General features: G+C 40.2%; 4 protein-coding genes across 5 annotated transcripts; 2 read left to right on the top strand and 2 right to left on the bottom strand.

The window, feature by feature from the left end:
* Positions 1 to 20,772: 20,772 nt before the first annotated feature.
* NUDCD1 (NudC domain containing 1) lies at positions 20,773 to 58,989 on the bottom strand. Its single transcript, XM_084204609.1, has 10 exons — positions 58,811 to 58,989; positions 49,830 to 49,984; positions 39,757 to 39,942; positions 37,850 to 38,030; positions 35,088 to 35,273; positions 32,431 to 32,638; positions 30,190 to 30,334; positions 28,773 to 28,898; positions 26,887 to 27,046; positions 20,773 to 25,228 (listed from the first exon to the last, which is right to left on the bottom strand). Exons 1-10 carry the CDS (start codon positions 58,926 to 58,928, stop codon positions 24,936 to 24,938), a joined length of 1,758 nt encoding a protein of 585 aa, XP_084060735.1. The 5' UTR covers positions 58,929 to 58,989; the 3' UTR covers positions 20,773 to 24,935.
* A 156-nt stretch (positions 58,990 to 59,145) lies between these two features.
* Positions 59,146 to 64,189, top strand: ENY2 (ENY2 transcription and export complex 2 subunit). The gene is made up of 5 exons (XM_084203536.1): positions 59,146 to 59,237; positions 59,637 to 59,730; positions 61,577 to 61,647; positions 62,450 to 62,524; positions 63,438 to 64,189. The coding sequence occupies exons 2-5, from the start codon at positions 59,663 to 59,665 to the stop codon at positions 63,512 to 63,514; spliced, it is 291 nt and encodes a 96-aa protein (XP_084059662.1). The 5' UTR covers positions 59,146 to 59,237; positions 59,637 to 59,662; the 3' UTR covers positions 63,515 to 64,189.
* A 5,312-nt stretch (positions 64,190 to 69,501) lies between these two features.
* EBAG9 (estrogen receptor binding site associated antigen 9) lies at positions 69,502 to 87,671 on the top strand. 2 transcript variants are annotated; one of them, XM_084219898.1, is made up of 7 exons: positions 69,502 to 69,815; positions 76,679 to 76,776; positions 80,172 to 80,250; positions 80,472 to 80,630; positions 82,538 to 82,645; positions 83,680 to 83,771; positions 86,885 to 87,669. In XM_084219898.1, the coding sequence occupies exons 2-7, from the start codon at positions 76,694 to 76,696 to the stop codon at positions 87,003 to 87,005; spliced, it is 642 nt and encodes a 213-aa protein (XP_084076024.1). In that variant the 5' UTR covers positions 69,502 to 69,815; positions 76,679 to 76,693; the 3' UTR covers positions 87,006 to 87,669. The 2 variants fall into 2 exon arrangements, with proteins under 2 accessions (XP_084076024.1, XP_084076025.1); XM_084219899.1 differs by lacking the exon at positions 69,502 to 69,815 and adding an exon at positions 75,627 to 75,757 and having other exon boundaries at positions 86,885 to 87,671.
* A 3,753-nt stretch (positions 87,672 to 91,424) lies between these two features.
* Positions 91,425 to 130,632, bottom strand: SYBU (syntabulin; the record flags this gene model as incomplete). Its single annotated transcript, XM_084226742.1, has 7 exons — positions 91,425 to 92,736; positions 93,913 to 94,062; positions 95,034 to 95,237; positions 97,591 to 97,689; positions 116,901 to 117,102; positions 130,249 to 130,435; positions 130,606 to 130,632. 7 exons carry the CDS (start codon positions 130,630 to 130,632, stop codon positions 91,638 to 91,640), a joined length of 1,968 nt encoding a protein of 655 aa, XP_084082868.1. The 3' UTR covers positions 91,425 to 91,637.
* Between the last annotated feature and the right edge of the window lie 13,547 nt (positions 130,633 to 144,179).

The raw sequence follows: 144,179 nt of genomic DNA, 5'->3' as shown, positions 1-144,179 counted from the left end.
ATGCTAATTTTATACTGATATACAGCTAACACTACAAAACTTTGTGAGATATCATGCTGATGTGACTGTGTCTGCGTTTGCCTTCTGTTTAGAATAGCAATTTTCTTTCTTGTACACAGATGTTATAAATTATATATGTGAGCATGTATTTTTTAAAATGATGTGGTTTTAAATTTATTGATAATTGTATCAATTTTTTTTTTTTTTTTTTTTTTTGCTAGAAGTGAAAGTGGCTGGATGTCAACTACTGACTGCAGTAATATAACTATCTTTGTATATTTATTTTGTGGATAGCAAAGTCCTTTGCAACATTTAGTCTGGAAGAATTGTCTGATTGGTAGCAATCTTGAAATCCATGCCTATATCCTTATTTAACATCTTTCCTGTAAGAGATTGCATTCTTATTGGACTTTTATTTAGAAGTTTATTCAGAATGTTACAGAAGAGGTGCTGCTTTCATGTCTGGCTTGGGGAGCTGTGCTGCTTCTTTTCTGAAATGCTGAGATTTCAGAACCTTCAGTGAAGGTAAAATGTGGAGCTGAGAAAGGTCAGGTGTATTTGGAACACACCTTAGTTCAAATTATTACATTTGACCTCCCTGAGTTCAGAGCAATGGATCTATCAAAGAAGCTCCAGTGTGCTGTAAAAGAGTTTATGATGCTTCTGTGGAAATGGATGGCACAAGTCAGATGATAAAGATCTCACTAGCATCACTTCTAAAACAGTTATCTGGAAAAATGGACTGAAGGAGCTGCTGCAGCACCTCTCCAGCTACACAGTGAAGGCTTGGATCAGTAACTTTGGAAGTTGACAACTTTGTTTAGTTTTTTTTTTTTTAAGTTATTCTATAAATAAATAAATAAATCTCTCACACACACCCCAGATCTGAGCACTGTCACCATGTAAAAACCTCATTATTTCAGGAATGTGAAAAAATAATTTTTTCTTTCAACAGTGAATTAATTTCTCCACTATGTGTGCTTCTTTTGTTGCAAAAGTTGTTTCTTTTGCTCCAAATTGCAGTGAAATTTGAAAATTATCTCTCTGTATCTTATATCTTCTTCAGATAGAATTGTTTCTTTTCTCTTTTGTTCTTTTTGGTAAGAGTTTTTCTCATGATTCTTTCATTACTACTGGGATACAGTGATGCAGAGAATGTAAGTGAATTGGCTCAGTCAAAGTGATTTGGACTCCTGAATTAATGAATTAGGGAGCTGAACCTTGGAAATTTGCATTCTAACAAACTATGTAAGAGCAACTGCTTTGGAGGGAATTTTTTCTTCACCTATCCAGAGTAATTCCAGTTTCATTCTGTCACTTCACAGGGTTTATTTATTTGTTTATTATAAATAGTGTGAAACTGTTCAGAGAAATGTACTACTGATAATTGTAGAACAATTTTTGTTCCAAAGAAGCATTTTGTAATTCTTGGATGCGTGCTACTGTGGGGATTAATTTGTAATGGATTTTTGTTGCTATTCTAATAAAATGTTGAGCAAGATAATTATACTGCAATTTAAATTTTTTAACAACTACTTGAATAAAACCTTTTGTCTTGCTGTCTTTGGCAATGGACAGACAATGTAACAACATCCTTTTTCATCTGTAGGGGAAGGAGATCTTGAAAAATGGAGTGGTTTTTTCCTGAAGGAAGAGCAGTGTGCCAGTAGTCTAGTAGTAGTTACAGCGCTTAAATGGGAAGGGATTCATAGAATCCTTGTCCCTCTTACAAGGATTATTTCTGTATTTTCCATTGGACAACATTAAACAAAATTAACAAACAAATAAAAGAGGAGAAAAACCCCCACATCTTGGGAGTAGGGCAGAGCCCAGAAGCCACTTTGTTCTTTGGTAACCACAATCAGCATAGTTGGTTCCTGTACTCTGTGGGTACTGCTTGGCTTTTCTGGTGATGTCAGCCACCTGTGCTTGAACCCAGCCTCTGGAGGATGAGTGGAATTACTTGATCTGCTGGTTTTCCTCAAGGTAATGCACAGAGGATCAGGATATACAGAAAGGCTAAACTCCCTAGAGCTAGACTAAAGCCCAATTCATGCCTCTCATTTCTTAGGCAAATGCTCTACCATTACCTCTAAAGACAGAGGGCTCCCTCTCCAGTCAGATCTTGGCACTAAGCTGGGAGCATGTGTCGAACTGTTAGAGGAACGGAGGGCTTTGCAGAGGGACTTGGAGCGGTTGGATGGATGGGCACAATCTAATGGGATGAAGTTCAATAAGTCCAAGTGCCGAGTCCTGCACTTTGGCCACAATAACCCCCTGCAACGTTATAGGCTGGGGACGGTGTGGCTGGACAGTGCTCAGGTGGAAAGGGACCTGGGGGTGCTGGTTGACAGTCGGCTGAACATGAGCCAACAGTGTGCCCAGGTGGCCAAGAAGGCCAATGGCATGCTGGCCAGTATCAGGAATAGTGTGGCCAGCAGGAGCAGGGAGGTCATTCTTCCCCTGTACTCGGCACTGGTGAGGCCACACCTTGAGTATTGTGTCCAGTTCTGGGCCCCTCAGTTTAGGAGGGACATTGAGATGCTTGAGCGTGTCCAAAGGAGAGCAACAAGGCTGGTGAGGGGCTTGGAACACAAGCCGTATGAAGAGCGACTGAGAGAGCTGGGATTGTTTAGCCTGGAGAAAAGGAGACTCAGAGGTGACCTTATCACTCTCTTCAACTTCCTGAAGGGTGGCTGTGGTGAGCTGGGGGTCAGTCTCTTTCTCCGGGCAACAACAGAGAGAACAAGAGGACACAGTCTCAAGCTGTGCCAAGGGAGATACCGGCTAGAATTAAGGAGGAAGTTTTTCACAGAAAGAGTGATCAAATACTGGAATCATCTGCCCAGGGAGGTGGTGGAGTCACCATCCCTGGATGTGTTCAAAAAAAGACTGGATGTGGCACTTAGTGCCATGACCTAGTTGAACTGTTAGAACATGGGTTGGACTCGATGATCTTCCAACCTAGAAATTCTGTGATTCTGTGATTCTGTGACTTTTGTGAATCCCAGGTAGTAGGTTTCTTAATCTTTTCATTTGTACCCAACTCAAGTTGTCTGCATGGGGCTGGATTACCCCATACACTGGTAGGTGATGGGGGCTGACCTCAGAGCAGCTCTTGGGACATGAGGCACTGTGGATCCTGTGAACAGAGTGACTGTGAGGCAGCAAAAGCCACCTGCAGCAAAGACAACCATTTATATCCCATACCTTGGATATATACAAATATGGAATAATGAAAATAAGATTATGGTAATAGACTCACCCAAAATCTTCACTGAACTCATAGCTTCCAATAAAATGAATCACAGGAAACAGGTAATGTCTAAAATAAGTGTCACCCATCCAAGTAGGATTTTTGAGATGAGCTCTATCTGTGTTGGGCATTCCTTGAGTTTATATTAATTTTAGAATGCAATTATGCAACTCTACTGCCAGCTCCACAGCAGAAAGAGGCCCTGTAACATTGGATCAAATCCCTGTTGATCACAAACAGGTTTTTCTTTCAAGTTCCAGACAATAACTGCATGAAAGAAAACAAACAACACGATGCAACCCCCAGTGTCTGGGCAAAGTACAGACAGCAAATTGGGATACCAGATTTGTCTCATATGCCACTGATGTATATCTGAAGGGCATCTTGAAAGGCAGGCTGTATTATGTTCAGGCAGACATTGCCATTCAGGAGAACAATGAGCAGAAATTACAAAGGGTTAATAAGTTATTTAGCATATAGGACGCACATTTAAGAAGGAAATAGGAAATAGAAAAAGAAGGAAATAGGCAGCTCTGAAGGGAAGAAGCATGTTCAAAAATTGACTCTTTATCACGTAAACATGACATTTTAAAATGTTATGTTGTATCCTACTCTGTTTATGCAGTACAATTAGAAGAGTGAACAGAGGATACAGTGGATGTGTGGGAGAGGCAGATGGCCGTGTCTGCTGCAGTGAGAACAGGTTAGTCTAATCTTTTAGAGATCATGTCTAGTAACAAGTTACACATCAAAGAAGCTTCACAAGCTGTTGCTGTTACACTAAAATAGCATGTGACAAGACTGAGAAGAGACTGTTGTGTCTGCTGTACTAGAAAACACAAGGGGCCATGGACGGAGCTCACATCATAAGATTGCATTTTTCTAAATTACAAACTCTAGTTTCTTTTTCCCAGTGCTATGGCATTCTGGACTGTCAGGCTGAAGTTCAACAGGCTACTTCTATTATGACTTCTTAAAATAAATGTTTTGGTCCTAAGGAATACTGTTCTGCAGGTGATAATTGCCTGTAGTGAATAGTAGTGAATGAAGCAGCAGCTGAGGCTGGGCGCTGTCCTGCTGCCACCAACACTGTCCAGCTGTGTTCAGCCCTGGAGCACATCTAGCCCCCAGCAAAGTGAGGCTCTCACAGCGAGATAGCCTGGCCTGGCAATATTCCAAGTAAGCGCTTTGGGTGTTGCCACCTCTTTGTGAGGGTAAAGGAATTTATGTGATACAGACACAGACCATGTGGTGCCTGTTGGGTCTGGAGCTGGCAAACAGATGGTGGTCTAGTTTGGTGTCAGCATAGGCACAGCCACTCTACCTCATAGGAACTAAATGACTTTACTATCCTTTATTTATGACTCCCCTTCTACAACGGTTTCCACCGGTGTCCATAACAAAGTTAAACTCAGAGTGGTTCTTTTGTTCTCTGCCAGCAGTTTCATCCTTCACATCCAGATCTGAAACTGACTTGTGCTCTGGAAAGTGTCTCCTGCCTGGAATGTTAGGATAGGAGATAAAAGATACTACTTCTCCCTAAAAGTATTATTCTTCTATTATAAACAAGAATTAGAAAATGAACTTTACTGTAATATGGAATTATGTTTCTTACAGAAAAAGTGTTTTATAGTGTTTGCAGATTTTGTTGTTGTTCACCAGAGGCTAATGAAAGGACAATAGAAATGAGTATTACAATTCAAAGAAAGACCAACTGGACATGGTTAAAAAGCAGTACAGAAGGGGTAAATACCATCTGATTACGGCACTTAATAATTACAGTTTTGTGAGTGCCTGTCTCAAAGATTTTGACTTTGTGCTGAAGTGCTATTAAAATTCTCTCTACCACCAAATTCATCAAACACAAATACACTCTTGGTGACCTCTGTGTGTTTGAAAGCTTTGCAGAACAGCATTGGCTAATTAATTAAAATTTTATTTTTAAATAAGAAGACACTGGAATGGATTTTCTTTTCCCACTTATGCGAGCTGTCGAAAGCCAGATTTTTCTGATTATGGTTTCAGCACAGTAGCTGGACTTCTGTCAGTATTTCAGAAATCTAATCTCTAAGACTGTGCCAGAAGCAGCAAGTCTACATGAGCATATTAAATGCACAGTGGGGAATAAAAGACTGCATCAAAAAATACCTCAAATGGGAAACACATTCTTTTAATTCTTTCTCCTTCAATACTCAAAGACACTCTTTGAAGGGATATCCCTCAGTAAACCCAAATGAATATCATGGATATGTAGGACAGCTGCCATCAGTGAAGCAGCTAAATGTAAATTTAGAAAGTATATCTCATAAGGCAAAAACCTGTGTTTATTAACAGTGGGTGTAATCCACATACATTGACATCAGTAAGAGAAATGAAAATCAGGTAATCCCTGAGCTCTGCAGCAGGGATTCAATCTCCAGACTTCTGGGCGAAGATATTTTTCTCTCTAGTCTGTTCAGAAGGATTTATTTTTTATTTTTCCACCAAAACATACTATCTCATGCATTCTTTCCCTTTTGCTCTAGGCCATTTATTATCCCCAGTTGTGCTGTCCATGCTGCAAATCTCATTTGATGGTTTTTGGCTGGGAGGAAGTCAAAGTTTGATTTCTGATTTCAGTTGGTTTGCTTTGGTCGCTAAGACAAAATATTGAAACTCTTGGGACACATTAAAATTAGCACAAGTCCCCACAATCCAGGTGTCCTTTCTGCTCTCCAGAGCATGTGCTTTGTGGAGCTGCTGTTTAAGAGACTGACTTTGTACAAGGCTTACACTAGACAGGTACATGTTTCTGGTAAATCCTTTGCCTCAGTTTAATGAAAGATGCTACCCTCTTTATTCTGGCATCAGTGAGGACATCACAGGGGCATTCTCCTGCAGTCAGTGCACTCCACCATAATGGTTGTAAGAATCAGTGAGTTTTCATGGGGATGCCCGTGCAAAAATGTCTTTGGGCATTTATTTCCATGAGTGCCATCTGATGTTTTGTAACCTGGTTATCCCAGTTTCTGGGAGGCTCGTGGTCTCAGCTGCACTTATTGCCACAGCACAGGAAGAGAGGGGCTGAGACTGTGCCCAGACTTGAGATGAAGGCACGATACATTTATAAACACAGAATCACAGAATAAGCTGAGTTGGAGGGAGCCCACAAGGATCATTGAGTCAAATTCCTGGCTCTGCACAGCACCATCCCCAAGACTCACCATGTGCCCAAGAGCATTGTCCAAACCCTTCTTGAGCTCTGTCAGGCTGGTGCTGTGACCACTTCCCTGGGGAGCCTGTTCCAGTGCCCAACCACCCTCTGGGTGAAGAACCTTTTTCTAATATCCAACCTAACCCTCCCCTGACACAGCTTCAGGCCATTCCCTCGGGTCCTGTGACCGAACACCACAGAGATGAGATGAGATCAGTGCCTGCCTCTCCCCCTCCCTCACATGAAGTTGTAACTGCACTGAGGTCTCCCCTCAGTCTCCTCTCCTCGCTGAACAGACCAAGTGACCTCAGACACTCCTCATACAGCTTCCCCTCAAGGCCTTTCACCATCTTTGTTGCCCTCCTTTGGACACTCTCTGATAGTTTTCTATCTGTCTTTTCTTGTGGCACCCAAAACTGCCCTCAGCACTCAAGGTGAGGCTGCCCCATCTCAGAGCAGAGCAGGACAATCCCCTCCTGCCTGGCTGGTGGTGCTGTGCCTGATGCCCCAGGACACACTTGTCCTCCTGGCTGCCAGGGCACAGACCCACGGGCACAGACAGACAGACACAGACACAGACCCACAGGCACAGACCCACAGGCACAGACCCACGGGCACAGACCCACAGACACAGGCCCACAGACACAGACCCACGGGCACAGACCCACAGACACAGACCTACAGACACAGACCCACACGCACAGGCACAGACACAGACCCACAGACCCACAGGCACAGACCCACGGGCACAGACCCACAGACACAGACCTACAGACCCACAGACACAGGCCCACGGGCACAGACCCACAGGCACAGACACACAGACACAGGCCCACAGTCACAGACCCACAGACACAGGCCCACGGGCACAGACCCACAGATACAGACACACAGACCCACAGACCCACAGGCACAGACACACAGACACAGACCCACAGACACAGACCCACAGGCACAGACACACAGACACAGACCCACAGACACAGACCCACAGACACAGACCCACAGGCACAGATCCACAGACACACAGACACAGACACACAAACACAGACCCACAGGCACAGATCCACAGACACACAGACACAGACCCACAGGCACAGATCCACAGGCACAGATCCACAGACACAGATCCACAGACACAGACCCACAGACACAGACCCACAGCCACAGACCCACAGACACACAGACACAGACCCACAGACACAGACCCACAGGCACAGATCCACAGGCACAGATCCACAGACATACAGACACAGACCCACAGACACAGACCCACAGACACAGGCACAGACCCACAGACACAGACCCACAGACACAGACTCACAGGCACAGGCACAGACCCACAGACACAGACCCACGAGCACAGACCCACAGACACAGACCTACAGACACAGACCCACAGCCCCACAGACACAGGCCCACGGGCACAGACCCACAGGCACAGACACACAGACACAGGCCCACAGTCACAGACCTACAGACACAGGCCCACGGGCACAGACCCACAGACACAGACTCACAGACACAGGCCCATGGACACAGACCGACAGGCACAGGCCCACGGACACAGACCCACAGGCACAGATCCACAGGCACAGATCCACAGACCCACAGACACAGACCCACAGGCACAGACACACAGACGCAGACACACAGACCCACAGACACAGACCCACGGGCACAGACACACAGACCCACAGGCACAGACACAGACCCACAGACACAGACCCACAGGCACAGACACACAGACACAGACACACAGACCCACAGACACAGACCCACGGGCACAGACACAGGCACAGACACACAGACACAGACCCACAGGGACAGGCCCACAGACCCACAGACACAGGCCCACAGACACAGACCCACAGGCACAGACCCACAGACACAGACCCACAGACACACAGGCCCACAGACACAGACCCACAGGCAGCTCCCTGCGTCCTGCTCAGCCCAAACTGGGTCAAGCCCGGGGCAGCTGCGGTGGCCAGGCTGCCCGTGTCCCTGCCCAGCCTGCCCGTGTCCCTCAGCCCGGGCTGCCCGTGTCCCTCCGCCCGGCCTGCCCGTGTCCCTCCGCCCGGCCTGCCCGTGTCCCTCAGCCCGGGCTGCCCGTGTCCCTCCGCCCGGCCTGCCCGTGTCCCTCCGCCCGGCCTGCCCGTGTCCCTCCCCAGCCTGCCCGTGTCCCTCCGCCCGGCCTGCCCGTGTCCCTCATCCCGGGCTGCCCGTGTCCCTCCGCCCGGCCTGCCCGTGTCCCTCCCCAGCCTGCCCGTGTCCCTCAGCCCGACCTGCCCGTGTGCCTCAGCCCAGCCTGCCCGTGTCCCCCAGCCCGGGCTGCCCGTGTCCCCCAGCCCTGTGCTGCCCGTGTCCCTCAGCCCGACCTGCCCGTGTCCCTCAGCCCTGTCCTGCAGAGGCACTGGCCCAGGTCTGCACGGCGGGGTAAGGGAGGAGAGCCCTGCTGTGCAAAGGGACTGAGGAAACAAACTTCTGGGAGAATTTTCCTGATGCTGCATGAGGCAGTTGCATTGGAACAGAAATTCTTCCTGCAGTTAAAATTTCCTGTCTTCTTCTTGTCTTTGGATTGCTTCCAACAGAAAATTTCTCCCAGTTCTTTTATTCATTTTCAGGAATTTTTCCACTACTTAGAGAAGCTTCGTAGAGCATTTCTTTATGTCCTGGGTTCTATTTAACTTATTTTGTTCAGTTGTTCATTTGTTGTTTCCCCAGTAACGTGTCTGGAGTTGGCTAATGTATGAAATGCAAAATGTGAGGCTCAGCAATGGGTTTTTTGCATTACCAGGGACTGTGTCTTTATGAGGTTTGAGTACTTAAAGTTTGCAAGGTTCATTTGGCAAAGGATTAATAGAAGTAACGTTCAGATCCACCTGCTTATTTTCCTCGGGTAGCTGTGTAAAACAGAAACAAGTTATGAGGGGAAAAGGGGAAATTTTCTCTTTAATTAAATTATTAACCACTGTAAAGGTTGAAGTGGTTTGGTTACTGTGGCGTCTTTCACAGAATGACTAAAGGGTTCAAAACCTAATTTTTGTGACATGAAGAGAGAATGTCACATGAATCATTCCTTGTCAGCATGACTAGGAGCTGTACCAAACTAATCCATCATTTCTCCCATCTTCAGAATGTCATTTTCATAGTCCCTCATTTGAGGAAATTAACTGGAAATTAATTAGAATTAATTGAAAATTGCTGTCATGTTTTACTGATCAGTAATGGAAGGACGAGGCAAAAACACCTTCTGCTTCTTCATCTGTTACCATCAATCCCAGCAATATATAGAAATAGGTCAAAAATTGGTTTGGTATTTTTTCAAGATGATTGAAATATAGAGTATTAATTACTTATGCATAGATTAATTACTCTGACTGTTGATCCAGCTGGTTATAGACATGAAAGAGAGAAGTCAATTGCTTGTGTAGCACAGAATTTGCCTTTCAGGATTAGTAGTTTCAGAGTTGCAGTGGTGGACCATGGAAAACCACAAGATTGCACTACACTTTATCTCCTTTAATAATGCTACATGAAATTGGAGGATAAAACTTAGTAAGAAATAGTTTTTAATCTGAATTTTATATCAAGAAAATGGTTCAGAACTTGCAAATTGAGGAGACAAGTATGTGAACCAGAAATAAAGATACCAGATAAGATTAAAGATACCAGAATCCATCACATGTCCCACTTCCAGCTCCTTTTCCCTCCCTTCAGTGGCCGCTGCTTCTTGAATAAGTCAGTATGAGGACTGATCAAGGAACATCCTTGATTTTACATAGGTTAGTTGTTTTCAAAGAAAATATTTGCTAAGATTCCTGCAAATATAATCTTTCTGTATTGAAACAAAACTATTCCTAACTGGATGAGTAATCAAAGCTGCAAAGTGCTTATGTTTGGGTAGCTAATCAGAGCTTCAAACTGTCTCATTGCTTAGAGCTAGACACGCTTTCATGTTAAGCTGAATAATTAAAATGGAATATTTTCCTGTGCAAAATGAGATACTCAAGGCCTAATTTGCAAAATATTTTAGTATTAGCAGCTTGAATCCTCTGTGAAGCTAGAGAGGAGGAACTGAAGAGCCCTGTAAGTATCTGGGTTTTGAATTAGGATTTGTTTTCTGCCAGTGGAAGTTCAGCTTTTCAAAGTAATCAAAGTTGGGGGAAGATATCTCCTAAACAGTAGCTGTCTCAGAGAACCCATCTGTTTCAGCTAGGAAAGATTAAAAATAAATCCACACAATTAGGTGCACCTGCTTCAGTCCCAGTAAATATTAGACTAATGGAGCACTTGGTAATTTTGGTCACCAGTGCTGGTACTTGTGGGAGTGCTTTTCAATTCCCTTCAGACACAGATCAGGGGCAGCAGACAGGATGAGTGTGTGTGGGGAAGGGGACCTTCAAAGCAGTCCAGTGAATCACCTAAGACCTGTAGAAGAAAGTATGCAACATCCAGATATGAAGTGACAGAAAACAGACATGAGCAGCACGGAAGGACAAAGACCCAACAAACCATCAACAGGCATCTGGGTCAGGACTCGAAAAGGCAGAAGTTCAATTAATTTCAAACCCAGATAATTAGCCAGATTTTTAGCCATGATAATTTGGAGTGTAATTTGTGATGTCTTCCTGTCATCACTGCTGAAAGTAAGCTTGAACAAAGCCACTCTTTCTCTAAGAAAAAAGGCAATCCATCTAACTGAGCAAAGAGTACTTGGGTGCTGCAGCTCCTCTTCACTGTGTTTAGCCATGTACTAAGGCAAAGATACTCTTGTTTTCCAGTCCTAATCTCATCTGAAAATCCCCTTGTGTTTCAGATGTGCCAGCACAGATGAAGGGGGGACAGAATTCCACCTGCATGATGGTGCTTCTGCCCTTGGAAACGATTCCCGTCCCTGTGCCCGTGGTACAGAGCGCGTGCAGGTCCCTGGCCGGCCGCATTCGCTCCCAGCGTTGCCTGTGCCACCAATGAAGGGTGCCTGTCATGCAGGGAGGTCCAGCTCCTGGGCAAGAGGGATATCATATCAAGGGTTACGTTTCTAAAATTTCCACAGACAGCCTGATTGCCAAGGCTGGTTATAACCAATCCTCACCATCATCCTCCAGGTCCATGCTGTCCTGCAGTCAGGTGTCCTTCCATCCTCAGGCACTTCTATGCTGTCTCTGCTGTTCAGTCAGACTCCTGACTGGACACAGATTACACCTATTTTTTAAGTGTTAAAGTAAGTTAAGTATTAAGTGTTTAGTTAATGATGTGCACACTCTTTGGAACAAATTGTTCCAGTCTTACTAAGAAGAGAGAAGTCAATCCTGTTTCATAGAAATTTCTTTGAGGGACTTTGAGACTGGTGTGAAAGAAAAGTAGCTCGAATAAAGACGTCAGAGCTTTGCCTCAGCTGTGGCATTACTAGGGTTTCTTTCCTCCTCTCAGTATCTTATTTTGGTAAAATTTATAGAAAACATACTTTGTAAAGTTCTTCATATCACTGTTTCCACTGGGTAGAAATCAATCAATGTAGAAAACCAAGCAAAAGCTAAACAAATTTTTCATTTAGTAAGAATGTATGGTTTTTGATTTAGTTGAGAGCACAATCAAGCTGAGAGAATTCTTTATACTTTGTGAAAAATATGTATCTTCAAAAAATTCAGTGAGTAACAATTCTGAATAGCACTTGAATGCCATGGCATATCAAAGGATCAAAGATTTCTCTTGCAGAGAGCTAGACATGGTCTTTTGTGGTGTCACTGAGCATACCACAGAAAACACATCAATTCGCTTTTGCGAATAAAAAGCTGAAAAAAAGACAGTGGATAAAGCAGGCTGCCAAGATCCATCTTTTTTGATGTAGTGAAAACAAACTCCTGTCAACTAGAGTTTCTCCAAGAGTCACAGAAAGAAAGGTAATAAGTTTATTCCTACAGAGGTGATACTTCTAGGACATAAAAGATCTCTCTTTTGTGCTTCTTCTCAGGTTCAGACTGGTCTTTTTCCCCTTGTCCCTTCAAGTCTTTCTAGTAGCCCACTGCAGGTACAAACCTCCTCAGGCAGACAAAAAGCAACCTCTCATGGGCTGGTTTCCTGCCCCTAAAGGCACATGAAAACCACAAAAATTATGTCTCAGTTTTGACTGTCTTCAAGATTTTCTTCTGTTCTGGCAGCAGAAAAGGAAAATTCTCTCCTACCAGAGAATTATGCCTTGGAATGAATGCACACCTGGTGGTCTCTGAGTGAGGGTCTCAGAGGGCAGGACAGAGCTGGGAGGAATTTCCCTGGCCCCACAGCAAAGAGCAGCAGGGACAGGTCAGAATCCATGCAGGGAGAACAACCCTGAAAAGGAGAGCTTTCCAGAATAACTGCATTTTCAGATTTCAAATAAAACACTAAAAAACCCCAAAGGTTCAAAATGTGCTGTTTAACTCCTCTCACAACAAAATTTTGCTGTGAGCTTCCAGGGCTTTCTAGGAGAATACCACCATCTCTTTTCAGCTACTTAACTGAGTAGCAATCATGAAGAGACACCTAAACCCCATCAGGAGAACCAGGTGGGATGAAAGTTCTTTTACTCTCACTCATAGCATAAATTTTAACACAAATTCATTTATGGTGGAGTTGCGTATTCTCCCCAAGAGTAACTGCTTCACTAAGAAATGTTTAATACTGTAAATCAAAAACCTTTCTAAATGTAATTTATTGAGAAAGCAGGAAGCTTTATCTCTCTTGGCTTTTTTCAAACAGCCCTTCCTCTTTCTTTCATATACAACTGCACGATGAACTCCAGAACTCATCTATTAACAGTGCTAAACTATAGCCAGTTCCTTAGTGCTCCTTTGGCCTCATCCAAGAAAGGCTGTGTGTCTGTGAGTGTGAATCTTTTCCCGGAAGGAGAAGCTCTAGCAAGTGCTAGAAATCTCTAGATTTCACTCTAGAAAGTGCTGTAATCTGGGATATGACCCTCTGTTAGGTGTGTCTGAGCCAGCATATGCCAGGGAAAAGACAGCCCATGCATCCATTTCTCCAGCTGACTCACAAACACTTACACACTGCTCATCTCAGTCAATGTCAGAGCAGACTGAAAAAGTCAAGGTTTAGCATTTTCCTTTGGGATCACTTTTTAACCTTGCATCAATAGAATTTGAGCCCAAGGGAAAATCCAGCAAAATATAATTTAGCATGAGAGCTGTGGCCAAACAGGTGCCACCTGAGCCACCTCTGCCAGCAGAGAAAACCTGTCATGCTTTCACATACCTGTGTTTAGAACCTTAAAATGAGAAGAAACAAACAAGCTCTGCCAATCTCATGTTTATCAGCAAGCACTATAAATAAATTTCTCTACATAAATAGGAATCACTAAATCCTCCAGTTTAGGCAGCCAGTTGGAAAGCAGTGTGAAGATACAATTCATCCTCAAAAAGTGGTAGCTAAATAGTTTCTGTTTGTATACAGAAATAGGTGTACAGAGTACTTTACAAATACATGGATCCCAAACAGCTGATGATGTCTGAACTTGCCAATATTTACTTTCTGGCATGCAAATAAAAGCCAGACAAAATCCCTAGCAGCAAAAAGAAGTGCGATCCATATGGAGAATATGACTTGAACCAAGTAATTGATGATTTATGTCATATCTTTACAAGCAAGAGGTAGAAAGGGAAGTCAGAATGGTTGTGCACAGTTATTTAATCTTCCCTATCCTCTCCCCAAGAAAAACAAAAATATTAAAAATGCCAGATATGTACATCTATGAAAAAATGCCTGTGAAGACAAGTTATTGACAGTCACATCAGCAATGGGTTTGAGCAATGTGTTGAGACTACAGCACATTCTTCATGTTCACCACTTAGAGTCAAGTCTATCCAGGACAAATTGGAGCTGGCAGAGATGCTCAGCAAGAGCATCAACTCTGTTCCACGTGCAAGAGCATCAACACTCCATCATTTAACAGCAATCCTGACTAATCCAGGACATCCCAGTTGACTAGAGATCAGCAAGTGTGACAAAAAGGCTGGGAAAGAGGATACAGGGAACTACAGACCTGTGAGCCTGAGCTCAGTGCCACAGAAAGTCATGGAGCAGATTATCTTGAGCAGCATCACATGGCACAGCAGAACCACCAGGGGATCACTCTCAGCCGGCGTGGGTTTGTGAGAGTCAGGTCCTGCTTGGCCAACCTGAGCTCCTATGACAAGGTGACCTGCTTGGTGGATGAGGGAAAGACTGTGGATTTTGTCTGCCTGGACTTCAGAAAAGCCTTTGATGCCACTTACAATGGCACTCCCTTGGAAAAGCTGGCTGCTCATGGCTTGGACTTCTTCAGGTACTGGAGATGTTGAATGCTGCTGGTTGTCAGTTAATTAATACCTGATTACATCTCCTTATAAGTTTAGCAATACCACTCTCCAGTCTCACATGAATATGATGTGATTTTTAATATTCCTTCTGAGCAAATCTACGCAAACAGTGTGATGCACTGTTTACCATGCCTGTTCCTTTTCTTTCCTAGGAAAGCACAACATTAAGAAGTCCCACTCATGTGGGTTAGGGCATTTAGGCCTTGCAAAGTCTCAGCCTAAGTGCAAAGAAACCACTGCTATGAACCTTTGCTAGGCTGTTTATGTTCTGCTGTGGAGAATTTACCTTTGTGCAGTTTCCACTGCATGTCTTTCCTGATAAATGTTGGGTCTTCTGACAAAGACACAGAGGAAAGGAAGGAATCTTGTATACAAATTTATTTTTTTTAATGAAGATGGAAAGCCTGTATTTTGTGATGATGTCTCTGAAGGATTCTTTTAATTACTCTGATTTAGTAATTAAAGAAGTTAATATTGATGTTAATACAATATTTTTAGAGGCTAAGACAAAAAACCTGTAAACAGCAGGAAACATACTTAGTATTTACAGTAGCTACACAATGGCAGAATATATAAAAATTAACAAGCTCATTTTAATCTTATATAAATTTCAGTCTTAACAGAAGCCCCAACCTATTTTCTACCTTTTTCTACCTTTTCAAAGGTATCTTCTCTGAATTTTTAAGCTGGATGCTGGCCGAGTGTTTTGTCTTTCAAATGTTTGTTTATTCATTCAGCTGGTTTCTTAAAGCACCAGCATGGGAACATCTGAACCCCAACGGGTCATATATATATCGAAGCTTAGAGTTATTAATTTCCCTAAGCAGTAGAGCCATTTGTAACCCACTGCCATATGGCTCTCTTCTCTTCTCTCCTCATCTTCTGTGCACATTTGCATGCATATAAACACATATGATACTCAATTTATTTAAAATGCACCCTTGTCGTCCTCTGAATAATTTTCTCAGTTGGCAGTAGTCATATACCCTCTGGCCACTCAATTTTAATGGGAAAAATTTAAAACAGCTTTAAAGACAATGTACCTTCCTTGGCCTGGCTTTTGAAAAATTTCCCTGAATCTGGGCTCTGTGCTGTCATCACAGGAATTGTAACCCACACCACAGCTAAAGGCACAAAAGTTTCCACCATTAAAATAGAGGAGGAAGTGAAAGCTGGTTCAAAAGGGAAATTAAAGCAACACAGCTTAGCCATGGCTCAAAAAACTGCACTGTCTCTCACAGAAACCCTTTGGACCAGACCTCCTCATACCTATCATACTACCTTAAACTCATCTTACAACTCTTCAAACCCATTCCCAACATCTTTAAGCCTTTACTCCCCTGTCCCTGGAAACATGTTTAGAGTTTCCCTGTGCACATAGATGAGAAAATCCTCCAACAATCCCCCAGGTGCAATTCAGCAGTTCCCTCTGGGCTGTTCAAGCCCATTCCCATTGCCTGGGTGTGCCTGGGATGCACAGACACATTGCCTGTAGCCCAGGAGGGCTCAGTTTTGCCATTGTCCTGGCTTTGGCTGGAATAGAGTTAATTTTCTTCCCAGTTGTTTGTGCTGTGGTTTGGATTTAGGATGAGAATAATTTTAATAACACACTGCTTTAGTTGCTGATGAACAGTGCTGACACTAAGGCAAGAACTTTTTGGCTTCTCAGCCTACCCTGACATTAAGGAGGCTGGGGGTGCACAAAAGGCTGGGAAGGGACACAACTGGGACAGCTGACCCCAAATGGCCAAAAGAATATTTTATATCATATGGTGTCATGCTCAGCCTATAAATCAGGGGGAAATCTGGCAGAGGACCACTGCTCAGGAACTGGTTGGGCATTGGTCAGTGAGTGGTGAGCAATTGCATTTTGCATCACTTGTTCTGTACAACAACAACACAACAACATACTGTTGTTTGTGTTATTAATATTATTATTATTTTGTCTTCAGTTTCTGTATTATTAACCCATTTTAATCTTAACTCACAAATTTTACTTCTTTTCTCCTAATTCTCTCCCCCACCCCACTGGCAATGGGGAGTGAGGGAGCGGCCATGTGGTGTTCAGCTCCCTGCACTGTTAAACTGCGACAGCCATGACCACCAAAGGCAAACTCTGGCTGTGGTGAGTGGCTGTAACTCCCAGCACATGACACTTTCCTCTGACTGAATGGCAGAGACACCAAGAGCTGGGCACAACCTGGCAGGTGACAAGGAGAGGTGTGGCTGTGCCATTTGGTGCCAGCACCACAGCTGGCTACAAAGCCAGTAGCCCACAGCTGAAGGGCTCAGGGCTGCAGACAGCACAGCACTGGCTGCCTGTCTGCTCATGACAAAGCACCAGGAAATGTGCACCCAAAAAAGCAGTTGCTTAAGGGAAATGAGATGGACAGATTGAGCTTTGGCCTGACCACTTTGTTGTATGTTTTATATCTCACATCCAAGCACATACATTTCAGAGAAATGTGCTGTGGGTATGGACACAGCTGGACGTCGCTGGTACAAACACATTATTGTTTTAATTCACACATTCTGAATCTCTACAGAGCTGTAAAGCAGGAGGGTTGGGTTCTACAGGATGCTTCTTCCTAGGCTATAACCTTGCTTTGGAACAATGAGGGCTGCTAAACTCAGGAGTTCCTCAGTTCCTCATCCAGAAGTCGTGAGATTTGGGCATCTGCACTCCCTTTGCATTGGTAGGTTGCTTTTAACAGGATGCTTTTAAATCACCATGAAGTTCTCCCAAGTCCTCTCTGGTCTTGTGGACTTCGAACCCTGCCAGTACTTGGGAGGCAAAGCTCCACTCTAAGTCAGTATCACTTAAGATTACAAAGTAAACTAGTTCTTATAGGTTTCCAGAAATTTAGTTCATATAATGAAGGCAGAATAACCAACTGAAAACTATCTGAGAAGTGCTATTATCTCCAGTTCTGAAATAATGTTCACATATGTTTGCTTACAAATCTCTGAATAATTCCACCAGAAAATGTGAGTTGAGGGAATTCATTAACTGTAAACATTAATCAACTTGTAGTCAAAACCATGTAACTGATTTGTCATGGTATAAATCACATTAGCTATAGAAATATATCTTCAAGAATCTACTGTGTGCTTTTTCCTTCCACAGCAGACACTGCAGTCAGTCAGCAACTTAACTTATTTCTGTTATGCTGGAAAATAATTTGAGATGGCAGGTAACTGAGTAAGAGCACAGACTGTGTAGATACATCAGATGGGCTCACACAGTGAAATGTGCTCACAGCTCCCTGTTTGGGCACCTGAACCTCCCAGTATGTTGAATTATATGGATCTCAGAGTGCAGCCATGCAAACACACAGTGAACCTATTAAAATAACCTGACTTCAGTTTTCCCCACTTCCTAAGGGAACAGCTGGCAGTCTAACCACATTGCACACTATTTGTCCCTGAAACTCAACTGAATCACTGAGAGATACCACAGCATTAAGAGACATGAGGCTTCAACTTTGAGGATATTGCATCTTTCTTTATAGCAGAGGAAAACATTTCTAAGAGCAGAAAGAAAAACATTATTGGTGTACTTCCCCCCCAGAAAAAGTGGAGAAAAAAAAAGCAGTCTGAGTTTTAGGTATTTCAGGGGTTTTTTGTATGTTTGGGTTTTTAATTTGGGCTTTTTTTTGTTTGTTTGATTGATTGGAGTTTTTTGTCTTCTTTTTTGTTCATTTGTTTTATTTGAAAAGGCAGATTTTATCAGATGTCACACTGGATGCAAAGAGGCTCAAAACTGTGTTGCTAACAGCAGCCAATTCTTACAGCTTATAACTATTAACTATATATTATGTAACTATAATTTCATATATACATAGTTTTTTATATATATAGCTGTTTCTATAGTTAATATAACTAATAACTAAATATTATAGGACTATTAACTGAATTTTCAGATGGCAGCAACCACCTGGAGCTACACCAGGTAAGAAAAAGGACAAAAAGAGTGACTCCAGTCAAACCAGCATCCATGGTTTTACTAATGACTTACCCTTGCCACATGCAAAGAAAATGACAACAGAGGAGGTCGTGGTAAAAAATAAGTTCTCTTTCTGACTGATCCAGCTGCTTTGAATAGAGTATTGCATACATCCCTAGATTTTAAAAGGGACTCTGTGTATGTTTTATAACATAAGTTAGCTTATTCTCCTGTGAAGACTGGCATAGAGTCTCAGCCCAGAGAAGAGATGGCTCCAGGGAGACCTTAGAACACCTTCCAGTACCTAAAGGAAGCCTATGAGAGCTGGAGAGGCACTTGGGACAAGGACATGCAGTGACTAGGACAAGGGTAAGGATATGAAATGAAAAGAGGCAGGTTTAGATTAGATATTAAGAAATTCTTTACTGTGATGATGGTGAGGCACTGGAACAGATTGCCCAGAGAAGCTGTGGATGTTCCATCCCTGGAATTGTTCAAGGCAAGTTGGATAGAGCTCTGAGCAACGTGGTCTAGTGAAAGGTGCCCTTGCTCATGGCAGGAGTGTTGTAACTAGGTGATCTTCAAGGTCCTTTCTAACCCAAACCATTGTAGGATTCTATAATGATTCTGCACAGATTCCCATATTTTTACTCTTTTTAGAATCTGAAATTGCAACTCACTTAAATGTCTTAAAAACATCCATTTTTATTTCTGCTCAGATGGTCACCAACCCTTGATCAAATCAAGAGCCTGAGTCCCTGGTCTCTTTATGACTGGGTGCATTCATCTTGTACCTCACACTCATATTTTAGATACCACATATGCAAGCAATAATTCAGTTATTCAGAAAATTCTCACAAATTGCTCAACCTTAAATTACCATAAATTACTCTACATTTATTACAGGGGACACATGCAACAGAAAGAATGAGTAACTTCACAGAGAAAAATCATTAAAGGTCAATCAGCTGCAATTTCAGTGCTGAAAGTGACTGAATTAGTATTCAGTGTGTCTTATTTCTTTTCCCTCTAAACATCGCTTATAAAAAGAAATGCTAATCACATCTGCATCAATTCTGCCAACTTGAGGCATCTACTCAATACTTGGCTTCTGAGCTGTTTGAGTAAAATAAAATACTGAAATATCTCATATTTAATCCTCAGCAGAGGAAACCACCACAGGATTCATGACTGATGTTTTCACATAAAGCACTTATCATGACATTACAACACATGTATGACAGACTCATGAACATGTTAATAAATAATCCAAACTTTTCTGTCAGCAAAATTAGAAGATTCTCCTCTCCAAAAAGCCGCCTCACCGTCCCCATATCTTAAGGCAGTATGAATTCATACGGGCGTGTGCATTTACAGATGAAAATACAATGTACACACACACAAGTCCTGCACATTCAGAATGCATTAAGAAATATATTATTGAATACATTACTAGAAAGTATATATTCATCAAAGCATAATGAAAGTCATGTTCTAAAATGATTAATTTTTTAAAAATTGCTTTCCTGTGTTTTTTCTTGAAAATTCCTTGCAACTGACATTAGATTGCAAAAATGCACTGGAATGCAAAAATGCACTGAAAGGACATTTTGCATAGAGCATTAGGTTGGTAAAGACCATGACAAATATTTTCCAGGTTTGCATCTGAAACTGTTAATTAGATCTATTTTAATTGCTATCCAGCTACCACTTCATGACAAAGTTCTTTGTGTAAGGAAAGTTTTTCAGAAGGACCTTAAACCTTTTATAAGGGAAAAACTACTACACCAACCAACACTTCTCCAAGAAAAAGGGACTATACCTTGAGTTTGAAATGATTGCAATAGTCTTGATGAAAAGGCTTGCTTGATGCTTGGCTCTTCTACGTCGAATTTGTCAAGTTATCTTTAGACCTTGCTGACTTTTATCCACAGCACAAATGAACATGTATTGCATAGGGGGGAGGGGAAACAAATCCCACCAGATTTCCAGAAGTATGTTACAAATGGAACATAGGGCTGATGGCAAAAAATTTTAAACCAAGATTTTTATTATGTGTGATTTTTAATATCTGATTGACTGCAGGCTTCAAGTTTATCTAATCTGCATAATGAGAACAGAAAACATAAATTGACAGAAGGCAAGGAAATGAAAAAGTTCTAGCAGTTCATTAATAAAATAAAGCACAAAAACCAGAAATAAAATATAAGCTTTAACCTTGTTACTCTCATTGGATGTATTGTTTCATTCATGAAGAGCTACTATTTGACAAAGGATAGACATACAGACCAAATCCTTCCTATTTTCCTTCACTTTCCTGCAAGAAAGCACCCATGTTGAGGTAGAGGGAGAGGAAGGAAGGACTGATCTCTTTCTTGCATCTAGAAGAGTTTGTCCAGATCATTTGGATTTTGTACATAAAAAAGACAGGATCAGAGGCACAGCATGCACTTTAACACAAGAATACACCTGAATACTTATCAGCCCTCTCCAGTAACTACCTCTGTAAATCTGTGTGTTGGCAGAAATGGAACATTAGCAAGGCTGTATAGGGGATTTCACAGAGATAAAGGAGTACAATAGGGCATGTCTTGGCAACTCCTGGCCCTGCAGTGCAGACACCTGCTAGAACTTTGCCCTAGCAGAAAACTTCTTAGTGCAAGTTTTATTTTAAGCAATTTCTTATTTCTATTTTTCTATTTTATTTCAGTAGCATAGGAAGACTACACATTTGAAATGAATATAAATCCTTTAAAATAATTTTAAATTTTCAAAATTTCTTCCATTTATTTCAACTTGTGGAAGAATACATTATGCATTCCAAACATGCAGTGAAGGAAAGCATTGAAAAAGAATACTGAAATCAAATAATGCAGTAACAGCCAAGTAAGCCTGTATTAGTCAAATATTTTCTCAGAAATTCTGTAAACAGATTGTGATTGGGACCTCTCTGAAAGAACTGTCTGAAAAAGTAAGATTTCAAGAAACAAAATCCTAGAAAAATTCAAGCATGGTTGTCAGAAAACCATCTCTTTAAAATATCCACATTTTATACTTTGTATAAGCCTATTTAGGATATGCTGAAGAAATGAGCCTTAGTTGTAATTGAACACAGAAAAGGAAATGCTGATAGGGACTGTCTCTTGGTGGCTTGCAGCTATTTAATTATTATAGAATGGTGGGAAAGGGACCTTAAAGATCATCTAGCTCCAGTTCCAACCCCACTGCCATGGGCAGGGACACCTCACACAAGACCAAGCTGCTCGAAGTCCCATCCAGTCTGGAGCTGAACTTTAGCGCATTCACAGCTTCTCTGGCCAACTTTGTCTAGTGCCTCATCACTCACACCGTAAAGAATTTCCTCCAGTATCTAATCTAAACCTACTCAATTTCAGTTTAAAGCCATTATCCCTTGTCCTACCATGCCCTTGTCCAAAACCCCTCTCCAACACTCTTGCAGGCCCCCTTTACTAGGAGGCTGCTGTAAGGCCTCACAGAGACTTCTCCCTCCCAGGCTGAACAACTTCAACTCTCTCAGCCTGTTGTCCTAGACAAGATTCTCCAGCCCTCTGATGACCTTTGTGTCCCTCCTCTGGACTTGCTCCAACCCCTTAATGTCTCTGTTATGTTGGGGTCCTCAGAGCTGGATGCATTTCTCCAGGTGGGGGTCTCACCAGAGCAGAGCAGAGGGGCAGAATCACCTCTCTGGACATACAGGCCATGCTTCACATGATGCAGTCCAGGACATAGTTGGGTTTCTGGGCTGCAAGTGCACATTGCTGGGCCATGTCCTTCCTCTCATCCACCAGCACCCCCAAGTCCTTTTCTCCAAGGCTGCTCTCAATCCATTTTCTGCCCAGCCTGCTTTTGTGCTTGGGATTGCCTTGCCTCAGGTGCTTAGCAGCTTGCTGTGCAACAGCACTCCAGATTCCTCAAAGTAAAAAATAATTTAAATTGTAAAATATCCTTGATTCTCACAGAAGCAAAATAAGAGAGACTACTTGATACATCGTTCCTGGGAAACATGATTACAAACACATGAGTAACACGGAAAAGGGATGAACTTTTTCCCTGTGTTCAGTTATTTCCAGATGCAAACAAGAACTCCCTTGAAACAGACACACATTTGGAATATGAGTTCTAGTCATTGCATATTGTAATACCTCTGAAGAGGTAACCATTTTACTTGACTTTGTTTCCTCTGTTGCAGGAGACAGCAGAGCATGTTTCCAGACATGTAACTCACAGAAAGAAGAATTTGACAATGAACAGCTGAAATTCTCATCTATATTGAAACTGCCTGCAGTAGACCAGAGGTGACAAAGGCATGTTGACTATGATTCCTTTACTCTTTCGTTCCTCCATTTCCCAAATATCACATTCTTAACTCTCTGTCCCCAAAGATTAAACCTCAGGTTACTAAATCATATTCATATACATCTAAAAGCACTTAATTTATGCTGCAAAGTAATAAGCTACATTTTTTTTTTCTACAGGACCTCTGCAGGAATTCTACAACTTTGATTGACATTATTGGACAACAAATAAAATTTAGATACAAAACAGTCATGCAATGGTAATACATTCACTGAGCCTTTCCAAAAAGCATTTTCAAGACAGTTGTAAAAGGACAGAATGAAAAGAGGTTTACAAATCCAGCCTGTTTTAACTTATCCAACTAAAAGTAAAGAAAAGCTTTTCAATATTGGATATACAATATAATCTTGCTGAGAGGAGAAGGAAAATCAGGTTCCTTGGAAAGCTTCTGCATTTGGACAGTTTTTGCAAGCCACAGCTGCTTGCCTCCCTCTTGTTACTTAATCAGTTCACTGATACAAATCTTGAGAATTTACAAGAGAGTCAAAACAATCACAACTAAAGAAATACTTACTCTTCTCTCAATAGATTTCTAACAGAGTTCTGAAATAATATTGGTAGGGAGATGCAAACTAAAAGGCTGCCTGTATTTGCATCTCTCAGTACTTTGGTACCACAGATGACAGCAGCTTTCCTGTCAGTACACAACATATTAGCCATCCTTTGCTATAGATTTGTAAGCCAACTATGAAAAAAGCCCAACCCAGGGTGGAGCTGTCACAACTGACTCTTTGGTTTAAATGTATTGACAATGCCAATTTAAAATAAGAAACAAAAATCTTCAGATACAACTATTCAACTCAATTAACCAGCTTGTTAAACCAAAGCATCCTCATTGGCCTGAGTGCTCTTACATTGCAAATATACCATGTTTTGACTTAGGCATCACAGACAGAACAGTTAAGTGACAATGCAGCATTTACAGTGGCATCTGAGGCAGAAGCAGCACCTCTGAGTGTCCCATCCCAGGTTACAGTACCAGTGCTTTTTCTGTCAGCCATTTTCTATTTTCTCATTGTAAATGAGTCACTTGAAATGAAGTATAAAGTCAAGTCAAAATGGCACAACTGAGAGTATGACAAGACCGTAACTAACAGCACTCGATGTATAACTGCCAGCTATGTATTGACCCTTACTTTACTTCTGGAAAAAGCTACTAAAATGTATTCTAGAAATATGAACAGACTTTACTGCAAGTATAAACAAGTCCCAAACCAATAATTTAAAATATGCACATACAGTAAATTTGCTTCATTTTATTACCTGTATAAGAAACATAATACCCCATTCATTTCTCTCACATTTCACTCAAAACTACTGAATGTCAAAATACAAAATCAGTTTTTTGGTCAACCATATTTGAACTGGAGACTTTTTTTCTTTAGATACATTCTACTTGGCATACCATATGCTTGTAACTCTTTATCTGACTACTTTTTTCATAGGTAAACAGTGGCATTTAAAAACAGCAGTGAATTCTCAAAAACTCAGAAGTACAGCAAATAAAGTAACTTGGAAAAAGCAAAGCATAAATCTATTCCTCTGTGCAATAGCAGCATCTAACAATTACTTTGACAAAGATGTTAATGCAGAAGACATTTTCCCGTAGCTCTGAAAAAGCTTACTTCCATGGCAGCGAAGTCAAAAAACTCACTTTCTTACAGAAAAATTCTAATGAAGAAATTTGATTCCCCTGTAAAACATCCCCTTTTTGATTTTCAGCAAATTGTACTGAACTTGTCAGATCGTCAACCTGTTCACCTCTATAACAAATTGTTAACACAAACTACAGCAGAGCAGACTGAATAATTAATTGCCAGAGTTCACCTTTATTAAAAACAAGGTTTTTGTTGTGAGAACAAATAATCTCTCACTTGTAGCTTGAAAGCCTAAGATAGGATCATTGGCTTCCAGGGTTGCTACCAGCTGCTTAGCAACCTGTCCTACTTGTCTTCCTTCCTTCCTGTTGTAGAGAACTGTGGCCAGAGGAGTTGGCTGGCGATAGATGAAAACTCTTCGCAAGCACTCACAAAGAGCAGCATAGGAGTAATCTGGAGCACAAGCCATGAACTTCTTGTCTTGCTTTGATGCTTGGACATAACCTGTATAGCCCAAGTAGAAGGGATAAGTAATAGATCGGTTTCAACAGAACTTTAACTGGCTGATAAAAACCCAAGCTTAACTTAAAAGATAATATGCAATTTGTAACAAATAAAAACCCTGAAAACAAACAACAAGAGCAACTAACCAACAAAACCTAACATCAACCAAAAAAAACCCCAAACCACCAAACTATTCTAATTACATCAGCCAGAACTTTCTGAAGGGATGCTTCAACCAGTTTAATACCAATATACAATTCCCGTGTACCTCATGTTAACTGGTGTTTTGGATACATATGTACAGCAAGACACTCTTCTCACATCTGGCTCCTCTCTGCCTCACAAGGTCTTTCATTTTCTCAGCAGGATCATAAGGACACAGACATGATGCATATGAGCAATCTTGGCCCAATATCAGTGGTCTAAGTAGAATAAATCTCTTCTCTCTTCTCATCTCCCAGCATGTAATTACATTTAAAAATTAGGATTTCTGAGCCTATCTAATCTTGAACAGACACTTAAAACTTGTCTTCAGTTTAGAACTCACTTAAAAAAAAAAGTTACTTTTTTAACACACTGTAATTTCTGTTAATATTCACTCAGAAGGAAAAAAACCCTCCCTTTTTCACTTTCATTACAGGACTCTAGTATCAAATTAACTAAATACAGACTGATTTCCTTTCAGTGAAGAGAGTTCCTTCTGTGAAGAGAACTGAGATGCGATTCTGTAAAGTGATCTACATCTTTCTGCAAGTATTTCCTTCCCTGTTAGGGAAGTTATTTGCTTCACTTCCATTGAAAAATGCAAGCCAATGGTTATCACATGGGTCAACAAGACAAGAAAAATCTAAAGGTCACTTATTAAAACACCTTACCATAAGATTACACAGACCTAGACACATGATCAGTTAACTGCAGCTATTGCTGTGACTCTGTGTGAGTGTTAAGGTAGTGATTATGCTTTTCAGTCTCTAACTCATGGAATCCTTTTTACTATGTGGTTCTGTGCTTACATCCTATACATGGTCCAAAAAGACTTGTCTTCCTCCCAGGGCATAAACATCTCATTTCTATGTTGTCTTATTTCTAAAATGAGGCTACTGTTGCTGTTGACCTCACGTTATAGATAGAAATGAGAGGAAACACTTCTTTCTTTGTGCCTAATAGCCAAATTTTTATTGCACACAGCTCATTTTTACATGGTATCAGAAGGCAGCGTGTTTCCCTCTAATTGGTTAACAATCCACTGAAACTCACTTCACTGGTCAGTAAATGGCCAGTGTAAATGTCCACCAAACCTCCCTCTTTCTAGACAGTTTACATATTTCCTTCACAGATTCTCATGGGATAGACTTCTTGTTTTCACAGGTGCAAACTCTTTTTCTTATAAAAATAGATTGTTATGCAAACTGATTCTCGTTCTTATGATTCTTTTCTCATGGGAGCTTAGCCAGAACAGCAAGGCCTAAACCATGTCTTACAAGACCTGTCTTCTTCTATAAGGTTTTACCTATATGCAACAAGCTACCATGCTGCTACCAACAGAATTATAATAACTTCCAATTCAGATTTAAGTAAGTGAAATATCAACATAAGCCATACCAGCAGTATTCACATAGAAAAGTCTCAGAGGTGTGTGACACAAGTTAATTTCTTACCTAAAGCATTAAAAGTTGCAATGTGTTCCCACATATTCTCTGGTTGGTCAGAGTGAGGCTGCCAGAGAAGAGCATCAACATCATGCCTCAGGCAGAAGCATGGCATTTCTTTGGGATTCACAACAACTGAGAAAAGATACTGGTTGCTTCCCAGATTAATCTGAAAACAAAACAAATACAAAATATTGATTCAAAGCACAAATAGATTCCGTTACATATGCTGCCAAACTTGGTATGTGATCAATAGTTTTATGTTTGTTACTTGACAAAATGTTTGAATACATTATGCTGCATCCCGCTGATCAACAGCTCAATACACCACAGGTGCCTTACACATTTCAATGAGATGCAATTAAGTTTGTTGGAGTAATATTCAGAGAAACATTATGTCCACTGCACAAGCAAATGGAATGTGTTTTGTGCAGAAATGGTTTTTTAGGATAGATCCTAACCTACAACTTCTCATATTAGGAAAATATTCTCTCCAAGTAATCACATCTGGTTTTCTGCAGGGCTAACAGGGAAGGAAATGCTGTTCCTCTCAGATAAAAGCTGGGAGGCACTGAAACAAGGATTAATTAGAATACTAAAATTATGAAATGTCATCATTTTTTAATTTACTTGCAATCAAGTAACTACTAACTTTCAGATCAGCACACTCTTCAAAAAAAATGTTTGTAGGAGTTGCGGGCAAAAAGCTGTACCAGCCCCATTTCTGAAGGGAAAGGCCCCATAATTATTAACAAGAAACCCCAAACAACTTGAAAGAAGAACTAAATCAAAGTGCAAATATATTCCTGTATGCTGAAAAATATACTGAAATACTCATATTTCTACATACTCTAACAAGGACAAAACTGCAAGTTCCCATAGAAGAGGCTGAAATTAGCATTTCCTACCCACAGTAACTGTCTTTTGATCATAATGCTTTAAACACATTAAGCTTTGAATTATCTTTATGCCACTCATTTTAAGAACTCTTCACAAGCACCCTGGAGTTCAAACTTGCTCCACTATGTCTTGCTGCCTGCTAGAAAGCAGCCTTTTGTAATGCACAAAAGCATCCCTTTTGTGATGAGCTCATGTTCCTCCTGGTATGTGAAATGTCTCTGGGGCATTTCTTACCCTCCAGTGCAAGAAGCAGTAGTTTAGGCTGAGTTAGTTAGTACTCTATCTGGTCTGGTCTTGAAAATATCAAGGACAGAGGGTGCACAACTTAGTAAGCAACCCAAACCATGCTACAACCATGATGCAGTTTTTGCTTTCATCCAGTTTCAAAAAAAAACCCCCAAAACCCCACTACAACGAATAATCTATAATGTTTTCATATGATTTTGTTGTTTCCAATTCTAGGCAACAGCCCAGATCAAATCCTAGCTTACTGTTAGTCAGGGCTGCTTACAACCCAGATCAAGCCTGCTTCTGAAGCATTTTGCCCCCAGTCTGTTATTTTTAGTGTGATTGACAAAGAAGTATTATAAAGTGATCTATGCTACAGTTTCTTAGTAAAAAAGGTCAGGTTTCTACCAGGCTGTCCAAAAATTACTGAGGAAAATGTAAACTAAGTAATCTAAAAAATTTTATGCCACTGAAAAGGACTTTTTCCTTATAATTACTTTGATATAACTTTGTTTTTTTAAATGGCTCATTTGTGAAACTGTATGCATTTTTTTTTTTAATGATAACAAAAGGAGCTTTGTTTTTATATTAAAATGACATTGAAGGGCACATATGGATTGACAATTTCTGTTGCTACTGTGATTTGATATTATGGGAGATATTTATGTGATTTCAAGAGTCTACAAATTTTTGTAGTGATAATAGAGGTCAATTTCCAAATTAAAAAAATGTTTTAAAGTATTTCTATAATAATTTGCAGTACTTACTATATGAGTGATTTTCAAGGTTTCACCATCAAATCTGCACAAGCTCGCGCCATCTTCAAGAAAAGCATCACATTCTTCTAACTCTTGAGCATTGCAAGGTGGCTTTTCCTTTTCAGGGTTTGGATTCTGAAAAAAAGAATGAACCACACTGAAAATCCAAACTACTGAAAAAAAAAATCCTTTTTATAATTAAAAAAACAATCCAAAGAACAATTGAACATGAATAATTATTTGCATACCCATACATACTGAAAGATTAGGCTATTATGTACTTACTCAAAAATTAATAAAACAATTTCTGCTGTGGAGGACAGCAGAAGTGGCAGGTACAATAAAATCAATTTCAGTTTGAGGAAAGGTACATAAACCACTAAAACATGAACAATAAATTCCAAATTATTCCAAATAATTCTCTAAGTAGTAAAAGCACACAATCCTGAAAACATATGCACATTTAGTAAATGTACATCAGTGTAAGCTTGTTTCATCTTATCATCAGAAATGTAATTAAAAATGGATTAATTAACTTTATAAGCAGCTCTAAATAAATGACACATTTTAGTTTTGCTAATAACTTTAATTTATAAAAATCTATTTTAAATTAACAAAAATATATGATCAAAAGATCATCACTTTAAGCTCAGTAGGAAGTACACAAGAAAAGAAATTTAAAGTCTAAAAAAAATCTAGGATCGAAAAGATATACTACAATATCTTGCTCACAAATACTGAAGTAGAAAGAAGTCAATCTGGAGTACTACATAGAATTCATTTTAATAACACTTTTCAGCCTTGCTAAAAACAAAGTAATAATCCAAACCTAATATATCAAAAGCCACAGGGAGGCACACTTCACAAGTTTCAGATGCGATGCCATTTTCTAATTAAAAAGTATCAAGCAAATATCAGCAAAAAATTATATTTTACTTTAAGTAGATTTTGTGTATAACAAAAATGCCAGAAAGTTCATGAGCCATGTTTATACTTTCCTAAATTTTTCTTTTAAACATGTCATTTACACTCTGTAGGTCAAGTACAGTATCCCTAGCAAGACAGTAAAAAAGTTTTGCTAACCTATTGATAAACAAGAAACAGACATCTTTCAAAATCATTTAATTAATTGCTTTAGAACAAACTGGCACATCCTAAATGGTGGGAACAAAGTTTATTTTCACTGTTAAATCAGGCTTCTGTTTGGTGCACAGACACCATCATACAAGTTAAATTCAGTCCCCCTTGAAGATGTTTAAAGTACATTCACAATTCTAGTGCCAGTAGTTTGTTACAGTTTCAATTAAAAATGAATAAATAGCAAAAGAACTGATGAGCTGGGTCAATGCAGTGCAAATTAGGGTAGCAAGAAAAGACAACCTGCAAAAGTGCAAGAATTTTAAGTGTTTGATTCTTGACTCTTTACCATTACTTCAGAGGTAAGATGCATCAAGCTTTCAGCTATTTCAGAGCATTGGGAGGGGTCCACAATGAATTCCCCTCTTGTGTCACCAATTATTAGCTCTGTCCACCGACATCCCTCATTTTTCTTAATCAGAGAGATTTCCAAACTAAAATGCAAAGAGAAGACAAAGAGCAGCATGTGAAAACACTACATCCATTTGTCAGATTAGTCAAAAAGCTCTAAATGTACATAAGAGCACTTCTCTTCAAACTGAATTAATAAGGAAAATCACATAAACAGAAACCATTAGCATTCAAATTATAAAATAAACTATTCTAACTAAAAAATATTCTAAAGAAAAACAGACTAAGGATGTGATTTCTAATACACAAACCTCAGGGTTTTCAATGTAAGTGCAGTTTATCCTGAAGCAGTCTCATTAAAATATTTAAAATATGTCAGGAAATCACTTCTACAGCAATCTATTCAAAGACTGTCAGAATTTTACTACAGAGGTTTATTTGAAACATAAGCAGTAGTTCTTAGGGCTACTTAAGGGTGCCCTACCTCTAAATAACATCTGGGACAAAAAGATTCATATTTTATAGATCTCAGGAATAATACCTCAACTAATTATCTATACTGTCTATTTAAAATAATATCTCAGAAGAGATATGATTCCATAACAAGTAAAAACACCCCAACAACAACAAAGAGAACCCAGTATAATCACTAAACTATTGGGAATAACTAATTAAGTAAATGAAAAATAAGGCACAGCCAGATGCACCAACATGGTAATTCCATATAAATACTGTGTTGGACAAACACACAGATATAATGGTAAAACTGAAGTCAATTTTATCATACTTACTTTTTAGATACACTTATGGGTTCTGCAATGACATCTGTGGTGCTCCTGACAAAAATCCCTCTAAGTTACTAATTACTGCTCCATAGCAGCAACTATTTAGTGAACTCTGAAGCAATTACACTGGTATTAGGAACAGCATACTTTTACAGAAGACATTTGGAGCAAGTTTTTGACTTTTAATCAATAGATTTATATTAGTGTTGCAGTACGAACATTAAGAACTGAGTGCAACTTATTACACTGAAGTATGGAATTACCCTTTCTCATTAAAGTAAAAGCCTGATATTCATACAATAACACTCACTGGAAGGAGTAATAAAAAAATTAAGTTATTCAGCTTATAAAATACTGAGTTATTCAGAGTTATCTTTCAGCAGGATACCTAAAAACCATCAACCCCACACATTTTAATCACAGTCAAATTTTAATATAGAGTAATAGTATAACCTATATAAAAATATTAGTACCTCTAATTTCTTTTTTTTTTTTTTCTGAGAATTAATATCCTTTACAGTTAACCTTTTGGAAACTGCAAAAAGCCAACCTTATCACAACTTGAAGGGTAGCTTTTGTTTTAGATAAACAGCTATGAGCTGTTGAGGGGATCACCTGGTGGTGCACATGTTTCTTCTTGAGTTCATTAAAAAGTGTGAAGATCTCTTACATAACCAGACCAGCATGAGTAAGCGAATACATGGCTCAGCCCAGACAGAGTATAAAAAGTAAACAATGTACAAAGAAAAACCTGTTTTAGGGAGCTCTGAATACTTTTTTTGCACCCTCTCCATTCTTTTATGTTTTTATTTCAAAATGAGAAAAGCATAAAGAAGTTACTTTTCAAATAAAAGTAGGAACATTTCTATTTGAGGTCTACACTATGTTAAGTTCACACAAATTCATTTTCTATAATGCACATAATATATAACTTTTTAGGAAAATATATTAAGGACTTTATAAGTCAAGCCTAAAGAACTTTGGTGGTAATATTACTAAAATGCTTGCTTCTGGAAAGTAGAAGAGAAAACATACAACAAGGTACATTCAAGACTAATCAATTCTGAAATATAGTGAAAAAAATAATTGTTGAACCAATTAAGTTTACTCCTCTTAAAAATCTTTATAATCTTTATAATAATTTTGATACTGGGTAGGTTTTTTCCCTGGAAAATAACTGCAAAAAAAGGGATTGCTTTCACAATTGGATAAAGAAACAGTCCTGAAACAGCAAAAACCAGTGAAGCGTTTTCAGGAGAGGAGACATTCTTCCAAGAAGGGACAGGGGGTGTAGCATTAAATTAAGTTCATCCCAGAAGGGCCAGAAGTCAGATATGGTGTATGTTTTGAAACCAGTGCCTATCAATAAAAAACCTAAAACATATATAGAATACCTTTTGTCCTCTCTAATTATCCAGGTGCAGCTTTCGTGGTCCACAGATGAATAGAGCTTTCCTTCCATCAAAGGAGGCTGGTCTTTTAGTGTAACACATATATTATCAGGGGAAAAACGTATTTTTATGTCATCTCTTGTGATGTCTTGAGGCAGGTGCACTGTTATGGTCACATCATCTTCCGTCTGCTGCCAGTAGTAGAGAGGGTCTACAATTGGAAACATGCAGCAAAACACAAACTAGGTTACAAGGATTACTGGATTCCACAGCATTCAGTGCTGACACACATGGAGTTTTCTGAAAGTGTGTTTTTGAAAAAGTCAAAGTTAAGTTTTACTCTGAACAATTTACACAAAATATGTTCTGAACACAAAATAGAGAAACACCTTTTTAGTAATTAAATCCACTTGTGCCCCTCATTTGGAAAGTAATTTATATTCATGTCTATACTCAAATATGCTGATAGTTATACAATGAGTATTAATTATTACTCTAAAGTTTACTGTAGCATTATGAAATTGGAATGCAAAATGTACTTAAATACAATGAAACATTAATGATTAATAATGTGGTTGAGGAGACATCAGGTGCAGTATACTGAGACAGTTCAGTGCATCCAGAGGGGGCAACGAGGCTGGTGAGGGGCTGGGAACACAAACCCTGTGAGGAAGGACTGAGGGAGCTGGGGGTGTTTAGCCTGGAGAAGAGGAGACTCAGAGGTGACCTTATCACTCTCTACAACTCCCTGAAAGGTGGTTGTGGTCAGGTGGGGGTTGGTCTCTTTCTCCAGGCAGCAGCTGACAGAACCAGAGGACACAGTCTTAAGCTGTGCCAAGGTAAATATAGGTTGGATATTAGGAAAAAGTTTAATATGGAAAGAGTGATAAAGCAAGTACTGGAATGGTCTGCCCAGGGAGGTGGTGGAGTCACCATCCCTGGATGTGCTTAAAAAAAGACTGGGTATGGCAGTTGGTGCCATAGTTGAGGTGTTAGGGCTGGGTTGGACTTGATGATCTTGAAGGTCTCTTCCAACCTAGTGATTCTGTGACAAGCTACCGGATGCTAGAAGTACATTATCATTCAGAGATGTGAGCACTTTCTTCTTATATATTTTGCCAGAACCTATGCTGACTCAATAGAAATTATTTTATAAGACTAAGTAGTCTTAACCTGCCTCAGCTAATAGAGATGAAATAGAACTGCTTGCCCAGAGGTAGTGATCGACTTTTATTACTGTGTTTAGAAGTTGTCTGATTACTAAACTGCTAGAAGAAATGGCCTTTTAAGAGAAATGTTTATACAAAAGGAAGGCTTAGGGCAGCATGAGTGGGTAATGCACAGAAAATAGAAATATAGATGAATATATTTTCTAAAGAGCAATCTTGTACAAGTTACCTTTCTATTTTGAGAAAAAGTAAAGTATGGGTTCCCCTTGAAAGCTCTCAAGTTGTCACAACACAACCCAAAATTCCACTGATCAAAGCCTCATACCAGCAACTATAACTCTGGAAGGACTCTTGCACTGTTGCTCTTTGTCACAACTGCCCCGCTTGCAATGGATCAGTCACAGGTGCTATAATTATACTTCCCCAGAAACTATTACTGAGACATGACAGCCTTCAAAATTGTGAACACTGACACAAACTGTATCTGATATTAAAAGTCCATTACACCTGCAATTTTATATAACTGTGCAAATAAAACTAGAGCCTACATTAGGGTAAGCAAAAGGCAACTGCATTATGGTGCTCAGTCCACTGAAGAACTCCTTTGCCTCAAGATTTATATACACAGACTATTCTTAATAAAATTACATATACAATATCACAGTTGTCACAGTGTTTAACATTAACACATTCCAGAAATTTGATCCTTTTGTATTGTTTTCCAAACAGATTTTCACACTATTGACAAAGACTGTGCTACTATCCCTAGAAAGAATTTGTTAGAATTTGTTTACTAACCAATGCCTCATATGCAGAAACAGAAATCAAATGTGAAATAATCCAACATAATTACATAAACATAGACATTACAAAACTTAGTGATACTTAGAAATAAACAACTCTATTAATAGGTTTTTGCATACTTAGTTTTGTTTTGATTGCAAAATAAAAAAAGTATGAATGCATTTTGTTGAAGATTTTCTGAACGGCTTTCCCACTGGAGCAAACAGAATCTTTTACAGGAGTTTCATTCTTTAAAAAGATTTTTCAAAATAATTATTTAAATTTTAAAGAGGGAGGCATAAATTACATATCAAAAAGCTTTCTGATGAGTAACAGTTTGGGGAAGTCCACAGCCCCCTCCCATCTAGGAAGACTGGTTTCTTAATTTGAGTACTTCAGATAGATGCCTAAATTTAGGCATTAGCAATCCAACTAATACCAAAAACTTATTATACATCTGTCTGCAAAATATCTTTTTCTTTAAGACAACAAAATTCTTTAAGTGTGTCCTGTCCAAAAAATTGTACCTAATATAGGCTTATGCACAATACAACTGCCAAAAATAAAAGTAAACAAACAAACAAAATCAATCTGTCCACAAGACAGATATTAAAACATTTATTGCTAGTTTCCAAACAAATGCTAAGCCAACAAGATATGTCCTAAGTCACAGAGCAGCCTATCATAACCTGTCAGACTAAGTCTTACCTTTCTTCTCATTTGATACTTTTGCATCATCATTTTCTTCTATTTTGTCACTTTCACTTTGCATAAATGTGAATGGTTTGTGGGAAACAATCATTAGACCATCTCCACTTGGCTCTATTGCTGCATAATGGGGGACTGATTTTCCTTGCAAAACTCTCCTTTTAGTGATTTCGTATCTATAATCACCTATAAAATAAAATTTTTAAACAGTCATAATATATTTCTAGAAGACAAATTATTATCTAAGGAACACATTATATTTAAAAATACTATGCAATCCTACCTGTTAAATCACAGTACCATGGTTTTCCAGGGAGTTATACTGGATTTATCTAAGACTGCCTTTTATTCTTATGTGTCTTTGCTGATCACAGCTAGCCCAGCACACTCTCTGTACAAATAATATTTTTCTTGTAGAGAAGGTCAGAAGAAAGCTAAGCATGTCACATTTTCTGAGTCTCACAAGGCAGCATGGTGGTTCTTCATTTCAAGCTTTTGCAGCAAGTATTCCTAAAAGTTTGGTTAATGAAAGAAAACCAACTCTGGAAGTTGTACCTTTATTACAGCCCTCTGAAGTACCACAGAAGATAAGAGAAGACCTAACCACTGCCCCCATTCTGATTTATTTTCATCCTTCCATTCTTTTGTTTTTTGGTAACACAATAGTGGTGAGTGTGATCGCTTTGTCCAGGCTGCCAAACAGGGCAGAGATTTCACATTTGTTGGTGTCAAGAGACATAACGATGTTTTAAGGCTTTGCTTTGATGAAGCACGGATTTTGGTAATTTAAGAGAAGGCTTGTTGCTTAACTATTTACTTTTACTAAAATCTGATTTGATAAACTGCATTCACAGACAGAGTTTCAAGGAAAGGCAAGGAACAGCAATTGACTACTGATTGAAGAGATTGTAGAGTATTGTAATTACTCAAAACAGCTTTTATCTTTGAAACTGGTTCATACATCAGTCTGATTCATGAGATGTTGGCTTAAATGAAATAAAAAATTATTTTTCTCTTAATAATTAAAGATTGCTTTGCATTTTGTTATTTGCATCTCTACTGACAGTCATTCAAACATTTTTTGTTCCCTGGAAATGCTGGAGAACTGGCAAGACTTCTTGAAAGATTTTTAAATCCATTTTTAGGGATTCCAAGAATATTTGTCATAACTTATAAAACACACAATTTAAAAAAAATTATGAAAGTGTACTGTATTGAAAAATATAATAAAAGTCTGTTTTGGGCTCTCATGAGTAACAGTCTTCAGTTCTATACTGACAGTGTTACTGATTTAGTTTTCCTTCTAAGTTACAAACAGCAATGTTCAGAGGTTTCTTTCTCTTGCTGAGCTTGCCACAAAAGCATTAGGCAGTTAGCCTCGTGTGGCTTTCTGAGAAATATTTCCATCATCCAAGATTTCAACAGCAGGAAACAGCTAAAGCCACTGAGGGCAACACAACTGGTGAAAGGTCTGGAAAGAATGTCCTGTCAAGACTAGGTGAGGACTTCAGGCTTGTCTAGTTTGGAGAAAATGAGGCTGAGAGACAACCTCATTGCTGTCTACAGTCTTCCTAGGGAGAGGAAGTGGAGACTGAAATGCTGAGCTCTTCTTCTTGGTGTCCAGTAACAGGACATTTTGGGAATGGTTCAAAGCTGCACCAGATGAGGTTCAGACTGGACATCAGGAAGCATTTTTTTCCTGAGAGGGTGGTTAAACACTGGAACAGGCTTCCTTGAGAGATGGTCAAAGCCCCATCCATCAGTGTTTAAGAGGCATTTGGACACTGCTCTTAACAACAGGCTTTAACTAGTCAGGCAGTTGGACTAGATGACAACTTCCAAATGAACTATTCTAGTCCATGCTATGTTATCCATACTATGAATGTAGGAGATGGAAGAACATTTGGCTAATAACATCACAGTATGCCTCAACTCTTTAGTTCAACTAGTGAAAGATCTTGTTTCTGTCAGTATCAAAATTTTATTTCTTGGAAAATAATGAGCAAGACCGTATCAGTCATTCCAAGAATGTCTATTAATTTAATTCACACATCTTTAAATCAGTGACACAGGGGGCCTTGTATCCTTCATGTAAATCATGATATTTAATGTACATATATATGGTCATATTGAATATATAAAGTATCATTTGTAAAACCTTATTAGGATAAAATATTAATTAGTAGGTATTAATATACTAAGGAATATATTTTCAATGTGTTGGTCTAAAATTAACTTCATACTCTTATTGCAGGAAAACGCAGAATATGCAGTATTTACTATTTATGCTACAGGTCTTACATTTATCTCATACTACTTGAAATCCACTACATCATTAATTGGAAGCTAAAGAAAATAACAACAACAAAAACAACCAAAGACCCATATCCAGCTGTACAATGTTTTAAAAAATATTACAGATGTTAGTTAGAAATAGTTCCATATAACCTTGATTGTACAAGACCAAGCTAAACAGAAATTGTATTTCATAACATTCATGTAAAGTGCTATCTTGTTTTCTAATTATCTTAATGACACAAGTGCAAAACTTTACTTCCTGTTTTCCAAATGTCTGTCAAAATTTAGGTCTACAACCAATAACTTGATCTCAAAATATGAGAAAAAATTACCTATGCAAAATCTCAGTTGTGGAAAAGAAATATCAGAACCTGTGGAAAAATAACTTCTAAGACAAAGAATAAAAATATGATTTTTATTTTTTTTACCATTACTCACCAGTAATATAAATGTAAAACACTTACCCTCTTTTCCTTCTGCAATTGTAACCCATTCCAAAGTAACATGAAATCCACTTCCTTTTGTGTCCAGTTCATCTTTTTCTACCCTAAGCAGCAGCACAGCTAATGAATGTGCATCAGATTTTACGAAGGAAACACTGTGTGCTACAATAAATGGACTTCCTAGCTCTTCATTAAACACAATCTAGAAGACAAAAACATAATAAAAAATCAGACAGTTAAAGCTGGAAGCCTTGCTCTTTTACAGAAAGCAGGGAAAGGTTTCAGTGAACATCAAATCAGTAACAGGTTATCTCCCACAAATCTCTCTGCCAGCATGAACCCACAAATGTCACACATTTCTGGTTCCTCCTTCTGTGGCTATTAAGTTACTGTACTGAAATGTTTTTTAACATTATTGTTTATATTTAACAATCATTATAAGAGCCCACCAAACAAAGCACAAAGATCCCCAAACCTATCTGCATTGTGGCTGTTTAGCACTGCAATAAACAGAGGTACAGCAACTGATGAGAACAAGAGGGTCTATAAACACTGCCTATCAACTGGGCAAACAGCCTCACATTCAAGATGAAAATGCAGGCATTTCCCCAAGGTCTCACTAGTTCTCTAGATACTTCAACATTCTGAAAATCTTTGTAGACCTTGACATGTGGAAAGAAGAAGACACAAAGGTCCAAATTATCACTGCCAGTGTTCAATCACTAAATGTGCCATTATTTAGCTTTACAAGACATCCCATTTTTCTCTGCTATAAAGTAAGAAACAAAAAGCTATAATGAAGTGAAGGAGAATAATATTCATATTCAGGAGAAGCTAGGGTTAGAAGTTCTTGAATTTTTATTTATGTAAATGGATTGGAAAAGTCCCCCCAATATTTAAATTAGGTAGGCAGAATACATAACTATTACTGTCATACTGAAAGGCTATTAGGCACCACTGTAAATATAAAATGTCATTAATTATGATCTTAAAGTTAAAAATTTCATAAATTCATGAAAATTATTTATATAATATGAAAAATATTTCACTAATTTTATACAGAAGGACTTCATATCTTACAGCATGAAACATTTGGTACCTATAGTTGGAAGTTTTATATCTAAAAACCATGTATTCCAGCTTTTTTCAAAAAGTACTAATTCAGCAAAAAACTGAAGATAAAAACGAAATTAATCCAAACAACAGAGAAGAAAAGAAGCATTATTTGCTAGAAGATTAACACATGAAAATGAAAGAAAAAAATGAATGGATAAATTACAAAGAATTCAAGCTGCAGCAGTTGAATGAGTATAGACTCAATCCAGCTGTTGTTACTGAAACCTGATAAAGTTTGAGGATTTATAGGGTTGTGATATTACTCTAAACAACTCTAAACCACTGCATGCTGTACATACTCAACAAGTCAATTTAAATGATGACAGAACCTCAGATATAAATCTTGTATTTTTGTTACACCGACAACTTCAATGTAACTTATTTATGTGTCAGCATTCTCACACAGAATAAAAACCAGATGGTATTTATTACCCAGAATCTAAAAAAAGGATGATCAATTTCCTTTACTGAACTCTGAAAAGATGTAGAGAAAGGAGCTAATCCATCATGTTGAAATCTTACACTTCAGTATATACACCTACGTTTCTGTCAATACTAAAACATCTGTGGTTTCTTAGGAAACTACCCTCTAATAAAGAAAACAGATACAAAATACATGCACTTTTTACCAGATTCCTCTTCATAAACAAAAAGAAACTAACCACAGAACATGAGACTCGCAGCTTGAGGTAGAAATGTAACAATTGTATTTGTTATGTCCAAGCAGGATAACTAATATTATTAATGCAGCTGGGTAACTTTGATAGGGATATATTACAGCTCCTAAATATATTATTTATTGCAGGACATACCTCCCACTTTTCAGATGCACTGCTTCCACGCTTGCCTGATTTAATTAAATACAATCTTCCTGTACCATCAGAAAGGGTTACCCACGTGGAGGATGAGAAATGCATTGAGGCACAAAGGCGACTATCACACGCAGTCAAGTCTGTAGGTAGCCTGAAAACTTCTCTTGGTTTTTGCAGAGCAGTGTCCTATAAACAAACAGTCATTTACTAAGACTTTATGAAGGATTTAATAATTTCAGTAAATATTACAGGCAAATTAAGAATAATAAATCTCAGTAGCAATGTACCAGTTTGGTGTATCATTGAGCATATTTGGAAAAAAGTGGGCAGCAAGCATAATTCCCACATATGTGGAAAAGGTGGTGGAAATTCATGAAATTGACTTCTATGAGTGTTTTCTAACTGGTATTTCAGTACTCTTTTTCTTCAGTTTTAAGCAGTAACTATATTTTGCATTAGAAAAGGCTTTTATTTTCCCCTAGCATTCCTATATAATAATCACTTACCTCAAATAATTCTAGTCCCAGGAAAAATGTGGAGACTTAAAAAGAAATGAAGCCACAGAACTGTACTCAAACTAGTACATAAAATTCACCTGTAAATTTAAAAGAATTTTAGCTTATTCTGTTGCACAATTGGCAAATATAATTTCTCAGCTTTTCTAGAGTGGTCACTTTATTCAGAAAGTTAAGAGAAGTATTAACTATGATTAGCCAGCAAAGAAAAGCTGTGCTAATTCCTACGACATTTTCAAATAACTTCTCTATAACATTATTATTATACTATGGAATTAAATCCAGTTGGTGGTTCGTCACTAATAGTGTTCCCCAGGTCTTAGCATTGGGGTCAGTCCTGTCTAATATTTCTATCAATCATCTACATGGGAGATTTGAGGGCACCCTCACTCAGTTTGCAAAAGACACCGAGCTGGGCAGGAGTGTTGATCTGCTGGAGGTATTTAGGCTCTGCAGAGGGATCTGGACAGGCTGGACTGGATGGGCCAAGGCCAACAGCATGAGGCTCAATATGGCCCTGCCCTTGGATCACAACCCCAGGCAGCACCGCAGGCTGGTGGCAGGGTGGCTGGAAAGCTGCCCAGACAAAAAGCACCAGGAGTGCTGGTCAACAGTAGCTGAACATGAGCCAGTGCGTGTCCAGGGGGCCAAGAAGACCAACGGCATCCCAGCCTGGATCAGAAATAGTGTGGCCAGCAGGATTGGAGAAGTGACTATCCCCCTATGCTGGGCACTGGTGAGGCTGCACCTCAGGTCCTGGGTTTAGGTTTGGACACTGCACTATAGAAACACACTGAGGGGCTGAAGTGTGTCCAGAAAAGGGCAATGGAACTGGGGAAGGATCAAGAACAGCTCAAGAACAGCTGAGGGAGCTGGGGTTGTTTTGCCTGGAGAAAAGAAGGTTCAGGGGGGACCTTATGGTTCTCTACAACAACCTGAACGGAGGTTGTAGCCAGGTGAAGGTTGGTTTCTTCTCACTAGTAAAAAGTGACAGGACAAGAGGACATGTCCTCAAGTTGCTCCAGGAGAGGCTTAGATGATATTAGGAGAAATTTCCTCACCAGAAGGAAACAACCCTATGAAACAGGCTGCCCAGGGTAGTTGGCGCAGTCACCATCACTGGATAAATTTCAAAGATGTGTGGATATGGCACTTAGGGACACAGTTTAGTGATGGACTTAGCAGTGCTGGGTGACTGCTGGAACTGAATGACTCTAAAAGGCTTTTTCAACCTAAACAATTCTCTGATTCTACTACATGTCAGGATAAGTTTATCTGGCACTGTTGCAGTGCCACACTGCAATCTTTTTTAAGCTGAACTACAGATAGCTTTTGAGCGGGAATAAACAGAGACACTATGGTGAACAAATTGTACAGATGAGATAATTCTTCAGTGAACAATCAAGACATATAGATTTTTTAAAAATTATGCATACCACTATATTAAAAAAAACCCCTATTATTTCCTACTCTGTTAATGTTACACAAATCAGCTTGATTCAATAAGAGTACAAAATGGATGTTAGATTAACAATTTCATCTGTATTTCTAGTAATTGTTTCCCTAAGTCCTGCTTTAGTTCTGTGTTGTGTTCCTAATTTCCTGATAATTCTAACAGAAAAAAACCCCTGTTTTCATGCTGAAAATTGGATTTCCAACTGTCTTCAGTGGCATGTCTTCCAGCACATCTTTTAGGGATTATTCTTTATCTTCTGCCTTCACTCTCAGATACAGCTCTTTCTTTGCTGAACAAGGATTTGTAACTGACTTTCTGCTCATTATTTGGCTCATGGAATGTCAGCCATGCTGCTGCCTGTTCAGGATTAAGATTTACCTCCATTTTCTATGTTGAAGTAATCTCTGAATACCCAAGGTTGTAAGGTTAAAAGAAAACTCTAACAAAATCTTTATGATTTGAAAATAATTTGGCGTCACAGTTTAAAAAACAGTCAGGACATACTTTATTAGCAATACAGCTTGATCAGCTACTTATGAAGTAGATCAGGCTGAAGTATTAAGAGTACAAACAAAATATTCTCACAGAAAAATATAAGATGCAAACTGGACATTCAGCAACATCACAGTCACATCTTTATAATGTGTTAAATAAATGAAATAGAACTTAACCATTTGAAGTTTTTCAACTGAACTAAGAAGCTGTTAAATAAAATGGGCTGGCAGTGTGTCACAAGTGGGGTCCCTCAGGGATTGACACCAGGCCCCACACACTGAACATCGTCATAAGGTACCTGAATGATAGGGTTGAAAGCACCCTCACCCCCTTTGCTGATGACACTAAACTAGGTGATGAGGTAGACATGTACCTACAAGGGAAACACATGTGGCAGGGAGAGTCAGAGAGCCTGGAAAGAGTGGGGCAGCAAGAGTGCTGGGAAAATAAGCAAAGACAAGCATGGTCCTGCACCTGAAATGGAACAACCAGAGAGCTCAGAACAGGCCAGGGTCTGTGTGGCAGGGAGAAGCCCTGATGAAGGGGACCTGAGGGCAACAGGGATAACAAGCTGACCATGAGCCAGCAGGGCAGTGCTGCAGCACCAAAGGTAAACTGGATCCTGGGCTGCATCTGCACAAGTACCACTAGCAGAGATAAGAGGTGTGATCATCCCACTCTACCCAGTGGTTGTCAGGCCCCACCTGGAGTAATGTTGAAAGAAGACATGGAGAGATTGGAAAAGGTGCAAAGGACAGCCATGAACACCATCAAATGACTGGAGAATCTCCTGTGTGAGAAGATTGAAGGAGTACGGCTTTGTCTCCCTGGAGAAGATTCAGGGGAGACCTCATCACAGTGTTCCAGGGCAGCCACAAAGAGATTGGGAGCTGTCTCTTCATAAGAAGCCACGTAGAGAAGACAAGGGACAACAGCTAAAAGTTGCATTAGAAGAGGTTTCATCTAGACATGAGAAATTTTTACAATGAGAACAATCAAGGACTGGAACAACCTCCCCAGGGACACGGCAGAAACTCCATGACTTCAGGTTTTCAAAACAGAACTGGACAGAGTGCTAGATAACCTCATCTAGGCTCCTTTCACCATGAAAGCTTGGACTACAAGATCTTTTGAGATCCCTTCATCTGGGCTGTTCTAAGATTCTAAAATAAACAAAAAATATAATTTAAAAAATCCAAACCCGTACCATATTCACCACCTTGTCCCTCTTACAGATTCATAGAATGTGATCTGCAGTCTTCAAAGAGGTCTTCCAGTAATAAAGAAAAGCAATTCCTGTTCTTTCCTGTATCTTTGGGGGAACACTTCTTGGGAAGTTATGGTTGTTTCCTCTAATTTACAGAGTGTTTTATATATATATGTATCATATATGAAACAAAATTAGATAAAACGGGTTTCACAGGTATTTTACAAGCTAGTGTACCCATATGCATTTGAACAATAAAACTATTCCTGAAAAAAAAGAGGTGCCTGACTGACCTTAAGAGATAATCCCTTTTTAAACCAAATCTATCGTTTTAATTCAACAACAAATAGACCATGTTGAAAACATAAAAAATGGTTACAGAACCAACGAAACTATTTTTTGTTTTATTTTACTAGGCTCATTTCCAGTCAGTTGATCTACAATTATTTCTCAAGGTCCACAAATCAGAAACCTCTGTTTAACAAGAGGGAAATTCTTCCCTCATTATAAAAATTAGCATTGCTGTCAAGATGAAAATATGTTTACAAAGAAATGTATTTGTAAAAATAGAAAAACAAAATTTGAAAAATATCACAGGGATAGTTTTGAAGATATTGACATGTAAAAGGAAGCACAAACAGAAGCATACTTTTGTATTGACAGCCTGGGTGGGAAACAAGTAATTTTTGATTCTGTGATACAGGTCACAGAATCTTAGTCTCAGGTCCATCCTTAGTGTAGTAAGGCACGAGACTAAGAAACAGCAGTGAAAACATTCAAGATTAAAACTGTGTCTCACTATAGATCTCAAATATTCTGCCACAAATCATTTAAACATCTCCTGTCCTTCTATTTTCACTCAAACAACCAGTAGCTTGGGAGAAATAATCTACTTTTAGCAAAAGAAACTTACTCATTCTGCTGTGTGAAATAAGGCAGTCAAAAATCTACATATACAGGACCATCTCCAAAAGTCTTGGGCACTTGGGCACGTGAATGCAAGACAGAGAGAGCCCACTGTGCATGCAATGCATGCAGTGGCCTCATTTATTAAAAATCCTGCCTTCAAGGGCATTTCAAAACATTCCTATTTTCCAGATGTTAGTAAACTCAGATGTGCATTTAACACATGCTGAAAGGTAAGCAAGAGGAATTACATTTGGGTAAGTACCATTTTAATAAGCAACAGCAAAAAAAGACCAGATAACAAACAGATAGCCTGCCTGCCTTTTGGGCCTACTTAAATTCCTATTAGAGATTACCATGTGCTACAAGAAGATTATGAAACTGTAATGGAAAATTCACAAATTTTTAATTATTAGAAGCATTCAGGGTCAGTTTCTGGTGTCAGCTGTATCCTACACCCCTTGGACTATTCTGCTAATTTATAACACATTTAGAAGGGGAGAATGAAAGATTTAAAAGGAAAAAACCCAAATAAACCAAAACCACAACCCAATCAAATATCACACAATCATGAGATACAATGAATTTTGGCTTCCTCATATTTTATTTAATTTTTACATTTCACTGAAAGGCATTATTTTTCCTATGAAGTAGAAAAGCTTTCCATTGTAACTAGCAATGATTACTGAGCCTAGTTAAAAAAAAGTCTAAATCCTTTGTATCATATCATGGAAACAGGAAGCATCATTCCTCTTAACAGTGACTACAGGGGTATACTATATGACATTACAAAAGACCACACTTTTGTCGGCCTTCAAGTGAATTTTAACAGTAAGCTTCAAATAGTTTTGGATGCAATTAAAATAAAAAATTATCATCAACTACCTAATCTTCTAAGGATCACATCAGATTTATCAGCATTGAGGAGGAATTTCAGAACTCAATTTCCTGAAAAAAATGAAAAAAGATCTTTACTACAAAGCCTTAAAAATTTCCTTTCAATAGGCAAAAAAGGAAATTATCTTCTTCATAACCTTTCTGTTCACTAATTTAACTTTAGGCATTTGTAGGAAGAGTTTCTATCTCATTCAAAATGATGGACTTCCTTGAAGATGAAACAAAACTTCCTCTCAATCCCATTATGTCAGATTAGTTTTTTGACTGACTTTCTTTGTTCACTAGGTGGTTAACTGGGGTAATAGTAATCCTCTGCTTTAGAAGCATGAGGGGATGGTGAGAGTCTGTGGCCATGTATTATACCAGCAAGAACTGGCTAAAACATCTTGGCACTACTCAGGCATTGGTCAGTGCTGGTGAGCAATTGTCCATCACTTGTTTTTCCGTGGTTTATTTCTCTCTCTTTTCATTATCATTATTATTTATGTTGTTATTATTATTAAATTTTGCTTTATATAAGTTGTTAAACTGTTCTTACCTCAATCTGTGGTTCTCCTTCCCATCCTACTGGGGATGGAGGAGCACCAGTGAGCAAGCAGCTGCATTGTACTTAGTTGTTCAGCAGGGGTTAAATGACAATACTGTACAAACATGAAATATTTTATAGAAGATTTAAAATAAAAATTCATTTTTTCAAGGAAATAACTAGGAATGAGAAAAGAATAAAGGAATGAAAAAGAAAGGAAAAAATAAAAGTTGTACGTAAGATGGCAATTCCCACAAAGTAAAAATAACAAATATTCAGAATGCTGGGTAAGGACATTTTTTTGCAGTTAAAGAGATGTGTCAAATGTCTAGGTTTTTATGAAAAATAAAAATACCTACACATTTGACACATCTCTTTAACTGAAAAAAATGTCCTTACCCAGCATTCTGAATAACAAAGAGACAAGAATTTAACACTGTGAAACACAACAGTGAAAGATTTAGTTGTTCTCTATCAGCTTTCTTATTCTGACTTGTTTGAAATAGAATTCCCACATTGTGTCTGGTGCCACTAACAGCTGTTCTAAATTCAAGTTACTGAAAGTTACAGAAACAGTATTCCATAGATAATTCTAATTGGAAATTAAAGAGATTAAAATATATATATCATTAAGGATATTAATTAGGTGAGAAAAGAGCTCCTCTTGCAACAATTTTTCAATTTGTTTACCTGAGCATAAAAAGAAACCAAGTTGTCTTTGCAAGAAGAGCTTAAGGTCAAGAAACCAATCCAACTGCTAAAGGAGAAAACTTTGAATGTTTTGCAGCTATATTGGAATGCTACAAACACCGAGCAATCAACAAAGTTGCATCAGATGCATAAAACGCCAAACAGTTAAAAAATCTCAAGTCAGTAATCCTGCCACTACCCTACCCATTGGGTGTTTAAAGCAAAGTATTCATTGCTGCTGGCATACCGAATGAAAAAAGTCCAACAGCTGTAACAGAAGAAGGTTAAAGCTATTATACCGTATTTCCAGCCAAATTAGAGTAACAATTTCCTCACTCTGGTATAAAAACCCACCTGAATACTCATCCATCAACACAGAAGAACTGCTTGTGTTGATCACTTTTCTTTTTTCAATTATGTGTGATTTTGAGCAGGTGGCAAAGTGTTATATGCACTTCTTTTCCTTCACAGATGACATATTTTTAAACACCTAAGTTACAGAGATAATTCATGATATATGATAACCAATACACTGTCATTTTAGAATCAAAGCTGCAACCAAAATAAGAAATAGAACTAGAAATAATTATGTGTTAGAAAGTCTATGTGCTCTTTCACTCTGATTTTAGGATGAACTCATTACCCTGTTCCATCTTCTGTTTTAAAGAAGACTGACATTAATTTTAATTGTAAGCTGTACTTGGCCAAAACCAATGCTATTTTTAATATACATTTGACTAATATATGGCTGGCACATTTGTAATGAGACACCTTGTTGACGTTTCTGAACACAAATTCCTTTTTATTCATATGCAAACATGTTTCCTTTACAAAACAGCACAGTAACATGTATTAGGACACAGGATGGTGTCTATTTATTTCACAGCTTAATCAGTTTTATTTCCCCCTTCAGGTGGAACCAAAACATGTGACCAGATATTAATCAAATGCCATTATCTTGAAATAGGTTGTAGAGAAGAATATTTCTTGTGTCAATTTATAGGCTGTTGTAAAATCTTTTATCTGCTAAGAAATAAATTTACACACATAGTGGCATCCTAGCAAAGGAAATGTGGTGGGTGTCTGTGTTGTGCAGGCAGAGGAGACCTGCAGGGGTGGCCTCAATGAGGAGGGGTCAGGGCTGCCCAGGGCATATACAGCCACTTCCAGCTGGCTCCACTGGACTCTCCACTGCAGATAGTTGAGCTTGTCAGCTAAGCCAACGATGTGACACAGAGGTATGCCTACAGCCCCTGGAGCAGACCATGGAAAAGCAGGCTGTCCTCCTGAAACCCACAAGGGGACAGATATCCACACTGTTGCTCATGTTAAAAACACACAGTGGAGCAAGTACAAGTTTCTGAACTATGGAGCTTGTTCCTGGTACAAACTTTCTGTGACCTTCCTTCTTATCATCCTACCCTAGTCCTAATTGGCAATACATTAAATAATTTTCCCCAAAGTCAAGTCTGTTTTGCCCATCATGGTAACTGGTAAGTGATCTCCCTGGTTTTATCCTCGTACACAAGCTTTTCTCTCATTTTTTCTCATCTTGTTGAACAGGGGGAAGGAGAGTGTTTGGGTGGGCATCCAGCAGCAAGCCAGGGTTAACCAACCTCAAAGGATAAAACAAAAAATGAGATTATGACAAGCCACTGTTAAGAGAAGGCTTTCTTTTAGCTGTCTCTACTAGGGATCCAGATGATCTCAAAAGTTTTGGAAGAAGTCCTAGAAGATTATTTTGTCACAGTATGAGTCTGCTGAAGTCTCCAACTGCTACATGCTATGAAAAGGAAAGGAGTATTTTGCAGCTTCAGTTCTCACCCTACCATGCTCTGGAAACCTTTATTTCCTGAAAATCTAAAACTACAGTTTCAGAATTTTTCTTAGTTTATTCCTGACCTAGTAATTTCTGTCCCCAGAAGCTTGCACAGGCTAAGCCACATGCTCTCAAAAACCCACGCACAGCCTTGTGTTTTCTTTTGTCTGACAAACCAGGACACAGAGTTACAAGTTAAACTCTAGTAGTATGACAATAGGCATTTTCCTTTCCACACAGTCTTTTCTTTCTTAATGCTCAAGCACTACAACTGTATGTACCAGAAACATGGTGTCCATAGAACCATGTCCTTCCCTCTCTGAAATGAAGTATAGTTTTATAAAGGAAATAAAAGCATCCCTGCATTAAAATGGCTCAAAAGAAATACTGTTTGATTACTTGGGACCACCAGTATAAAAGCAGAAATTTCAGTCTTGGTCTAGCTTGCTTACACTATTTCAACTTCCCTCACGGCCACCAGCATCTTTTTACCTCCAACAAATGATGCCTATATTAAGCACTTCTAATTCTAACATATATACAATGACTGTGTTTTCAAGCTAGTAAACAAACATGAAGTAATACCAGGGAGAAACAGAAAAGCAACAAGAAAAAAAAAGCATCTTCCCTTTCCTTTGGCTTGTCATCATGTCCATCTTGCCCAGAATGGAAGCAGATGTACCACTATGTAGAAGCCTAAAAGAAAACAGCTAATGTGTATGTCTCCAGCAGTGATAGCCATAAGCTGTGGACTCAACCAAGGTTTACAGGTAATAACACACTGTGAGAAAGAACAGGATGTGGCTGGAGACAGGGGCCACACAGAGATAGGACAGCACTTCTCTGGGACAAATGTCCTTGTTCTGGCTCATAGAGATAAGCACAGCACAGTAGAGCATGCATATAGGAGCAATGTGGAGAACTGGATGTGGACATGGACTGCAGGGGGGAGTTATGACCACCAGAGATCCTCTAAGGCCTCCAAACTATTTCCAGAAGGGACTGAAAGAACAAACTTCACATGATAACTAAAGTGTATAGAAAGTGAGTCACCTATTTTCCAAGTGGAGAAACTGACCCATAAACAGGTACCCCCAACCAAGCCCAGGCAGCACCTCCAGGACCCTGAACATCCCATCAGCCCACTGCTCTGTGGGTTTGTACTAGGAGGCCAGGGACTAACATTTCAATTTCCATACCAAATGTTTAACTCACTGAAAAACCTCTGTAAGTTTTTGTGAACCCTCTGGCTTTTGTTTTTCCTTTTGGCCACAAGCATCTTCAACTCCTGAGCGCTCCTGTCCCCTTAAGCAGGGATACAGGGCTATTGCAACTGTACCAACACTAATGCAACATTATTAACATAAAGAAGTCAGAAACTTCACTTAAAATCCTTTTATTCTTCCTGGTGAAATGCATTTTTGATGAAATATCTTCCACCTTTCTTCGTGGCAATAGCATCCCCCAATTTTTGCATTTGGATCCTACTTGCAATATTTTCTATCTCATCTGCTCCCATCTTTTCCAATCCAGTGGTTTAAAAAAAAAGATTTTATACTTACCAGAGTCACTGACAGATTCATAACCCTTCCAAACTGATCAACATAGTAGACATTATCCTGGTACCAGGAATCAAGGTGAAGATAATTATACATGCCAAAAGCACGCATGTGGTCAAGGGTATATTGATCATCACGAAGATGCACTTCTGCTACAGCTGGAGGGAAAAGAAAAAGACTATTTTAACAATTATTTACTTACAATTTAGTAATTTAAAATTCAAACTAATCACTTAAAAATAATTCTTCCATTTTCATTCCATAGGTATGCTTTACTTGAAGAAAAATATATTATGTATACACAGTTTAAAATTTCACCATAAACTTGGAAACAAGTCATCCACCCTGAAGGCCACTGCAGTCATTTACTTTGATTATCTCATCACCATTATCATTTACAGTGGCCTGCTGTGGTGGGTTTGCCCTGGCAGGATGCCAGATGCTCACTAAAGCCACTCGACATGTCACTTCCCCTCTCAGCTGGACAGGGGAGAGAAAACATGAGGCTCACGAGAGAGGATGAGCACAAGGAGAGATAACTCACCTACTACTGTCACAGGCAAAACAGACTCAAGCCGGGAAAATTAGTTTAATTTACTGCCAATCAGACCAGGGTAATGAGAAATAAAACCAAATCTTAAAACACATTCCCCTCCAACCCTCCCTTCTTCCCAGGCTCAACTTCACTCCCAGTGGTCACTCCCTCCTCCCCTCTCCAGGGGCACAGGAGCAGGGAATGGAGGTTGAGGTCAGTTTATCACACCTCTCTGCTTCTCCTTCCTCAGTGGTCACTCCCTCCTCCCCTCTCCAGGGGCACAGGAGCAGGGAATGGAGGTTGAGGTCAGTTTATCACGACTCTCTGCTTCTCCTTCCTCCTCATTCTCTTCCCCTGCTCCTTTTCACAGCAGACAATCCTGCACAAACTTTACTAAGGTGAGTTCTTTCCACAGGCTGCAGTTCTTCACAAACTGCTCCGGAGTGGCTCCCTTCCACAGGTCTCAGTCCTTCAGGAAAAACTGCAGCAGCATGGGTAGCCAGTGGAATCACAAGTCTGGCCACCAAACCTGCTGTGCTGTGGACTCCTCTCCCCATGAGATCACAGGTCCTACCTGGAGCCTGCTCCAGCATGGGCTTTCCATGCCATCACAGCCCCAGTCAGGTGCATCCACCTGCTCCAGCATGGGGTCCTTCACAGGCTGCAGGTGAATCTCTGCTCCCCTAGGGGCCTCCATGGGCTGCAGGGGAACAACCTGTCAGACATGGGGGAAGCTTCCAGCAGCTTCTCACAGAAGCCTTCCTTTGTACAAACCCTGTTACCAAAACCTTGCCATGCAAACCCAATACACTTCCACCCTGTCTCTCACCAGCCTGTGTTGAGGTCCTATTTATCAATGTGTTCATCCTCACAGGATGAAACACACATCTACAGAAATGCAACAACGTCAAACCTACTTTGTATTACAGTAAGAGAAAAAAGTCTGCTCTATAGTAACTCCAGGAAAACAGTGGCCACAACAAATATTCCATATAACCACATGGATTTCATGGTCATAAATACTGAGCTACTATACCAACACTTGCAAGGCAAAAGATTAAAACAGTACAAAGCAGAATTAGTTCACAGTAATTAAAAAAAAACAAACAAAAAACCCAAAACCAAAAACGAACAAAAGCACCAAACAAAATTACAACAAAAATCAAAAGCAAACAAACAACAACCCCCCACCATGTTCTTAGCACTCTCATTGAGGCTGAAATTTCCAGAAATGTCTAAGATACCATAAAAATTTCAGACAAAGTTTTTCTAATTGAAAGAGGCTGCAAAGAATGGCTATTCACTAGAATACTACCTTCCTCAAGGCAAGAAGCATGGTACCTACAGTCATTCACTTGAGCAAGATTTTTCCAAATAGAAAACCTCTAACAGTAATCAGGACTGGATGATCTGTTGAAGACTAACCAGGTTTTTATTTCAATTATGTGCACCTTTTTTCCTCCTATTCCGTATCTATATGGAGATGCAGCAGCTGTAGTCCAAACACCTCAAAATACATTAGCAGAGGTCTAGTCCATCATTCTATAAATAGTCTCATATAGACCAGAACTCCATTTCATTCTCCACTATAGCCACCTAGGATTCTCAGCTTTCCTGCAGGGAACTTATCTTGAACTTCACAATTCCTTTAGAAACCCAACACAATTCCTTTAGCAAGTTACAAGTAAACTTTGTCTATGTTAAGTCTAAGTCTATGATAATAGCACTCAAGCCCAGCATATGTGAAATGCACCTCAAGGCTAATCCTTCTCATAGCAGATTATAGCTCCTAATCTTTCAACTTCTACTTTCTTCCCTTTTCTGCTCAGAAACAGAGAAAACCTATTTCCAGTATTTCACTTCCATCCCACCCCTAACAGGGACCATTCACAACTCTGCAGCAGCGCTCAGACTTCTGACTCTTCTTTAGCATCTAATTGAACCCTAGTGCAGCAGAAGTAGTTTACTGTGGCAGAATACAAATTCCTGCAAAGAGCAGCTCATTTGGCAGTACCATCAGTGCCACTGCACAGCTATCACAAACTCAACAAGCAGACAATCCCTCGATGGCTCAGAACAGACCCAGTCAGAGACACTGGCTATTAACATAACAGTGGCTTTAGGAAACTATGCAAGATTATGCTGCCTGATTAATAAAAAATCCAGTCATGCTATACAAAATGCTTGCAAAATGACAGCATAATTAGCAATTAGTCTCCTAATCACTGTTGATATTTGCAAACCATCAGTTTTAATTCCACCCAGATCAAATCATTATTCATATTCACCACAGAGGAGGGATTTCCGTACCTCTGCAATTAACAAATTACTGTTCCACAAGCTATGGCCCTTCAAAACAAGCTAGAATATCAACAAAGGAGTGAAAAGAAAATACACCTGTCTTAACGGCAAGGACTGCTACCCATTCCAATTCCTACCTTAACTTATTAGACTATTTACTCTAAATTACACTGTAAAAAATAGAATATATTATGAAAATGCATTTTAAAGCTGTTTGTGCAACCAAGCTTTATCACAGTTATTTTTCCCAACACGAGAGACAACATGAATGTTTTGTAGCCAATAAAGGCCAAACCAAATATAATCCAGGATAATTATTATCAGTGAAACCAAGAACATATAATCTACTCCCTCTATAACTGATCCTATGAAATTAGAATATACATGCAGAAACATGTAAAGATTTTTTAGCACAAAACCCCTGAAATGGTAAGGCTTCCTTTCTCCACTTCTCCCTCCGCACCCCCCTAGTTATGTTGTTCCTGTCAGAACTGTAACTAAAAAACAGTCCAAATACTCCAAACTAGATGATTGCTAATGTACAACTTTTCGCAAAGATTCTTGGAGCAATAAATTATTGATTAGCTGATTGCAAGGTGAAAAACTTTATAAAATCTGGAAGAACACGAACACTCTGTCCTTTAGTTTTCTAGACCATAGTTCTGATAAGCCCTGAATAATAAAATGGGTCAGGAGTAGGAGATCCAAATCCCTTGTATTATTGCAATATGTAATTAATTCCATAAACAGAAGTCAGAAACCATACAATACACAGGTGATTTGAAATTAGGAAATCTGACAAATGTGTATTGTCTTGTCATGAAACACTTCAAATGAGGCAGCCAACTGCTTTCAGAATGTATTATACATATGTATAGCTCTGCCAAGATGAAGCAATTAAAGAACCTATTCCATTCTCCATTAATTGAAACCCATACTGTGACCAAGTGAAATCTGCCATCTGCTATCACATACCATGTGCTTAGATAGTTTATAGAAGATTCTACACTAGGGTGGAATTCATTCCTTCCTTTTTACAACCTTCAAGATTCCAGTTTTCTTGACAGTCTTTCAAAAAAAAAAAAGAGAAAAGAGCTGAGTGCAAAAAAAAAAAAAGGAGAAAAGAGAAAAGAAACAAGAGACTTTTAATAAAGTAAATTCAGATAAAAGTAAGTTAATATAAATGGAGAAGGAATACTTCAATCAGATCATCACCTTATTCAGTCTCACAGTTACACAGTTCTATGAGTTTTAATTTAGTTGTTCAGTCAAGATTTTTTCCTGATTTGTTGTTGTTTGGTTTGGATTTGTTTTAAGGTTTTAAATTTTTTTTCCTGGGTTTTTAGGGGTTTTTATGTTTATGTGATTTTTAAGAGTCAGACTAATGCACCAGTCTCAATGGGTTCACTAGTCTGTTTGGGTTCAATTAAGAAGCAGCAGTCAGTGGCAGCTATTCAACAGAACAATATGTGGTCACTTTCAAATTTCTGATAAACACACCTGCACCATGATAACCCAGCAACACTGATTCATACATGGTTATTCATACCAGAAAAGAAAGCAAGTACACAGACTGTACAAACTAAATCTCAGCTTTCAACATTATTTCCCAACAACCCTAGCTGCATGGGATATTTTGGACCAGTATAAAGAAAACTATGCTATTTTCTAGAATTGTATTTATCTCTACTAGTTCCATGCTTTAAAAGAAATCATTTGACTCAAAATACTTTAAACATAATTAAAGAAAAGATTTGTACTCACAATGCTTTACTTAAAAGCAAAAGCCCTAAATACAAAGTAATTAATAAGAATCAACAGAAGTAACACAGCCCTAACCTGTTATTATAAGATCCCTAGCTGAATATTATTATAATTACTAGTCTGCAATGCAAAAAAAAAAAAAATTCTGCTCTGAATAAAGAACACTCAATCAAGGAACTTATACTTTAAATAAAGAGAGAGGTCTTACATCCGCCACCAAACACTATGAAGCAGAACTGGGGGAAAAAAAAGAAACGTAGAGGAAAAAAGGATGAGGAACAGCTGCCAAAAAGCCCCTCCATTTTTAGATGTTTCCCTGAATACAACAAAGCAACTTTACAAAAGTGCAAAATATGCAAAGTAATTATACCAGCATATTGTGTGGCATCAACTATTATATGCTTGTTCGTCATGCCTTGTTTTGCAATGCCGCCCAGTGGAAGCAATTTTGTATTGCAGACACACTAGTCTTTTACTGGAAGAGAGAATTAATTTTCTATCAGCATTCAAAAATCCTTCTAATCCTGCATTAACACTTTTCCTTTTAATTATAAAAACCATGTTTTTATTGTTAAAGGCAGCATCTCATTGTTGTTGAGGAAATATGTGCCTGAGACCTAAACTTCTATGAATTACAGCTGCAAATGTGTGAAAAAGCTCACAATTTCTTACTATTTCCCATACATTAATTTAAACAGTCTTTTTACATTTAATTTGTCAAATGCAAATGGAAAATGCAAATGAAAATCTCTAGAAATGTTTGAAACATACCAGTGCCTTTTGCTCCATGAAAAGTCACAAACCTGTTTTCCATGTAGCACTACTAATGAGCAACTTTTCACTGAAGCAGGCCTTCTAAGAAGCATGTATTGCCACCATTTTTCAAAAAAAGTGATAAAACTGATAAATGCACATGATCAAAGGAATGCATTCTCTGTGTATGCTCCTGGCTTGCATCAGCAGCTCCATCTCTGAGCAAATGTTTACTCTACCTTCCAGCTGTAGCTACACTGAAAAGCATCCACTATTACATTACAGGTACAGTGATCTGCCAAACAGACAAGATAGAGAGGAAGGGGATCAGACACATCCACATCTGAATAAATTCCAAGCCTCTGGAAAGAAAAAGGAATTATGAGACATCTAACCAGTAAACAGCAATAGTCTCGATCCCTTAAAAATGTTGTGCAGCTTGGACATGTTCCTTGCTGGAGACAAGGATTTGCACCACAATCTCTGCTTTGGACTCTGCTGAGTTCAGAAGAGATAACCACAACCAAGATGCTCATGCGTCCCTCCTAAACATTAGGTGATCTAAAAAAAAGGCATTACAAAACTCAATGCAAGGAAGCATTTGAAAATAAGTTATGGAAATAAACTTTAAAAAGTAAGGAGAAAGACAAAATGTACAGTGAAGAGCTCGGAATTAAAAGCATAATAATATAGGACTCATTACTAGTTGAAATATATTACCAGGTGGAGAGATGAGAAAACAAATGACTGTGACAGTTTAGCATTAACTAGGACAGAATGGGTTGGAATAAAGAAGAAATAAAAGAAGAACACGCAAAATCAGTATTTAAAAGACAAGGGACGGTATCATACTTCCCCCATTCTTCTTCACTGTGACCATACATTTTTAGAAATTTATTAGAAAATCACCTTCTATTGCATATCTAATAAATAAATTGTTTCTTAAAATGTCAGTCACATATCTGACCACAGCAAATTCCTGGCAACCAGTCAACCAGTTGAAAGCATATTAGAACTGAACACTAGGTTTTACATGATGGTCAGAAAATGAAGCTCACTGTAGTCCTCAGGAACATGACAACCACCGCCAGTTGTCACACAACACCACACGCTGCTATCCACCTGCTCTGGGGGCTAAAGACTGCATAATTTCCACAGGATTTTTTTTTTTTTGGGTAATTTTATTCTGTAGCTATGAGTGAAATTCATGAAAAAGATAATAAACATTTCAACTACAGCTGAGTTAAAACTCAGTTCTACTTAAGAACAAGCACTTATTTCTTTTTATTGTCACGTATTCCAAGTACTCTAAAACTCACATATTCCTCTTAACTGCCACCAAATTTGGGATGCCACCCAAGTAGAACTACAAATCTCAGGTCATTTGAGACAAACACTCATTAAATCTTTTTCTGTAAAACAAAAAAAATCAACAGCCTTTTAACATTAATCTTCCAGATTCTACTACATTATTTTTGCAAACAGTTGTGAATAAAATCAGAAATAATTGTTCTGACAGTGCTCCTAAACATTTTACTTTTTTTTCCCAGCTATTGCACTCAGTTCCACTTTCAGGAAATTAAATCAAATTTTTCACACAGTGACAAATATTTATTTAATAACCCAAAAACTACCAAGCTCTTCATCAGGTTCTAGAGGCTTTGAATCTGCATACAAGTGTGCTGGAAAGCAGAAGTTCTTGGCCTTCCCACACAGTACTGGCTTCTTCTCACACGCAGCAATTTGAAAAAGCCACAGCCTACACACCATCCACAGTCTCTGCAACTCAACCCATCACACCTGCACAACACAAAAATCAAATTTTGGAAGGATACCCTAATCTAGCAGATGTGTAGACCACTCACACTGGGAAATACAAAAGTCAAGTACAGAACTCCTCTGCACTGTGAGTAAACTGCCTTGAAGGACACAAAAGAAAACCAGCAAGGAGAAGGAGGCAGCCGTATGGCCAAAGAGCAGGCTGCAATCAAAACATCTGGAAGACAGATTTAAGGCCTGATACATTTCCTGTTATTAACTCCAAAACACAAGAACAATAAAAGCTTTCCACTCTTCAGAGGACCGGTATCTATATGTACATATGCACACACAGAACAGAAAATATGAGTTAGTATTAGTGACTCTGTAGCACAGTTGAGTAAGTTAGACTGAAATGAGTCACGGTTTTTGTGCTGTGGGAAGTGGAAAAAGAAAAGAACACAGTCACACGTATCAATCCCCTATTACACACTTACACAGTTACTGTAACCATTATGTAAAGTATCTGAAGGGACAAGAACTGAGTAGATCCATCTCTCCATTAGCAACTCCACTGTTCATTTATTTTAATGAAGATCTAAAATCTTCACCTATTTAGAACAGATGCACAACTGACTATCCAAGAACCACAAAGTATGCTTGACCATAGGCAGAACAGCAAATAAGAGACAAACTCAGGGAGTGCACCAAAGCTACACTGCTGCTCTCTCTGACACAACTGCAGCACACTCAGAACATGCACCCACTCACCTGCATTTGGGCTGTCTTTTGAAAGGTGACACCTAAAGCAGTCTTACAGTAAAAACGTTACTCTCATTAAATTTTGCAGTCCTACCACAGATACACTCACAGTCTCACTCAACCTTCAATACAAAATTTATCTAAAAACTTCCTTCCTACTGCTGGCAACTCAGCATGGCAAACACACACCTTTCTGATCTACCACAAATAGAGTATGCTCTACACAAAACTAAAGCAGCATTTAACAGGTCACTCTGTAGACAGGTATATTGTTCAGTAAATATATAGAGACTGAGATTAATCCACACAAATTGTGTTTGCTGTCTCAGCTTTACAAAGAAAACCAAACTAATTCACCCACCTTACAAAAAGACCTGAATTTCTCAAATCAGTAAATGTAGAGTGCTGAGATACTTCAGGGCATGGCTAAGATTGTAGGCACAAATCCAACAAGACTTTGTGCTAATGTACTCCTCAGTAAATTAGCGTGTCAATGGACCAGCATCTCAAGCACTAATGATGCTTGGCAGAGAAAGCAGGGCATGGAATGCATGACATGAAGATTCACCTCTGAACTCTGGGCAGAGTAAGAAAGAAAAACAGCTAATTTGCTGAGGTTTGTACAAGACGTTAATTTCGTACGTATTTCTCTAAACCGCATGTACTCCGTCCACACTCCGCTGGGAACTACTTCAGCTGGTCATTTGACCTCACCTTGCCTGCACAAGCAAGAGCAGATTTCGGACACAAGTTTCCTTATTCATTTAGGAACTAAGCGCACCAGGAGCAGGCTGAGGCAGAGGTCTGACAGGCAGACACCTCGGTCCACCACGAAGCCACCTGGCGGGGAGGACGCCGGACGCCCCTGGCCAACGGCAGCAATTAGACCGGGAAGAGCCGAGACGAAGCGCCCGATCTCTGAAACCCCCGCCGTTCGAGAGGCGCGGGACCCCCGGTGCTGCGGGCCGGGCTGTCCCCAGCTCGGGACACCCCGCACCGAGGGCCGCGGAGCACCGCGAGGGGACGAAGGGAAACGCGGCGGGATCCGTCCCCCCGCGCTGCCCAAGGGATGCCCGGCGGGGATCAGCCCCGCGCCGCGCCCGCTCCTCACCCGCGTCCAGCCCCAGCTGGTAGCAGGCCAGCGGCTCCAGCGACAGCTTGTATCCCTCAAACTTGGGGTCCAGCAGCAGGCGCTTGGCCTGCAGGGAGCAGTGGGCGGCGCCCGCCATCCCGCGGCTCCGGGAAAACTTCGGGAAGCGCCGGCAACTCCGCGGGCCCTCGGGGAACGCGCGGCAGTGGCCGCGGAGCACCACGGGAAGAGGGTGCGCCGGCGCCCGGCGGCCGGAGTGCATGGTGGGAGCCGTAGTCCGGGCCAGGAGGCAGCCGTGCCCCTGGGGCGCGTCGGGAGCTGTAGTCGCCGAGCCCGGACTACGTTTCCCGGCGGCACCTGCGCCCAGGAGCGGTGGGGCTGGCCGCGCGTGTTGCGTCCTGCAGGCGGTTCCGCCTCTGCTGCACGGACCGGCGGGGCTGCGGCGGCGGTGAGCCGGGAGCGAACGGGGAGCGAACCGGGCCGGGCCTCCCTCACGCCGCTCCCTCGCTCCGGGGCGCCACCCGGCTGCCCGAGCGCCGGGGGTGCCGGGCGGGAGGGCTGGGCTGCGCAGAGACCGCGCCCGGAGAGGGTGGGCCGTGCCCGCGCAGGCGGCCGGGCGAACTGCCGGTGCCCGGGCGAACTGCCGGTGCCCGGGCGAACTGCTCGGGCAACCGGGTGGGTGCCGTGCCGAGCTCGCCCCTGAGCTGGTCACACACTGGTGCTCCGGTCATTAACCGCGGGGATGTGTCAGTGGACGGAACACTGCGCGTCATTCTGTTTTGGTCACGTTTTTTTTGTTGAGTGAATGACGCCAGCATTTGTCGAAACTCTGCTTTGCTCTGTGTAGGTTTGTGGGAAACCTAGATTTCCAAAATGAATAAAGATGCGCAGATGAGAGCAACCATTAACCAAAAGTTAATAGAAACAGGAGAGCGAGAGCGGTAAGTTGAATTCCTAGTCCATGCCGGTGAGAGGCTTTAAGTACATCAAGACTCCACTACACCTAGAAGTACAATTAACTCCATAAAGTAAATTCACTTCTAAATTCTTGAAATGCTTGTACATGAAAGTCTTGAGTGCTATATAAGCTATTTTAAAAAAATGCCTTTTGAACAGTTTTATTGTAGTTTTCCAATTGAAAAGAGATAGTGGGGAAATAAAGGATGGGTAAATGGTTTATGAGCTCTAAAGCTTTCTCTTACACAGGTATTTTGTGTTGGAATGCCCTAGATTAATGTAAGAATCATCCTTTCATTCAATTTGCTGCAGCTAAATCTTGTTATTTCCTGATAAGGAGAAGGAAACAAAACTTTCCTTTTTGCTTTTAAATTTTTCCTGTGTTTCTAGCTCTTCTCTTGTTAGGTAAAGCAATACATTATAGAATACATAAAGGAGCGCTTGTGCAAGTCACTGTAAAGATCCCAATCAAGGCAAACAAGTAAATTGCACAATTTTTTTGGACTATTGTCTCTTCAGTCTGTTTTACTGATGCTGTATTTACATATCATAGAGTGCTTATGATGTTTCCCTCCTCATCATTTCACTGTGCTTGCAACACCATGCACCAAAAGCTCTATTTCCTTTGTTTTTAAAGGCCTGTATGAGAAAAAAATTTTTCCTGGGTCATGGCATAGCCTTGTGCCTGGTGTAACCTTTTGTAGCCTGATGTGGTATCTCTGCTCTACATCTTTCCTGGTTGTGACCATGCCCTTTAAGATTGCACAGAGCTTGAGAAAAGCAAGCAACTTATTGAAATGGTATTGAAATCTATTTTATGCTAATTTAAGAATAGGAAGGGTTTTGTCAGGATGTCAAAAGCTGTCTTATAAACAGGCTTTATCAGAGCTGTACTGTGATCAGAGGAGAGCACATAGATTTCTTGAACTAAGAAATATCCAGAGGCAGCCAACTGCACCTGTATTCTTATTCTGCTTTTTGTCATCAGTTCATCTGCCCCCTACACATTTCACTGACTATAAGGGATTAGACCTACGCTGTTCAGCCTCTTGCTACAATCCTTTCATTCATAAAAACAGGGTTTTGCTAGAGTTACTTAGAATTGTACAAGATAAGCAGGCTTCCTAGCTAATGGAGAAAAGGGTAAAAGATATTAAAAGTATTTATCATATCTTATTTTCATTTTCCCTTCTCCTGTTTTTTAGTATTAATTTTCACTTTCTTAGCTAACTTTCAATATTCTATTTTGAGATATGGAGTAGATGCTTCATTGTGGCAGATTGTTGTGTCTTTTCCAGTAATGCCTGGATCCTTGTTGATTAAGCTTACATAGCTAACCATGCTTAGGAGGTTAAGATATAGGATCCTTCATTTTCACCCAGAACGAGATAATGTGTAACTGGGGAGACAAACCTGCAGTTGAGTAGTGCAGAATTCTTCCTGAAAGGTGAGGGAGAAGGTTTTACTTATTCTAAAGACCTGGTATCAGGTGAAATACTCAATCTTTGAAAGTCTGCATGCATCTGCTACCAGAGTAGACTCAGTCAGGTCAAGTAATTTAAGGGTTTCTACTTTTTTCTCTGTGGCTGCAGTGTCAGCATTGCCTGAAGCAGTTCTGTGAGTTAGCTTCAGAGGCACCAAATCCTCATAGTCCAACGTGGTAACCTGAAATTGGAACTCGTTTGGGTTTGGATTCACCTGCTGTCCAGCCATTTCTGCTGCTGCTCTGGGAGCCCTAGGGTAGTGATTGTAGGCCTGACTTTCACACTGGAGCATATTTAAGCTGTCAGGAATGTTTGCTGTTCTAACAAGTTTTTTTTGTTTTAACAGCCTTAAAGAGTTGCTGAGAGCCAAATTAATTGAATGTGGCTGGAAGGATCAGTTGAAGGCACATTGCAAAGGTAACAGTGGTTAATTAATTAATTTCCTTTGTAGTCAGCTGAGATTCTGGAGAAATAAAAGTCCCAGATGAAGGCTTTACTGACAGTTTAAACAAGACCTGGGCAAGAAGAATGTATCCCTGGAAACTTGACATTTATGTTTAAAGATGCTACTGAATTGAGATTACTTCTCAGCTTTGATTTCTGCATTCTTCAGTAGTGTACAAGGCACTATAAGTAAACAGTTGTTTCATAGTGATGAAACCTACTGATTTGTATTAATAATAGCTTTTCTTTTTCTATAGATTTATTCCTTTTTTTCTGACATACTTTTTGACTTGGCTGAGATATGTACAGAATTCTTGTTTAAACCAGTTGGGAGAATAGTAAGGATTTACTGTCTGTGCTCTTCCTTACTGCATGTTCCAAAGTGTTTTTCCAGTTGCACCTTTCTTACTAGTGTGTAAATAATGTGTTTTAAGAGATAAGTGAGCCAACTTGTGAACTGCTCCAACACTCTAGTAGCAGGCACATCTGGTAATGCTCAGATGAGATAAAACAATTTCATGTTTGTTTTTAAAATATGAGCTGATAAAGATGCATCAGCAGTGACAGGTTCCCATCCTTAAATCTATGGCATGAGTGAAAGACTAAAATCCACAGTGCAGTAGGTACTGAGCTAATAACCTATATTTAGGTCCCATGCTACTTTGTATTCTCCCATGACTATGTAGGCAGGTTTTGTCTCTTAATCACCAGCACAGGTTTTATCATTTTATGAATGGATTAAAAGACTTAAAGTACTGGTCTTGGTCTTCCCCAGATGTCATTAAAGAAAAAGGATTAGAACATGTTACTGTTGATGATTTGGTGGCAGAAATCACTCCCAAAGGCAGAGGTAAGAAAATGCAAATGTGGATGGAGTAGTACATCAATAAAAATACCTACCTCTATTTCATTAGTATTTTGAAAGCAGCATCATGAGCATGTCTGTTTTGGATTCAAGGAAAACTAGTAATAGTTTGATATTACCTACAAATAAAATGTTAATAGCTTAATAGTAACAACCAATGAAATATATGAATTTGTATTGTGTAGCAGCCTTCAGATTACTTTTGCAGATTATTTTGTCATGTCTGTATTCATTTTTATAATTGACTTAATGGTCCCAAGTTGTGTATGCAACATAGATGTTTTAAAATTCCAAATCTTTTAAGATGGAAAATCAGAACTAACAGTTCTAGTGGAATGGGAAGAGTAAAGGACATAGCATACAAATACAAAAAAAATTAAAATCACTTAAGGAAACTACAGTCCTCTTTATATTGTTCCTCTCAGGCTCTCCAGCAGGGTTTGATGTTAGTGGTAGAAACTTCATTAAGTTCTAAATAAAAGTAGGCCTTCAAAATAGCTTGCTTGAGACCCTTGCTAGAGATCAGATTTGAGATTTTTTTTTTTTGGTCTTAAATTTGTGAAGAAAAAAGGTAGGATAATCAAACTTGTTCTGGTGATTATATCCTATTTCCTGTTAAATAATCCTTTTCCTCAAACCGTTCCAGTTTTCTGGACTATGAATAGGCAAAAAAAAACCCTGACTAGTAACATTGTTCTCAATAGATCCTAATTTTAGCCTATTTTAAATGGGAAAAATATAGATGTGCTATATGAAAATCGAGTCGTTTCAGTTACCTTAGATATTAACAGAATTGCAAGAACAATGAAAGAATAGAAATGGCTATTGTGAAAGTATAGTTTTAGCATACTTTTTATTTTGTCTTTTTTTACTTCTTGCTTTCTTATTTGTGTTTCAGCTTTGGTACCAGACAGTGTAAAGAAGGAACTCTTGCAAAGAATAAGAACCTTCCTTGCTCAGCATGCCAGTCTTTAACTTTGACATTCATCTGGGATACAGTTTCCTGTATTACATCAGTCATGTCAGGATTGGAATGCAGTTTACATACTTCATAAGGATGAAAAATCATTAATTTTTCTTTGCACTGCATCGATTTCTTCAAGTTGGTGTTATTTTAATAAAAAATTTTGTGGACTCATGGTTCTAAGGTGGTTCTCTCTCAGTAGACTGTCATGTGGTGTCACCTGTTCCAGTTTTTAATAATCCGTAACTTCATACAATTGTGGAACCTTGCAAATATTTTCAGAAAAGAAGCACAGTTAACAAGTATGTTGACCAGAAATGCAGAAAGGTGTAAAAAAAGTGTGGAAAATGGGATATGACACACTGCTGAGCATAGCTTTTCTGATTTTCCCAGAGTAAGAAGGACAAAGTTAAAACTGCGTAAAACTGTTGGTGAAATTCCTTTTGTACTTCTTTGCTAGAGAATGAGTTCTTTGAAGTCTCTGACATGGGATGCAAGTATTTACTCAGCAATTCATATGAAGTTGAATTCTTTAAGAAAAAGGCAGTTGTATCTTCCATCAACAATTTTTTTCACATTTACTTTGAGTCGCTATTCTAATTCTGATTTCTATCTTTGCCCATATTACTGTTTTGCTTTTTTTTAATGTGGATCTTTGGGGCCTTTTGAAGTTGAAGTATAGTTCAGTACTTTGCCACTGTAACATGATGCATTTTTAATTCTTGTATCTTGTAACATCAACCAGGTATATACATAACTGCAAAAATAAATTTGATTAATAGAGAGGATCAAGAAAGAGGCTTTGAAGTGAGAATGTTTAATTTTTCTCATTTTTTAGAATAATGTATAAAGTGATGCACAAGCATAAGCAAAAACTGAATGAGCAGTCGGATACTGTTGTGACTCGGTGGATATTGTGAAAAATTACTGACTCGAAATAATATTCATACTCCCAATTAGAAGAATACTGGGAAAACTGTACCTTAAAAAACCATTCCTCTGCCAGTGGGTGGTGCAGTTCCAGCTCCGTCTGAAGAGCCGCTCGGGGGCACCCGCGCCCTTCGCACGGGAGGGTGGTGGCGGCTCCCGTTCCCTCCCCAGCCCCTGTGGGACAGAGCTGCGGTGCTGCGGCACAGACACAGCCTGCGCTCCCCTCGCTGCCCGCCCGCTGGGGCACCTGCGCGGGGCTGGGCAGAGCGACAGCGGCACTTCAGCCTGAGACGGCTCCAGGGCCGGCTCGGACGGGGAAACAGGTCTGGGAGAAATCTGGCAACAGCCAAAGGTGAAGTTTGGCAGTAGACAGGAGTTGGTATAAGCAGGGCAATACCAGCATCAACGGGACAAGATATAACTGGTCATGAACATCTTTGGTCTACAAGGACCAAGCTGCTAAGACTGAAACAACACTGGAGCCAAGATGGTGGATCTTCCACCTGTGCTGTTTTAAATCTACCTTCATGTCTATTAGAGCGTATTTGCTGTATGTCACTGCCTCTATAGTGTTAAATAATGGTGGAGGTCGGAAAGAAAACAATTTTTTCACCTAAAGATCCATCTTCTTTTTAAAATGTGTTTTTGCATTCAGTATGTATCATGGATTACCCCTGCTGACAATGCAGCCCCACACAGCTGCTCACTCACTCCCCTGCAACACCAAGTGGGATAAGGAAGAGAATCAGAAGGATTGAAGTTAGAAAATTATTGGGTTGAAATAAAAACAGTTCAATAGCTAAGGTAAAAGACGTGCACACAAGCTAGCAAAAAAGGGAAATCATTAACCACTCCACATTGGCAGGCACACCTGCAAATACCTTGAGGAAAGCAGGACTCCATCCCAATTTTGCAACATCTGTGAGGTTAGTTTTGGCCTCCTTGGGTCCTTTGGACTGCACCTGTTTTCCTCCCTGACCATTTTCTTGTAGTCATTAACCCTCCCAAAATTCTGGATTGTTTGCATTTTTTTCAATTTGACTTCATTTGATCATATCTCCTTCCAGAGTGTTTGTAAGTCTTTCTTTTCTGTTCCACAAGATTTCATTTCCCATTCTAAAGGAATGAAATTTCCTTTTGGGAAATTCTAAAATTCTAAAATTCTAAATTTCCTTTTGGGAAATTTCTAAAGGAAATGAAATTTCGTTTTGGGAAGAGAAACGAAATCTTGCTATTTCAATGGGGATCAATTAGGCAAGACTTAGTGCATATCCCTGCAGCTGATGACATGCAATGCCATTGATGGCTTTGACATTACCAAAGATTTACCCTTTTTTTTTTTTTCTTTAAGGATGCATGCCATGTCCCTCATATCTTTGCCTATTCGCCTATAAGTTGTGTCTTCCTCCTTGATTTTTTCCACTGCTTTTGCAACATCTGAGAGGTTAGTTTTGGCCTGATTTGGTCCTTTGCATGGCACCTGCTGTAATCCCGGTCCATTGTCTTGCAGTCAATAAATTTCCCAATTTTCTTTTCATTTTCCTTCAATTACATTTCCTTTGATGGTATCCCCATTCCAGAGTGTTCATAAGTCCTTCTTTTCTGTTTCAGCCTTCAAGGGGGATCAATTTTGGCAAGCTTTGGTGAATGTCCCTGCAGATGAAGGCATGCCATGCCTTTTGGTGGCTTTGACTTTGGTGAAGATTTTTTTGTTTGTTTGTTTAAGCATCCATGCTATATCCCTCATATCTTCCCCTCCAAGTTGTGTCTTCCTTCTTGATTTTTTCCCTGAATTGGCAACATCTGTGAGGTTAGTTTTGGCGTCCTATGGTATTTTGCACTGCACCACTTTTCCTCCCAGACCATTTTATTGTAGCAAAAAAACCTCCCAAATTACTGCATATTTTACTTTTTTTTCAAATACATTTAATTTGAACATATATCCGCTCCAGAGTGTTTGTAAGTCTTTCTTTTCTATTCCACAAGATTTCGTTTCCCTTCCCTTCCATGCACCAAAGCATGCCAAAATTGATCCCCCATGAAGGCTGAACGAGAAAAGAAGGACTTACGAACACTATGAAATGGAGATACCATCAAAGGAAAGGAGGAGGAAAAAATAAATAAAAATTAGGGAAATTTAGAGACTACAAGAAAAAGGACCAGGATTACAGAAGGTGTGGTACAAAAGACCAAATCAGGCCAAAACTCTCCTCTCAGATGTTGGAAAAGCAGGGGAAAAATCAAGGAGGAAGACACAACTTGGAGGTACATGGCATGCATACCTAAAAAAAACCCCAAAAAACCAAAAAAACCAAATGAAAAGCCTTCGTCACAGTGAAAGCCATCGAAGGTCATGGCATGCCATCAGCTGCAGGGAAATGCACCAAAGCATGCCAAAATTGATCCCCCTGGAAGGATGAAATAAAAAAGAAGGACTTTTGCCCTGATTAGGTCCTTTGCATTGCAACTCATTTCCTCCCAGACCACTCTGTAGTAGTCACTAAATCTCCTGATTTTCGTCTTTTGGGTGTTTTTTTTTCAATTGCATTTCATTAGATCATATCTCCATTCCAGAGTGTTTGTGTTTTTTAGCTGTTCCGCAAGCTATCGTTTCCGTCCCGAAAGGAAATTTCATTTCCCTTTGGGACCGGAAACGAAATCTTGAGATTTCAATGTGGATCAATTGGTGCATGTGCCCACAGCTGATGGCATGCCGTGCCTTCTGATGGCTTTCACTTAAGAGAAGATTTTTCTTTTTGTTTTTTTTTTAGGTACGCATACCATGCCCTTCATATCTTCCCCTCCAAGTTGTGTCTTCCTCCTTGATTTTTCCCCTGCTTTTGCAACATCTGTGAGGTGAGTTTTGGCCTGACTTGGTCCTATGTACTGCACCTGCTGTAATCCCGGTCTATTTTCTTCTAGTCCCTAAATTTCCCAATTTTTTTCTTTTTTTCCCTCCGATTCCCTTTCATTTGATGGTATCTCCATTCCACAGTGCTCATAAGTCCTTCTTTTCTGTTTTGGCCTTCAAGAGGTTCACTTTTGGCATTTTTGCTGCATGTCCCTGCAGTTGATAACTTTCACATTGGGGAACATTTTTCTTTTTGTTTTGTTTCTCTTTTTTTTTTTTTTTTTCTTTTAAGTATGCAAGCCATGTCCTTCATATCTTCCCCTCCAAGTTGTGTCTTCCTCCTTGATTTTTCCCCTTTTTTTTGCAACATCTGAGAGGCAAGTTTTACCATGTTTTGGTCCTTTGTACTGCACATGATGTAATCCTGGTCCATTTTCTTGTAGTCACTAAATTCCCCAATTTTTTTTTTTTCCCTCCAATCACATTTCCTTTGATGATATCTCCATTCCATAGTGTTCGTAAGTCCTGCTTCTGTGTTTCAGCCTTCAAAGTGGATCGATTTTGGAGAGCTTTGGTACATGTCCCTTCACTTTATAGCATGCTGTGCTGTTTGATGGCTTTCACTTTGGCGAATTTTTTTTTTTAAGTGTATATGCCATGTCTCTTGCATCTCCGCATCAAAGTTGTGTATTCCTCCTTGATTTTTTCCTCTGAATTTGCAACATCTGTGAGGTTTGTTTTTACTTTTTTTTGTCCTTTGTACTGCACCTCATTTCTTCCCAGACCATTTTCTTGTAGTCACGAAATTTCCCCATTTTCTTTTTTTTCAATTGTATTTCATTTAATTTTTTTTTGAGTACATTTCTCAGTCTTTCTTTCCTTTTTCTTATGACTTTATTTCCTTTCCTAAAATAAAATCAAATTTACTTGCTTTTCTCCAAAGCAAATTAAATGGTAAGATCATCCCTTCTCACTATGGCAGATTCCCTAATGAATAGATTATAATGCCAAAACCTGAATGTGTCCTAAAAGGAATTGTAATGGGCATCTTTACAACCTGACCTTTCCTAATGTTTCATGCTTGTAGTGTTGCTTTTCTGTTTGAATGCTCATGAAGAGCACCTTCCAGTTTCTCGTTTAGGTAGAAAGTTATAGCGAAAGGTACACCTCTGCTACACTAGTGGCTTTTAAATGTTTTAAAATTTAAAGCCAGCATTGCAAATGTGTTTCTCTTTCAAGCTGGGTTCCGTAGGCATAAGGGTGTTAATTCCCACCTCAACATCATAGGAGTGCTGCCCGTAAGCTTGGCCACAATCATGTCCTGACTTGCTCTGCTCTCTACTGATCTTGGACCAGTGCAGACTCAGTGGCTTGTCCTTAGATCTGCCTCATCACCAGAAACCTGCCTGGTACTCTGGATTCTGAGCTGCCCCCAGATCACCCTGCTTGTGTCCTGGTTTGCAGGGTCCTTTCCCCATGCTCAGATAGATCGTGTTTGGCTCCTTGTCCCTTTGGGACCTGTTTCCTGATGAAGAGTTGTAGAAATGTAGTTATGGTGTCTGTTAGGGCATGGGAAAAGGGAAACGACAGAACTCTATCATCTGATACCAGTGCCTCCTCACAAGAGCCATCATCCCTCATCCATCTCCTCACTGTCAGACACACACAGGGAACACAGCAGCTGAGTAAATCCCGTGGCAGGAAGTCTTTATTGGAAGATATTTAAAGACCACACAAAGAACTCAGTGCTACAGCTTGGAATTGAGTTGAAAGGAGTGCTGTATTAGTGCTGTTCTAGAACTGACTAGATTTCCATGGGAGAGAGAGACAAAAACATCTCCTTTACCTCACCTACGGAGTGTAACACAACTGGAGGTTTACACAAAGCTCTGGAATGCCTTAACATTACCATCACTTAACCAGCTATTAAAATGGACAAGCAGTCGGTGAACAAACTGGGACACTGGAGTAGCACCTGTCAGAAGCGACTTCAAGCAATGTTTGTTTTTTAGTAACATCCAAATTTACAGCTCAGCATCCTACCGACCACAGAGGAACACCTTTACTACCACGCGTGCAGCAACCCGACACGGTTGCAGTCCAACGCCTTTTTCCCGCATTTCCCTGGAAGGCCAGAGAGCCGGCTCAGACCCGCCCAGCCACTGTGGGGGCGGGAGGAAGGCGGACGGGGCAGGTCGCGGGCCGCTGGCGGGGCGGGGCGGGCCGCGGGCAGCCCGGCACGGCGGCGCCCCTGCCCATGTCCCTGTCCCTGTCCCTGTCCCTGCCCCAGGCGCTCGGACGGCTCCGGGTGCCCGCGGCCCGAGCGGTGCTGCCGGAGCGGAGCGCCCGGGAGGCGGTGCGGCCGGAAGGGGCGGGCGTGTCTCCCCGGTGACGGGGCCGAGATGGCGGCGCGCGAGGCGGCGGAGCGGCGCGGGCCCGGTTCTGGATGAGGGGCGGCCGCAGGCTGCGGGAGCGGCCGCCTCGGCCCCTGGAGCCCCGCGACCCCTGGCGAGGCCTCCCCTCCGGGGCAGGTGAGCGGGAAGGGTCGGTTCCTACGTTCCCGAGCGCCGCTTCCGCCTTGCTGGGCAGGGGCTCGGTCTCGGCGCCTTCCATCCCGGGGCAGAGCTGCCCGCGCGGTTCTTCCGCAGCGGCGCCGCCGCCCCGCTCTGCCCCGCGCTCGGGGCGCCCCGGCCCCGCGGCCCTCGTCCAGCGACGGGGCTGCTTGGCCGGCCCGGGAGCGCCAGGCCCGCGGCCTCTGCCCGACCGGTCGGGGCCTCTTCCGGGGCGAAGTGGGGGGGATCTCGTGGGTTGCGAAGAACATGATGGGGCGGACCAGTAGACAGGCGGCGTTTGGGAACTGAGGGGCTTCGCACCCTGTGGGAAAGGGCGAGGGTACACGGCCTGTCAGAACTCGTGGTGGGACGGCATTGCTTGGGGTTACCTACTGTTTACGCTGACGAGCAAATTTAATAATACATAGAGTGAAAATTCCTTAGCGCGCTTTTAAATACTTCAGAATTAACAGCTCACAGAAAAATTAAGTGCTACTATTTGGCTTCAGTGCTGTCTCTAATAATATTTAAGACTCGGCTGGTCATTAGAATGGTAGGGCACTGCTTTTTGGTCATGAATTCACAGTTTAAGTGCCTGAGTTGCATTTCTAATGAAAAATGGCATATCTTGCTGCTCTGTAGCTCTGTGGAAATACACATGTGCACTGCAGAGACTTGTTTAGGCCGTCTTGTAGTGTCATTGTTTGTAAATAACTGGTTCTCATCAAGACAGGCGTTGCAAGATGATTTTGTAGTAGTAGCAATGAGTGTGTTCCTTTGTTGTCTCTGGCACTCCGTGTAGTTACAGAAAACTTGGGTCCAGGATGGCAGATAAGGAGTGGAATAGAACTGGGGTCTCTTGAACTCTGGTTCTATGTCTGAGAACTTCAGTTTTGTGAATTGAGTTACCTGAATAAGTGCAGTATGTAAAAGACTTGTTGCGAAGTTATGAAGTGAATGAAGTTATAGTGTAGTCTCAAAATATTGCATTACATCAAGCTGTGTTCTGTATGCTGGTTTTCACAAAACAGTGGCATATATAGGCAAGGAATTGTCAAATAATAATTGATCATTCAGTAGACATAAACTTTCTATCTTGACTAATATGGCCTTGAGGAGTAGAATTTATTGTAATTTAAGACGGAAAGCTTCAGGAGTTCACATTAGTGAGGCTGTAGCTATATTCAGTTTCTTGGAGAGGAAGGGGTGAGATGTGGTGGTATTACTGCAGAAGTTTTATGACTCTGGGAGTAACATGTTTTAAAAAGTCTTGAAACTCTGTATGTTGTATATCAGAGTATTTAGTGTCTAGAAATAACTCAGGAATTGCCAGCAGTCACCAACTTTTGCTGCCTTTATTTTGAGAGACAGACATTCTGTCTTGACTTTTGGTATTGTCTACAGCTTTCAGTAGTATCTCTTTCTGGATTTGAGTGCCTTTGATGACTTCACTCTGCCTATGATTAATGTGAGTGAGATGTCTTCTGTCCCAGCTGCTTCAACTGCCTAATTAGGGTATTGGCACTGAAAGTTGGAACATTAGTGTTGTAACTACAGTGCCTTTACAAACATCCCACAATCACTTACCTAAAATTAGATAGAGGAGATGCCTCCTGATCTTCCCTTTCTGCTTCTCTCCCTAATGCCATATTAGCCTGGCTTTCAGATTCAGTCATGCTGCCACTTAATGTATCTATTTATCAAACTCAATGGTCAAGGCAGGATTTTTTCCCTCCACACATGTGTTCCCAATATTATGTTTCTGTGTAAAGTGATGAAAGAACCAAGAGACCAAACAAATAAACCAGGAAGAGGGCAGTGGAACCTTTCAGTTCTGTCTTTGAAATGCAGGAAGTGCTGGCTTTGTCTTTCAGTACCTGATTGAAATCTGTTCTTGAATCATTGCACTGTCTTTTTTAAAATTCAAAGTGTCTTTATACATCTTGTAACATACATGATTTGGAGGAGGGTTTACGTGCTTGAAAATGGGTTTTTTATCTCTATCTACTAATCTTAATAAAATTCCATCTCCCTATAAACCTACTTCTGATCTTTGATGTGGCCGTTCTACCAGAACTTCATACAGCATCCACTTTTAAGAAATTCTATCCTTACCACTGAGACTTTGCCAGGGTATTGTCAGCTGTTCTAGTAACAACACAAAAGCACTACTGAACCAGTATGGATTTTTGGTGCTGATAAATGTAAACACTCAAGGCCATGTTAGTCTTTAGTACTAGGAAATGAATTTTTTGTTTTACTTTAGGAGGGTGAAGCATTTTTGGTGTCTCCTTAGGTAAATTGGAGAGGAGCCTTTCAGTTTTGGACAAGTTATTTTAAGCATCATCGTCTGGTTATTTATATAGCTGTCTTTAATGTGGGCTAAAATCACTGATTCCAAGGTGTGTTTGTGTTTACATTCCAGAGTTACAAGTGAGCTGATGTGAAAGAAAGCTGATATGGCAGTAAAAGATGAGTTCACTAGCAGGAAACAAATTTCTAAAATAATTTTAGTGCCCCCAAGTGACTTTATTTTAGAATTGGGTCTGTAGAAATCCTATTTAAGTGGTATTTGTGCAGTTAGATATGAAAGAGGAAGTGTTTCTCCAGGTGCCAGTGTGCTTATTGTACAGTGATAAACAGTGAGAGTCTTGCTTATTGCACCATAGTTGATTAACCAATCCACCTGAGGGTGGACTGTGCTGGTTACTGTCAGTGAAGTCAGAGGTGCCAAGTGTTCTAATGAGGCCGCTGTTGCAAGCTGTAAGCAAAGTAAAAATGTTCAATAAAATCCTGAACTTTGCCTCCCTTCATTCTATTTCCTTTATGGGTCCCTATAATGTTTGAGTTTCCTCATTCTTCTGACTTGGTTCTAAGGTGTATAACATCTCATGGCTGTTGTCTTTTAGTCTTTTCTGGGCTCATGTTCCGTGTGAACACCTGTTGTGACTTTTTACCAGTTGAAGACAGTATGAGATGAAGTGAAACTTCAGCTAAATTTGGTGTCTGTTACAGAATTGCTGAGTTCACCACAGGTATTAAATTGATTAGGATTCATGTCTTGATTTATTTGCTTGTTTATATCTGTTGTAATGGAAGTTCAGTTGACCCTGAGTCTCATAAATGTAACCAAGCAATTCTAGTAGTGGGAGAAGGAAATCTATCCTGTTTTATAAATGGAAAGCTGAGGCATGAGGTGTGATTCAAAGAAGGATCTATCAGGCTGGCAGACAACCCTTACCAGATTTTCTGAATTTTAGTCCAGTATTTCACATTTGCCTCTATCTGTTAAGAAATGTTTTAGGATTCTTGATATAGCACTGCAACTTTGCATTATGTCTCCTGTCATCCTGTGTTATAATTGACTGCTGATAGAGTTGTGGTTCCTTTTAGGATTGTTTATCAAGGAAAGGCTTAAGAAAAGAAAGACTGTTGTGGCCTGCCATTTAGCATTACACTGTTCAGTATTTTTCCCAGGAGAAAGAAAAGGTACATGGCTGTGCTTCTTTCCAGTGTCTGAGAAAGATGGACAAGAAAAGGATGAAAAAGTTGTTTCACATCAGTTTAGTATAATGGTATCCTGAGAATTAAGTTTGCAGTGAACTGAGGAAAATTTGGGTTCTGTGTACATCTGTATTCGTACAACTACTTCTGAATATAAAATGGTTTACCTTGAGAAATTTAATTAACATAAAAAAACTCATAAGCACAAAAGAACCCAACCCCAAAAGGTGCCAAACAAAACTCAAAACGTTTAGCAAACCTTAAGCTTTTCAGATAGTGCTGTTTTTAGAGCAACAATTTTCACGTTTCAAGTGCTGTTTCAGGACAAAGGAAAAATGCTTGACTTCTCCTTACCTTGAGACAATAATGGTTCAAGATTGTGTTTTAAATTAATTTATAAAAAATAATATTAATTAAATAAATACATATATATGGCTTCATATCATAAATAGCAGTGTAAAAAGCAGGTACATTGAGGAAAGTTCTTTTTAAAGGTAAATGATTGCTAACACTACTATGGCTAGCTGATAGCATATTGTTGACAAAACTCTGGCTGTGCATCTGACAGTTTATGGTGTAGGGAGCTTAACTGGGAAAACTGCAATCAATGCTCAAAAAAGAGATGGGCAAAACAGTACTTACTTCTTAAATCATAGAGTCACTAAGGTTGGAAGAGACCTCCAAGGTCATCAAGTCCAGCCTTTGAAGGGCTTAGTTCTAGTTCAGCTGAAATAAAATGCAGCTCTATCACAAATATGTTAACTGGCCATATGTCTCATTGTAACTCTGAAGTCTTTGCCTGACACATGGAAAGTGGAGAGGTGCAAGTTATCTGATTGTGATGGGCATAATAATAGCTGTTGAACTCTGCCAAATGGGCAAACTGGTGATACTGGAAATATAGCCACTCTTATATGGGATTGACCTGGGAAATGGATTAACTTTTGGTGATTAGTTCTGTGGATTCCACAAGTCCACTGAGTCTGCAAGCCAGAGTTCTTGTGGATTATGTTTTTTTTCCATTGTTTAACTTTATATTGAAAACTCAATACAGTATACAATATGAAAAAATGGTGAGTGGAAAACTGGGCTCATTTATATGTACACATATAAATATATGTATTGGTAACTGACACACTTGAACATTGTTCTGGTTTTAGTTTTTTGTTCTAGTTTAGTAATCTTCCTAGTTCCTTGACTTTAGGCATAAATAGTATTGAGTCTGCAAAGGTTTCTGGTGGCTTCCTAAAACAACCTTCTCAGTCAGTAGTTAGGAGTTTTTTTAATTTAGGGTCTGTCTGTACTGTCCAGTGTAGCAGTTAGATAGCCTGAATGAGGGAAAAGAGCTTTACTCTTGCTAATATTAAGTACTGTTCTGCTCCTTCCCTCCTTCCCCCCAAGCTGATAGAAGAGTGAATTCTGGTAGAGTGGAGTGAGCTTCTAAACAGGCTTTCTTTTAGAAAAGATGTACCTTTATAATAATTTCAGCAGGTCACATGCTCTTCGTGACTCATCCCAGGCAGGTAACTTCTAGCTGCCTTTCCTAAAAATAACATTTTCTTTCACCAATTCAGTGTTAGTTTGCATTAATTTCTACCTTTAGGATAGAGAACTTTCCATCTTATTACTGTTCAGTCTTCTTTCACTAAGTTCCATTATTTCCTAATCATTCAAATTCTTGACTGATGCATTCTTCTGTAATCTACATATTGTTAACATTGCTCATTCTAAAAGGTAAGAAAGTACTTGAGCATAATATGAAATTATGGTCCAGTCTTTTAAACTAAAAGCTAAATATGTCAGACAATGTCTCTTTTCTTTGTGGGAACTGACTGCTTTCTAATTCTGTAGATAAAGAGCCAGTCCAACCTTGTATAAAATTCTCTACATGTTTAAGTCTGCCATGAGATGAAATACGATAACACAAGTATTGAAGTAGAGGTGATAAGTGTCCTATGAAGCCTTTCTCCTGAGCTACAGCTCGGTAGTGCAGTCTGTAATTTGGTGGTTACTGCTAACCTTCCATTTTGTAGTAAAAGGGTCTGTTTATCAGCTCCTATGTGATTTTTCAGTTGCAGAAAGTCCTGTCCTGAACTACATGTAAAGCACTCTTTCCAGTACTATATTACTGTAGTGTTTAATAGTACTTACATTATCTAACAAATGAGCACCAATAAAAATACATCTATGCTCCGTGAAGCTCACAAATCCCATTGTGTACCTTTTTAATAAAATCCTCAGGACAGTATTGGAGCAGCCTACCTAATGATCCACCTTCCTGACTCTTCCTAACTTAAAGCCTGGAATATAAAAAGTGATTTAAATGCCATAGCATATTTGAAATCAAGCTGTCCTTCTATGGAATACTCATGGCCTGAGGAAAATGTCACAGGGCTGCCTTCTCTTCTCACCAGAAGGTATGTTAAACTTGCAACAGAATATGTTGTTACAAGTGTAGATGTTTATAATGCAAAGCTATTTCTGAAGCCTAACCTCTTACTCTTAACTCTGAAATGTTCACCTATAGGAGAGAAAAGGGATCCTTGAATTCCAGCAGATTTTCCTGAGTCAGTCTATAGCTATTCAAGGGGGTATGTTGGAATGATGTGATGTGATAAATATAAATTCTCTAGATTATCAAATTGTCACTGAAAAAATAGCTACAAACAGGAGTGGCTTCAGCCAAAGATGAATTTTTTCTTTTCTGTGTTTGCTATCATGATCCGGTCAGGCAGAGAAATACCAGGAGCTCTATGGGTTAGCTGGTGCAGTAGTTCACACAGGATGAAAACTCCTTTTCTGATGATGATTTTTCATTGAGACTAGTTCTAAAATAAGCAGTATTCTCATCATACATTTCCATCAAAATGGAAGGTAAATTTAAACAGCTAATTTTGGAGTTTCACTTAATGACTAAATCTATAATTTGTATACACATGATATGCTCAAGCAAGCAAGAGCTTCTCTCTGATCAGTACTCTAATCAGTGTTTTGCACTGCCAGTGTTCTGTGCCACTGGTAGTGTCTGAAACAGATCAGCTGCACAGGCGCTGCAGATGGTTGCCTACACTTCCCCTTTGAGTGTCTTTAACTTTGACTCTACCTGTGATTTTGTGCTGTTTCTTTAAAGGTCATATATATTAGATATTTGTATTATTTACTTCAACAAAATATCCCGATAGGGGGCAGGTAGCATCTTTGCTTCAGGTAACTGCTCTCTTTCCTTGCATTAATACAGTTTCACTGACTGCTCCTAGCTTAGTAGCAACTTAGGCAATTGGCTTTAAGTACTGTATAAAGTTGTATGATCCTCTGCATCTAACTTTTTTCTTTTGCAGGAAGGGTTCCTTACCATGGCCATAACACAGTTTCGACTCTTTAAAGTCTGTACTTGCCTGGCAGCAGTGCTTTCTTTCATCAAAAAGTTAATATGCAGGTAAACAAGTCTTATTTAATTTGGTTACCTTTTTTTTTTTTTCAATTTTTCAGTTACAGGTTCTTGCACTTCTGCCCTTCCCCCTGCGCCCAGCCACCACTTTTACCGGTTCTGATTTTACTAATTGCAAAACAATCAACACAGATGAAAACTAAATCAAGTGAATTCTTTAATTTGCTATTTGTTCAGAGTTCCAAAAGTCTGTGTAGTTTATTTCTGAGTGTATTTTGTTGTATGGTAGCTGAATGAGGTTTTGTAAACAGCTATTTTAAAACCCTGTTTTGTTAACAGGGTTTTAAAATGTCTTTTAAAACTATTCTGTGTCAAACTTGAAGAAAAGCTGTGCTGCACATTTTTGAAAAGTACTTAGCAAGTGATACTTTGTGTTCTAAGAGATTCAGTTAATGGGAGCATCCACTCTGTCATCAGTCAGTAGGCTGTAATTACAAATGTAGGCAATTCTCATCCTGTTTGTCAAAAACAGTTGCCTGAGACTTTAGATTCTTCTGCCTATTGAAGATTCTTTCAGAAGTTTGGAGGACAGTGATTGAAGTTCAAGGGAATGGTTTGGGTTTTTTTTTAATGATGAAGAATGGTTTATTTTTAACACTCTTTTAAGTCATATGTGGTGTTCTTTTGAGTTGTAGACTCATGAATGCTGCAGTGTAGTACTTTGAAGCAATCTAAAAACCCTCAAGAGTTAACGTGGAGTAGTAGAGTTCAATGATACAGTAGTAGAGTACCTGAAGCAATTCTTGGCCCTGTGCTGTCATATGAACTACTGCCCTTCCTGCCACTTTTGCAGCATATTGTCTACATAAACAAATACCAATCTAGAGAAATGTATTCTCTTTTTTTGTATGATGACAACTACTTTTCCAGTGAGGATTAAAGTGTATGCAGAATATGTGGTAGACACAAAATAACTGTTTATTTCCTCTTCACCTTTACTTATTCCAAAAATAAGAGGAAGCTCTTGAGTTGTTGGTAAATTCACTTACAGATCTAGTGAAGCATTAAAAAGATAAATTTTAATGCTGCATACAATTATATAGATGTCAACTTTAGTTCTGTGATTTGAATTCCAAATTAAATTAAAAATACTTGCTGTTCAAGTTCTGAAAGAAGTTAAAACACTGAGTTGATCATAACTTCTGTATTATGTGGATCCTTCATTTCTCTAATTATATTTTTTATAAGTAGATAATTGTTTTCTAAGTGTAGTGACAGTATTTTCATTCTTTTTTCCAACTTCTAAATGACATATTATCTTGAAATGAAGAGCTGAGAAACTGTTTCAGAGTACATTAAGTAGAAAACCCTTTATTTGCTTAATAACAATTAGTTGAAGACATGAGAATTAAGTCTTTCGCATGAGCAAATCACTGGATCACATTAATTCAGACCACTAACTACAGATGTTTCTTCTGTTCACTGTCATCTGCAAAGTTTAGTTTGATAAATTTTGTTTACCTGTAATGCACCCCTCAATATAACTATGCCTAATTATCAGCAAACGGGATTTAATTATGCATTTTAATTCAATGGATATGAGCTAGTACTTACTTAGATTACATAGTTTACATTAGGTTTTCATTTGAACAAGTGCCTGTAGAGATTGTGCAACTTTCTAGGTAGCATAGAGCTTACATATAGTACTAGTCCTTTCTTTAGTTAACTCTCTTCTTGATAAATAGCAGACTGCCTGAATCCACTTTTCAGGAAATAAAATGTGTAAGTATAAGAAGAGATGAAACTTCCTTCCATTGAAAATCCCTAATTATCTGCAGCTGAGAAATCTGAATACTACTTATTAGTAAGGAGAAACAAATCAATAATTCTTGAGGCATTTGGCATTCAGAGCAGTGATCAGTATCTAATGGTGGCTGTGGAGCAGCTGTTCCTATAAGCATTTTGTTGCCTTCCTAGAGGAAGTGGAGATCTGTAGCCTTCCTTGGTGCTGCTCGCTGTACTATATTCTTTCTGATGTTGTGTGACAAAAGCTCTTTCCTCCTACCTCCAGCCCTCTTACTGTAACCATTTTGACTTGATTAATGTTTATTACAAACTGCTTGCTTGTCTCATAGATCATATAGAGAAAGTCAGTGCAGAAGTGATGGCTTGTAATAGTATTAAATGTAAGTAGTATTAAGGATGTGTATGTTGTAGAGGTCTGAAGGAGGATGTTTCCAAGCTTGGATTTCCTTTAGAGATGTCAAGTAAATCTGGTCAACCAGAAGGCTCTAATGTGTTTGAGGGAGCAGTGTTTTCACCTTCCTTTACCCCTAAAATCTGTTGCTTTTCAAACTTGAAGGAACACTTTATAAAGGGAGTAGAGTTAATTATATAAAACTTGAAAATTTGATTATAGCACCTGACCTTGTCTAAGGAGGAATACTGGTCTAGAGTAGAAAAAATATATCTAGTCACTCACCAGCATACAGTAGAGGTCATATTACAAGCAATTCAGCTGGTCAGTTGGTAGTATGTTCTCTAATACTAAAACTAATGGATAGAAACTAGAAATTGAAGTTTCCCAGTTTATTCTCATCAGTAGTAAGAAAAAACCATTAAATTTTCCAAGCTTCATAAGGTTAGTTACAGGACTACTTTGCTGTAGGAGCTTACATTCTTTTTGGAAAACATAAGTGTGAGTCTGAATTGCATTCTGTTGTGTTGTAAGGTGTTAACATACAGTGCATGTCAGCGAAGAATATTTTAATTATTCTGATCTTTGTACGTCATGAAGTAGATATCTAGATGGTTTGTTTGTAATGCATTAGTATTGTTTTCAATGAAATTTATTTTATATGGTTGCTGAAATGCATTGAAACAGTATTTTTTAAGTAGAAGCATGAATTGAATTAAAGCTATTAACTTGCATAATCTTGTATTACCTCTGTTTAGACTTTGAAGAAAAAAGAGCTTCAGAGGGGCTTTCAAATCAAGCAGCTCAGAAAGCTATTTCTTAGACACAGCTTAAAATTTAAGACAAATAGAAATATTTCTCATTTTACCGTAGAAATGGTTCTTTCACAAGTATGGATTGCTAGTGCTTGCTTCATAAGCACCAACAGTCTAAAAATTGTGACTGAATTATGCGGATGAGTTAGCCCATTTTCATATTTCTTAGAAGTATTTCTCCTCTAGTTCACTGCAATTAGAAAAATAAATTGCACTTTGATATTCTTGTGAACACAACTTTCAATTCATGATGAAATTCCTTTGCTTAGCAGACTTTTAGTGACAGTAGTTAGTACAAAGGTAATTGAAGGACTGAATGCTTAAGCCATGGCTATTTTCAGTAGTGCTGTTCTCAGACTTGCTTTTTTGTTTTTTTTAAACTTAGTGCTCATGTTTTCAGAGCTTGGAGGAATCCTACATTTTTTTTTCAGGTCTGGAAGAGGGCGAAAGTTAAGTGGAGACCAAATAACTTTGCCAACCACAGTGGATTATTCATCTGTTCCTAAGCAGGTAATTGTTAAAGTGGTAGGTGACTTAATCCCTTAACAGGGTGATTATAGAAGTCCTACAGTATTGAATTGGTATATATCCAAGAAACAGATCATATAATGTGATATATGTGAAAGATATAATAATATGTGATACAGTATTAAGTATATATCTTAGAAAGTTACAAAAAGACAAGTTTTACCTGCAGATAATATTAATTTGTACCATATTCTTATATTCAGCCTGAAGTAGAAGACTGGTCTTCATGGGATGAAGATGCACCTACAAGTGTGAAGATTGAAGGTGGCAATGGTAATGTGGCTGCTCAGCAAAATTCTTTGGAACAAATGGAACCTGATTATTTCAAAGATATGGCACCAACTATAAGAAAAACTCAAAAAGTAAGTATTACATTTTCAACTATACTTATGTAGGGTTTTCCTTGCTTTAAAATAAAAGCAAGTAAAATGGCAACTTACAGAAGGTGCTGTTGGTAAATGAGAATAGATGTTGGTGTGTAGTTTATAATGTTTAATGTTATGACCTTTGAGATCTTAACAATTGTGATGCTATCACATGTTTACATATTTAGTCTTCATGTTATTGGAAACTTATGAATAGTTTCATACTCTAGAAGTTCTTGGAAGTGTAATGTGAGAGCCTCTAGTTATTTGTGCTCATATCCTTATTTGAACAAAGACATTCAATGTCTTGCTCTGTTGAAGTCTGAGGGAGCAGCCCTGCTGTTTCAGAAAACAATGGTTAATTGTTTCACCAAGTTGTATTGAGGAGGCTGGAATTAGGGAACTGATATTTCAAAATAGCTTGTTCTTCAAATATCCATTTTAACTGTGGAGACAAGACAGGAGGGCATCTCTACAGGAGCATCAAGGTTGTATATAAATGCTGATTGAAATCTCGTGATTGCAGGTTTTGTTTCTATTTGTGAATCTTTCAGCTGGGTGCTTGCAGGTCTTTGAGTCAATTGGAAAAACCTCACAAGTTCTGGAATAGGTTACCAGAGAAATTGTGCAGCCTCCATCTCTGGAAGTTTTTAAGCCCCACGTGGATAAGTCCTAAGTACTTTTATCAGCCTTAGAGTGACAGTGGTTTGAGGAGGAAATTGGGTTACAAACCTCCTGATTGGGTTACAAACCTCCCTTCAAACCTGAATCTTCCTGTGGTCCTATGAACTGGAGGTGAAAGTGCTGTCAGCTTCCTGTATGTTCAGACTCTGCAGTATTCTGTGGACTAAATTCTTCTAACGATTTTGATCTCCCAAAATCTGAAGAGTAGAAGAGGGCTAGGGAGAGGTAGATTTCTTCTTTATATCTACTGACATTTTTTTCCTCATAGAATGAGCTTCAGGTTCAGAACAAAACTGGGTTTATATTAAATATATCTCTAGGGATGACTGCAGGCTCTGTAAAGAACATCCCAATTAACCTGACCAAATTAACACCATTCAGTATGAATTTGTGTTTTATTTCCACCGAATGTCTCAATATAAACCCTGAGATCTGAGGTACAGTATACTCAAGTTGTCACTCATCTATACTGATCTATTTGGAAATAGAACCTCAGTCAAATAACAGTCTGTCATTGCTCAGTAAGATTGTCTAGTCCTGTTTCCTTTCTTGGATTAGTACAAGCATACAGGCAGTGGAACTGTGGATCTGTCTTGTTGGGAAACAGAAGAGGCTCAAAGTGGGCTAAACAAAATTTCTGACTCGAGGTCAAGAGAAGTGAAAAGGATATGTGATCTTGGCAACTCTTTTGGGAAAAGTACTGCTTTTCAGCCAAACAAGTACAGAGCTTTACTAGTTAATGTTGACAGAGAATTTGCAGCTATTGAAACTGCACAGATATTCAAGTAGTTGAGAGAGCTGACATTACAGTGCAGTACAACTGCAGACAGCACTGTCCTCAAAAGTAGTACCTTAAAGTGACCTGTCACAGAGGCAGGATTTCTCCAAGCAATATATCACATAATTGGTAGCTTTTATGAGTACTGGGAGATGTGGCTGATTTGTGATTCTTTGTGCCCATTCTCTGTCTTGATACAGTCACAGGTTTTTATGTGACTAAAGAAAATGCTAGTGGGGGGAGGAGGAGTTCTTGTCTTTTGCATTTATCTTTCACTTACAAGTTCATTTGGCTGTGCAGCTTTAAGAACCTGGCCAGGTTTAAGACACAGTGAGGTGTTGTGTAGCTGAACCTTCATGATCACAGAGTTATATGATCACCAAGAAATCTCTGCAGTGCTTTAATCTACCACTTTTTTGTTCCTTTTTTTGAATGTTTTCAGATAGTTATTAAAAAACGAGAACCTTTAAATTTTGGGATTCCAGAGGGAAACACAGGATTCTCTAGCAGATTAGCAGCCACACAAGATATTCCTTTTATTCACCAATCTGTAAGTATGCTTTAAGTATTGATCTTGTATTTGTCAGTTAAAGTATATTCTCTAGGGGAAGGAATAGTCTGCCTTAGGCTTGCATTGTGGGAAGTAATTGGAATAGTTGGGGATGTAAATTGTTTTAAAATTGAGTTAAGAATGTAGTAGTCCAATATGTTCTGCTGAAAAACTTGACAAATCAGTGATAAAAAGGTAAGAAGCTTCCATATACTTACGGGCTTGCAAAGCTGCTAAAGCAATGAACTGTGAGTTTTGGATTTTACACAGTAAGTTATTAACAAAAGAGTAAAAGGCTTTTTTGAAAGCCTCTGAGTTACCTTTGCTTTATTGTTTTGGACCCATTTTTAACCTTCTGCTTCTCCCTTCCTTTTTGTGTAGGGATTGTAATGTAGAAGTGTCCTAATTTTTACTCCTTAGCCTTTTAAAAAATTGTCCAGTTGTCTAACAGCATGGCCAGTTAGCAGGAGATGCTCTCCCTCCCTTGCCCTTTGCCTTTTTTAACAGTATTTCTCTTTTGATAAGTATTGTGCACAAAAGGGTACAGGCAGGAAGCAGTACAGAATGGTCATACCACCTCCTTGCACTGTCCTTTATGAAAATAGTTCAGGAAAGAACTTCCAGTGAGTAAAAGTGTCACTCAACGGATACTGGACATAAAAACAAGTGGATGTACGTGTTGGTTTGTCCATGCAACTGCCAGAAATCTTTTACACTATCTGCTTATATAATCTGCTCAATCTATCTTCCTCTTGCTAAAAATGCACTCTGCTAATTCCTTCCTGTCTTTGTCCAAAAAACCCTTTGACAACTGAAAAAAACTCAGTATTGTAGCAGGAAAAAAAAAGCATGGACGATAAGATGAGAAGCACTGCCATACCTCAAATATATCTGTGAGTCTGAAGCATTAAGGTCATTAAGGTTAAAAATAAATGTTAAGGATACTTTGCTGTCATCCAGGAGCCACTCTGGCCATCACACACCAGTGTTTTATCTAATTTTTCCGTGTGCTTAGAACTTCTCTTTTGTTTCAGCCTGAACTGGGAGACCTGGATACTTGGCAAGAAAATACAAATGCCTGGGAAGAAGAGGAAGATGCTGCTTGGCAGGCAGAAGAAGTTCTTAGGTAACTGAAATGAATATAACACTATGGACATGATACAGTCAAAAATCATTCTAAGAAAAATAGGTAGTGTGGGGAAAAGAAAAGAGGAATCTGATCAAGTATTTATTTTAATGTTTTGAAAAATTTACATCTTCAATCTGTGGAATAAGACAAGAGGGAAGTTACCAGCTCATTTTCAATGTGCTAATCATAATCAGAATTTATTCAGTTTATTATCTCTGTCAGTCTTGCTGTGCAGCAGCTTAATGTGGGAGAGTAGGGTTGTAATGCAAATATTTTTGTAAACTTTTATCTGGTATCTCTGTGTACATTCTGATCACTACCTTGCTAGTCTTTTTTTTTTTTTTCCTTTTTTTTTTAAACTTTGTTACTGTTTCAGATTTTGTACTGAAGTACAAGCTTTGTGATATGAAAGATGTGCTTTTGGGCTGTTTTGGTTCCACAGATAGTACTTTTTCCTGTAAAGAATATCAATAGACTCAGTAAGATCTTTAATAGCTACGGTGCAGTCTGCTGAAACTTAAATGAAAGACAATGAAAATACTTTTTTTTTGATTGTTTTTTTATGGAGAAATGAAACAGCTACTTTTGCTGCTGCAGAGGCTGCATTGTATTTACTTAACCCTTGCCACATTCCATTACAGACAGTTTGTCATACATGAATTAGCTATTAAAAATTGCCTGGTGTATGTATATGCCAGTTTATTCTTGGAGTATAAAATTTGTGGAGTGAATATTTCCAGGATGGGCAAAGTTATATTGTTTGCCAACTGTCAGGTTCATGCTCTAGAATACTTAGGAAGAGCGATCTTTTACATGGTGATAGCAGTGGGGTTTCCCAAAAGCTTTAATTTTTCAGTGTCATGATAGGTTGAACCTGTCCTAAAGATTTCAGCCTACCATCTTTACTGTTGAAAGGGTTCAATTCAAATGGTTACTTCTCACAGGATTTCTTTTTGGCCTCACTTAAAAGTATCAAACTGAAGTTGTTATAAATGGGATGTGTGTCTAAATACTTCCAGCAGATAAAGCATGATTAGAACTCCAGATGTCTATGGCTTACCACTTGTCCAGTGGCTACCTCTATACAGCTGGTCATTATGTAAGCTGCATCCCAGCTGGGTGAAGTAAAACCTTTGTTTTATTCATGACACAGAAATAACAATGTTTATCTGTGAATGAGTCAAGTCCTGGCTGATTTTTAGCAACACTGATAAAAAAATCCTGACTGGGTTTAGTTTCTTTTGCGGTAGACATCACTGGTGTCTTTAACATCTGACATTTAACATAAAACTTAAGCATAGTACTGGTCAGGCCTGACTCTGTTTTCAACAGAGTGTAGTAAGGAGGTGCTATGGAGTCTCTTCTTAATGATAGACGTCTGCATCTTGATCTGCAAAATGATCTGAAGATCCTGTGGCCACTCTGGTGACTTAATGTGTAAGTGTAACATTTGAAAGAGGCTTGTATAATATTTCAGACTGCCAAATAGAGGACAGTCCTCTAATGTTCCAGAGTGTTAATGCTGACTACACTCCAGTGGTGCTTTTGGAGAATGAAATGAGTGTGCAGAAAAAGTAAGGGCCTCCCTTAGCCTGCTGTGTCTGGTACCTGTGGGTGCTCAGTAAGACCAGAATAATTTTTGTGTAGTAATGGAGTGTTGATCAGTTATGCAGAAGTGGGCTGTGTCCTGCTAATTAGCAGTGAAGGCTCTATCCTGTGGCCTCTCTGGTGAGTTTATGTATAAGCATGACAGTTGAAAGGAGCCCATCGAGTAAGTCAAATGCTTCCTGGAATTAAGGCATGCAGAAGGTGCTGGAGAGTAGGCTATCAGAACCTGAGAAGTTCCTGTAGTCTTTTTTCTCCATTTTCCACAGGTTCTAGGTTGGGATACACTGAAATTTTCCAGTCAGTGGTGAATTGGTGTAGTGGATGACAAACTGAATTTTCAGTTAACTTGAGTTAGTGGGAACTTAGTTTTTTCTGCAAATTTTAGATACCTATCTACAACTTCAGACTTTATATTACCAACTAAGTTTTTATCCCAGTGGAAGCAGTTAAGCTCACACATTTTTAGTTTATAACAGCTACTTGTTTGTATTTTTGTTGGCCAGTTGCTGTGTCTGAGGCGAGGTGAAGGTCTGTGTCTGGGCAGAACTGAGTGCAGGTTCCCAGACTGTAGAGGGCATGGAACCACTGCTGTGTGCAGGACCTCCATGTCCTGTGGGTCATCCTGGAGAAAGAAACAGGAGCTGCCACGATCCCTCCCTTCAGAACTGCATGTGAACAGCAGCATTAACAACATAAGGCTTTTTGAAACTTTACCGTCTGTATATTGGCTGGTGAAGAGGCACAGTGCTTCTTCCCTTCTGCATCAGTTCAGATAGGTGGGAAGTACAAAAATCTGCCGCTGTAATGTGGCAAATATTATTACTCTGCATATTGCTAGACTGATGGCTCTGTCAGCTATCAGGTAGAATGTACAGTAATGGGTGACAATCTCAAAAAAATCCCTAAACCAGCAAAAACTCGAGACTTTTGAGCTGCTGCTGAAAGTATTAGATAGATTTTTAGTTTTTGCTCTAGGCCTTACAACTTGTAGTCCTGTACTCTCACTGAGTCATTTATTCTGAATCTTTGAGAAGCTAGTGGCTTTTAAATTGCTGAGTAATTGAACAAATATTACTGCCTAAAACTAGATTGGATTGGGTTGGATATTATGAAAAAGTTCTTCACCTGGAGTTGATCACTGGAACAGGCTCATCAGGGAAGTGGTAACAGGGAAGTTGGTCACAGCACCAAGCCCGCCAGAATTGTTTGAAGAACACTCTGAGGCATATGATGTGATTCATGGGGATGGTTCCTGTGTAGTCCAGGAGTTGGACTTTGATGATCCTTGTGGGTTCCAACTCAGAATATTCTACAATTTTAGATTAATCTGAAAAAAGGACTTCAGGACAGTAAAAGAAGGGCTGTTCTGAGCCTAATGACAATAGACTGATGCTCTGTTTTTATTAGTTATTATAACCTATGTATTGACAGGAACTTAAGGTATGACCATGCTGAAAATTGAGTGTGTGTTATTTAGCAATTCATCTTTTCATTAATTACAGACAACAGAAGATAGCAGAAAGGGAAAAAAGAGCAGCAGAACAACAGCGAAAGAAAATGGAGAAAGAGGCACAAAGGCTAATGAAAAAGGAGCAAAACAAAATTGGTGTAAAACTGTCCTAACAGAAGCCACACAGCAATGGCAGTGCCAGTGAAAAGAGAATTTCAGCTCCACAAGATACATATTGTTATTGATTTAACTATTTATAGGACTTCAACACACTGCTTGGTTTCGATGCATTCTTCAGGTCATCTTGGAAGCCAGGATTTTCCCAAAATATCTTGAACTACTAGTACGTAGTTCTTAAAGAAAAAAAGCCCCACAGAAAATCATGCCTTGATGGAATGTTTCCTGCAATAGTTCTTTTCCAGCACCCTTCTTTGCAGCAAGTGATTGACAAGGATGTTGATTGAAAAACACTCTAAATGAACAGCTCAAGCCTAGAGAAAAGAATGTAAATATTGATTGGTGGGAAATCTACCTGTATTGTCTGTGCTTACCTGAAACATGTAATTAAACAGTTTTAAAGAACCTTTTGTTTCCTGCCTGATAAAAAATCTGCTTTTGCTCTTTTATGAAAGTATTTGTAAACACTTGAAAGTTCTCCATGGGAGATCATACTGTGTAGAAGAAAGTAACTTATTATGGATGACCTGCAACCCAAAATGTGCTCCTGGTGGGTTATGCAGCTGAGCACTGAAAGTGGATTTCTTGTCACTTTGTCACTTGCACCTTCCCATGCTCCCATTTACACTTGACACTGCATTGACTGCCAGCAGTGGCATCACTACACAGGAGTGGTGCAGCCTACAAAGGGTTGATGCAAATGTAAGGGAGCATTTTAGTAATTTACTTGTATTGGTAAATTTGTATTTCTGGCGGAAATACTTTCTACAGATAGGAATCCTCACACCTTATAGTAGTTGCATAGTTAGCATAATTGAGAAGAAAAATTGTGTCTTCTGCTAATAAAGCTAGTGGGAAAATTCTCAGTTGGGTTACAAGCACTTTTCAAACTCCATTTTTTGCACGCTTTCTGTATGTGTTTACTCTGTAATTCCCCCGGTGAAGCGTGAATGGTATATGTGCAGTAGAAGGCAACAGTGCTTTAATGAAAAAGTTCAGTGTCTGCTGGGAACAGGTGGATGGGAGGGGGTTGGGGTCTATGTGCTTCATGCAGCCCAGTGCTTCAATGAATGCTTTCTCCAGGTTCTGTTGTGTGGGTGCTATTATCCCTGATTTGTGGGTTGTATGGATTTTTTATCTTATGACAGGTGAGTGACGCCAGCACATTTTGCACATGAGACTTGTTTCCTCTTCATCCAGGGACAGCACAGGAAGTGTCAGTTGTAAGAGAATGGGAAGGGGAGGAGGGGGCATGTGACTAGATCTTTCCTGCCTACAAAAATAGAATTTGTAACTAAGTTCCAGTAAGTTCTGGCGCAAATTTTGCTTAGAGTATAAGTAATTGAGAAAACAAGACAGAAAAAATTAATTTTAATGGCTTTACTCCCAGAGAAAAGTTTTTTAAAAATGTTAAGTTTACTTGTCATATAGGTTCAAAATTGCACAAGTCAACTGATGTGACGCAATTTTCAGATGTTAAATTTTGAAATCTGTTTTGAAGCCAACAATGCCATGCATGTTTTCAGCACAAGTCTTCTGGCTGGAGAGATTATTTCAAGTCCAGACTTCATTGCAACAGTATGGCAAGCAAATCTGCTCCTACTACACCTCCAAAGTATCTGACAAGGGATGGCAGATGAGAAAGTTTATGAATAAGCTTTAATAACAAGCTGTGTTGGTCCTTTTAACAGCACTCAAGAAGCAAGGAGGTACCAGTCATAATTCTTTAACTATTGCTGACACAGGGCAAGGAAACTGGCTATCTAGTGCCTGTTTAAGGTGAAATCCATTGGAAGCTATTTCCAATTTTTTAGAAAGTTAGGGATTACTCTTGCTATTTTTGAGACAGTATAAAGTAGATGTAAATCAATACTATTTATTAAAAGTAACAGGTGGGCCAGTTACTAAGTTGCAAATAAAGCCCCTTAAATACATCATGAAAGCACATTTGATCATTGAGCTTTCAGCCATTTTAAAAACCCTTGAGTTCTGCCACCTTCTGCCTGGGACTGTTCGTGCATTGCTTTTCCCTCCTGCTGTGTACTGCTTTGCTGTTCTTCCATCTACCTGCCAAATTTGAGCACAGTTGCTCTAGAGCTTCCTCCCGACTGCCCTGTGTGGACATGGTGCTAGTAGGGAGGACACTGCTCTCGGAGGAAGTATCTTGAATGGTGATAACCCTTGCCTTAGTATCAGTTTCGACTTTTTCCTGTGGTCTCTCTTCTTTCCTCCTTCCTATATCTTGATTTTTTATCCTTGATAAATATGAAAACACTTTTGCTAAACTTAATGAAGCTGCTGCTCTGATACTATCTTTTCCATTGAGTTTCCATTTGAGTTTCTTGAAGATCCTGTATACCTCTATGTGCATTTCTTGTCTTTTCCTTCTACTGCCATATGCTCCTCCTTTTCTCATTAATATTTTAGTTGTTGGCCATGTGGTTTTTTCTCTTTCTTGGCTGAAAGCTGGACTTGATTGCTTTCACTGATATTCTTGACTGTGGAGGTTTGACCTGCCAGGATGACTGAAAAATCCTTTCCTTGACTGTGCTGTAGTTGTTCGTGCTTGCCAGGTCCTGTGTTCATTTGTCTGAAGGGATTTGGAGCAAAATACTTACTTATATAGGACATATGTAAAACAGTGCTAAATATGTTTCAGGAGTTTGGGATTAAGAGAGAGAGTTGATTTGCAGGGAAAGGAAGGAGAAATGTGTAATTACAAGTTGGGGACAGCCTTGTGAAAAGGACATAAGGAAGGGTGAAAAGAGTCAACATGCAGAAATTGATGCACAGCAAGTTCCACCTCAACATGAGGAAGAACTTCCTTATTTGAGTTGAGTGTGCACTGGAACAGATTGCCCAGAGAGGTTGTAGTCTTCCCCCCCCCCGAAAATACTTGAGAAGTGCCTGCATGCAATTCTGTGCCATGTGCTCTCTGCTTGAGAAGGGAGGTTGGACCAGATGACCAACTGCGGTGCCTTCCAACCTGATGCCTTCTGTGATTCTGTGAAGGATAGAGATGAATCTCTAGTGGGAAGGGAGTCAAATGCCTGAGGCTCAACATTTTCGGCAGCAGGGCATGTTGGGTACCTCTTAAGCTGAATGTGAAAAAAAGGCTTTTTTTTTGTCCCTGGATTAGAAATAAAATGTATAGTGGGATTATGAACAATGGCGAGAGGTGGGGTTGGAAGCTTGGGTGGAGCCAGACAAACCCCACTGTTTTGCCTGTTTGGTATAGCATTGCTGTCCTCTGATCTATCCACACATCTTAGGTTTTGGACATGGAGAATTCGTGTTTTAATGGTCACAGTGTGCATGCACGCTGAGACCACATGCCTGTCAGACGGGTTAAATGCCAGAAAGACTGGTATTGTTCTGGGAGTGGTGTTGAGGAGTTACAGGTCTCCAGATGATTGCACTGGGTTAAAGATTAGGTCACTTGTATCTGTGAAGGCAGTGTGAGGCAGCAGAGCTGGTTGCGTGTGTAACTGCAGCCCAGCTGGAGCCTTTAAGCAGCCTGGTGAGTGCTTACACTTGGAACTCTATTCAGGTTTTCTCAGTCTAATTCTGATCTCCTGGAACAGTACCTGATACAGTACGTCCCCTAGCTCAGCCTGTACCTGACAGCTCAGCTATAATGGGCTACATTTTTGTACCTTTCTACAGTAAAACACTCACACATTTGACATATCTATCATGCTTTACTGAACTTGTGGTTATAAAGGTAATTTACAATAAAGCAATTAAATAAACAATAAGTTAAAACACAATACATTTATACATAGTTTTTCAAAGGGCTCAAAAGACTATCAGGTTCCAATACATAAAGACTTTAAAACAACATTAAGAATTAAAGTGTATCCACGCCTATACTTACCATTGTAACAAGTGTTAAGACTCCCAACGATGTACATTTTTGGTTACAGTCCCTGTATACACACAAGACCAGTGAAATGCTCAAGCAATTGCACAATTGAGAAGAGCACTACATGAGACAGGCACAAAGGATGTGCTGGAAGCTGCCTGGGGAATACGGGTTTTACCTCTAAATTGAATTGACACTTGGGACAACAAATGGAAAGCGCTAGCATGCTTTCTGGAGCACAGGTGTGATACCCAAAGGGAAGGTTAGTGCTGTCTAGAGAAATACCCCACCTTTCTCCAGCCACTTGCTCCCTAGTGCATCGCGCACTACCCTTGAGCCAGTGCAAAGTACTTGTACATTTGCTCAGTGAACCATCCAGGGAGGGTGACTGAGCTTAATCCTAGCTCAGCAGTGGAACATGAAAGAGCACTAGGCTTGAATTCCTATTTCTCTGGTTATGTTCACTGTGCAGATGTGCTGGCACCAGAAAGTCACCAGCACAGGGGAGGGGCATGATGCCTGGGAGCGGGAGGACTATTTCTGTAAGCAGCAGTACTGTTAAAAACATCTTGTGGAAGTAAGAGGTTCAGCTCATTTCTTTTATTTTGAAACAAGGAACATGTTTTTAACTGATTTATAGTGCAAATCAAATACTCAAAAGCAAAGGATGGACCCTGCCAGAATATACAGTAATCTTTTATGATCTATCTCATCCCTCTTTCTCTCTGCCTCAGCCAGTTGGTGCCCAGGGACAGAGTAGACTTTAGGTTTTGATATTGAAGGGTGTTCGGCGTAAAGAGTGCAGGGCCACCAGGCAGCAACCACGAAGCAATGCTCCAATATTGTAAATAGGATCTGTTCCTCCTCTCTGAGTACTCAAAGCCCACACAATAGTTGGTACAACAGGGGCTGCTACAGCCAGAAGATCCCCGAGGAGACTGCTGCTCCAGTATCTCCTCTTTATTCCTGTATTAACATACTCAAAGGCTTCATCGTCATGAGTTTCTGTAAAATCAAGTTCTTTCATGAAACGGTTTTCATTAACTCTGTGCTCCACTTCCCTGCATGGAGACTCCATAGGAGACAAAAGGATGGCAGAATTGGGATCACTTGGGGTTAAGTCCACTATGATACCAGAATCACTGAAGCTTCCAAGAGAAAATTCACCCAATTCCTTCAGTGAAGAAGGTGGGCTTAGAGGACAGGTGTCTTGAGCTCTGAAGATGTTTTGAATGAGCTGCTCCACATCCAAGCTATATGGCACCACGTCAGTCTGGATGGCCTGTTCCACCATCATGTTGCTCTTTTCTTCTTCCTGGCAATAAGTTAGTTTTCCATCCAGAATGATTTCAAGCATCTCTTCATTTGCAGCAGCACTGAAGGGAGCTGGATCACTCAACTCAGAGGTTGTGGTGGTCAAACTCTCTCCACATAAGTCAGTCCCATTAGGTCTGTCCTCACTAGGAAGCAGATCACTGTCTGCCACCTCCTCCAGACCTTGGTCCTCTGTGATGGGGCTGTCTGGCAGGGTGGCACTCAATGATAACAGCTTCCCCTCTGTGTCACTTGTGTATTCCAGGCACTGTTCATCCTTCGCAGAGTGGTTCTGAGCCATCTCCATGCTCTGCAGCAAAGATTCCAGTTTCTTGTTTTGAATGTTTATGTCAACGAAGTATTTCTGAATTTTTTTGTCTTTCTCAGCCAAGCTGTTTTTCATACTTTCAATAACCTGCTTGAGTTGTTTAATTTCACTTCTTGCTTCCTTTAAGGCCAGCTCTGCCTCCACACGATTGCACTCTTCTTCAATCCAGTCTTCCCTCATCCGTCCCAGCTGAGCTTTAAGCTCTTCTATTTCTGTTTCCCTGTAGCAAAATAAAAATGATGAAACACTGCTGACTGCTCATTTAAAGTCAACATGAGGTTCCCACCACACAGTGATGGCTCTGCTCCAAGATGAGACGCTCCCGGAAGGACGCAAATTTCTCCAGGTGCCATTTGTGACCACCTCTGAGAGAGCCAAGATATGCCAGCTGATTGCTAATGGGAGCCACTGACCTCCCCACAAAACCAGCAGCCTTGTGGGTTGTGCCATGATCCTGGACAATTTGAGGCACAAGTGGTGACCTCTAGGTCACATTTAACCACTATAGTGCTTAAAATCTCCCCTACTGCCTCACCCTGGAGCAAATGGGAAACAGCTGCCTGGACGCATCCCTAGTGCCTCCCAGCAGCTTGTCCCATACTGCCAGAGCCAGCGCTGGCCTCGGACAGCCAGGGATCTCGGGTCTGCAGGCACATGGCTGGCTTTCCCCAGCAGGGAGCCAGAGGCTGCTGCAAGCACATGGGGAGCAAGTGGGATTGAGGGGACTCCCATGGCAGTTCCAGCCCTTGCTGATGCAGAGGAAGAGCACAGGGTCCCTGGAACTTTGTCTTGGGCTCCATTCAAGCAGCCCTTTGTGCCCCCTTGGGTTGTCTGTGCTGGAGAGCCAACTCTCAGAGTGCAGTTTTAGTAAGAGACATCTGCTGCTGCGTAATGCATGTTGTCACTTCTTTGCTCAGCATCCATACAAAGGGCTAGTGTGAGAAATTCAGTATGTAAGTGACAAAAACACAAATAGACACAGTGGTTTGGCAAGAACTTTTCTTTCACTGGGGAAAAGGGGGACATTTGCAGTTTTCCTTCACTGAGAGAGGTAGAACAGGACACTAAGGTAACACATGCTGGCAGGTAGAAACTGTTCTATGTATGAAAGGTCTCAATGTAAATCAGACTTGTAAAAAGTTGTCCTTAAAAAGTATTTTATTGTGAAAGTTCCAAGAAGGAACAAGAGACAGCTATATTTATAAATAAATTAATTGTTTTGCATCCCCTTAGTACACTCTGAAACCTGCAACACTGAAAACAACCTAACCAGACTAATAGTATTTCAAATTTCTTAATGGAAACTTCATTGATCAAGAAATGAGTAAAAACACTCAGGATTCCCAACCCTAAATGTTCCCAAATAAATCTGACTGATTTCTGAAGTAAGGTTTACCTTTCTTTGAGTTTACTTTCAGATTCCTTCAGCTTCGTTTTCAAATGTCGTACTGCCACTTCCTTCTGCTGCAGAGGAGTCAAATACTGCTCTGGATTTTGTGGCTTAATGTTGTGATTGTCACCACAAGAATTGTATCTCCCTGATCGCCTGAAAAAACCCAAAACAAACCATCACAGAACATCACTTTTACAGTTCTTAAGTCCTGGTAGAATGAAAAACATCCCGCTGACTGCTAAATGCAAAACTTGACCCATCTGGGGCTCCTCAGTGTCCACACAAGTTACTTCACCTTGCAAATCAAACTACTTGAGTAAACAGCTGATTTGTAGCTACAGTGCAAGATTTACTATTTATTGTACTTGGTTTCAGGGTCATTACATCAAATGAGGCTTTTAACTTTATTTTAACTTCAAAATACCTGGCCATCCCCTCACCCCAAATAGGTGGTGTGCCCAACAACAGGCAGGGCAAGGGTACCCACCTACAGCCAGCCAGGCCAGGCAGCCCAAGGACTAAGTTCATCTCCACACAGGATTTATAAATCTGAGCACACTGAAATCTGCACTCATCCTGTCTGGCTTTGGGTTGTGTGTATCTTACATGTTTGGCTGCTCAGCTGTCTGAGAGAGAGGGCAACGGCAGCAGCATGGTGGCCATTTCTTCTCTGCAACACGTCACATGCTCTGGCAGGTATCTGTATTCTTTCCTAAACAGGAAACTGCACTCCTTCGGGAGGCGCCTAAGGCGAGGCGGGTGAATTTTCTCCCAAGGGTATCATGTTTCCTACACTACCCCACCCAATTCTCTTTGAAGTGAAAAGAACCCTACAACAAACAAACCAGTAAATCCTCATGAGAACTGATGGCATGAAATAGCCTGCCTTGGAGTGAAAACCAACTGCAAAGGACTTTGACTTAAACTTGAATTTTACAGTGCTGAAACAATAAAGTTTTTACATGGTATGGAGAACCTTGCTGACTGTTAAGTCACCTATACGAGGCATCATAACTATGGTGAGGAGCCAGATGACCTGCATGGCAACTCCTACAGGTGATCCCACACTACAGTGCAGAGAGAGTGTCAATGTACTCAACACCAGGAGGCTGAAACAGACTTGCCTCATCACCGGACTGCTGTCACTTCCTTTGTATGAGCCTGAGTTGCTGCTGCTGGCTGAAGAAGCCCTGTAACTCTGATGGATGTTAGCAGGACTCAGATGGTTTTTGCACAGTGTTGATGAAGTATCCTTTCCATGTGAAGCAGGTGGACTGGTTCCAGACTTGTAGGATGAAGATCCATTATTCCGACTGTAAGGACCACGACTGGAGAAGAGCCAAAATGCTGAAAGCATTATTCTCATCACACAACCCATTATATGTCTACTTTTACACACAAAGTTCTCTAAATAATAAACCAGAGAGATAACTGTGAGTGGCTAGAAAGAAATAAAGTTCTGACATGATCAGCCACTGCATGTTCTTTCACTGGCAGGGGGCTCTCAGTCTGAATTACGTGTTCCAAGGAAATCTCAGCCATTTTACATCTCTCTGTGGACAGCACAGTTCCCAGTGACTCAATCAGATCATCCACGTTCCCTGAATGTTTGACTCTGTTAAGTAAGGAGAGGCCTGTGGTCTGGACTAATGCCAAAAGAACCACACTCCAGCTTTCCCCAGCCAGCCCTGCACAGCGGTGCCTGTGCATGGAGGGTTGCTCTGAGACTGCTTTCATGCTCCTCGGCAAGCAGCCTGAGGGATCACAGTGTGCAATGAAAACAGATTTTGTTTGGGCCACTGTTCTTTTCTGCCTTTGGCATACTGGGTGCTTCATCTGTCATGGTCAGCTATTCATTCACTTGGATATAGTTTGAGCCTCATGGAAAGCAGGCTGAAATAGTATTAAAAGAGACAAAGGAAAGCACAGTATTTTCTTTTTTTCTTCCAGTTTTTCTCATACATATTTACCTTTTTATTTCAATTCTTTATTAAAGAATATGTCAACTGTGTGTGCTTGAAAGCAATTGGTATCCTCCCTGCCTGACAGCTGCCCAAGGGCTGGAATGCTCTGAGGCCAGCTTCCTGGGATGTGTCCCTTTCCTGCTCACTTGGTTTGTCATCCTACACTACTACACTGTTACCTTCACTCTCCCAGTGAAGTTGTTCTTCTAAACAGTAATGAAAGGGCAGGTTTAAAAAAAAAAAAAAAATCCAAACTAAAAATACCAGAAAAAGGCAAACCCAGCTAGCAAAAGAGAAGGCTTGAATAAAAAAAATCAAATACCACAGAATTATGAAGCAACATCTCTTCTTTAAATTGTTTCACTTGGTTTTTTCCCTTCTCAGCAAATGGAACAGTTTATAAGGAACAGATGGTTGAGTGGCTGCTGCGAACCTTCATCACACTGCTGTGGTTTGGGTGATTTTGTAATTATTTTACAATGAAGCACAGGACTGTGGTTTGTGACAACACTGAAGTGTTTCATGGCAAGAACAGTTAAAAAAGAACATATTGCAAAGGAGATATCTCTTTCCACTTCATACAGTGTATCATCAACTCTGGTGTGTGGCAGAACTTGCACAGACATAGCAGGGCATCGGAAGGAGCCTTATTACAGAGGACTTCTGTCCAATACACGATGTCAGTATGCTCCAGTTTAAAGTTATATTAAAATGCCCAGTAGTATATGAGATGACACAGAATCTTAATGAAATTAGGGTGATTTTAGGGCTTCATATTATACTTAGTACCATTTTTTCCCACAGCCAGTAACTTTACTTGCTGAATATAATCTAGAGGGAACTCAAGAAGTGTTTATTTTTCTAAGAGTCTCAAGATACAGATACACTCTCCAAGCCTCATTCTGACAGCCTCTCTGTGCCGGGGCACACCGCAACCTTCAGGACACCAGTGTGACTCAGGCACACGGGTACCCTGCTGCCATCCCAGCCTGCCTGCCAGCTCTTCCACCACGGGCAGGAAACCAGTCCTGTCCCTGTGCACTCCCTCCTCCTGCCCCACAAAATGGGACCAGCAGGGATTGCGTGGGCAGAACACAACGTGTGCTGCTCCATCCCAATGCCCCTGTGTTCTCAAGCTGCCTGAATTTGCAATTCACAGATGACACGGAGAAATCTTACAGAAATCTTTCATGAAAGGTTCACTTAGATAAATATGATATAATTTTTTTTTAAAACTACCTATAGGCTGGGCAAGTGTATTTCAGAAAAAAAATCCAACATCAAAGGCAATACTGTCTACTTCTTACAACAAAAAATAAGATCACGATCTGGAAAGGTGTAAGCTCAGCTGACAATTTATGACAAAGATAAAACAAATTGTTAAGACCAAAAGGTTTAGGTTAACTGGTTAGAAATACTGCTGTTAACTAATACACCCAGCTCTCTCTCCACTCCAGCCAATGCCTTTTCTGCCTTACCTGATTCTATTTCCTGTACTTGCCATGAATAAACAAAAAAAAAACCCCAACAGCTGGCTGATCTGGCATACTGACAATTTTTGTGCACTGAATACAGCATTTTTTTCTTTCTTATATTTCAGTTCTCACCAGTGTGCTACCCAAGAGCTTTGTGTTAACCCAATTGTTTTAAAATGCAAGATCTTACACAGTAGTCTATCTTTGCACTAGCAATATTCAGGAAAAATTGCTTTGCTTACTTGCGAGAAAAAGAAGATCTCTTGCTTCCAGCAGCCGACATATGGACTTCAGGTGCTGAAATACTGCCTGTGCTGCTTGAAGAGCTAAAATCAGCTTCACTGCCTGGAAAGGAAAAGGAAAGAGTGAAAACATGGAAATTATAACTCAAAGATTGTTTTCAAAATAACAGTGAATCACAAGCATCCTTCCTTTGTCTGTTCTGGGTGAATTTCAGAAGTTGCATGGCTTTTCAAACATCCCTGGGGACAAGAGCTGGATTTGTTCCAGATTTTCCCCATTTCTTCAGAACTGGCACTTCAACAAGAGCAGATAAAAAATATTTGGACACAAAACCCTCACACTGCAGAAGCCATTTTAGGTCTCAGACAGGAACACTTGTTATGACAACCTGTTTGCTCTCTCACAGACATCGACAGACGAATGAGGCTGCTCACGTGGCTCCTTCAGGAGCACAGTGATTAGGAACACACCACTGTAACTGGGTATTTCTCATGCTTCAAACCATGGAGAAACACTTCTTGCTGCTTCTGTTTTGTTTTCTTAGATAACAGAAATGTACATATATATATAGTTATAAACCTATACAGGCTAATGGTATATCTATATATTTATCTACACACGTATGGAGATTTTCATGTGGTAGAGAAGCACAGTGAGGCAGTTCTAATAACCTTAAAATAATCCAGTAATCACATGTAGGTCTCAAGCGCTTCTCAGGTACCAAGTCATCTGGTTACTGATTTTCTACAGATCACATCTTTTATTTCACAAGCACTGGCATATACAAGGAAAACTGCTCTCATTTTGCTAAGATAGATAGAAGTGCTAAGAAAGTCTTATCCTCTGGAAGAAAAACACACCAAAGCTGTAATGTTTTTTTACAATCTGTCAGTCTAATGGCAAACATCCTATGCCATACCTAGGTCTCATGGTCTTGAGCCACAGTAATGAATGGTGACTTTAGTTGAGGGGATGGAAATAGCTCTCCAACATCCTTTAAGCAGCTGACCAAGCACAGCATTTCTCACCTGGGTATTTCTGAATGTCATCCCATGGATAGACATCCCCAAGCCAGCAGCTGCAAACTTGCCATTTTTGCTATCTTTTCCACACAGGAGAGATGCAGCTGGAGCCACCATCATCCGCTGCAGCTAGACCTTCTAGTCCTTAATCTCTCTTAAATTCTACACAGAGCTGATGGGAAAGGTGCATCTTTCACCCTGAACACCTGAGACTGGGAGAAGGCTTTGTCAAAGCCTGGCTTCACAGCCCTAAAGAGGCTGAGACAGCCAGCAACCACTCTTACCATTGGGCAACACTTAGCAACTGGCTTTAGGATAAGGTGTGAATGGATTTAACCTAGTACTTTCCCTACCTCATGACATCTGAGACCAGCTTCTATTTCTCTGTGCCTCTGCATCAGCCCATCCTAGGATATTCTTCAGCCCAACTTCAAAGTGCTCAGATAACAAAGCTTAGCTCTGCAAAAGGGGATCCCAGGGACCCAGCTCTAGCACCTCGAACCAGCTCCATAACCAGTACAACGCCCCTGATAATCAGACCCAAGCCACCACACCCATAACCAGATCAGAGCTGTGTGCAGATTTTCAAGGGGAGGAGGGAAAGCAGCAAAGCCACTTGGTTTCAGAGAGTATTTATATCATGTTTACAGATGTAAATGTGAGTGACCCTCTCCGTGGGAAGCAAAATGATCATGGGACATGACATTCCTAAATGCAACAGAGTTTTCCTGATAAACAAAATATCCCCATCTACAAGACTAATGTACACTCCAAATAACCTCTTGGTATCACACTACACCCAGAACTACTTTTCTAAACAAGACCCACACAGATCACACAGATGTCATACCTCTGGTGTTCCGATCCCCAAAACATTCCCGCGCTCGCAGGACACCAGCAGCTTTCCCAAGGCAAGTCCTAGCTGTGGCACAGAGAGCAGGAGCCCTAGCCAAGGTTCATCTCTGGGTAAGCAGATCACATCATAATCAGATCTTGCTATCGAAAGCATTGCCGAGTACCAAGGCTTAACAATTGCCTCTCCCTGACCTGCCTAGCTTGGAGCACCAAGAGCTGCAGGGCTGGGCACTGCTGGTAAGAGCCAGCAGAGCCTGAAAACACAACCACACCATCAGCAGAGCTTCCTGAAAGACTGAACTGCATCTGAGACCAGGAACTGTGTCTGCAAAGCATGAACTAACCTTTCTGGCCCCAGTTCTAATAACAGCTACACACAAGCTTAACACTTCGCACAGGAGACTACTTATGTTTAAAATTAGGCATGTGGCTATTTATAGGATCTTTGAGAACATTTTATAAGTTAAAGGGGTCACTGCTAGTAATGGTTCCAAGTGTACAAATGATGTTCAAGACAGTTTTGTGTGTAGCAGAGCTTGACAGCAATGTTATTAGGAGACTTTAAAAAACATCTTTTCCCATCTGATGGACATCTCTTAGCAAAATAACATGGCATCTATCCATAAAATAGCCATTGCAACATATTCTCCTGGGTAGGCGTGACTTCTGTCTTACAAATATCTTAACAAAACATGAAACTTTATGTCTAGCAGCAGTGCAGGCAAGAGCTGAACTCGGCTTCTCGTTCTCCTAATGCCATTCTCCAGGCTGACAGTGTCCTAAGGATGACTTTTGAATACTTTTGTCACTGGGACTATATAATGGCAAAACCTCACACATGTAAGCTCCAGAACAGCCCATTAATTTAGTGCCAACAATGAAAGAGACTGACATTTCTCAACCCTGCATTCCTTTGTCCTAACTGGCCGTAACACTTGCTTAGCTCCAATCAGACACTTTTCTCTTAAAAGGACTCTTACCCCTTCCTGCAAAAGATGCTAAACGTTGAGTCACCAGCTTCAGCAGTATGTCATTTGGAGTTCACTCACTCATATTCTTCCAGGCTGCAGCCATCAGTGTCCCAGCCCACGGAGCCAGTCCGGTGTCCGTCCTTGGCAGCCCGTGCTCCGGCCTCCCCCCGTCCGGCGGCGGGCTCCGAGCAGCACGCCCACGCTAAGGGAGCAGAGCTCTGCACTGCTCTGTGCAATAGGAGGAACAGCACAGGGATGGCCAACCAAGCACCGTCACATTTTCCAGGGTTGCTCTTTGCCGGGAATGGGTATCTGAGATGCAAGAGAGCAATCCTGCAGAGCCCAGCGCTCTTTACCGCTCGGTGGGCTGCGGCACCGAGCTGAGAGCGCTCTGCAGGCAGCATCACGCTCTGTGCTGCCTTTTCGGCTCCGTGCTGCCCTGACAGCATCGTGACGGCCACTGGGCTCGGCTGACACCGAGGGAGGAGAAGGGAGCCCGTGCCAGCTGCGGTGCTGCCTCTGACGAGCCGTGCGGGCAGCGCCACCCGGGCGGAGGCGCACAGGGCGGCCACGGTCCGGCAGCCCCGTGTGGCATCTGCCACCACTGCTCGGGGAGCTCACGCCCTCCTGTCGCAGCACGGGAGCCAACTGCGAGACTCTTAGGAATGTCTCAAGGGCAGGCTTCCCATCCTGCATCTGATGCAGTGAGAGATTTGGGGGCGGGATTGAGGAGCGGGAGAAGGAGCTGCCTGTGCGGGGGCCGCTCCGCCTCCAGCTGGCACGACCGCGTGTTTACCCCGGCGGCGCAGGGCGGCACCACGGCCGCGCTCTGGGCGTGGAAAAGCCTCACCTTTAACTGCATCCTCTGCCCTGCCTCAGCCACCGCGCAAGGACAGCAGCGGCACAGCTCCGTCTGAAAAGGAGTGTCTTACCCCTTCCTGCGAAAGATGCTACACGTTGTCACTAGTTTCAGCAGTACGTCATTTGGAGTTCATACATATACATACATATACATATACATATACATATACATATGCATATGCATATGCATACGCGTACACGTACACGTACACATACACACACATACATATATGTCACGTTTATGGAGTTAAAAGATACATTTTGTACACCAGAAACGACCTGGGAAAGAAAACCATACTGCTCACATGCACTGAAAAATGTAAAAAAAAGAAAAAAAAGCTGCAAAGAAGCAATGAAATCTTGCTTTAACATTTCAGGCTTTTTTTCAAATAACACCCTTAAAAATGACATATCTTTATATGTGTATCAGCCTTGAAGTAGGTTTTGCATATAGCCAGTGAAACAGAGCTGTAAAAAAAGCCAGTGCTGACAGAAACAGCTTGTCCTCAAACTGTAAACCATTAAAATTTGCTGAGCTTTCTTGCCTTCAGAAGCATTTTGTGACACAGCCAAGTGACCAAAATATGCATCCATATTAACCACTTTGGTGGAGTTACTTGAGGAATAAGTGGCATGCTGTCTCTCTAGATAGCTTGATTTTGAGACCCCCAGAGGTTGGGTCTGTGTGAAAAAATATCCAGCAAGGTCATTAGAAGCAGCTGGAAAAGTAGAGAGAATTCAGTTGTAATGCCCACTAATGAAAGCACCTGTATTTTTAAGAGATTTGGTTCAATTTATCTTGAAAGCTTTAACTCCCAGCTACATCTCTAGCTCCAGTATTTGACAGCATAAGCAGTATATTTCCAGGAAGCACTAATGCTGCTTTTATTTTTCTATTTAATATGGGGTTGTTCCTGCAAGATTTTGTACACCACAAACGACCTAGGAAAGAAAACCACACTGCTTACATGCATTGACAAATGTAAAAAAAACAAAACTAAGCTGCAAAGAAGCAATGAAATTTTGTTTTAACATTTCAGGCTTTTCTTCAGGTAACACCCTTAAAAACGACCCATTTTGAAGCAAAGTCTCCTAGTGGGAAATGTGCAGAATTCAAAGTGTCAGCACCTTAGATGACAGTGGGTTTTGGTTCCAGTCCCTGGCCTTTGACTTACTATTTATTTGACTTAGGATTATCATATGGGAGACTCTTATTTTGGACCTAACTATTACATTTCTCACTATACAGTAACTGGGTAAAAGCAGATGTAACCTTGAGAACAAGGAACAGGTCACAGCTCTCCTCCATGTGGACTGCTGTAATCTTTAGGTGACAAAAGCTGTTCTCACATGCTCTGCCTCTGCTGGTGTCACTCTCTCCGCTATAATGAGATGGGAGGAAGCTGAGGATGCCCAGTAGGTTGCACTGATTCAGGAACTCTTAGAATTAGTGTAGATTTGGGTTTCTTTGGTCTAAAGAGGGCACTGGACTCAGACCTTTTCCTCAAGCTAACTGCTCAGGTGTGACACAGCACAGACTGGTAGCACTGCCCATATTTCAGAGGAGTGAAACCTGCTGGATGCCCGCACTCACAGAGATGGTCTGGCTCTGGTATGGAGGTTCACAGTGAATCCAAGGCATGCACATGGGCACACCCAGGACTACAAGCAGGTGACTAAATCTGGGACACGGGCACTTCTCCCTGGCCTCTCCTGTGAGCATGTCTGGCACGCTCTCTGCTAAGAATCTTGGATTTTAGTACCTAATCATCCCTCTGGTTTTATATGAGGTTTAGTCATTGAACTCCCACTTGTAGTTGTGCTCGACGAATAATGGCAAGAAACAACAATCCTCAGTCCTAAGGCAAGAGGCATCCCTTCCCTATCCCACTGCACTGGCCAATGAATAAAGCCATCGCTCCCACTCCTGGGTGGACATCCACCCAACGGCTCGACAGTGCTCCCTCAGCAGACAGGTCTGTGGTCACATTTCAGCTGAGGGCTCGTCCCAGTAACAGCTGGCATCTTGGGCAGCTGGCAGAGACGCAGTCAGAGGAGATGTGGAGAAACACTTTGGGTGTGGGTCTCCATAAATTGTTCAAACGTGTTGGGCAAGAAGACTTCCAGCTTAAAATCAGACACTTTTGGGAAGGACTGCAACACAGATCCTGCTTCCCTGTGTTTGGATCAAAATGCAATTTTACAAATAATTATTTATCTTGATTTTTGCTCATTTTTCTTGCTTATTCTTTTTACTTTGAAAGAAGGATTGTTATCAAATAATTAATCTCATTAAGCAGTTTTGTGATCTAAGTACTATAGTTTTAGTAGTAATCGGAGCCACACTAATGCAAATTATAAGCATTGCAGATCTCAGCATGAATACATAATGTGACTTATGTATTCTGTGAAACCACAATCAATCAAGCTCTTCTCTCAAAACAGTCACTACAAAATAATTACTGACACTGGCTGAGAGCCATCATGCATATTCTGCATATCACTATGATCGGGGCTTGTGTTTTTCTTAATTGTTTCTAATTCACTGACTTGTAGAGAAGCCAAAAGTGGATGTTGGAACAGACAAAGAGCATTACAAGTTAGAGTTTTTTGCTGCTTTATGTATTTTTAAGGCTATTTTTCATGCAGAAATCAGCCTGACCTAACTATTTTTTTGTGCTTCTGTATGGAGCTTGAGCCATTCTAACAACACCTTAAAAACGACTCCCACAATGTCACTCTTCTGAGCCTGAAGTGACCTTTGTCAGGGGGAACATATGCTCATGGAGCAGAAGGGAACAGTCTGGGGAACTTATCTTCATGTTCAAACAAAAAGGCTCTTTGTTATCAGAGACAGAAGGATGCGGCTTTCCTACACCAACCTCAATATAAACATTGAGACTGGAGGTCCAAAAAATACACTGGGAGTTTTATAACGTAATGCTAAACTTGCATTTGACAGTTTTATAAAATATATCTTTAATTCACCTATGGACAAGTATATTTTATAAGCAGTATCACCTCAGGGGATTTTTTTTATGTACCAGGCAGTACTATTTGGTCTGTTTGAAGGGAAATGGATAGGCTGGTCAGAAGTATTTTTAGGAACTGGAAAATGTCATCTTTGGCAGGGATAACCTAGCAGTACACAGAGAGGCAGAAAACTCCATCACAGACTGGGAAAAGATCCCAGCCCTCCTGTCACGTTGGTGGCAGAAGTTTAACAAAGGGCTTTCAGAGGGCCCCTCAAGAAATCTCCCAAGTCTGGTTCCTGTGTGCAAGGAGGAGGGCACAGTGTATCTGCAAGTGTGTGAAATTGCATGCAAAGCCTGATTCAAGTGAAAGCTTCTGCACAGTCACCCTTAATATAAGACATATGGTTTTCATTTTAATGTGCATAAAACATTTTAAATCAGTTTGAAATGTTTTCAACAGGCAAGGGAAAGACACTGGAAGGAGAAACATATCTGGGGGGTAACTGATGAAACAACCCTGCAATTCCAGGATGAAAAGCAAAATTTGTTGTAAGCTAATAAAATATTTACTGTAACACACATGTTGAAATTATTACAAAAAACTAATGAAGTTCAAGTGCCATCTGTTGAAAAGAACAGCAAAACCTTATGCAATTGGTTGCATAAACTATATTTTTTACAGTAACAAATCCAAGGTGGGTCTGAGGCCAATGCATTTCAAGTTATTACTCCCATCATTTGCTGCTTTTTTTCTCTCTTACTGTTGAGAAGCAAAAATGACAGACAAGAAGCCTGTGCTTTTTCAGCTTATTAATCCTTGCAGGTTTGTGATCGAGTTGTATTCCAGCAGCTCTAGCAAACAGAACACAGCCTGCCCAGATTTCAAAAGCCAACAGCTTCCTATTATTTACAGAGTCCAAGAAAGGTGGAACACAAACCTGTAAGGAAGTGCCTCAGCATGGAAGCAAGACAATGTAATACTAATAAAATATGAAACAAACCTGGCAGAATTTTCATTTCTTTAAAATATATTTTATGTAATGCTGTATGTAAAATGCACTCATATAAAGCAGGTTTGCTATTTTTTTTATGCCACCTTAAAGGCAGCACATTTCAGAGTCCTTGGGGAAGCCATGTCCACCCTGCAGTGGCTGGAGGCTGAATGTACAAAACGAGGTCGGGTCTCCAGCTCCTGGGGGAGTTATGGCAGTTCTGGAACTGGTGCTCTCCCTAAATGCCCTCTCAGCTGGGAACCACCTCCTACCAGTCTCACTCAGCAAAGCTTCTCAGCTCTGCCACACTCATTCCTGTGCATGCCTAGAAGTGGGTCAGCTTAAAAAGTGGTGAACAGTTTGGTGCCTCCTTTGAAAGACCTGGGTGGGTGTTTCACACTACACTGCATAAATCAGGATCCACACAAAACAAACCCAGTGACAACTCTTTTATGTGGTCTGCTTTTCTTGGGAAAGAAAGGCTCCACCTGGGGTTCTTAGGGCCAGGCTTAGCTTTGAACTGGGAGGATGCTGCACATGACCTCCCAATCACCCCCCCAGGAGCACAGCATCCAGCAATAAGAACTTGATGAAGAGATGAGGCCCCATCCTTGCACCTTATCATACCCTTCTCCAGCTCCTCCATAAAACCACCTAATAGTTTGGAATACCTGCCTTCATTAACTCCTGCTACATGGGTGAAATCCATACAGGCTGGAATTTCCCATAGCTCCCACCTCCATCAGAAGACTCCACCCTGCACACAACACAGCTGAGAAAACTGTTCTCTGCAATCTAGAGTTTCAGCAAAGTTGGGAAACTTCTACCTAGTTGTTCTGGCTGCTGAGTTTTGTTTTATGAGTATTGTGGTTTCTTTACTGGAACAGGGACTGGACATGCATTTTTCCTTTCTCCTAGTCTCTTCCCAAGCTCAGAATTCTTTACTTCAAGGGACAACCAAAACAGACTGAAGACATCTAAAGCACAGCTTCATTGGGATTTAGATATCTATGTACATAAAAGCAAGTAAAATACCACTGCTTAAACAGGCCAGATGTTTAAAATGACACCATTACCTTCAAAGATCTGATAAGTTGTTTATGCTTGACCTTCCTTTTTGGAGCCCAGTCACCACCCATTCACCAATGCCTTTATATGACAGTGAAATCAAGTAAGTGAGATTTGCATGACTAAAATAAAGACTTTGTTTTAGCTTTCCACCCCTATGAGTAAATACAGATATATAAACAGAAGGAATGTATTGACTTATCCACTCAATACTGCTCAAAAGTATTTGAAATAATAATTCAGAGGGAAACAAATCTTTTAGATAGTAATTTGGGCACCAAAAAACAAGATCGGAGAACACTACTGATCTTTAAGTCAAACTGATCTTTAAATCTTGATATTTAAGTCAAACATGGCCAGAAAAATGTAAAATCAGATTTTTCTACTTTCTGTTTGAAATGATGCTTTAATTATGAAAACTAATAAATGCATTTCTTCTTTTAAAAATGGGGTAAAACAAAAATAAATCCCCAAAAATTCAAAATATTTTGGACTGAATAAGGCCTTTGTTTGGTTTGAAACAAAGATTTTCTTTAATGTTTTGATTTGGCAGCAACTCCCAAATCAATTGTTTGCATAGCTCTGCTTTGAACATAGTAAGATGTCAGACAAAAAAGCAATAGGGGATGAAAGAAAAACCAGAAAAGGAAATAATCTATCAATTCCTGAGTAAACACTGCTCAGAAAACACTTTAAATCCCATGATTCTCATTTAAAAAGCATTAATAACCTGGAGAAATTCCAAAAAAGGTCAACAATAATGATAACAGCATGACAGGGTACTGTTTATGAAGGGAGATTAAGGGAATGCAATTTGTTTATTCTAAGATAAAAATGCATACTGACAACACAGTTTATCATGGGAGGGGGAATATAGCTGGAAAACTCTAAAGAAAACTATGTAACAGCAACACAGGGTTCTGGCTGTGATGCATGTTATTTCATGAAAAATTACTTGAAATAAAAACTCATGGTGAGTGGGAGTTGTGCATAGTAAAATGTATCTGGAGTAGGTTCAGAGTACTTTAACCAGGGAAAGTTAGGAAGCTATTTTAAACATTGGCATAAATAATACAGATTGTAATTTAAAAGCAGAGGACAAAAAAAAAAATTCCTAAGGGAAGATTCATAATGGACTCTTTCTCATGCACAGTATTTCATCCTGTGAAGTGGGCCAAAACACACAGAAAGCAAACACAAGGCACAGAAAACTCACTGCAGTAAATACACAAATTTCAAGGCATGTTCTACGTTGACCTCATTTTAAAACAAGTACTTAAGAGTGTGCAGTGTGTTTTGCCCTTTTGGCTCAAATTTTGCTCTGGATTAGCAGAGGAGAAAAAAACCCAAACAAACCTGCTTGAATATACAAAAAGAATTTTATTGTTTTTACTAAAGATCACAGCTATTGCCATCTTCAACACCTACCTCTAAACCCCAGGGCCCTTGTTACGCCAGGCCCTCAGCTGCCTTTTCCTGATGCAGGAGCACGTCCCTGCAAGGCCCAGGAGACCTTAATTTCTATCAAAAGGCATTTGGGTCTAAAAGATGCATTGTGTGGCAGGGATGCCATCCTGTGCCGCGTCCCAGGCAGTCCCCTCCTCCCTGTGACCCCTGTCAGAGCGGCGGCTCTCTCTGGACCAGGAGCGAGGTTAAACTGGAGGCCATGGGCATCCTCGGGCCACGATCGGTCTGTGACAGCGGCTGTCCCACTTTCTGTGTGTCTGCAGCAGCAGTGGTACAGTTACTGGGCCAGGGAGAGAGAGACAAAGCAGGTACCGTGTGCCTGCTGGGAGCTCAGCTCCGAACCCCAGGAAAAGAGGAGCTGAAGGAAAGTGGAGCAGCCTCCCCGGGAGCAGCCACCCCGCACGCCCTCAGCCTGCCCCCGGCCCTGCACGGGGCACTCCTCTGCTTCGTGCTGAAGGCCATGCCCCAAAAGGCACACACAGACATCTAAATCTAAGTTTCTTTTCCGTTTACTGAACTAAGCAACGAGGACATCCTTTTATTTGTTTATTTATTTATTTAGTTATTTATTTATTGTAAGGAAGGAGGTGTGTAACTGCAGGTTTTTGCCCAAGGCCCTGAACTGCAGCAGGCCTGTGCCACCAGCCCAGCCCTGGGCAGGTCACTATGCAGAACAGGTGGGACTCGGGCTTTCAGCTTTTACTCGCCAATTTCTCCTTTACAACTTGCTGGCTTTCTTTTTTGGATCCTCCATTTTTGCTGTGACATCTGGGCACTTGCTGCAGCCTCAGAGTCTTCTGAACGAGGAAATATATTTTGAGGGGCCACGGCTACCCACTAATTGCCTATGTCTCTACTAAGCAACATCTGAAATAATGTTTTAGAAAGGGTTGGATTATAAAATTTGTGACACAGAATTAAAAGATGGTTTTTCTACGCCACTTTAACTGGAATTTGTAGATCTGCATTAAATACTATGAAACGCTTTGAAGCTGATGCACTCTACTTGTAGTTTGTATTTTGCTTATTCATGTTAATAAGAAATGTTTGCGAGTATTTGAACACGTTCTCCCTCAGCAATTCAAGCAAAGTTGTTTAAATTAAAAGTTTAAATCTAAAATACATATAAATCTAAATGAAAACCCTACTGCTATGCTAATAATTTTTACCCACTTTTCTAAACATCTTTTGCTTAAAATATTTAGATTCTCGTTATATTCCAGTATCATTTTTCAGAAGCTACAGAGCACTTATTTCACTTCAGTGTATTTAGTGAGCTTTAGGACTCTAGTTTAGTCCTAAAATTATTTAATATCTGTGAATCCATAGCGCAAAGTGGGATTCAGAATCTCCCTTTGCAATGCTAGGCAGCTTGGGCAGCAGTCTTCACAAAATGGGACAAATGGAGAGTGCCTAAGCTTATCAGGGATGAATGGAAGAGGAAAAAGCATCTAATTAGAGCTACTTGAAGGTCCATGTGCGCTCTTCAAGCACAAACCTTCTTCCACAACTGAATGCCTAAGAACTTCCCTTTCCATTAAAAAAAGAAAGAAGCCAAAAAAGAGAAAGAAAAGCCACAGAGGCTGTGGCTGACTTCAATAAGAGCCGACAGCAGAGGTGTCAGAGGCCTGATGAGGACACAGGAGAGGCAGGTAGGATTCATCTAACTTAACGTGGAAGTCTTCCATGTCTGAACCAACCTCGGTCCCATTCTCAGTCAATGTAACAAGTGAATCCTCAAGTAAATGCTTTAATATTTGGTCAGAAAGATCACACACCAAATACAGTGGATTCATTTGCTCTACCTCCTTTAAAACAAAATAGGACCTGAGTGCACTCATGCAGGCAAAGATAATTAATCCCTACACTACAGATTGGGAATTGAGGTCAGATAATTTAGGGCCATCTCTGCTCTATTCATCTGGGATGAAGACCATGAATTCACATGTCCCTCACCTCCAAAACAGCTCCTGTAACCCCTAGAAGGGAAATGGCAGGTTCACCTGTTAAAGCTGTTTTGTGTTCCTTGAACAGTGGAACCAGTCACTAGGACCAGAGAGAGTCAGACCCCATGTGAAGGTTGTCTAAGGAGACAATCAGAGTCCAGTTTCACATCCTCTGAATCACAGAAGGTGAGGGATTTATGCCAGACAGAGGAGCTCCAATCAACAGGATCTACTGGCTGTGCTGGGTCTAGAACTAGAAGGAAATATTCCAAGGGGCCATAAGAACCCGGATATCCCGGGGTTTGTGGGGGAGGCTGGGCTTTGCAAATGCCAGACCAGACCCTCAGCAGTATCACCCCCACCACCATCCCCCAAACCTTGCAGGCTGGCCACCTTCCAGCCCTTACTGACCGCTACAACCACCAAACTTTCGCAGGGTGATGTCCCTCTGGGCTCAACTCCGCAGCACAGGCTCTGAGGATGGCATGGGCTGGAACCCAGACACGGTGTCCTCACTCCTGGGGGGTGAGATGTGCATGTGCATCCCCCCAGAGCACACCCTGCTCCTCTGGGACCCATGGAACGGAGGCCTGTGCTGGCAAGCGAGGCAAGCAAATCTACACTGCTCCATAGCAACAGACATGAAATTAAAGCAGTAAAAGATGCAGGAGGACTCGGCACACAGAATTACTATCCAGAAACACTTTTTTTATTTAGAAAATCCGCAGTAGCTATTTTGCAGCTCTTTTGTGTGGCAAAATGACATGTGAGGGGAAAGAAGAAAAGCAAAAGTAACTGAGGAAAATGAATAGGGTCTAAAACTGCCTCAACTGCATTTGTTAGATTCTGTATTAGAAAAGGTCTCAGTGTCATAAATGAAATTATGAAATACACATAGTAAAAAGGGAGAAGAGTGTGATTGAAACTGTACAGGAAACAAATGATGCATGCGGTTGGATTTGAATGTCAGGATGGTTATAATGGCTGCTATCAGGTGTGGGATAGAAAGAAAGCATTCAAAGCATGTGCTTACATCTGAGAAAGATGCTTCCTCCCTTTTTATTGCCAAGGTGATGTTTTAAAAAACAGATCAAAAGCCTTCCAGAAGCACAAGTACTTGACCACTGTGTGTCTGCTCTTTGCCAGATATCAAGTGGCTTAGAGATATAATGCTCAAGTTAAAGCCCTCCTTATCTGGTTTAAGTTACTTGGGGAACCTGGACTTTGCTCTTCCTCTTTTCATTTGCAACCTCCTCTGTACTTGGCAGAGAATCTAAGCTCTATACTTATCAATAAACATTGTCAGATCAAGAGATTCCTTGTTATTAATTCAAGTAATTTAAGGGAAGAACTAATGGTCAGTCATAGGCAAGAAATTGCATCATGTGGTATCAACTCAATTCACTTGGCTAATCTTGAGAACCTTTTTTTGTTCTATGACCAATTATTTAAAGTACACTGAACGAGGAGTAGCCCATTTCCTAATTTCAGCATTCTTATGCATGTGACACCAGCCACATCTAAGTAATTGACTGTTACTAGGAATGGAAGCATGATTTTCCCAATTTCACCACTCAAGAATGGTTATCACTGGTTGCAGGACAGTACCATGGTGTTCACTGATTAAACATTTGTAACCGGGTTAAATGTTCTTTGCCATACCCTTGTTCTAAATTATCCCTCCCAGAAGAAAAGGGGCAGTCTTGGAATGTGGGTTATGAGGTGCTGTTAAGTAAGTTACAGCAAAAAGACAGACACCAGACTTCTTACTGCTCTTACCTTTGTGGGATGGAATGAAGAATGCCCATTTGTTTTAAGCAGTCAAGGCATTTTTCTATCTGCAGAGGTTTTCCATTGGTTTTGGTGTGGGTTTTTTTCAAACAACCAAACAGTGTGACTTTGTGTTAGAATACACAGTACACCATCAGCATTTTAAGAAGTGTTTAAACATAATAGGTAGATGTCCTAGCAAGTAGCTAAAAAGATTCATGAATTTCTTTGTGTGCCATAGGAATTGTTCAAATTAGCACATTCTGTGACGTGTTTTTTGTATTCTGTACTGTTGCTCCTGAATAACAGGGACAACAGATCTATTATTTTCCAACTGCTTGCAGAAATTTGGTACAGAGAATAAAGAAAAGTCATGCAAATACCAGATCAAATGTTCTTGGAGAAATGTGCTGGTACAACATGTCTTTCTAATGTTTTATCAAACTTTCCAAGATAAAACAAAATCCTATCATTGCAAAATTATGCACTCACAAGGAAGTTCTTGACAGTGAAATAAATTTCCAGAATTACTTGTAAGACAACTCTCTCACAGAACTTACACACCAACTCATGTTTTTCAAGTGAAGCACATACACACACATACATCAGAGTCTGATTACTGCTATTCAGTCACTGCTATTCCCTACTGTCAGACTGAAATGAGGGAATGAGTTGACAAAAGACCTGTAAAATAATACAGCCAGATGTCAAGACTATTACCTGTTTTTTAAAACAACCAAAGCAACTGCCTTTAGAATACAGACAGGTATGGAAGTAAAGTAGCAATATGGATTAATTTATTTGCTAATTGTATACTAATGGATTAACTAATCACTAGTCCTTGCTTTCACAGGGGACTCCCAGAAATAAGCTCTTGGACATTTAGTGTCCTAGGAATCTAATCCTCACACACCAGACAATTAAAAAAAGAATAAAAACCCCCCAAACTTCAGGAAAAGCATTATGTTTTAACAGCTAGACATTGTTAACACATAAAACATGTTTTGCAGCGAACACTTGCATTTCTTCTCTGATCTGTTTGGCTTATTTAAGTTCTAGTCTTAATATTTCCAGTTGTCTAGGGTAATTTTCCTTGCCTCCTTTTTGATCACGATCAGCTCCAACACTGACTAAAAAAGCACCTGTACTATTGAATAGTCACAACCAAGTAAGGGAAATACATTCTGCTCCACCTGTCTCTCCTAAAACTCCTAACTATGTTAAAGCCTTTAAAGATTAATCTGTTCAGACTGGGACACCCCATCCCAAGGCTCATTTATGGTGGCTTAATAAATTCACCGGGAAAAAGTAGGAAACACATGTTGAATACAAGATTACTTACTTTGCCTTGTACTTACTATTTGTTAAATAACACTTTTAGTTGAATAGTGATTGTTAAAAGATGATACTTATTTTCAGTATACCTTCTTTTTTATGAACTTAAGTGGCCAAGCAAGGGCAGGAAAAACACAAATGATGGCTTGCAACTACTTAACTATAGATCTGGCTGACGCACTATTTAAAGGACAAAAAAAAGTCCAGCAACATAGGTTTAGAAAATCACTGGGAGGTAAAAGGGACCTTTTGAAGCCGCCCAGCCCAATTCCCCACTCAAGCAAGTCTAGCTGGAACAGGCTGTCCAGGACCATATCCAGTTGAGTTTTGACTATATCCATGGATGGAGACTCCACAGCTTCTCCAGGCAATGTGTGCCAATGTCTGGCCACAGACAAAAAAAGTGTTTTCTTGTGTCCAGATGGAATTTCATGTTTTTCAATTTGTGCTCATTGCCTATTGTCCAACAAATGTAGGTGCTCTGTGTGGTGGATGCCTCTGAGATTCTCCCGTTAATTGGAACAAAAAAAAGTTTTAACGTCCAAACTCCCAGTGATGACCCTTCTTGAAATATAATCCGTAGCAGTTCAATGACACTGAAATCCAAAATATTGCTATTTTAGCCAGATTCAGTAATAAATGGCCAGATGTTTTATTAGCAGTGAAAAAAACCAAACCCTTTTTGCATAGTCCTCTGCTACCTGGAATATTTATTATTGTACCAAGATGTGAATGACAGACAGCCAGTCCTTGTAAGGTTTGTGAGCTTACCCTAACTGGGGCTCACCTAGGGCTCCTTTTGTGCCACAGTGTTTACACATCTATTCTGCAGGTTTTTGAAGGTGCTAAAAGCTCTGGGACAGCCTTAGCGTTTTTTTCTTAGATCTTAATAATTTCATGTGAAACTTCAGCAATTCCAGGGGTTCTAAGAAACAGCAAACAGCTCCAACAGCAAACATTCAGTAAACTGTCCCAAGTGTGCCTGTAACACCAAAAGCAAGAAAACCCGAACTTTACAGAAATGCTGAACACAGCTGATCAGATGCCATTCTCAAATTCTAATGCTCACATAGATTTAAATACATGTCTATGTTAGTTTAAGACTTTTAAAAGTTATTGACACAACTTCTGCTGAAGATTCTTTTCTTTATCCATGTCTTTGAAAGAGGCAGATTGTGAATCCTTTCACTAAGTGTTCTAATGGATGTCGAAAAAGCAGATGAGAAAGACTGTCAAAGGAAGCAAAATAATTCCCACGGCTCTCAACAGGATGTGGACATAAACTACAGGAATTCAGGAGGGATGCTTCTAGGAGGACTACACAAGAATGTGAGCATGTAGAAGTGCTTATGGTTCTGTTTATTCAATTACAAAAAGCGTAGGATTCAGTACAGCATCTTGATACAAAACTAAGACCAACATTAATTAAGTCTTTTTGTGCCTTTTTGTGAGGACATCTTCTGCAACACATTTTGTATTGCTTTTAATATTATGTAAATGAATCACATCTAAAAGAAGGACCAACTTCTTAAATCCAGAAATTAAAATGCTTGTGGCTACCTCTAAGAGTGGATGTTCTATTATTTTCCTTGATGTTCCTGTTCTCTCCATCCCTCCCTGGGAAAACAGGCACAGGTTTTAAGCCAAATTCACTTCTACACTGCTGTGATTCGAATTTAATGCACAATACAAACCATTTCCATCTCTCTCAAATGAATAATTTCTCCATTATTATAAATATTTTATAGGTTTAGCAGGAGCACTTCAGGATTATGTATGGTTCTCTATGCAAACTACATAAAATATGAATGATAGCCTAATCTATTTTGTTAATACTTCAAGAGGTGAAGATGGTTTAGACTCATATAACAAGGCCTTAGGCTGTTTGAGAAGAAAAAAAGGCTATGTGTATTTTGCATTTTGAAGTACAGAAAAGAAAGATGAAGTGATGTTACTAGAGAAGTAGAAAAGTATCAGAGCTTGGGAACAGCCCAAAAACATCCCACGGTTCATTCTCAGTGCTATCCCTTTCTGACATTTCCTGAATGATATAAATATTTGTGTAAGTGTTTCTTCTGAGATTCAGCGTGTTCCAAGAAAACAATACTGGAAACAGACAAATTTCAGCAAAATGACAGGAATTTTGAAGGTCCACAGTGACGGAGGTACTTGTGTAAAAAATGTAGTGCAGGACATGGTAAAAAACAGTAGTAGGCTAGATTTTTGTCTCTCATATATGACTCCTGCTATGTGGTCATTGTCACAAGCCATTTCAGATTAATATGAAGTAGATATAATCTCTATAATCAAGAAGGACTTCTGATAAAGAGAAAATGACACACAATTTCTTTTATATATGACAAGGACATGTTGCTGTTATTCTCCTCCATATCCCACTTCCCTTCTACTGATCCCTGGTTACTCTCTGTGTGTTTTGCTATGTGGTTATGCCTCCTCTTTGCACAATGGCTACATCTTCTTAACTGAGTTACCAGAAATTCATGTGCAAGTAGGTCATGAGGAAGAGACTGGGTCTACCTGAAGCTATGGAATGAGATAGCCATGGAAGAAAATCACATTAACCCCTGTGGCCAACACTGAGGAAAATGAACTGCAGCTGTTCCCTGGCCTCTATGTCTGACATGTCCCACTTGTGTCAGCGCTCACACTATGACATGATTTTGAACAGCTTTTCACCAAAAAATTGTGAGATATTTGGCAGGAGGAACTTAGAAGTACTCTGTAAAACAGACCCAGTTGCTGAATATTGTAAAAGGCTAATAACTTCATATTATAAGGCACTTAAAGTGTAAAACTGAAAACAGTGAAATAATTTATTGAAAAAGATGCATAACTCTTCTCCATGAGTATAGGACTCTTCATTAGAAAAAATCTTTTGCATTAATTATTCACATTTTGCTAAGAGAAATTCATATTCACAAACAAAATGGTTGTGGTAGCCACAGCTGGGGATTTGAGTGTCATATACCCCATTCACTGCAAACCTTGTAAAAAATATTACCTCTCACCCATTATGCACAGCAGTGGGAGACTGGGACCATTCAAGTAACATGGTGCTATGAAATGAACCAAAGAACTTGCAGGGATAGTGGTAAAACAGTTTAATCAACCCTTCCAATGACCAAGCCAGTGAAGACGTTTTGCAACAGATTTTCCACTGTTTCTGGATTAAACATGGTGTTGGCAAATCTGAGCTGGTTTTTCATTGAAGTATCTAAATTGCTTCCAGAGGTAAAATGACTCTGGATACAATATAGCCAGGAGGTACCTGAGATACCTGAGCTCATAAACCACGTCAGTTCTGCAGCTGGCTATGTACAGGGCCAACTCTATCTCCATGATTAATTAAACAGCAGCACAAACATCCTGACCATTGTAATCAAGAGCTGCCTGTACATGAATCAAACGATATAAAATATTTTATATCAACTCACTAAAATTACAGGAACCAATGGCACATCTGGGTATTAGTCTTGGATGTGTGACAGGCAGGTGCTGATTTAGGTGGGGGTCTGAGGTGGCCCTTTAGCCCACAGCACTGGGAGATACACTCCTGACTCAGCCATTGCAGTACAGGTCCAAATCTGCACCACTCCCACACACAGGCTGGCTGTCAGACGTCTTGTATCCCCAAGGCTGTCAGTGCCTGGCAGCACAAAGTTTAAGCAGGATCTAACAATAAATTTAAGGACATCACAAGACATTTTTCTTATTTTAAGTCATAGGCACTGAAATATGTGTGTAATTACTATGAAACAGAATAAAATGAATTTCAGCTATTTGCTATCACCATCGAGCCTCATAAAAGAAGTGAAGATGCCAGTTGATTATATTTCCATGAAAAGGACAGTAACAATAGTGTTTTCATACCTTTCAGGTGGCTCCACAGAAAGAAACCACCTATTTTATTCACTATCAGCATTAGTGATATGACAGGTGGCACAACACAGGTGCCTATGTATGTAGACACCTGTAAATATACCAGTCAATTAGAAAGTGTAATTAAGGAAATGAAAGGAATTGTACTCACCGGGCTTTACAAGGCTTGTCTTTGTCTCCTTCTTGTATCGAGCCAGCTGCGTATTCCCTTCGCTCATTGACCCTGGACTGAATTTCTTCCTCGAAAAGTCTCCATCACTACCAGTGCAAAAACTGATTGGACTGTTTCCAGCATCAGAAGGAGTCTTAACTGGAGATACTGACTGGCTACTAGGACAGCCAGTGTCATCTGAAGAGAAAAGGGGAAAACATCAACACTTCTAACTAAGTATATGAAAGTTAGCAGAAAAAAAGAAAGAGCGTTAGCAGAAAAAAAGAAAGAGTGTTAGCAGAAAAAAAGAAAGAGTGTTTGAACTACGACTCTTTACAGTAAGTGATATGTACAACCTTGGCTCTGAAACCTGGTGAGAAGCTATTTGTTTCATGCATTTTGTGAAGAAATCTTGAATACCTTATGGCAAGCTAAAAGGCAAATACTTGTTGTACTCAGTCTGACAAAATACAAAATAAGGGGCTACATAATTAAAATTCCCATCTAAGATGAATTCCTTTAGCAAGGTTAGGGACCATTGCAACATCAAGTTACACATGAGACACAAACGTTGTGTAGTGCACACTGGCTGCAGAGCAAGCATGGGCCACATGCCTCTAAGAAATGTTCCCATATCTGAACAACAAGACAACAACCTACAGCCCACGTGCACAAAGTCAGGAATTTCATGTAACTGGAATTAATACAGGCTCCTCAAAATGTCTTTCATTTAGAAGCAACCATGATCATAGAACTCTTCCATTCTTGACAAGTGGCTGTTTTAGAAGAGAGTGGGTTATACACAGATTGCTTTTAAAGCTGAACTCCTCTGAGGGCACACCAGCACTCCAGGGCATGAACAGCCACCCTGGGAACAGACCCAGGTCTGTTCCTGACCTCCAGGGATAGAAACACTCCAGCCTTTAACAACCGACTGCAAAGTAAGCAGCCTGACTTTGAATGAAATCCATGTATCAAACTCCATCTAATCATGTTCCATGTAATCTGGAGTAATTGCAGTTCCCCTAAAAGTCATGGTGGTTTAATTGATACACAACAAACTCAAACACGCTACCCTGACTCTCCTGGGGAAATCTAATTGTTCTTTCCCAGGACAAAATGAAAGCTGCCATCTGAATTATGCCATTGCACTCTTCTCCTGATGCATTATCTTTAGCTAACATGAAACCCAAAGAAGTACCTGCAATTGAGCCAAATAATTTGCATGACTGTTTTGCACTTACCTCTTCCACCCTGTTCATAATGTAGGTCAAGAGTCATTTTGTACTGAGCTTTGCATAGGCAGATTGATTTAAAAGTCAGTGCATGACAGCATGTTTATGAGACAGAAGGGACACCCCATATCTAACACCTTTCTGCCGACCTCCCTTCAGCAGGAAAGAACAGCTTTTGCTTTTTTAAATTACTGCTCCCCCAATACAGTAGAAAAACTTTTTTCATGTGATCCAGTTTTCCTTCATGCCTGGGCAGTTTTTCTGTCCTCACTCATCTGTTCCAAGGTTCTGCTTCTCATTTTTCCATGTCCTGCCTTCAGTCCCAAGCAAGGTACCCCCAGCTGCTGGCTGTCCAGAGCAAGCTGCATGGATTAGGCTGCAGGACCAGCCAGCAGCCTGAGGTGTTGCATCCTAGGCATTTGCCAAGTGCCAGGCATGATGCCAAGCCAAGGGGCAACCCAGCTTACTGCCAGAAATGCCTCCCAAGGCACAAAGAGCAGTAACAGTGCAAAGCACCTAATGCACTTTAATCATATTTAATTCTTTCAAATAATCCAAATCAAGCCCAAAAGGGTATCTTTTTGCCATCTTGCTGCTGCCTTCTGTAACTCAGAATTAGTTCCTACCAAAATAACAGGAAAGAGAGCACTGCTAATAAGCTGTTCAGCCTGTCCCTACATTCATCCTGACTAATGCAGGATTGCTGCCCACATGACTTTAGCTTATCCTTTCCATTGCCACCAACATCACAATATAACTCAACACAAAGAAGAGAGAAGTGGCAATTTCCTCCCAAATCAGCATCTGTTTCTCTTTCTCCAACTCCAATTTGGAGTCTCTTCTGCAGGCTGGGTGAATATTACCTGCAGGACAGTGGATCAGCATCACTTAGTGAGCTCCTGAATTGCATTTAAGCAGCTGCTTCAGCTGTGTCCAAAGCATCCTCTCTTTACAAGCACACAAACATTTAGAGTCAAGTATATTCAGAAATAAGTGACAGCTTGTGCAGTTTGTTGCTAATTATGACTTTTCCACTTAGATGTTTCAGTATGTGGCATTAGTGTCCAAGCTTTCTGTTAGAACAAAAACCTGCCCAAAACAAAAAACCAAAACTCAAGCAAAGTCCCCTCCCAACACCTTCCACCCTAACCCACAAGAAGCTATCTGCCTCATCTCTCCACCAATACAGTTACTGCAATACCTGCACAGGTTCTGCAGACCTCACATGTCTTTTTTATATGGGAGAATTTATGCAGAAGTTAACTCCAAAAGCTGTAGAGATGCAGGCTGGAAGAACCACAGGAGCTGATAAAACTTTACACAGTGAATGAACTAAACTACAGTGTTAAAAATCGGGGCACTAAAACCCTCAAATGTGCAAAACTAACTACAATTAGGAAAAAGGTAGCTAAAGAATACATACTAAAATAGCACCAAAATGTTTTATTTACTACCCCCCAACATTGCCTGTAATATCACACTGGTGACACTGTACCATCAGATTATGCCATGTCTAAATATCCTTGTTTTACTGTTAAGAACTTCAGCTTTCAGTGCAACAGGGCATTTCTAAAAAGAACCAATAAGCCTGGCACAAAGAAAAATAGCTCTTCTCTACTCAGACCCCTTGTAACCTTTAGGTACACTAATAATAATAATAATAACCAGGTGAGCACTCCCACTCCAGCTACAGTACAAGAATGATTTTACTGTATTCCCTCTCCTCTGACAGTTTATTTTTTAATGTTATGTAAAAATAGTAGTTCTACTACTATTATCCAGAAACATGAGCAAAATTATAAATTTTCCAGAACTAGGGCAAGCTGTAGAGAAAGATTTTTCTGTGTCAGCCTTTTGAATAATCAAAACATCACCACAGAATGGAAGAGTTGCCTATGAAATACTGGTGCTCACCATCAAAGCAAGCACTGTTGTACATTGGGGGGATCCACCTGACCCACAGCTCACCCTCCTGGCACAAGGAAAAGTTCTAGAGAAGCGTAAGATGCTCTCTAGCTGCTTAGTGCCAGCCAACTGCCTGCCTACCTTCATCTTTCCTGCTCTTGAAACCTTTACAGGCTATTGATTTATATTTAATTCTGCAGGTGAACTCCCCACAGGAGAGCAGCAGACCTCCCTGTGGACCCTGGGGAGCTGATTCCCCCTCCATCTGCAGACAGCCTGACCACCCTCCCTGCTCACTGCTGCAGCGACCCCTCTGCTCCTCACCTGCAAGCAGAACGTGACCGTGGCACGGTGTGCTGTTTCCCCCAGACCTGCAGGCTCCTCCTAAACCCTGCTGGAAACCCTGATGGAAGGAAGTGAAGACCTCCACCTGCCCAGAAATGGGCCAAGATAAGGAATCTCTCTTAAAAAAGCAGGTAAGGAGTAGATGAGCCCACAGTGGGATTCACTTTCTGATATGATGTGCGTGTAGTTTCTGGCAAGGTCAGTTAAGGATTCAACCCTGTAATTCAACAGGAGTTTTGCCCCAGTAAGGACTTCAGATCTGAGACTCCTCAAGAGCAGAGGCAGACCTTATTTACCTTCTCAGGCACATCAGCACCAGGAAGACAAAAAAAGAGAAAGCTGGTAAATAGCCTGTACTTCTGACCTTGCCTGAATTTACTTGCACAAGAGGTAAAATCACATAAATTTATAACACACGATTTCCATTGCTTTCTTTCACAGTGTCTTTTTTTTCCCACAGGGGCCTCCTAGGAGCATTCTGGGAGTAGACTTTTCCTTTGAACATCAGCTGGTTTTCATCACTTGAAATTCTGTGTCCAAGCCCTCTCCCAGATCAGACAGGCCTGCCAAATTTCAAAGCCAAGCAAGGGATAGTCTCTCCTCAAAGAAACCATCGAGAAAGTTGCTCAGAGCACTCTGACATTTGCATGCCCTGACTAATCTTTAGACAGTAAAGTCAAAATATAAACAACAGTATTAATGATAATAATACTCTGAACAATTGACAAAAATACTGTTCTTGTAGATTTTTAGGCTATATGTTAAGATGTGATGATTTTCTCAGCACAGATATCTTGGAAGATTCACTAGAATATGCCTTAGAACCTTCTTAAAAAAAATACTGTCTTTCCCAAAAGGCTTCAAGAAGCTTTGACTATACAACCTCTTTATATAACACATGTAAATAATTAATGATGCTCTCGCTGAGGCAGCACTGACTTCTTTTTACTTTCACTCCCAGCTGCCAGATCGAGTTAGGCACTCCTGTGACACTGAATGGTCCAGTTCCTGCCTGATCCCTATTTCACTGTCCAACATTTGTTTCCTCCTAAGAGTCCCCTGACCAGTCTGAATTTCCACAGAGAAGTGTGGATTCTGGAATTAAACATGTGGCTCTAATGAAATTTTGAATGTTCAGTGTACCAAGACAAAAACAACTTCCTGGCTTTTACCTGATGGTTATGTTTGCATTCATTCCAAGATCTGTTAGTCTGGGTAGCCACAGCTCTGCCAGGAAGGTGCACTGCAAGCTGGCTATTGGCAGTGAGGGTACCACAAAGGGTAATTTTTCAGGGTAATCTCCCAGTCTGCTTGCCTGCCTCACATTTTTTGACCCTCATTTTTTGAACTGTTTTGGTCTTCTCTCCATGGCTAGCCTTGTAGCACAGGGGTGTTTATGCAATTATAGAAGTTGCTGACAGACACCAAAGGGAATACAGCACCTACATTCCACCTCTAAGTCTCTTTCTGTATTAAACAGAGAGAAAGAGGCTCCTCTGGAGGCTGAGTCAGAAGGACAACCCCATCCAGGCTAAATCATCCCAGCACTCTGAGTCACTGCCTGCAGGGTTACAGCTCTCTCCAAGGACCAACACAACACTGCTCTGACCTGGCAGCTGAAGCAGTGAGTGTAAGGGCTCAGTGCCCAGGCAGAGGAAACTGCTAGTGTCCTTCTGGAACAACTGGAAACACGGTAAAAGCAGCAGACAAAACATCAGAGTATAAAATTACTAGTACACATAGAAAGGCAGAGGTAGGAACATATTCACATTCACACCAGCAGGGCCTCAACAGGCATAAATCCTACCTCATACCTCTAGAGGCACCCTCACCTTTCCAGCAACCACTGAGGGAGCACAGCCTAAGGTAAGAAGTTGGAATATTCTCCTCAGCTCCTGATTCTACTGAAACCTGCCATTTTTACTGAGGCCATTCCATGTGATTGTATGTACTCAGTAAGTTTAATAATTTCCTAGTAGCAGTTTGCTGTTTACAAAACCACACAGACTTTAGAAAAATATATTTAATAACTTCACTAAAGGTAGAGTCCTAAAAACGCTCTTAGTTTTGGTCCTTCTGATCAATTTTAAAGTAATTTCTTAGCTATTTTGAAGACCCGTTTGGCTTGGTATTTAAGAGTACGATGCATTTGTGAGACAAGTCTCTTACCAAAAGTCAAGCATAGTAGAGCAGAGCTGGAGCACAAGGACAACTACAGCAGTGTCAGGAAAAGACAGGAGGCCTACTTATGCAAAATCCTGCCATGCAAATAATTTCCACATTTAATCTCGGTGTCCCTGCAGGCAAAACTTGAATTAACTATGCTCCATTTTGCTTGTGAACAAAGGTTGGCTAGCAGCTCCACCACTCCCTGAGGTCATCCACAGAGGCTGTGCAAACTCCTATCCTTGAAGGGTTTCTAGACTCCAACAGACAAATACATGACTGCTGGGATGTGCTGGGAACAGTCCAGCTTCAAAAAAGAGGCTGAATGAAATGATCTCGACAGGTCCCTACAACCTACATGCTTTTCTTTTTGTCACATATTCCACATCTGGAAAACACCCTGCTATTCACAGTCCATTTTTCAAGCTAGAACTTTTGACTGTAATGTTCTAGTCATAAAATCTAACCCAGCAAAATCACGACTAAACATCTTCAACTGGTTGCTGAAGATCATCAATGTACAGGCAACTTCTACACCTGTTGCTCACCAGCCCCTCTGAGCTGGCTTCTGTCACACCCACAGGCTGCCCACTAACTGCTTAAAATTTAGTATGAGAGCTGCTCACTGAATTTGGTAAGAAGCCCTCTCTGCTCATTCACAGCATGGCAAGAATGCTGACAGGCTGAGATTATACAGAAGAGGAGAGAGGAAGGTGAAAAAAGATGGACTGACCTGCTCCTAAGCTTGGGCATCTTTTGCAATGCAGCATTTCACATAAACACATCTTTAAAGCAATCTGCTCTTGATGTCTGACTGTGCAATTTCTAAGTCATACTGTATTAGCTAATTTTAATTGATTTTGGCAGCAAATCTACTAAGGTTCCTTCTACTTGAACATTTCACTAACAAACAGGACTGACATAATCTCTGTCAAAACATATGAAAAGAAAGAGGACTATATAATTGTGGTTTACTGGCTTTGTCATTACATTTATAGCCCTACTAATGGTGTATTACAGAAGAGAAGCATAAAGGCTTACTAGTAAAAATATCAATAAAAATAGTACTGTTACTAGGAGAGGTGTGGTCAGGAATAGCACAGCTCCCTGAGTTTCATTATCACATCACAGAAAACATCTGGATTAGGGGTTTAAGGTGAAAAAGGACTGAAAAATCTATTTGAAAATTTTATAGAAATTTTTAAATTAGATGTAAGGACAGGAAAGAATCTGAAAAAAGACAAAGAAGAATCTTTTCTGTTTGGTATGGGTTTAAGCAATTTAGTAGACCTCAATAATCTTTTCTGAGGACAACAAGTAGAAGTGGAACCACTGCTGCTACCTCTGGGGGGAAAGCATTGACTACATCCAGTGTAAGAAATACTAAGCATTTAATATTAAGTGAAATATATATGTATATATAGTTGGCTTTCTGTGGGGTTTTGTGTGGTTTATTCCATTATGCAGCAAAGAAATAAATTAGAAATATTCTTTCCAGTTTCGAAGGCACCATTTTGGGAAATAAAAATCTTCAATAAACCACAAAGAATTTTTTACCTATTCCTCAAATGGTGCAACATGTTATACTCATCTGGTCTCATATAGCTCTGCCTCCATGGCTAACAGCATATAACTGTGACCCTCACAGCTTCAACATCACCTCATAAGGTTGCTTTGCTTACTTTCTCATGGAAGGAAATAATATATATTCTATCCATTGTTGTTTTATGCATATTTTTCTTTTCTCTTTTCTTTTAACTATCCTCAAGCCCAGAGTGGCACTTAGCAGCACCACAGAATCTAGTCACACACACTTCCAAACACTGTCATGGATATATACTAATCCTGTCAATGTAGGGCTAAAATATGTAATGTTGAATTTCTCCTAAAACATCAAGATTCTCTTTTAACAAAAAGTAAATCGAAGACTTCTGATTCAAGTTGCATTCCTGCTACAAGTTGTTATTTACTTCAGAGTGATGACAATATTCAACTTAACAGAAAGTTGCATGAAAAGCACTGTAAAAAAAAAAGTATTGGATTATGCATTTGTGGTGAAGAAAATATCATATAGTGCTTAGAATTCAGCCTATGGTACACAACAAGATACAATTAAAAGGGCAGTAGAAAGTCTTAGGTGTAGTAGAAAGGGTGACTGTTCTCAGGACACCATGCAAAATGTTCCAGAGAGAATGGGAACTGTCCTACTGACCCCAGGAGGCTCTGGGTTGGGTTTTAAAGGTTCACAGTACTGACAGACACATAAAAAGGTGACAAAAAACATCCAAAAGGTCAAATATTTTGGCTTCCAGATGTTGTTGTGTGGCAAAAAGAACAAAAGGATTTTTACTTAGTCAGGGGGAATAAATACTGAAGTTGAAAGGGAAACAGGCAAAGGCCAAAAACTGGGGAACAAGCAGACTTGCTCTTTAGTATCTAGGCACTGTTCTTATTTCCAGGTTTGGAACAGATCTGTGCCACAGAGACAGAACTGGTGGCTCATAATATGAACCAATAATAAATTATTGAAAGTAAATTGGTCCAGCAGGAAATTCTCTAGGGAAGCAGCAGTGAGAAAAGGAAGCATGTCACCAGTGCTGCTATCATGAAAAAAGGCCATATGTGTATTTTTGAAAACAGATTTTGTTTCAATGTTTTTGTAAATTAATATCACGGTCATCACTGAACTGCCTTACAAAGTGCTGCAAACGAAAGTGCTAGAAAAGTCCTCCAGAAAGACTGAAAAAAAGGCAAAATGACTGTGGGAAAGCATAGCATAAAGGACTGCAAGAGACTCTAACTCTCAATACCACATGCTTGAGAACTTTTAAGCATGTTTCTTTGAATCAGTAACTTAGAGAAAAAATCAAACACATAAACCAGTAAGGAACTATTTAAAAAGATATTTTTTCTTATAAAAAGAAACAAGAAGAATGAGAAAACTCCCTGTTTCCATAGTAATACATACATATATGCAAACAAATAAGAGGAGCAATTACTTTCAGTAATTTAAACTAACTGTCTGGCCTCAATCTGTTGACTTGTTAAAATACAAAAAAATTTTATTTTCTGTATATATTTCTATTAAGGAATATATATTTCAGTAGACATACTTATTTTGTGTAGTCTCCAAGGCTAGATGCTTTATAATGCAATGTGCTTCAATGCTCTAACAGGGAAATTATTTACTGGAGTGCAAGAAGGTACAGCTTTCTTCAGTAATGGTTGTACAACCTCTTCTTCTTGTCTTTGGCAAGCAAAATGGGTTGTGCATTCACATGGACTTAATAAGCCTGCCTAAAGCCTACATGCTTTTTTGGACACACACTGTGAACTCAGCCCCAGCATCCACCAATAGCTGGGCCAACTGGCAAGTAATGTCTGAGATCAAGGGCACGGGAGCAAGTGAGCAAGGAATGGCAACACTGAGATTCCCACTGCAGCACCCACACCCCGGGCTCACAGTGCAGCCGCTGTACGTGTGCATATTCATTGTGCCACACATACAAAGGCAAGTTTTAAACAAAATCTCAACCCTGGAAAAGAACAAGTTATGAAACAGGGATTGAATTTGAATAAGTGTTGTACCAGATATTGAAATCTTAAAGAAAAAGCAAGAACGAAGCTTCAAAACTCCTATTTTTGAAGACAGCGTTGGAGTGAGTCACAGTCACTGATGTACAGAGATGCTGGTTTTCAATAGCTTGTAGGACTACACAGTCTAATTAAAAAGGTGATTTACAGGTAAGCCCAAGAATAGAAGAACTGTTTGCTACAGCTATAAACCAAGTCCTCTGGCTCAAAAATTCTTTTGCTGAAGTAATTATTAAATATACAAGAGCTTCCTGCAAAGCTACATCTTGGTTACCAAAGCTTCACTGCATTCCCTGACAAAATTCTGGCAGTTGGCATCCTAAAAAAGGCTGAAAAAGAATTTGGGCAGTGTTGTAAATGTACTGCATAACACGTCATCTTCATACACATAAATTTAAAAGCTGAGTTATTAAAAAGCCAAAAGTAGAAAAGAAGGTATATCCCAGACTAAATTCCTTTTAAAAAGAAAAGCTGAATACCCTTACTGAGCTTAGCACAGGTTGACTTCAAACAAAGAAGACCAAAACCAAGGACAGTGCTCCACCCAAAGTATCATATTTCTTTCAAAGCAACCTCTAACTGGAATGACCAAAGGCCCAGCAGCTGCTTCTCCATGGATCCCTCAGCAGGAGGCTTGTTTGAGATGCTCTGGATCACATTCTTTGCACAACCGACAATGTAAGTGCACAAAGCCACCTGAAAGCCAAGTGTAACTCAGGAGAGCAACACGTTAGACACAGGCAAATGCTCAGTAGCAGGTGAGCCTCACAAAGCTGCTGGGAAAGTGTTCTTCCGTCCTTTGACATTGTATGAGCTCTGTAGCTAACGTCCAAGACAAAGAAGTGTTCCCATATCAAATGACAACCAGGACCCCAAGTGCTCTAAGGTTTTAAGAAAGGGTTGTAAATGGTGAATTCAGACACAAAAGCTCGGCTGGCCCACAGAACATCCAGACAGCATCCACATTCACTTGGCAGAAACAAAGAATATTAAAAACACATATAAAAAAGCATATTTAAATTTCGTCAGGAATAGCCCAGATATGACTAACACTCTCAATGTGTTTCAAATGGACTTACAAAACAAAACTCAACTGCAAATAATTGACCAACATGATCAAGTGAGGCTCTGATCCACTCAAACAAGACAAAGAGGGAGCTGATCATGCAAATTTAAACCTATCACAGCCAGAACTAACAACTTCTTCAAAAGAAACTAAGCATTACAAAAGCTGTCTCTTTTCAGTTGCCAAGAAATATTTTTTGCTGTTACCACCATGCCTGCAGCACTGCCATGGTTCCCAAAACCAACATTATTAATACCTACAAGATTTACCCTCATTTAAAAGGAAGGAATTCCAAGCCTTCACTTAAGCACTGAGACCAGTGTAAGCACACAGGGAAAATGGACAAGATCCGAAGTTCTAGTTCTATGAAGCAAAAAATACATATTTAATGGATGAAGGGAAAAGAGTAATTTCTGTTGGGGTAAAAAGAAATATACGGATCCTTACTTGGTGTCAATAATAATGGAAGAAAGGTAGAGAACAATCTGCCAAGAGAAGGGTAAAGAGGAAATCAATTATTCCAGCGATCAATTCATACTATCTTCTGCTTACCAAAAACATTTTGGGGCTTAATGCTCAAAAGAAATTACAAGAGACATTTATCCAAATGCTCAGAAACTTTCTCATACTGCTACATTAGTGTTCCCATATGCTCTCGTCTTCCAAATGTACTACTTGCTAATTTTTATAACCTTTTTTGCACATGCTACTTCTATATTAAGAAGAAGCACCAGGAGAGGCAGGTTAGGGCTGTGGCCCCTCCACTCACCTCTCCACACATCTGTTCACCATCCCCTCCCCAGAAACAGGAATTATCAGCCACCTGCTGCCCCTGGGGGATTTCACTCTAAATCAGACAAATGCTGATAAAGAAGGATCATAAGTGGAAGACAGGAAAGAGATGTCAGAGAACGAGGAAATCAAGTCAGTGACTGTTGCCATACCTGCATCCCACTGAAAAATCCATCAAACCTAGCAACAACTGAACCAGGGTCTAGGATGGAGGACAGTGCCTTGGCTGATCCATGGCTGTGTAAGGTCCGAAGACTCAGAGCAGCAAACCACGTAGTGTGTACCTGTATGGGTGCTGCAGGCAGATTTAGGAACACAAAGCACTCACATGGAGAAAAAAATCGAACTAAATCATTGCAGCACGCATGAAATAATAAAAGATTAATAAAATAAATGAGATGAGTGGTTGTGCTTAAGATGCAGGTTAAGAGACCAGCATTGCACGCTGCAATACCTCTGTGAAAGGTGTCTTAAAACTGTCAAGCCATGAGATCAGACACACCCAGAATAAAAAATATGTGCTGCTGGGACTCAAGACAGCCTACACAGTGCAGTGGGACAGCAAGGCTATATGACAGTGGCAGCTACTCGTTGAGTAGATCTGAAGAGCAGGGCAGAAATGCAAAAGATGAAAAAAATGTCAGTGATCAAGATGAAAGGCTTGTCAACCCAGAACCAAAAAAATCAGGATGAAAAGCAGCCATTTGGCAGAGATCATAAAAATAACGTTTTTCTAGAAAGCTTCAAAAGATTTTATTTCTTTGGAACACGCAAACTCAAGCAGGTAAGGTGGAGGGATTAAAAAGGTATGGGAAAAAGACTTCAGCATTCTTACAATCCTATGATGTTTGTTTAACACTCTGCATTGTTCATTAAACAATAACCAAATAGATCATTCCACTGAGCCTGAATTGCAAAATCTGGCAGAGCTAGACTCAAACATGGATATTGTGTTTCTCATCTAAGAAAACTTGCACACTGTGTTCAATACACTGTTTTTTATGAAAGGAGTTTAAAAAGTAATAACAGGAATTTAATCCACTGTAGTGAAGACCAAGATAAATAAGAGCATTCCTGTCTACTCCCAGGAACACCTCTGGTAATTGAAAATACTTTAGTAACTAAAAAAAAACGGAAGCTTAAGAAGTTGCTCTGATACTAACTATTGCAAAAAGACTTCTTATAATTCAGATTTTTAAATAAAGAATAACAGAATCATAGAAACATTTAGGTTGTAAAGACCTCTAAAGTCATTGAGTCCAACCACTAACCTAGCACTTCCAATTCCACCACTGAAAAATGTTATGCTCTCCAAAAAAATGACTATTGAAAACAAATTTCTCCACACCAAAAATACCTTTTGAATTACCACAGGGATAGAGAGTCCAAGGTGTTCATGATGTGACCCTCAATTCTGTTATGTGTGTACATTAAAGTCATTTACAGTGAAGAGTTTCACTGAATTAAAAAATTACTCACCACTAGTAGGCATCTGAGTCTTTCACTGCCAGTTGAGGCATTTAAATTGTGCTAATCTCTACACAGGGCAAATATTCAACATAAAAAAATCTGTTTTCGAGCTGCCCCTTATGTGATATTTCGAAGAGCAAATAACATTTTTTGGTCTACAGTAATAGAGAGTAATAATTTCTGATCAACCACGCACCCATTGCCCTCTCTGTAGAGAAGCCATCATGCCCAGCTCATATCTGGTGACACACTCATCAGTAGAAGCCTGAATTCTGAAATAAACAAAACTTATTTCAATATGACAGTGAAGACTTCACCTACATATTCTGTTCCAATTCATGGAGATCATTGTCAAAAAAACCAAAAGGAATTGCCGTCTGATAGCAAGTCTCCTGTTTTACCGACTTTTGATTTAAGGGCTTTTCAAAATGCCTTAATACCACGCTGCAGTTGTTAAGGCAAATATTTCTCTTTAAAGCAATGCTTCTGCCGCAATAAAACCGCCAACTTTTTTAGCAGAGGATAGCAGAACTCGGAATGGAAACATCTGGTGTCGTTTACGGACACATATTAAAAGAACAGATACTAGATCTCCCTGGAAAAATCAATGGTTGCCCTTCTTCATCGGTAAAACGGGTTGCTCATGCGGGCTCGATGGGAGCCCGACGCACAGATGCTGCGGCTGGGATGACAGCGAAGCCTCGGGGATGGCCGTGCGGGGCACACCGTGTCCCCCGAGACACGGAGCCTGGGGGGATCTCTCTGCGGTACCTGAGCAGAAGCTGTTGCTGCTGATAGTCCTGCCGGAGCCCGCGGAGGAACTGGGAGGGTTGAACTCCCGGCTTTCCTCTTCCGAAAAGGGCGATTCGGAAGCGGGAGATACCTTCTGCTGCGGCCGAAGGACCAAGCGGGGGATGCGGCTGCGGGACACCTCCTTTTCCTGCTGCGTCCTCTGCTCCTGCTCGGGAAGGGACACCCCGTCAGGAACCTCTCGGATGTGCCCTCCTCCTTCCATCATCGAGGCAGGGGCAGGCAAATCCCGGCCCCTCCGCCCCCCCAGGGCGGGGGCAGAACGCGATTTGCCTGCCCCTGCTTCTCCTCGCTCCCCGTCCATCCCCGGCTCCTCACCTTGCCGCTCTCCCGCAGAGGCCCCATCGCTCCTCAATCACGGCGCAGCCTGGAACAGGCACCTGGCATGGGCGAGAGGGATGCGCTGAGCGGGGCTGCGGTGCCGCTGTCGCTGTCGCTGTCGCTGTCGCTGCCGCTGCGGCGCTGGGGGTGGCGTTGCCCGGCCCGGCCCCGCCGCCGCTCCCCGCCCCGACACGTGGTGCCGCCGCAGCGCCCGCGCCGCCCCCGGGGCGCCGGCAGGTGCGGGGCTGGGGCTGGGGCGCGGCCCTCGGCCCGGGCCGCCGCAGCCCCTCGGTACCGCTGCCCGGGCAGCTCCCGCCGTCCGAGCGGGCTTGCTGGGCCCTGGGCGCGAAAGGCGGAAAGGAACGCTGGCTTAGGAGACAGGGGCAGAGGGCAGATGATGCCGGTGCAGATACGATGGGTGTATAGCCGCAGGCACGGCAAAATGCACCGTCTGACTTCTCTGCTTCTTAAGTCATAGAATCACAGACTGTTAAGCGTTTGGGAGGGACCCTAAAAATTATCTAGCCCCATCTTCCCGGCCGTGGGCAGGAACGCTTCCCGCTAGACCGGGTTGCTCAAGCCCTTATCCAGGCTGATCTTGAAGACTGCCACTGCTGGGGCATCCACAATTTCCCTGAGCAATCTGTTCCAGTGTCTCACCACCCTCACAGCAAAGAATGTCTTCCTAAAGTAAAGAATTTCTTACTACTGTTTTTCAGTAATGTGTTTATGAAACATAAACAGAGAGACAAAAACTTAGTTGATTCTGACATAAAAACGTACTTGATTCTCAGATGACACATTGCAATATATTTAATTGTAATATTTTCTCTCTTACCATTCATTGTGGTAATTGTCGTTGACCCTCCTATTGATTAATGCACATGTGGTAACCTTGTTCATCTGCTCTCTAGAGAGGATCTATTTAAAAAACAAGCATTAGCAGGACTACGTTCTGGGCTATACACATATGCACACAATGGGTGAAAAGGACTGCTTTTGCACAAGAAGGATGATGAAATTCTCGATATGAAACTCATATGAGGTTCCACGTATATGTTTGCTTATAGGACTTATTGAACTCGCAGAAGTTGTACTTCCATCAATCATATTTTTGGGCAAAGATTGCCTTTACATTTATGCTTCCTTCTGTCCTGGTTTCAGCTGGGATATAGTTAATCTTCCCATCACACCTAAAGGGCCCCAGTTTTTCTTTGGAACTTCTGCTTACTATTAGACCATAAATATTAAATAGTGTCTCAAAAATAATTAAGAGCAAATGTGCCTTTAATGTGGAGTGCAGAGAGCATAAGCATCAGTAACAGGAAAGGTGATGCATTCATCTAGACCTAGAAGAGGAAAGAGGACACTGGTAAGTACTGACGCACTGATTGTTGTATATCCAAAGAGTCATAATTACTAATTTATTAACCTGGCATCAGAATTAGATCCATTACTTATGTAGAGCTCCAAGCTATGCTTTGCCAAAAAGATGATACCATCCTTCCCTGGCAGTGACAAGACATCTATAATTCAGAGACGTGAGGTAGTTACAGCTGGAAAAAAAGCCTAAAATTCCTGTAATAAAAATTCTGTGCTTATAAAATATCTTCTAAGCACTGGCACCTACCTTCCTGCCACAAAAGATCAGGAAGAATTCTGGACCTTTCCCTACTGCTCCAAGACTGTTTCCATGGAAAATTGCAAATCACTTATTTTAATCACACAAATTTGCTCTTCTGTTCAGTAGAGATCAGGGCACCTGAGACCGTGGGTTTCTCCTGAGACCATGGGCACCCGTGGCATGTGTGGGGTGGAAATTTCCCACATGCATTTGCAAAGCTGCTGTTCCAGTAGTAAGAGTAAGAAGAAGCTGTGCAGCAGCACTGCCATTGCCATAGTAACTCAGCTCCAGAGCTGCTGCTGCTGATTCAATTCTCGGAGCCTGTTTTATCTTTCTCATTTCAAGCTCAAATTTTTTGCCTTGCTAAGAAACAAGATATAAGAAGTTAAGTCTTCAGGCTGCCTTAGGATTCATAATGGGATGTGATTCCTTTTGATCTTCTCTCCTCTTGGCATAGAGATTTATAGCCTTATCATAAATCATAAAACAATCATTAACCTTCAAGCAAACTTTTTTTTCCCCTTACAGTCATGTATATCTTATAAATATTGAGGAATTAAGTCACTTTTCAGTAATTGATGAATTAGTTAACTTTTAAGTCACTTATTAAAATATTTTTACTTTGCACTAGGTAGTCATCAGTACTGGGAGAAACACATATTTGATATGAAAATGTCACATAACTCTTACTCTTCTCATGTCTTTTGCAAACTGCCAAGATCTCTGCATGACCTATAAACTAATTTCATAACCAGTGTGTAACTGAAGAAATCTGTGTTTGCTGGAAAGAAAAAATGTTATGCATTCATAAGGGCCTCAGAAAACCTACAGAACACAGTGTCTTCTTAGCCTTTCCTTGCTTTACTCCCTCCTGAAAAATAACGGCTCTCCAGGAAGCTGCAGAGGGCTGCACATTCAGCAGAAGCTCCTGGACTCTGGGAGCTGCCAGGGAAGCTGGGCGCTGCGCCAGGCCCTGGGGTTGGACCTTATGCGTTCCTGAGTGGGGAGCAGGGCACATGAAAGAGTTTTTATTCCAGGCTTTTTTACCAAGTTCTTCATTCTGGTAGAGTGCTCTTCCAGAGGTGAGTTGTGGGGGAGAGATGTGGTGAAATACAGAGGATCACTGAGTACATTTTGCTGCTGCCCCTGAATTTTCTCACTGGGAGGGGGAATGGGATTCTAATTCAGAGTTTTGCTGGCCAGCATTTAGCTGTGTCCATTAGCACAGTCACAAGGAATTCATTGCACTGACACTTCCACTTCTGAACTGCTGAGAAAAAAGCTTCACCTGATGTATTTGCAAAGCTTTCCTTGAAATTTGTTTTTCTAAGTTTATTTGTTCCATCTGATGGCATATTGTTTTGCCACATCCACAAATGCTGTTTTCCAGTTTGCTTTCTCGCAGTGTAGTAGTTTTGGTCATGAGCTGCCAGAACAACAGCAGGAAATCAGTACAGTAAAAGTCTCAATATCTTAATTAAGTACCCAAATACCTCAGTTTGGAATTGGGCACTTCAGAAGAATAAGCAGAAACCATAAGATACTCAGGAGAGAATTGCCTAGAGCTCAGCAGTATGTACAAGAGTACCTTTGCATCATTCCACACAAGTGGTTTATTCATGCTGCCAGCAGAGACCAAGTCTCAACTGCAGCCTTCTCTGTGCTACAGCCTTTAATGTTTCTTTCTGTTTCCATGAATTTTCTCTGTATTAGCTCAGCTTCAGCAAGAAGGCTTCAACTCCTCACTTTTGTTTTGACCAGTCCTTCAGAATGGAAGCAAGCAGGACTTGTAGGAAGTCAGAGACAGCAGTCATTCCAGGTGGCAAAAGAAGAGGAACTTTTTTGGGTTTGTTATTGTTGTTTTTTTCTGGTTTTAGTTTTTTGTTTTGTTTTGTTTGGGTTTTTTTTTTTTTTTTTTGGTGGGTGTGTGTGAGTATGTGTGTGTAATAATTAAAATAATTAGAAGGCTGAACAGGGATTCCTGTCTTATGTGAATTCTTACTCAACAGTCACCTCACGCACCTTTGCTATTTTTATGTTGTAAACATTTGGTAGTTTCATACACTTGCAAAATTTGACTTTGTGGAGAAGTGAATTCCACACTTGGATTATCACCCAAAGAATGCTGGTCCAAAACCAGGCTGGCTCATTGCTCAGATCAGGACTCTCAAATTTTTGCTATACTGAAAGTACTTATGAACATTTGGGATGGAAACCAAAGAGACATTTTGTGATCTTATGTTCATTAGGGTTAGATGGCTTTCTCACAAAGTTATTTTGAATTGGAGAGTTTTGGTGCCTAAATCTCTCTAGATTCCATTTCATGGGTCTGAATTTTTCTTTTATGTTTTGGCACTGGGCTTTCACAGGGTGACAAAGTGCAGGCAATACCTGTACTGGCCATAGGCCACGTTTTGGTTTTGAATTACATCACCCTCTGAGGTCACTGATGAATGAGGCAGAGGGCAGAGCTGGGCCCTGTAATCCCAAGACTATATGATTTCATTAATGCAGGCACATAGCTGATAATGCTTCTGTTGGTGACTTAGAAAGCATCTGTACTTTGCCAGCTGAGACAAGTTTGCTTATCAAATGTGTCAATCCTGTTTTTCTATTCAGATGGGCTGTGTAATATCAGCAGATCTCACTCAAATGCTTCACAAATGCTAAAAAGAAAACCAGCTGGAGCTAGCCATTTTCATAGCAATAGTTTGCATTAGAGGTCAGCCGAGAATTACCTGGAAAAATTCTTTCATCTTCTTTCAGAAATACTAGAAAATGAGAGAAAGATGAGAAGACTATGAATATCATTATAAGACAGAGAAAACAGAAAAGGGGAAGGATTGCTTCACATTGGTCTTGGGCAAAATAATGGAATCATTAATTTGAGACTCTGACAACATGCATTAAAATATTAAATTATTAAATATTAAATATTAAATATTAAAGTAACAGGTATCAGGGCATCTTTATAGGAAACATATCTTGTAAGAAAAGCTCATTGGAGTGAATAGTGGCATTTTAAAACTTACAGCCAAATTCAAAGAAAAAACATCTGGGACAAATAATAAAGATCTGCCAACAGGAGGAGAAACTGTTTTGGAAAGCAAATTTGAGAAAAATACTTTGAGCCCTTAGTAGCCAATATCTCAGTATGAGTTCTTAGACTTAGACTGTGGTTAAGAGAACTAATGCAGAAGAAGTGGAATATTTAGCTGAAATAGGGGAGGGATCTTGCCTGTGTACACAGTGAAAGATGTCTGCTGGAACAGTGTGTTCAGTGCTGTTGGGAAGGAGTTCAAGGGAAATACTACTTACTGCAAGACATTTATTTAATCTGACTTCTGATAAGAGTTGTGTGATCTTTTTGTACTAGATGGATCTCTGTCAATACTGCTCAGTGAAATGCAAGCCAGAAGGCAACCTAAAGCACTGTGCACTCTCAGATGTTTGTGAAGCAGCCTATATATGTAGATAGAACTTGGGCTGACTTGTCTGGCTTCAGGCATCTGAAGTTACTGTGTGAAATTATGAGCTATAGAGAGGCAGAGGCATGGCAAGCAGGCACAGCTGAGCCTGTGCCCACACTGGAGATGGAGGTGCAAGGAAGGATCTGTGGCCAGCAACTGCCTGGAATTAAGCTTCTCTCCCCAGGGGTCCCAGAGTTCTGCCAAAACTCATGACTCAGCTCTGCATCCAAACAGTTTGGTAAATATGTGAAATTTGGATTAAAGTGCAGATTTTATCTGCTTTTGAAATAGTGTAAACCTATTTAAAAATCTATATAGAAATTATTATGATTGCTTATTGTAACAGGCATTTCCATCAAAGTCTGTTAGTTTGTAGATGTGCAGTCTAAGTGGCATAGAAATATTCTGCTTTAGACTTCAGCTGTGCCTGAGCTGTAACAGAACAGAATCTGGTATTGCTCTATAGGTCCAATTTTTTCTAATTCATAAAATGGTTGTACATAGCAGGACAACCTGATATTATTTTGATAATCTCTGAGAAGATTACTGCATGGTCCAATGTAAAAGATTAGGAGTGGCCTTGCTATGATTCCTAAAATCCAGCCATCTAAGCTCAATAATGCTATCCTACTGCAACATATGGGTTTTTTATATAATGTAAATTCTATACAGATTGCAATAGAGCTTGGGATGCAGCTGCAGTGAGGTCCTGAAAAAGATGATGGTGTGCAGCTATTTCTGGAAGATGAGTCCTGGTGTAATCTTCAGTCTTAATTGGTTTAGGTTTTGGTATGATGTTGCTGAAACCTGAATACTCAGAGGAAACAGTCTGGTCGGAGACAGACACACACAATGGCTTTTACCTCATTTTGAAAGCTTTTCTGCTTGGGGAAAAGTGCTCACTTTTATCTTGGCTCAGTGGTATCAGCCAAGCATTATTTAAGCTGGAGGATACAGACATGGTGGATGTGAGAGACATTTTTATATTGTCAGAATAAGTGAGGAAGTAAGTAGTGGTGGTATTCAGCAATTATTTCTGAGTGCTACATCTCCTAGGGTTCTCAAGGAAATTATTTTAGTATCTTGCTTTATTTTCCTCAGTACCTTATGTGTGAAGTTATGAGATATAGAGAGGCTTATAGTATATAACACTTGCATCACAGAGTGGAGAGAAAAAGCATTTGATTGGGATCTGAAGTCCAACTAACTTGGATATTTTTAGTTCTATCTGGAAACTAGTGTCATTGGTGAAAGGATTTTTATGGCCCCAAAACAGGTGTCTGAGAAGTGTCTGCTCATTTAACTTGCAGACCTAACTGGATTTCTGTGTTCTGATGAGTAAAAATTTCATTTCTGATCTACTTTTATTCTGTTCTTAGTATGCAGGAAGAGTCTTATTTTGAATCCTTTTCACTGTGGGAAAGGCAAAGGTTGCAGTGAAATGTGTATATCAGAAAGTTTCCCAGGAATTGAAGCACACTCTTTCAGAGCTCTTAAGGTGAGCTCAAAATTAGTTGAAGACATTTAATATTTTTAAAAGTATGAACTCTCACTGACCTGGTGTCTAACATGGTTCTTAAGAACTCTCTCCTTTGGATCAAAGTAATGCCTTGCCAATTACCACACGCTTCTGCCAAGATGTTATGATTGGAACCAGTGCGAATTTCATCAGTTTATAAAAACACTCACCCAGGAATGAAAGGCAAAATGAGATGCCATGATGGTGTAGAAGGAGGTGGCATCTAGAATGTCCCCACAAGCTCCTCCATATGAGCCAGAGAGCACTGCATGTGCTGTAGCCAAGTGAGATGTGATACAGGAGGTGGCAATCACTTCCAAGTCCTTGGGAGGCAAACACAAGGCAATGGGGGAAGGATGTCAAGGGTGCACATGTGATCTGAGGCACTGCTGGTCAAATAATGATATGATTTCCCATGCTCCATAAACGAAGCATGAATCCATTTCAACTGCAGCTGAAGTAAGAAAACCAGCATAAACTGTACATAATTGCCAATGTCAGTAGATGCCCAACTTCAGGGAAGAGCAGAAACTGTATTAGCAGAGCACTGTAATTTGAGCTCAGGATAACTAAATGGAATTTAATCAGATTTCAAAGGTAACAGCAGAAGAATGGTCAAAGCAGAAGCTTTTTACATTGGTCCTTTTAAATGGCAAAGAAATGAACAATTCTTTCCCCTTTCCACCACCACCAAGTAGACTAAAAACTAAGAATCTTACAAAGTCTTTTATCTTCTTATTAAGCACTCTATTAGTCCTTCTGGGGTTGCTTTAAAAATAAGATTTGGGATGTGTGTGAATTTTTCAGTACTGATGTTCAGTATTGAACAAGTAGTAGTTTATATATGTGTATTCATCTGTAAACTAATTCATGAAAACTTGAATAGCTCAGAAGAGCCAGAAATATGGTTTTTATTTACTCAACTGGTATTATAGTATTTATATTTTGATCTTATGCTTAGAGCCTGGTCTTGCTTCTATCAACTTCACAGTATTGATATATATAAGCCAAGGAGCTTAACATAGTTGCTGTCCTCCTCCTGCCCTTGTTCCTTTCTGTCTTCACTGACATTCTCGGCTAGACACTTACCCAGCAGTGTTGTCCACATAGGTACTCTCTGAGAAGGTTTGGAGGTGGAATTGTGAACAGGGACAAGGTCTTTTTATCAATTTTTTCAGTATCTATCTAATGTGATCTTGAAGAGAGCCCTGAAATGCTATTTCATATATACAACGGATGGTAATATTAATATGAGTAAATGGTTAAGCTTAATTACTTCAACATCAGAAGGACTATCAGGATGCCAGTTGGGCTACAAATTCTTAAATAGTCAAATGGAATGATTACTAAATGGATTCAAAATCACTGGTGTAGTCACTGGTGTTTTGGAGTTGCATGTTTGTAGTTCACGAATTACACTAACCTGTGTATGGTTCCAGACAGGTAATTTCTGCTTGATAACATCCACCCACATATCATGTGAATAAGGTGTGTTGCTACCATCCTCTCATTCCCTTTCAATGAGACCAGCCTGCCATCTGGGACATTTGAAAGGCAAATGCCATGCCTTTTTTTTTTTTTTTTTTTTTAATCTAGGCATCTACTTTAGACAATGGCAATATCACATTTTCCACAATTGTCAATAAATAACTGAGACTACTTTGATTCAAAGCCTTGTGAAGTTTCTGAGAACACTGAGTACGTGAAGGGCATAAATAAGAATGCCTCACTTTAAAGAAACGATGTATGTTTGTGGGGCTGCTGAAGATTTTTAATGACTACAAATGTCAAGAAGAAAAGAGAATTTCATCTTGATTTTGCATCTGTTTTGATAATTTTATTTACATTCTAAGTTTGTGATTTTATTTCATTTTTCTCTCTAAGATGACAAGATTAACATGGAAATATTTCCTACTGATAAGGAAATGTTGACCATGTCAAATATACCGTTGATTTATAGTGTGGTTATTGAGTGGAAAGAACTGAATGCAGCCTGGGCCATGAATTATGGGTGACAGTGCAAGAGCACATCACCCCCCTTACCTGTTTATTGAGAGTCAGCTGTGTTTTGCAGGCAGTGCTCCTCTCTTCAGGGAGGCCCTTGGCTGCAGTGGGTGAGATGGCACAACTCCTGCTGAGATGTGTGTTGGCTCTCTCCGTGTTGTTCCAAACTGGCTGGAGGCGCCCAGCCAGCAATCCCCAGCTGCACATGTCTGACACCCAGTCCCTCGGCTCCATTTAATTGCTAATTGCAGCAAATGCCTCCCAGAATCCGAGAGCAGGGGCATCTGTGTAAGTGTAGGGACAGGAAGGGAGCGCCTCAGAGCTGATTTCATACCCCGTTCCCCCGGGAGCTGCCCTGGGTACTGTGCCACCTGGCACCAGTGGATTTCAGCATGCCCTGCTGCAGCACAAAACAGTGCTGGGCAAGCTTTAGTTCAGGAAAGGAAAGGGATGGGGCTCAAATATTTCTGAAATATGATTCGAACCCACAGTCCTTGTATACTCATAGTTACCAGCACAGCTGAAATGTTATGTTCTGCCCTGTAGTTCCTACCAAAGGTAAGGCCTGAGCTTTGAAATCTCCTGCTGAAGAATTGCTGTTGATACTAAGAGACTCTTGAATTAATGCAGTTATTGCACACTCATTGGTGATAGGAATTTCAGAAGATTCCAAATCCTTGTTAGTAAAAACATATGTTATTAAAAATTGCCTATTCTACACATTAGTTTTTCTGTTTTCCTCGTACTTTGCTCTCTTAATCTAGATGTCAAGTGGTCAGTAGGCCTTTTAAATTATTTGGGGGGTAACCAATTCAGATTCAGACTTCCAAAAGTGTTATTTTTTCTGTTGATTAGTGTATAGAATGTATTTAAGTATGGCAAATGGTAGGTTCCTTTTATTATTCCATACAACTGATTTTTTCTTATATTTTTCATTTTAATATAGATATTTTATAAATCATTATGAGTGACTGTAATGGTTGTAAACTGTGGGTTTCAATTGAGTTTAAGCAGTCAAGAGCACCCACTCAACCCACTCAAAAGATTAGTTTTGAGTTTTCTTGGAAGGCAGATTTAACCCACATCAGCACACAATGCCACAAATGCAGGACTTTGCTGCAAGGAGGACTGAAGTTTTGCTCATGGCAAGTCTGCAGGATCTGCCCTCAGATCACTATTAAAATTGCATCACTGCTGTAAGAGAACTTAAAATCTTCATAAGCAGTATTTAAATAACACCCAGTGTTACTTTTTATGGTATCAGTAGAGTTAAAAGAAACATGCTTTGAGCCTGGACTCAAGAGAGAGCTTGTGACAAAATGAAATATAGCCTGCTGAAACCTACTGTAAGCAAATACCACAAGCTGTGCCAAACAATTATGTTAGTTTCACATTAAAAGTAATACCAAATGGAAAGAGAGAGCTTACATATTCATGTCACCACTGTTTTTAAGTGGTACACCCATGAATAAGGGTAGCAATCATCTGGCAAAAAAAGGCCATTAAACCATAAACAGTTTATACAAATATCCAAGACAGAAATGAGTTTTAAAGACTTGTTTTTTAATAAGGACTTGAGTATCAGAATTGCTTTCTAATACTATTTAGGAATATTAGAAACACTGTTGTTATTTAAGAATTTAGTTTTCATTACAGTTTAAGTATGGGTTGTCTCCTCTGATCCTGTAAACATGCAGACTGTTTTTCTTACTTTTCATTGTGAGAAGTTATTGTGCAATATCTGCTCTTTGGAACAAAGCAGCAAATAGGGGATTGGTATTCAGTTCATGCCTGGTACATGGTAACACTTTTGAGTTTATAAATGGATTTTGGTGGACACCACTGAAGTGGTGAGATTGTATCTACTTAAAACATCAGGTGAGGGACTTGTGTCAAACCCAACAGTTTGTGGTGTATTCCTGTCCAAGATACCAATATTTGTATGCTGTTGATTGGTGTGGGATCTCACGCTCCTGCTTCAGGGACATGATGCAATTTCTCATCAAATACTGCAATGCTTTTGCAAACAGTCTGTATCTGTGACCTGACCTCGACCTCCAGAGGAACTCCCTTCTCCACTGCAGCAGATGAAATTGGATGTGGCTGAAGAATACAGGGCTTCTTAATGAGGGGGCATTTTATCTTTAGAGGTTGCCAGAACACGCTAACAATTTTGATTTCAGAGCTGAGTTCAACTTTTTTTTTTTTTTTTAAGAATCCCTTGTTTTTGCCAACTGGAATTTTCACAAATCGGTTTAGCAATGCCTCAACAGAAATACAGATACTTCTAGGTTTTATATCTATATTTTTCAAAAGTTTGTATATTGGTTTATTTGTTGCCCCAAATATGTATTGGAAGGCACATTTCCCTGGGACCTCACAAAACTTCCTTTTCACAGTCTATTATGAATCAAAATTATCTACATATCACTAGTCCTACGCAGTCTATTCTCACCAAAATTACTGTATTCAGCTATATTTTTTTGTATCATTTGGCAAATCATTCAGTACATTTTCAGGATTCCCTAATTCATCTTCTCTCAAGTACTGTACAATTTTTCCTTCCATCTTCTGTGTACTGCAATATATAAGCAATAATTGTTCAGAAGTCTGAAGTTTGTTTTAATCTAAGATAAGAACATTTAGGGATTTCAGAAGTTAGTAGATTTTGTGTGCTTTGTAAGGTGGAAACATTCACTGACAAGCCCTAATAACACTGACAGGCAGCTAATAACATCAGTAGAGGTGGTGTTACTTCTTTCTTCTTCAATTAGAATCTTATGTTCTGTAGACACGGGGAGAGTAGTTACATCTCTTACTGGTTTTGTATAGTAATGTGTCACAAATGCTGTTCGTACTCTGGCTTTTTCACAGTTCTTAGATGATGGGATGCTTTTTAAAATTTTTCTTAATGATCACTTACTTGCTTTTATTGAAGACATTGTGGGTTTTCTCCAGCTTCTTGTTAGAAGCCACTATTCAGTTCCAAATAGGACTAGGAAAAAATATGAACAGTATGAAGTCATACTTGGAATTGTTCCCACTCAGAAGATGCTTTTAGATTAAGAGTGCACCCTCATTCAATATTTAAAATAATGTCAATACTAAATAAACCTGAATTCTGTCCTATGGAGTGAAGAAGTTAAAGGTACCTTACTCCTCAGAATAATTAGGAAGTTTGGATGGAAGTCGGTTTAGTGTTTCACATAACAGAATTTTTTTATCATCATCCAGCAGGTTCTGGATCTTGGCAAATATAATTGTCTTTGTAGTGATTATAAATGCACTTGAAGTGTTCTAAGTGGTAAAATGGCATCTTATTCTGTTGCTTCTTATGGGAGTGTTGGAGCAGCATGAGAGAAGCCTTGATTCTGCAGAGGCCATGGTGTGCATGTGCCTCCCCCAGGCTGTATAGAGGCTCAGGCATGTGCTTATCTGGTGACACAGATTTTTTCTTGCTGAATGTAACAAATCAGGTTCCTTCCTATCATCAGTCTGTATATAGTTTGGTTTTCTCCTTTGTTGAATATATCAAATAATAAATATGTTCTCTAGGTGGTAACAGAAGTTATTCTAGGAGTAAGAATTTCAATTATACCTATATTGATTCTGGTCTATACATGTCTAACTTGCTCTTAGAAGTCTACAGCATTGGTTTCCATAATATCCCAAACTACAATACTCTTCCACTCTTAGTTATCTTTACTTGATGCTTGAACTTTCTGTGCTAAAGTGTTAAAGTCATTACTTGTCCTGTCCTCCACAGCCAGGAAGAACAGAGTGTGCTGTTTTTAGCAACTTTTTATGCACATGAAAATTACCCCCTGCTTATCTCAGTTCCTCCTTATTCTGTTCAGCGCATGATTTCTTTATTTATTTTCATTTTTTCTGTTTAAAACAATCATCATATTATACTCAGTTGATATAACTTGTTAGGATTATTATAAATTCTAACCATTCTTTAAAGCTCTGACAGCCCCATTCAGCTTGGAGTTGTCGGCACATTAACAATGTAGTCCTTATTTCATTATGCAGGCACTAAGGGAACTGTTTGCCAGACCCAGGATGGATCCCTGAGGACCCTACTGAAATACATGTTGCCATTTTTACAATGAGCCATTGATAATTGTACTCCTGGTATTATTTTGTAACTGGTTTCACATCTAGTAAAAGATAGTTCCACCTCTGTCAGGCGTTCCTAGTTTGCTTTGAGAATGCACTGTCAGTACAGTGTCACAAGTACTAAAATCAAAATATATGACTTCAGCTGTTTCTCTGTTACCCACATGCCTGTGACCCTGTCACAAAGGAATTTATTTTGGCTCAACATAATTTATTCTTAACTAATCCACACTGACTCTTAGTCATCTCCTTCTCTGCCGGGTGCTTACAGATAGTTTGTAGAAAAATGATCATTTTGGTTCAGACTGGGAGCGGGGAGGAATTGGCATGAGACCATCACCGTGGCTGGCTGTCAGCTAAATGTCAGTGGATAACACCAGAATAAAACCTACCTCTTTAGACTCTTCACCCTAGCTGCCCTCCAGTCTGCAGCAAGGATCCTTGCTGCCTGGAGGTTAGTAACAGGCTGTGTCTGTGCCAGCCAGCCCTTGTGCCAGGGACTGGTTCCTGGCACATTCATTTGACTCCTTGGGATGCAGCTTCATTCTTCTTAACCTCTTGCATCCCTTTTCAAAACTGAAATCTATCACAGTTCTCACCAGTGGTAAGCACTTTATTGGCAAGTGATCTTTTTAGTGAAAGGGAACACGGCAACATGATTTGTTCATACTCACTGAATGGTAGACTAACAGTTCAAGTTTGTCCCTTATCACTGAGGTCCTCCAAATGTCTATTGCATCAGTTTTCTTTTTCCCTTGTATGAGAGTAATAATTTTGTCTTGAAGTTAAAATCTGTTATCTGATAGCCCTTTTAGAGTGAATTTTATTGAAG

This window comes from Fringilla coelebs (genome assembly GCF_963513975.1).
Source record: "Fringilla coelebs genome assembly, chromosome: 1".
NCBI classification, from domain to species: domain Eukaryota; kingdom Metazoa; phylum Chordata; class Aves; order Passeriformes; family Fringillidae; genus Fringilla; species Fringilla coelebs.
The sequence above is the reverse complement of the archived record's forward strand: the minus strand, read 5'-3'. Positions and strand labels throughout refer to the sequence as shown.

Excerpts from the sequence above, each read along its gene's own strand:
- EBAG9 (XM_084219899.1), top strand. The coding sequence starts at position 76,694 with ATGGCCATAACACAGTTTCGACTCTTTAAAGTCTGTACTTGCCTGGCA. Across the intron at positions 80,251-80,471 it reads ATTCATCTGTTCCTAAGCAG|CCTGAAGTAGAAGACTGGTC; the intron begins GTAATTGTTAAA and ends TCTTATATTCAG. Across the intron at positions 82,646-83,679 it reads TTCCTTTTATTCACCAATCT|CCTGAACTGGGAGACCTGGA; the intron begins GTAAGTATGCTT and ends CTTTTGTTTCAG.
- ENY2 (XM_084203536.1), top strand. The coding sequence starts at position 59,663 with ATGAATAAAGATGCGCAGATGAGAGCAACCATTAACCAAAAGTTAATA. Across the intron at positions 59,731-61,576 it reads GAAACAGGAGAGCGAGAGCG|CCTTAAAGAGTTGCTGAGAG; the intron begins GTAAGTTGAATT and ends TTGTTTTAACAG. Across the intron at positions 62,525-63,437 it reads AATCACTCCCAAAGGCAGAG|CTTTGGTACCAGACAGTGTA; the intron begins GTAAGAAAATGC and ends TTTGTGTTTCAG.
- NUDCD1 (XM_084204609.1), bottom strand. The coding sequence starts at position 58,928 with ATGGCGGGCGCCGCCCACTGCTCCCTGCAGGCCAAGCGCCTGCTGCTG. Across the intron at positions 30,335-32,430 it reads ATAATTAGAGAGGACAAAAG|TTTGGAAATCTCTCTGATTA; the intron begins GTATTCTATATA and ends TTTGCATTTTAG. Across the intron at positions 28,899-30,189 it reads ATCTTACCTCTGAAGTAATG|AATCCAAACCCTGAAAAGGA; the intron begins GTAAAGAGTCAA and ends TCTTTTTTTCAG.